Source organism: Cenococcum geophilum (assembly GCF_001692895.1).
Source record: "Cenococcum geophilum 1.58 unplaced genomic scaffold K441scaffold_7, whole genome shotgun sequence".
Lineage (NCBI taxonomy): Eukaryota > Fungi > Ascomycota > Dothideomycetes > Gloniales > Gloniaceae > Cenococcum > Cenococcum geophilum.
In genome coordinates, this window is record NW_027137565.1 from 2509872 (window position 1) to 2646972 (window position 137101).

The 137101-nt window shown below is 43.5% G+C and overlaps 25 protein-coding genes and 1 non-coding gene across 26 annotated transcripts; 12 read left to right on the plus strand and 14 right to left on the minus strand.

The window, feature by feature from the left end:
• Nucleotides 1-10974: 10974 nt before the first annotated feature.
• Nucleotides 10975-13933, minus strand: K441DRAFT_674458 (uncharacterized protein; the record flags this gene model as incomplete). The annotated part of the gene is made up of 3 exons (XM_067650758.1): nt 10975-13467; nt 13524-13619; nt 13694-13933. 3 exons carry the CDS (start codon nt 13931-13933, stop codon nt 10975-10977), a joined length of 2829 nt encoding a protein of 942 aa, XP_067507851.1.
• A 2646-nt stretch (nt 13934-16579) lies between these two features.
• K441DRAFT_654476 (uncharacterized protein) lies at nt 16580-22246 on the plus strand. Its single transcript, XM_067647685.1, has 3 exons — nt 16580-20152; nt 20200-20317; nt 20368-22246. The coding sequence occupies exons 1-3, from the start codon at nt 17017-17019 to the stop codon at nt 22052-22054; spliced, it is 4941 nt and encodes a 1646-aa protein (XP_067507852.1). The 5' UTR covers nt 16580-17016; the 3' UTR covers nt 22055-22246.
• Nucleotides 22247-26000: 3754 nt separating this feature from the next.
• Nucleotides 26001-28657, minus strand: K441DRAFT_544450 (uncharacterized protein; the record flags this gene model as incomplete). The annotated part of the gene is made up of 4 exons (XM_067642765.1): nt 26001-27873; nt 27920-28294; nt 28351-28463; nt 28538-28657. The coding sequence occupies 4 exons, from the start codon at nt 28655-28657 to the stop codon at nt 26001-26003; spliced, it is 2481 nt and encodes an 826-aa protein (XP_067507853.1).
• A 395-nt stretch (nt 28658-29052) lies between these two features.
• Nucleotides 29053-30096, plus strand: K441DRAFT_503463 (or F420H2 dehydrogenase; the record flags this gene model as incomplete). The annotated part of the gene is made up of 4 exons (XM_067642033.1): nt 29053-29202; nt 29258-29394; nt 29446-29977; nt 30049-30096. Coding segments are annotated over 4 exons (867 nt in total), but the record flags the coding sequence as incomplete, so codon positions are not given.
• Nucleotides 30097-30708: 612 nt separating this feature from the next.
• K441DRAFT_508878 (uncharacterized protein) lies at nt 30709-31278 on the plus strand (the record flags this gene model as incomplete). The annotated part of the gene is made up of 1 exon (XM_067642078.1): nt 30709-31278. A coding segment is annotated over one exon (570 nt), but the record flags the coding sequence as incomplete, so codon positions are not given.
• On the minus strand, nt 31167-32238 carry K441DRAFT_654479 (Clavaminate synthase-like protein; the record flags this gene model as incomplete). Its single annotated transcript, XM_067647686.1, has 1 exon — nt 31167-32238. A coding segment is annotated over one exon (572 nt), but the record flags the coding sequence as incomplete, so codon positions are not given.
• A 1252-nt stretch (nt 32239-33490) lies between these two features.
• Nucleotides 33491-35501, minus strand: K441DRAFT_654480 (nucleotide-diphospho-sugar transferase). Its single transcript, XM_067647687.1, has 4 exons — nt 35281-35501; nt 35173-35229; nt 33940-35112; nt 33491-33868 (listed from the first exon to the last, which is right to left on the minus strand). The coding sequence occupies exons 1-4, from the start codon at nt 35347-35349 to the stop codon at nt 33842-33844; spliced, it is 1326 nt and encodes a 441-aa protein (XP_067507857.1). The 5' UTR covers nt 35350-35501; the 3' UTR covers nt 33491-33841.
• Nucleotides 35502-36264: 763 nt separating this feature from the next.
• K441DRAFT_654481 (uncharacterized protein) lies at nt 36265-36781 on the minus strand. Its single transcript, XM_067647688.1, has one exon. It carries the CDS (start codon nt 36582-36584, stop codon nt 36345-36347), a length of 240 nt encoding a protein of 79 aa, XP_067507858.1. The 5' UTR covers nt 36585-36781; the 3' UTR covers nt 36265-36344.
• Nucleotides 36782-37295: 514 nt separating this feature from the next.
• Nucleotides 37296-37682, minus strand: K441DRAFT_654484 (uncharacterized protein). The gene is made up of 2 exons (XM_067647689.1): nt 37466-37682; nt 37296-37409 (listed from the first exon to the last, which is right to left on the minus strand). Exons 1-2 carry the CDS (start codon nt 37601-37603, stop codon nt 37359-37361), a joined length of 189 nt encoding a protein of 62 aa, XP_067507859.1. The 5' UTR covers nt 37604-37682; the 3' UTR covers nt 37296-37358.
• Nucleotides 37683-38422: 740 nt separating this feature from the next.
• K441DRAFT_703415 (uncharacterized protein) lies at nt 38423-39468 on the minus strand. Its single transcript, XM_067653473.1, has 3 exons — nt 39342-39468; nt 38899-39291; nt 38423-38835 (listed from the first exon to the last, which is right to left on the minus strand). The coding sequence occupies exons 1-3, from the start codon at nt 39355-39357 to the stop codon at nt 38651-38653; spliced, it is 594 nt and encodes a 197-aa protein (XP_067507860.1). The 5' UTR covers nt 39358-39468; the 3' UTR covers nt 38423-38650.
• Nucleotides 39469-40963: 1495 nt separating this feature from the next.
• K441DRAFT_703416 (NAD(P)-binding protein) lies at nt 40964-42739 on the plus strand. The gene is made up of 4 exons (XM_067653474.1): nt 40964-41385; nt 41540-42136; nt 42186-42348; nt 42407-42739. Exons 1-3 carry the CDS (start codon nt 41308-41310, stop codon nt 42345-42347), a joined length of 837 nt encoding a protein of 278 aa, XP_067507861.1. The 5' UTR covers nt 40964-41307; the 3' UTR covers nt 42348; nt 42407-42739.
• A 383-nt stretch (nt 42740-43122) lies between these two features.
• On the minus strand, nt 43123-43612 carry K441DRAFT_739112 (uncharacterized protein). The gene is made up of 2 exons (XM_067654348.1): nt 43354-43612; nt 43123-43285 (listed from the first exon to the last, which is right to left on the minus strand). Coding segments are annotated over exons 1-2 (219 nt in total). The 5' UTR covers nt 43572-43612; the 3' UTR covers nt 43123-43284.
• Nucleotides 43613-44270: 658 nt separating this feature from the next.
• On the minus strand, nt 44271-45926 carry K441DRAFT_629385 (palmitoyltransferase swf1). Its single transcript, XM_067646226.1, has 3 exons — nt 45685-45926; nt 45480-45633; nt 44271-45430 (listed from the first exon to the last, which is right to left on the minus strand). The coding sequence occupies exons 1-3, from the start codon at nt 45771-45773 to the stop codon at nt 44324-44326; spliced, it is 1350 nt and encodes a 449-aa protein (XP_067507863.1). The 5' UTR covers nt 45774-45926; the 3' UTR covers nt 44271-44323.
• Nucleotides 45927-45931: 5 nt separating this feature from the next.
• K441DRAFT_320144 (uncharacterized protein) lies at nt 45932-48840 on the plus strand. The gene is made up of 4 exons (XM_067641160.1): nt 45932-46506; nt 46558-47326; nt 47385-47509; nt 47559-48840. Exons 1-4 carry the CDS (start codon nt 46045-46047, stop codon nt 48651-48653), a joined length of 2451 nt encoding a protein of 816 aa, XP_067507864.1. The 5' UTR covers nt 45932-46044; the 3' UTR covers nt 48654-48840.
• Nucleotides 48841-57422: 8582 nt separating this feature from the next.
• On the minus strand, nt 57423-58806 carry K441DRAFT_693659 (uncharacterized protein). The gene is made up of 2 exons (XM_067652664.1): nt 58266-58806; nt 57423-58209 (listed from the first exon to the last, which is right to left on the minus strand). The coding sequence occupies exons 1-2, from the start codon at nt 58555-58557 to the stop codon at nt 57902-57904; spliced, it is 600 nt and encodes a 199-aa protein (XP_067507865.1). The 5' UTR covers nt 58558-58806; the 3' UTR covers nt 57423-57901.
• Nucleotides 58807-60077: 1271 nt separating this feature from the next.
• Nucleotides 60078-63404, plus strand: K441DRAFT_693660 (uncharacterized protein; the record flags this gene model as incomplete). The annotated part of the gene is made up of 6 exons (XM_067652665.1): nt 60078-60474; nt 60555-60747; nt 60853-62649; nt 62701-63178; nt 63231-63299; nt 63354-63404. Coding segments are annotated over 6 exons (2985 nt in total), but the record flags the coding sequence as incomplete, so codon positions are not given.
• A 1746-nt stretch (nt 63405-65150) lies between these two features.
• K441DRAFT_654491 (uncharacterized protein) lies at nt 65151-65861 on the plus strand. The gene is made up of 2 exons (XM_067647690.1): nt 65151-65645; nt 65697-65861. Exons 1-2 carry the CDS (start codon nt 65159-65161, stop codon nt 65741-65743), a joined length of 534 nt encoding a protein of 177 aa, XP_067507867.1. The 5' UTR covers nt 65151-65158; the 3' UTR covers nt 65744-65861.
• A 999-nt stretch (nt 65862-66860) lies between these two features.
• Nucleotides 66861-67232, plus strand: K441DRAFT_654492 (uncharacterized protein). Its single transcript, XM_067647691.1, has one exon. The coding sequence runs from the start codon at nt 66998-67000 to the stop codon at nt 67202-67204; it is 207 nt and encodes a 68-aa protein (XP_067507868.1). The 5' UTR covers nt 66861-66997; the 3' UTR covers nt 67205-67232.
• A 155-nt stretch (nt 67233-67387) lies between these two features.
• On the plus strand, nt 67388-67481 carry K441DRAFT_t7. The gene has a single exon. It is a non-coding gene; the product is annotated as a tRNA-Leu (tRNA).
• A 2002-nt stretch (nt 67482-69483) lies between these two features.
• Nucleotides 69484-71715, plus strand: K441DRAFT_654496 (HET-domain-containing protein). The gene is made up of 4 exons (XM_067647692.1): nt 69484-69984; nt 70036-70947; nt 71010-71222; nt 71279-71715. The coding sequence occupies exons 1-3, from the start codon at nt 69616-69618 to the stop codon at nt 71214-71216; spliced, it is 1488 nt and encodes a 495-aa protein (XP_067507869.1). The 5' UTR covers nt 69484-69615; the 3' UTR covers nt 71217-71222; nt 71279-71715.
• Nucleotides 71716-113662: 41947 nt separating this feature from the next.
• K441DRAFT_320336 (acyl-CoA oxidase) lies at nt 113663-116192 on the minus strand. The gene is made up of 3 exons (XM_067641161.1): nt 115958-116192; nt 113935-115893; nt 113663-113836 (listed from the first exon to the last, which is right to left on the minus strand). Exons 1-3 carry the CDS (start codon nt 116050-116052, stop codon nt 113830-113832), a joined length of 2061 nt encoding a protein of 686 aa, XP_067507870.1. The 5' UTR covers nt 116053-116192; the 3' UTR covers nt 113663-113829.
• Nucleotides 116193-121625: 5433 nt separating this feature from the next.
• K441DRAFT_629401 (uncharacterized protein) lies at nt 121626-123142 on the minus strand. Its single transcript, XM_067646227.1, has 2 exons — nt 122389-123142; nt 121626-122317 (listed from the first exon to the last, which is right to left on the minus strand). Exons 1-2 carry the CDS (start codon nt 122769-122771, stop codon nt 122056-122058), a joined length of 645 nt encoding a protein of 214 aa, XP_067507871.1. The 5' UTR covers nt 122772-123142; the 3' UTR covers nt 121626-122055.
• A 556-nt stretch (nt 123143-123698) lies between these two features.
• K441DRAFT_320456 (uncharacterized protein) lies at nt 123699-124336 on the plus strand. The gene has a single exon (XM_067641162.1). It carries the CDS (start codon nt 123866-123868, stop codon nt 124085-124087), a length of 222 nt encoding a protein of 73 aa, XP_067507872.1. The 5' UTR covers nt 123699-123865; the 3' UTR covers nt 124088-124336.
• Nucleotides 124337-125303: 967 nt separating this feature from the next.
• On the minus strand, nt 125304-125779 carry K441DRAFT_544203 (DUF636 domain protein; the record flags this gene model as incomplete). The annotated part of the gene is made up of 2 exons (XM_067642760.1): nt 125304-125657; nt 125714-125779. The coding sequence occupies 2 exons, from the start codon at nt 125777-125779 to the stop codon at nt 125304-125306; spliced, it is 420 nt and encodes a 139-aa protein (XP_067507873.1).
• A 3182-nt stretch (nt 125780-128961) lies between these two features.
• Nucleotides 128962-129675, minus strand: K441DRAFT_544569 (uncharacterized protein; the record flags this gene model as incomplete). Its single annotated transcript, XM_067642771.1, has 1 exon — nt 128962-129675. One exon carries the CDS (start codon nt 129673-129675, stop codon nt 128962-128964), a length of 714 nt encoding a protein of 237 aa, XP_067507874.1.
• Nucleotides 129676-134039: 4364 nt separating this feature from the next.
• Nucleotides 134040-134993, plus strand: K441DRAFT_654507 (mitochondrial 54S ribosomal protein bL33m). Its single transcript, XM_067647693.1, has 3 exons — nt 134040-134067; nt 134230-134346; nt 134601-134993. Exons 1-3 carry the CDS (start codon nt 134055-134057, stop codon nt 134648-134650), a joined length of 180 nt encoding a protein of 59 aa, XP_067507875.1. The 5' UTR covers nt 134040-134054; the 3' UTR covers nt 134651-134993.
• The last annotated feature ends 2108 nt before the right edge of the window (nt 134994-137101 follow it).

Sequence of the window (137101 nt, forward strand, 5' to 3'; positions counted from 1 at the left end):
AGCAGATAGGGGAGTCGTCCTTAAATTTAGCTTAAAGGTAATGTTAGGCATCTCCTATAGTTTAACTAAAGAGGTAAAGTATCTTAGCTTCTTTAGAGAGGAAATAGTTATAGTTAACGCGGAGTTTTCCTCGTACTTAGATCCTCTAATTTTTAAAGGTAGAATCTATCCTATTAGATAGAGGTTAGGGGTTAAAAAGCTTAACGGACTTTAATTACTTTATTACTATATCTATACTCCCTAGTATATTGTATTTAGTAGAGTAGATAGGGTAGCTAGGGCTTTAAAAAAGGGAAGCTAGACTATTTTATAGGGCTGTAAGGCTTTCTAGGATCTCTTATAGGGTCTCTTATATATTTCTTACTTTAAGATAATTGGCTTTTTAGCTAGCTATAAGGGCGCGAATCTACTTATATACGTCTATAATATTATTATTATCTTTAATTTCTAATCCTAATTGGATCTTAGGTTCCTCTTAGGTAGAAATAGCTCTCTTAAATAAGCGTATTTTAGGTGCTATTATTAACTTCCTAGGGTTTATTAGTATTATACGCTTTAGTTTTAATTCTAGGGATATAGGTCTAGTCCTGTCTAGCTTATAAAGTAGATATTATTAAGGCCTTCCTAGGTAGTATAGTGTTATTTAGTGTCTAAGTATAATATATTTATAAAAGGCCAGTTTAACCAGAACGTATAATTATCTAATTAATAGTGTAGAATAAGAGTTACGGGTAAGTAGAAGATAAGTTAAGGTAGAACGATCTTTACGTAATAAAGGATAAATGCTTTCTAACCTCTTCTATTTAGAGACTAATCGCTAGTTCTTCTTTAGAGGAGAACTAGCTCCCTATATAATCCTTTTAAAACGCTAGCAAAACCCTTTACCCCTTATCTGTCTAACTATATCTTTTAAGACGTAGATGGAATATAGATAAGACCTCCTTCTATCTTATCTAATATGTACCTTTTAGGGAATTCCGTTATAATTGCCTCCCCTTTAAGGGTTTTAGTCCTCTAAAACTTTGCCTCTACTAAACTTTTATAGAGTTCCGGCTAAAACTACTAGGGAAAATTCTTAGTGGAAAGGTACTCTATAATACGGCTTATAGCTAGTTCTTTACTAGTATAAAACCTTACTTTATCTTTAGTTCCTCTACTCTTCTTCTACTATAGCTCCTTATAATGCCTTTATAATAGAACTAAAATAATAATAATAATAATAATTGGATGGGATTCACCTTTCTTATTATAAGAGTTTGTTATAAGTTAATCCGGAGGTTATCCTATATAACGCGTCTATAAGCTATTATCCCCATTTACCTAAAATGGGTTCTAATAATAACATCTTTATTTTAATTTCCTTTTAGTTTATAAGCTGTCGCCTCTTACGCGTCTTTTTATTAATAACACTATTTATCTTATCTTTTAGTAGACTATTTTCTCTATATCTCCACTTTTAGCTTCCGTATCTTTAGCTATTCTTTTATAACTACTTTATTCTCTTTTTATAACATGTCTATAAGTAATAGGATCCCTATTTTATCTTCGTTAATAATACTAACTTCCCATAGTATTCTCTTATAATAGCTTAAGGTTATACTGCGCGTCCCTAGACCGGTAGCGGTGTTATTTTAGGGCTACCCTAGACTACCTCTGTTACTCCTATAGTAATCTCTCTGAAGTGCTGCCGTTATTGCGTTTACGCGCTTACGCTGGACCCGTCTTATACCTATAAGATACCTCGCTCTAATAAAAATAAATCTAAGTATTTCTATTACTATAGTAGGAGAAAAACCTACGTTCTAGTATCTTCTATTCTGTCCTATTCTAAATTTCACTAATTATATTAGATCCCTACTGTTTATACGCGTAAGACTTATAAGCTCTATTACGCTATTTAGGATTTCCACCTATATCTAAATAGCGATAAATAGGGATAGAAGGTATCTACCCTTACTTATAGGCTTTTTAATTTAATAAGGGTTTCCACTACTATAGAGACGTAATAATTTCGGATATATAGTATCTAAGAGCGTATATGCAAGCAGCTTACCCTTATAAATAATAAAATTTATACTCTTACGCGGGCCTTTTTAGCTAGGTAAGTTTCTCTAGTAATACGTTTAGGAACTATACTAATTCTCTTAGCTAACGGCTTTTGGATCCCTACTTAGATACTAATTTAAAGCCTAGGGATACTAAGGATAGCGATAAAAGTCTAGATAAACGTTCTCCTCGCTAGTCTTCTGCCTGTGCTAGTCCTTCTAGTTCTTATTATTTTAAGAAGAGTATTAGTAGAAGTGCTAATGCTTCTAGGGATAGAGGTGCTAATAATATCGTTAATAATAATGTTAAGATAGAAGAGGAGGCTCCTGTTACTGCTACTAGTATTTAAGTTATTATCTAGCTCTTTCCTTCTTCTTATAGAATAGCTTTATATAGTGCTTCTTAGGTGCCTTAAGGATGCCCTATTATTAGGAATTAACTTTATACTTTAGGGATGCCTTTACTCTAAGCTTTAGTAACAATTTATATAAAGGCAGTGCACTACTATAATCCCCGTATATAATAAACGAGTAATATTTCTATAGGTGCTTTATAATTTTAATTTTTTTTTAATTCTTTATAGGCTGTCCTTTTACTCCTCTTCGTACTATTAACTCTACTACGTATCTCTAGTGCTAGACCAAATACTCTCTTTTTATCCCTAGGGGGTCCTTCTAAATCCCTAAGGCCTTTTCTTATATTACTACTACTTATTCTTAAATAGCGTCTTCTTTAGACAGTATCCTTAGTAGTTCTCCTATAGATCCTATAGGCTTCCCCTTATAGGGTTTTAGGATCCCTATTATAATAGCGAAACGTTTCCGTTCTTAATGCCTATACTTAACCTTATAGTTTTAATTTACGGGGTCTTCCCTATTATTTTATCTGTAGCATATCTAGAACTATTGCCGAATCTTTACCTTTAGTCCTTAGGAAGGTTTTAATTACCGTATTATATTTTGGCTAAAGGTACTTCTTAGGTTCCTAACTATTATATACCTAAGAGTATTCTTCCTAATAAACTAAAAATTCGCGCTTTTTTGGCGCTATCTTTAGTCTAAAATATCTTCTATATTCTATTCTAGTTCCCTATTAATTTCGCTAAGTAGTAGTAGTTCCGCACCATCTCTTCTCTAATATAGCTTTAGTAAGGAAATATAAAATATGGAATATATTAGGTATAATTTTAGCAATTCTAATTTATAGGCTTAATTTCCTTTAGTTTTCCTAACTATTTTAAAGGGTCCGAGCTACTAGTAATCTAGCTTCTTCTTAATACGTTTTATTTAGATATTTTTTATAAATAGTAAGACTTCGTCTCCTATCTTAAATTCTTTTAGTATATATTTTTTATTATAGTACCTTTTTTATATGGCCTAGGCGTCTAGTAAGTGCTTTTTAAGTTCTTTTCTACGAATTCTTATTTGCTTAATTCTCTTAGACGCTACTAGTACCTCCCTTTTAGGAATAATGTCCTTAACGTTCTATAGGTTATTTACTTTTGCCCTAAATAATACTTTATAAGGGGTTATTTTTATACTACTATAGATGCTTATATTATATATATATTGCACTAAAGCCAACTATAATGTCTAATTATCATATTAATAATTAATATAGTAGCGGAGGTAGTGTTCTAAATATCGCATTTAGACGCTTTATTAGCCCATCTGTTTACGGATAAAAGGTAGTGCTTATCCTTTACTATATTTTTAATAAGAGATAAAATAAAGACTAGAATACGCTGTTAAATACAGTACCTTTATTAGACACGATTCCCCTTAATATACTAAATAAGAGCTACCGTTTTAAAAATAGGTCTACCAATTCTACTGCCGTGATTGTTATTATAACAGTAAAGTACCTTAAAAACTTTGTATATCTGTTAATAATTACTAGGATAGTGTTAGCAACCTCTCCCGTTCTTATTTTAGTAGGGGGTAAGCTTATTATAAAATCTATTATTAATTTTAATATAGGTCCCTATGGAATAAGAAGCACTAATAACTCGCTATAGGGGCAATATCTAGATATCTATACCCTTTAGTATATATTATATCTTAATATATAGTCCTTAACCTCTTTAAATATTTTATCCTAAAAGTATTTCCTTTAAACGGCCTTAAGGGTTCTATTAGCACTATAGTGACCCCTAAAAGGGTCGTCGTAGAAGACTTTTAGAATTTTATCTTAAACCGCTTAGTCCTTTAGAACATATATAGCACCCTTAAAGCATAATAGACCCTTTTAGTCTTGCTACTATAGCTTTTTAGTAACTCTGGCTAAGTTAGTCTCCACTATATCTTTTTACCTCTCTCTAGAAATAAAGGCGTCCCTCTATTATATTTAAAGGAGAAGATCTAAAAAGGTTTTGTGTAGATCGCTTGCTTCTATTTTACCTACTACTATTATAAATATAAGGCGTAGCATAAGACGTTTTAAACTATTAGTGCTAGTAGATTCTCTTACTATTATATAGTATGCTACGCTGCGGATAGGCATCTTACCTATTCCCCTTAGATCTGGATACTTGCAGCTAATACGCCGTTAAGTTAAAGGTGCCGCGATACCCCTAGCACATTCTATAGAATTCTCGCTAATTCTAGGGTATACTAACTTTATAACGTCTGCTTGGCCTATAACCTAATCTATAACTATATCCTACAGCTCTATAATTATAGCGTTTTATAGTTATATTATTAGGACCTCTGCCTTATTACAAAATTCTATAGTTCTAGAAAAAGAGTCTTCTTTCTTTCTAAGCAAATTTTGCAATATAGGGATTATTTCCCCTATACTGTCCTAGATCCTTCCTATTTTATAATCTAGATATCTTAATAACCTATTAGCGGGATTTGTTTTTTCTAAGCGGTATATAATTTTAAAGTCGTACTATAATAGTGCCTTTGCCTATCTAGCTTATTAACCGCTTAATACCTTTATAGTTATAAAGTATTTTAGGTTGTTATAGTCTGTAAGGACTTTAATAGGGTAATTGCTTTCTATATAATAATATTACTAGTACTTTATTACTATAACTATTACGAGTAGCTTCTAGTTATATATTATATAATACTGTTTTATAGGGGTTATTTTCCTTAACTAAAACGCTATAGGATATTATTCTCCGTCTTTTAATTAAGATATAATTGCCTCTAGGGCGAAGCTAGATATATCTATTTTAAGGTATATATATAGCTTCTAGCAGAAGTATATTAAAATAGGCGCCAATATAAATAAATCCTTTAACTAGTCTATAGCCTATTTAGCAGCTTCCCTAAATATAAAGGGTCCTAACTTCTTACTATTCTTAGATCCTTTTAGTAGATTGGTAATTAGGAGTATTACTTATAAATAATAAATAATAAACGTTTGGTAGAAGTTCGCCGTGCCTAAAAAAACCTATATTTCTCTAAATATTATAGGGTAGGGCTATTCCCTAATAGCGTCCACTTGACTTTTCTCTATTAATACTCCATTAACACTAACAATAAAGCCTAGAAAATTAATGCTAGTAGTATAAAATATGCACTTTTTTAGGTTTATATAGAGTTTGTATTTCCGTAGTCTTTCTAGTACTATTTATATATAATACGTATATACTTTGTAGTTATTAGAGTAGACTATATATATCGTGTTTAATAGGCCTAATAATACCTTATTAATATAGGCCTAAAATATTATTAGTATGTTAGTAAGCCTAAATAGCATTACTAGGTACTTAAAGTAGCCGTACTATATTTAGAACGCCGTTTTCTACTTATTACCGGCCTTAATCTAAATTTAATAGTATACATCTTTTAGATCTAATTTTGTAAATATTTTTACGCCTAATAGCCTATTAATAAGCTCCTCTATTAAGGGTAATGGGTAGCAATTTTTTATAGTAATCTTGTTTAGCGCCTAATAGTTAATATAAAGGTAAAGGGTTTTATCCTTCTTAGGTATAAATATAATTAGTACCCCTACTAGGCTTATAAAGGGCCAAATCTATTCTTTTTAAAGATTGTTTACTATATATTAACGTAATACCGCTAGCTTATTTTCTAATAGGTTATATAGTAGTTTAAAAGGAGGTTGTTTATCCCCTATATCTATTTTATGCTTAACTAATATGGGGTTAGGTAAGGTTTATGCAGCCTTTTTATTAGAAATATCCTCTAAGTCTATATATTCCCGTAAAATCTCTAGTTCCTTAACTATATATAGCTAGATATCTAAAAATAAATATCCTATATCCCCGTTTTTGGTGTTAAGAGTGGCATATATAGTATATACCCACCCTTCTTCTTATATATAGTTTAAGAAAGTCTTTTAATCTTTAACTCTAATGCGCGGTTAAGACTTCTGATATTAATATAAGGCTAAAGGCCAATTAATGTCTAGATTAACTTGGCGAAGCTATAGGTATCCTAAAATAAGGTTATACCCCTTAATTTCTATAGCATAGAAGTGTATCTCCTGCGTATTCTATAGATTATTGCGATCCTAGCTGGCTATAAAAAAAAGCCTATTCCCCGTAATATGGAATCCGGTGGCCTTTAATGCTTTAAATGGTGCGCACCTATAAGCCGCTAAGGTCCAAATCCAATTCTTTTACTAGTAATTAAGAAATAAACCCTATGGTCGCGCCGCTGTTTATAAGGCAGTTTTATATTACCTATTTATTATTAACTTAAATAGAGATATGAATAACTATACGGTAGCTTACTCCCTCTTTCTTTTACTAGCTTAGTATAAGGGAGTAAAGATCTACTAGGCTCTCTCTTTTCCTAATTAATTTAACTCTTATTTCTTTTACTGGTAAAAGCGCTTTATATAGCCCCTTTTGCCGTAGTTATAATAAACGCATAACTCTTAGTTCTACTTGTTTAGATTAGGTTTTTACCTATTATTATTCTAAGGCTAACTAGCGTTACTCTAGGGCTTTAAAGCCTGCTTGCGTTATTCTTCTATAGAGTAGTTAGGTTGGAATCTACCCCTATTATTAAAGCTAGGTTTAGTCCTATACTCTTTATTATTAGCGTCTTATTTCTTTTACTTACTTAAATAGTCTCTTTTAGTATTTTTAATCCAAGTAGCTTTAGAGATAAGCTTTTCTTAAAAGGTAGGAATTTCGCCCTTTTTCTATATAGCCTATTAAATCTTAGGTTGTAACTTAGTAAGCAGCTAGTAAAGTTATATAGTGTTATTCTATAGGTCTAAGTAGGGTATATTGTCTTCTAGTTCTTCTAAGTAGTTTATAAACTGGACTACACTCTAGCCTTCTCGCTATTTAGCGTTATGGTATCGCCGGTTATAATCTATCCCTTAACTAGTAGGGTCTTAGACCTAATTAACTAACTAGGACTTAAGTTCGCTAAATTTAAGGGGTATAGTAAGTTTCTTCTTATAGCGTATCTATAAACTCTTAATAGTGCTACGTAAGAAGGTAGAAGCAATTAGTGTCTAATTATACTTATTAGAGTAACGTTTTAGATCTAGCTGAAACTTAGTTTTATATTAACGGATAAAATAATTATAGTTTTGGAGACTATTACTATTATACTTATTAGGTTCTTTTATACGGAATCTAGGTTTTTCTAACGTTATAGCGTAGTATAGCGTTGCCCCTTTAAGCCTGCTTTGTGTCTAGGGTATCTATACTTCCCCTAATTGTCCTTATAGTTATTCTTAGTAGTCTTAATATACTTATCTTAATTATATCTCTAACTCCTTTATTTTTTATAGGGTCTTATATAGCGACCGCTCTAATAACTCCCTAGTGGTAATTGTTCCTAAGGGTCTCGCAAAGTTAGATAAACTAGCTATAGCTTCTTTATAGGAAGAGGGAATGCGCTCCTCTAGGGAGACTCTCTAAGCCTTTTACGGTAGGGGCGTCGTTTTAGGGGGTAAGAAGGTATAGCCCGTTATCGTTAATTAATAGCCGTACGTTCCTTCTGTAAAGGATTATAAGCAATTAGAATTATAAAAGGCCAGTTTAACTAAGACGTATAATTATCTAATTAATAGTATAGAATAAGAGTTATGGGTAAGTAGAAGATAAGTTAAGGTAGAACGATCTTCACGTAATAAAGGATAAATGCTTTCTAACCTCTTTTATTTAGAGACTAATCACTAGTTCTTCTCTAGAGGAGAACTAGCTCCCTATATAATCCTTCTAAGATGCTAGTAAAACCCTTTACCCCTTATCTGTCTAACTATGTCTTCTAGGACGTAAATAGAATATAGATAAGACCTTCTATCTTATCTAATATGTACCTTTTGGGGAATTCCGTTATAATATTAACGCGTTATTGTAGACGAAGTTTCTTTTTAGAGTGGGATATTAATTAAGGCCTTTCTAGGCAATGTAAGGAGAGCTTAGTATAATATAACGGCTTGCATATATGCCTTTAAACCAAAGCTTGTAGATTGCTATTTAATGAAGATACTAAGCTAAGGAGAAGGAAAGGGGGTCGCTAGGGCTGGTATAAATAAATAAGTAGCGCGAGCCGTTAAGGCGCTAGTAGTATGCGATAATATAACAGGTGGCAGAATATAGCAGAACTTAGTAGGTAACGCACTCTAGTACTGTTATAACTATAACTACGACCATTACTATATCCTTAATTAGACTATTAATTTAAATGTAAGTTACCTAGCGGCTTATTAACTAAGGTAAAGCTCTTAGGGAAGTCCTTCTACTAGGCCTTATTAGTAAGGTCAGCGATTAATTAAAGTAGTAAAATTATATAGCTATTACAAATCTTATTACGTTGAATTTAAGCCTATATAGGGAAGTGTTCGTTAACGGCGTTAATAAATTAATAGTTAATAATCTTATTATCTAGGGCATGCTTTACCTACTTAACTCCTTAAACCGCCTCTTAGTAACGGCTTAAAAAAGTAGTAATTACTTAGTCTAATTAAAAGGGGAGCTTAACGAAGTTCTCCTATATATTAGCCTTATGGATTAAACCATAGGCCTTAAACGTCTGCTTAAGGTAATTAATATAGTCCTTTATCGTCTGCTTATGCTCTAAGGCAGTAAGGATTTTATTATTAATTATACCAAGGATACTTAAACAGACTTTACCGTTGTCCTTATTATACTATTTAAACTCCTTATAGTACTTATTATAGAGTGTCTTATTTGCCGTATAAATTAAATTATTAGTATCTATAATAATCTATAACCGCTTAAGGATCTCGTCTTGCTCCTCCTTATTAACGTCCTCTAGTACTTAATTAATAGATATTATAGGCTCTTCTTTCTAGAGCTTTAAGTAGAGGGGTAAGCCTATATCTTCTTAAATAATATATAAAAGGCCCTTACTATATAGATACGCACAAAGCTACGTCTAATATTGGTGCTAATTTAAACCGTTATTTTTAAGGCGTTAAATACCTAGGTAGTCTTTACCTATAGCGACGTATAAATAAATAGATTTAACGCGTAAATTTAATAATAAGAAATAATATAGAATAGTAAGAAATAACCTAGTATGGGTATAGTAACCCTTAATACAACTTACGGTAAGGTGTTAATTTTCTAAACTATTAAGCAGCTAAACCGTCGCAGCTTAGTAGCAGCGAGTGCTTATAACTTAATAAACTAAATAATATTAGAATAAATAAGATCTAACTATAAAGAACATAGGCCCTATATAGGCCTATATAGTATTAATTAATAAGTAATTATTACTAAAAATACGAATAAAGAGAGTCTGCTTATATAAGTAGGAAACGCGTATAGACGTATATAGAGGACTCTTCTAGAACTATCGTCAAATAGAAAAGAGTTAGAAAATAGATTATTAAGGCAATAGCAAGGTTAAAGGCGCGCTAAGACCCTTTATACTAACCTAGTACTAACCTAGGCCTTAAAAACGCGTCTAAAAAGTAGGGGCCACTACCTAAGGGGGAGGTAATATGTGGACGATATGTCGCGGACCTTGGGGGGTCGTGCGTAACCCGAGGTTATGCCAAGCCTAACCCGGACCTGCGATACCTAGATTTGGAAGGCGGTGAGCTAAGGCGGTGAATTTCTTGGCGGCAAAGACTTTTGAAAGGCACCTTCGTGCAGTCGATTACGTTGATCTAATTGGCTAATTCTTATCGATAACGAATGGACGAATTTCAGCGGTTAAGGGATAGACCTCGTAAACACGGTCAATAAACTCGGTCAATAAGGAGCAGTATGCCCGTGCACAACGATCAATGGAGGGTCTGATTTATGAGATGAGATGTACGTCGGGATAACTAAACAATGCACGTGGCTATCGCAGCTACGCTATTCCCTTTTAGAGTACTTGAACGGCTATGGATCATATATACAACCAGGCTCAACTAAGTCGTATGATACCGATTCTTTCAACTTTGAAGTTCTAGTGCTAGTTCCGGTCTTAGAGGTGTAATGCTGTGACGGCCTGCACATAGAAGCATCAAGCATTTTGGTCATGTCTGGATAACGCTCGCGCGAGAACCGAATTGCGGACTATATTCAACCCTAAACCTATACTCCCATTCCAAATCTATCTACACGACCGATCCCAGTTTACTCCGGTCCAGCCTGGCGCACTCATCTCATCCTCATCCAATCCTAAGAATCCCAGATCCAAGTCCAAGCTAAACCATCCGAGGACGCACTAACTCGCTCGCTGCGGATAGAGAACAACAACAGGCGCACATGAGAATTAATAATACCAATAAAAAGAACCTCATTTATCTTTACGGTACCCAACCGACTTCTGAGGAAATATAAAAAGATAAATACCACCAGTCATGCCGACAATAAACCACCAATTGGAAAAGCGAATAAAATTTTAGAGAGACAAGAATATTTCGACAGATGAGCAGGGGAGGAACAAACGTATTTCCGGTTTGTAATACGTCATAATGAACTTATAGAGGTCATAGTTCTATTTTGTACTAGACCTGATTCGCCTAACGCCAGGGTGAGCTACTACCTCGCCTACGCTCCCCACTACCGGCGTTGGAACCGCCTCGACCCTCTTCTAAGCTGCGGCGGGAATTTGCGCCTAGCTCACTCATAGTGAACAGAAGAGGCTCGTCGTCATCGAGAGTAGCTGCACGAGAACTAAAGCTGTACCGGGAGGTACGCTCACCGGCTGCCACGGTAGCCGCGAGGCTAGAGGAAGAGCCATGAGCTGATGATAGACCTCGTCCTCTAGCGTTATCACGAGGGAAGCGGCTGCGGCTGGAACGAGGAACTTCTGAAGTAGAAGTAGGACGAGCGCCTTCCTCACCAGATTCTGGCCGGCTAGAGAGGGGATCGGCTATTACGTCAGCTCGCTCTGTCTCTATGACGCCTTCACTGAGCGGCGCAGCTGTTGTTCCACCAGCAAGGAGCACATGATGCTGAAGAAGTTCGCTGAGGCTCAAGTCCACACCGGCATCCCGTTCTCTCTGCCTCTCTCTCTCTTCCGCAGGCAAACTGGCGCTACGGAGGCCGAAGAGATCGGGCTCATCCTCGAGGTTGCGGTTCTGTTGAGCTACCGAATTGGATCTTCGGGTATAATTCCAGGGCCGGGGTGAAGTTGGGATGTCAATTGCGGTGGTGGCTTGTTCTCTATTCGTGCCCTGGGTTGAATCTCTTGTCTGGGCTGGTTCCTGCGCTTGACGGGGTGAATGACTCGGGCGACTGCGACTTCGGCGAGGTTCGTATTCGATAATACTGTTTGCACTTAAGCGCGATGGTATTGCGGGTGTGTGAGGCGTATGCGGTGAGATAGGCTTTCCTGGCGAGGATGATGTAGACACGGAAGTTCCTGCAATCATTTGAGGGACACTCGATAGCTGGCGGCTGGACGACGAAGAAGAGCGGTGGAGTAGAAGTGATGATGACAGAGAATCGGAAAGCTGAGCATTAGAATCCCGCATGCGTTGATATTTTGAGAGTTGCGCTGTGGTCCGTTTCATAGACGCGTCACGTGACGCATTGTCACTACGGTTAAAACTCTTAAGTTCTTTCTTTTGCTCGAGAAGCTTCAGGAAGTCCGAAATGTTTTCATCGTCAGTCTTGATAGAGCCTGAGCTAGCCCCTTCCCCTTCATTTAAAATATCCGAACCTGGTTGAGCTGAAGATGCCATGCTTCCTTTCCCACTGCTCAAGTTATCGTCTTCAGTTTTACTTCCACCACCGGAGGAGAACCTGCTTCGCCTATGCCCGAAACTGCTGCTGTATCGGTTGATGGGTGCTGGCTTGGGTGAGCTAGAGGCAGAAGAAGCAATAGCAGTTTCGTTAGGCAAAGAGGGAGCCCTTAGAGCAGCTTGAGGAAGGGCTGTCAAAGATGTACGATTTCGAGGCTGCAAGAGAGGATTCACGTTTGAAGTTCTTCCCAACGAACTTCCAGGTGATGGCGAAACCTGGGGGCCAGGTGCTGGAGACGAAGATAATGAGCCCGCTTTAAATGGTTGGAATGACACAGATGTCCGTCTTTGGTAGGCCGGTCCACCCTCAGCAGATCGTAGGGAAGATTTGGACCCTTGCGCAGTACGGTGATCTGGAGGAAGCTTCTGTAGAGGAGAATCTGTTGGTGACTGTAAGGGCATATCCCGAGCGGCTCGAAGGGCTGACATTGGACTTGTTCCGGTGGCTGGTCCAACCTGGTGAAATGTTGACAGGCTTCCGTACGCTTGACCTCGGTCTGGCGTGTTCTGAGAATGAAGTCTATTCACAGGTAGCGATCCAGGCACTTGGCCAATCTCTTGCGGACGACTGCCCAGCGACGGTTCGAAATAGTGATCGTCCATTCCCATAAAATGCGAGCTTAGGAGGGATTCGGCATCATCTACTCGGAAGTCGCAATTCGTACGGTACGTAACAGAGATGCAGAACGGCCCGATTGGGGAATTTGACGGCGCAAAAGTCTGGCTGTCAGTAACATTTTCTGAAGACAGGTAGAGCGGTACATCTAACGTATCTCGCCGTGGGCTTTTGAAATCGTCATTGGAAATGCGATAATTTAGCTTCAACGATGGGTGGTTTGCGGGTTGTTTTGCCATCCGACGATAATACTTCCATGCTGGAAGGAATCGGGTACAGGTGTAAAGCGATCGAAATAGGACAACGGCTTTTTTGTAGACATTGGGAAGCGGATCCTTCAAATCGGACGATGGTACGGAGTTTTTATCCCCTATTTGGATCCTCCATCGCTCCAGCATAACTTGTGTGGTTTTACCCATACGACTCGGTGGACGTGCAGTAGATTCAGCAGGGGGGTTAAGTGCTTCGGCAACGTCCCATCGCTTCCCGAATTCGTCAATAACAACCAATGTCTGACTATTAGTGAGGTCCTTCATGTCTAGATATACCTCTATGCAAAGAGAAGGCGGCCTTTTCTGCATTGCATCCATCGTTCTCCACTCTATCATATCTTCTATAAGAACATCTGTGTCATCGAGGACTACGTTGAACTGCAACACAAATTAGCCTTGTGCTTAAGCCAGATGAGTAATGTATGCCGACGTACCCATTTGTTCTGCCTAAGTTCCCCATTCCTGTTGAAGCTTTGAGGAAGCATCGCCCTCGAGGATATGATTGTGAGTGCGGACTTGATGAAGAATTGCTGAAGCGAAGCATAAGTATTTTCAGTGGGATTAGGAGGTATTAAATTTTTTTTTGGCAATAGTAGAAACGTACCTGAATTATTTGGTTTGTCCTTTGGTAATCCCTCTGGTCTACTTCTGACATTTGTTCGGTACGATCGATTATCTCGCCGTCGCCTTCCTCGGCGCCTCTGTCACCGTATGGGCTTGTATCCGGGTACGTTGAGGTACGTTCTGTGGTTGTATCCCGCTGATTGTTCGTTCGTGTGGGGTTGGTTTGTAGGGAGTTGGCTGCCGAGGCCGTCCTCGGCGACGGGCGTGGGTGTTGATGCATGGTGCAGCAGGGCGATCAGGGTAGTTATAATGTTTTTGGGTAGCAAGTTACTGTGGCTATCGTTGAGAAGACCACTAGTGGGTGCAAAAGGGAGCAATTATCGCAGTTGCGGATGAAAAGTGTGAGTACTGATGGAATCCATCACGAGAGCAGCAGGTCGCGGGTCGCTATCCAGGGTCCAATCGAGACAGCACAGCCGGGAAAAGTCAGATAGATGGCTTCAGCAGACAAGAACACGCGAGGTGAGTCTTATTGAGTGCGGAGCTCAGGCAACAGCCATGATCTGCTCTGTATAGGTCCTAGTTCGATGAGAAACTGCCTGCCTCAGGCGGGAGATAAGGTTGAGGACCCTGTTAGAGAAGGCCGTTGGGTTGCAGGATGTCGCTGGGAAAGGGCGCAGGAGTAGCTCGGGGTGGCGCTACGGTTGTTGGAGTGTCAAAGGGGTCAAGAAGGTGGTTAAGGCTCCATGTGACTCCTTCGAATGACGCCGAGAATGACGCCGATGACTGATAGCAGGATGACAGAGCTGGAACAGGCGCTGCGAAGTGTTTCGTAGCAATAAACACAGAGACAATTGATGGATAACGATGCAGGAGGAGTGGGTTTGACGGAGGGCTGGCAATTTAGCAGTGTGGGCAAGGCGAAGGAGATTTGGGTCTGGTTGCTGTGAACAGGGCTTGAGCTTTCCAAAGCTTCCAAAAGCTGGGGCGGCGACCGGCACTGAAGCCGCCGCAGGACGCTAAAGGGCGCGGCAAGGCTCCCAACGCCAGCGATGAAAACCACTGAGAATTGCTGAAAGGCTGCCAACCGCCGCCACGACAGAGAGAACCCAACCTGCCCATCCATAACTTGACGCTTCCCCGGTTCCACTAACTTAAGCACCAGTCAAAACGTCCGCCAGAGATGATATGCGTGCATCAAACGCCAGCGAAGCCATGGCCTAGCCATGACCGGTCCCGTGAAAACTTGCTGCACCGCATGAACACTGAGCAACCCTGCCCGCGTCCTATTGGCCTCTCACGTCGCTACTGGTGGGCCAATCGCAGCATCTTCACCCTCCTGCACCGCGGCTGCCTTGACCACGGCCCCTTCGTCGAGCAAAAGTAGCTGTCTGCATTCGGCAAAGATCGCATTGAATTGTCGTGGAGGCTTGAAAGTATCATCTAATATAAAGTGTGCGGGAAACCTCTGCAATTCCCATTGGTGAAGCCCTTGGTTGCCTTGAACGCAAAGCCCACCACACCCTCATTGGACGGGGAGAAAGAAACAGATGGGGATCTACAAATAAAATGCCCTAGCCACAGCTCTCAGACGATAATTGATGCCATGCAATGCTTTCTGCTGATTAATGCACTGCATATTGGCCTGTGGCTTTGATTTCGACTCTATACCCAAAAGGCAAGATGTCAATGGAACCAACTCAGAGACCACCGAGGGGAGGTTGACGTCCATGGAACTTGTTGCATTTGCGCAAGGCCTAGGGGCACTTCACTACCCCCAATCAGGACAATTGTAGTCGTGGAAGCTTGCCAAAGGCTTCCCAAGAATCGCTCAAGCATTGATAATCTGGGGTTTGGTGGGTTTTGTCTTAGAAGAGGTGTCTATTCCGATGGTGCTCTTTCCAGAGATCTGGTGGAGGTCTCAAGGTCCCGCTCAACGTTCTAGACCAATCGTGCCTGACTCGTGAAAACGAGGTGAAACCCTCCCGAATGCTATACACATTCTCCCGGGATATTCAGTGATTCGTGTACTAGCTACTTGTTCCTAAGGTGCGTGCTGACAACATGGAAGGCCCGGAATCCCTTCAATGCTGTAGAGGGATGGTCCTGTGCAGAGCGTTCCCTGTCGTTCATGTTGAGCGGTCCGTAGCCATAGCACGATACGTACACGTACGAAAAAGGGTCTCTATATGACGTAATCCGGGGAAGTAGCCCTTCCGATAGGTCGTGGAGCTCTTCACCGTATCATACTAGTACATGCGCTGTTGGTAAAGGCTTCACCGGAAGGGCCATTTTTCTCATCGTTGCCATGCGTCATGAGTTTTGGACGAGTATCCGGAGCACTCCAAGCCTACATATACAGAGGACCTCTGCCGTTCTCTTGAGTATCCGAAGGTATCCGTAAGCGCATATATTAGGTCATATCCCATTGAGTGGACGCTGTAGCAACGTGGAGGAAATATAGCTAATAGCTGCTTGAAAGTGTGAATTCGGCAACACTCTACCGAGGTCCTTTGGGTATATTGTAGTCCAGGGCATGCCGATCATATATTCGAAAGATATTCCGCGGGCTCCCCTCAATGAATCTGCGCGATGGGATCGACAGCTTTGAAGAATGATGCCAAGCATGATTCGCACCGCCAATCGCAGCGGAGAACGTGCGCATACAGGAGAAGCGTCAACAACATTGTTAGGAGAGATAGAATACTCCTTTACTCCCTTGCTATTGAAGTTTCCAAACTTTCTTCTTTGTGTTCATTTTGTGCTGTTCATGAGGGTCATGGAAGAACAAATCCTGCCAAAGTACAAGCCCACTGGGAGCTACTCGTTCCTTGATTGGCTGGAACCCCAACCTCCGGAATGATTACTCGCAAAGCTCCTTTCGCGCATCCAACCACTCTACCCCTCCAAGACACTCGAGCAATATCTGGCCACTCCCCAGTACTTCAGACTACATTCTGAATCTACTGAGTCACTGCGACCAAAAATCCCGTTGGAAATCTAGCGCACACGTTTCGTCGACACTGTCCTCAACAGCACTCGAAGTCAACAACCACAACTAATTCATCTGCGCAAAAGCCGAGGAATATCGCCTTTGAGTGCCAGGGCGATACCGACTCTGCGATCCTTTTTGAGCTCTCATCTCACGAATCCCGCGGTATACTTTCAACGTCTCAACCCCGCTAGCCTACGCACTTCGCCACTTGTTCTTGTCAGCAAGCACTTGCGGGTGGCAGGTGTTTTTTCCCTCGGAGTTTTCCTCAGCTTCGCACCTAGCACCTTTAAATAGGCTTTGGCTCATCGTGGTCATAGCGAGGTGCAATTTGCCGGAGCGACAGGATTACTCGAGCTCATTTCCAACACATGAGCGGATATCTTTGGAAATACTTCCTCGAAGATGACGTCGACAATTTCCGACAAGTTGTGGAAAATGCCGGTCATAATACGCGTCTGGGAACACAGAAAGGCTTTGTGGGCTGGCAGGGAGGAAGTTTTGGAGCCGGCCTAAACAGCCCTGGCAGTTTTGGGACCTCTCCAACGCTGACCAGCAAAGGGCGGAAGAGCATGGGTTTCTTTAATGTATCTTTAACCCGATCAGACGTCAACAGTAGGGATGCTACCGGTCTTACGATTTTACATCATGCCGCATCTTCTACATCTCACAACGCAATCGGCTTTGCGCAAGCTCTCTTGGAACATCCACTGACTGATCTGTATATTCCAGACTTAGAAAATGGATGGACTGCACTTCATAGGGCTTTCTATTTTGGCAACGTAGCAATCGCACGCCTAATTCTAAACCGAGACACTCAGGATATCCTTGGTCATGGGACAGGCGGAATAAATCATCACGCTAGAGGTCTCGTAAAGATCAAAGACAAGGAGGGATATGGCCCTCTAGATCTATTTTCCATGACAATTAAAGATCGGCCTCTCAGACCGGATGAAACTCAGACTCATGACTCGGATTCGGAGAACAATGACGACGGCGTCGCGCATGGTGACAGCGGGGATAGAGACGATGGGACAACCAAAAGGAGGTTGATACGACCCCTGGTTAATCTTGAAGGTGACGAGGTGTTCACTTTCGGGAGCAATAAGAATGTCACTCTTGGTTTCGGCGATGAGGATGACCGGCAGTTTCCCGAGCGCATTACGATTCGAAGACCTGACCATCTTGTGCAAAGATTTTACAGAGAACATCGGGAAAACCAAATTCGGATGTGGGCTTCTATGAATTTGCCTCTTACCGAATCAGCGTCGCTTCAGCCAAAGGCCATCACCTCACTCCCGACCATTATCCGAAACACACCATTGGCAATACAGGACATACAGATGTCGAAACTTCATACGGCAGTTCTGACAACTGATCCTGAGTCCAATCTGTACATGTGCGGACACGGGCCTGGAGGTCGACTTGGGATCGGCAACGAAACCACCCGATATCAGTTTGTGTGTATTGAAGGTGGTGCCCTAGCACAGAAGAAGGTAGTTGCAGTTGCGCTAGGTCAAAATCACTCTTTGGCTATATCAGATGAAGGAGATATTTTCTCATGGGGAAACAATGCATTCGGACAGCTTGGATATAGCCTGCCAAAATCGAACCTGAAGGACGAAGATCCTATCCAGACTCTGCCGCGTCAAATATTTGGGCCCCTAAAGAGGGAACTTGTGATCGGCATCGCGGCATCCCGCATCCATTCTGTTGCGTATACAACCAACTCACTCTACACTTTTGGCAAGAATGAAGGCCAGCTCGGTATTGTGGACTCGGACGCTCGTTCTCTTGAAGTTCAAGTTACACCGCGTAAAATCGCTGCATCGCTCTTTTCATCACCCATCACTTCCGCTTCAGCAATTGATGGAGCTACTATCTGTTTGCTTGAAAACTACGAAGTCTGGGTCTTTGCAAACTACGGTTATGCTAAGCTGGTCTTCCCATTGGATGGATTCACCAATTATTTCTTGAAGGCTAGCTTCCTCACAACTAAGTATGACACTACGCCGAACAGGATATGTAAAATCACGTCGGGAGGTGACACTATTTGTGCACTGTCCAGCTCTGGCGAAGTCTTTACCGTGGCTTTAAGCAAACGATCTGAACCTAGTCAGGATGCGAACATGTCCACAACTAACCCAAGCAAAATTCGTGGTGCGCTGTCTCAACCGCATCGAATATGGTCTGCTAAGAAATGCCATATGGCCGCCAGGGATGTGGATGTTGACCAGGACGGATCTATTGTTCTGACGACAGAAGCAGGAAGCGTCTGGAGGAGGACGAAGAGAGCAACCATCAAGGATGCAAGCGCTGCGGGAACCGGGGAGTACAAGCCAAAGGACTATAAATTCTCAAGAATACCAGGTCTCACTAGAGTGGTTGCTGTAAGAGCGTCCGCTTATGGAGCGTATGCCGCGGTCCGCAAAGATTGCGATGTGACAAGAACCCAGATCGCTGTGGATGAGCCAACTCTCTGGAAAGATTTAACACCACTTCTGCCATTCCGTGATCTCGCAAATTACGAAGAGGGCTCTGATGAAAACCCGAGTCCCCGTTTCTGGCTAAAACCTTCACAGGCCGAGTCGCTTAGAAAGCGAGTTTTTAAATCCAAACATCTTGAGACTGAAGTTGCAGACATTATTCGTCGAACTCTCAACAGCGACGACATTGCATACGACATAGATATAGGGACCAGCGTTTCAGATGTGCGCATGCCTGCTCATCAGTTCATCTTTTCCGGTCGTAGCCCCGTTCTAAGGCAAGGGTGGACTAAACTTCATGAAGGTGGTAATTTTAATATCCCGGATGTTCTTACTGTTAATCGTGATGGCGATGGACGAGCATCACTCATCTTCCAAGGTTTTGATTTCCTCACAATATTCAACCTGGTCTTGTATGTCTACACGGATTCTGTTATTGATTTCTGGCATGTCATTCGGCAATTCCCTAAGATGGCTTTCCGATACCGCCAAGTTCGGACTGAGCTCATGAGGTTGGCTTCCCGGCTTGAGCTACGACAACTGGAGTCTGCCGTACGACAGATGATCAGCCCAAGGCGATCTCTGAACCTGGATATGGGCCTTGCCATTAACGACCCTACTTTCTTCGATGATGGTGACGTCGTAGTAGAACTTGCAAATGGCGACGAGTTTCAAGTCCATTCTACTCTCATCTGCCAAAGATGCCCTTTCTTCCAAGGTCTTTTCAAAGGCCGAGCAGGAGGTCAGTGGCTTGCAGGCCGGCGCAATCTACTTGAAGAACCCTCCGATATCATCACCGTAGACCTCAAGCATATTGACCGAGATATTTTCCAACTGGTCGTACGACATATTTACGCGGATGCTGGGGAGGAGTTGTTTGACGACGTTGTTAGCGAGGACCTCAACGACTACCTTGCTTTGGATGAGCTGCTAGATCATATCATGGATGTCATGGGAGTAGCAAATGAGTTGATGTTAGGCCGGCTGTCTCGAATATGCCAGAAGATGATAGGGCGTTATGGTAGGAGTAAACTCTTGCTCTGCAGACTGTATATGCTGACCATTTAGTGAACGCTCGTAATGTTTGCCAACTTCTTAATGCCATCGCTCCTAGTTCCGTAGCTGAATTCAAAGATGCCGGCTTGGAGTACGTCTGTCTTAGCCTGGAGGCGGTCTTGCAGAATGGGTATGTGATGCCAACGCCCTCTGAAATTGTATCTAACACCAAATCTATAGATCGCTGGACGAACTTGATGAAGATCTTCTACTTGAGCTCAATCAAGTCGTACGAGATAATCAACTTGCGTTCTTACCATTTGCTAGGAGTGGGAGAGCGGAAACCCTTCTTTTGGAAAAGCACCCGGAGCTTGCAGAGAAAATAGACCGAGGGAGACGTGCCAAGATCGATTCGATTGTGCTTTCGAACAAGTTTTCTGAAGGAGATGGGGCTGCGTTAACCTCATTTAAAGCTCAAAGCCTGGAAGAAATGTCTGCCTCCCCTCTACGACAACGAGCTCGCAGGAAAGCCTCCAAGGAATCAAAGCCGGAACCCATCAGCCCTGGTCTTACCCCTGTTTTGAAGGGGAATTCTTTGGCAGATCTCATATTTGAGATGTCCGACGAAGAGGGTGATTCACCTGCAAAACGATCTGGAAGTCAAACGCCTGGCGAGAATGACACTCTGTTTGATGGACTTGATGGGCAGGTTTCGACTGTAGGTTCTCCGAATGAGTCCTGGTTAGAAATTAAAAGGAAAAGACGGTCCTCTTCTCAAGGTCTTGGTATCGACAATTTATCCCTACGCCACTCGATTACATCAGGTCGCTCAGGAACAGTCCAAGAAGCGAAGGCTCCAGGACGACCATGGGGTGCGACACTTTTGAATCCGACAAAACTGGATATGAGGGATATTATGGCTCAGACATCTTCAGACCGACCGTCTAATCTCAGCATCGGGTTCTCAACCGAAGCCAAAATAACAGAACGACCGGTAGGGTATTTCACAACGAAGATGTCACAGAAAGAACGGAAGCGCCTGCAGCAAACTCAGCAGCTCGGGCAGCCAGGTACACCAAGTAGCACTGAGAAACCACAGCCCACTCCACCTACAGTATCACCATGGCATGCAGTCTCTTCCGAACGCAGGGGAGGCCTAAGCAGCAGTCCCGCTTTGTCTTCAACACCACAAAGCTCCTGTCCGGCCAGCACGCCACAACTCACGATGCGCCAGACCGTCGCCAACAGCGGGCCGCCATCCAGACAGAAGACGCCACAGCCGCCTCAGCAAACCCGCAGCGTCTCGAACCCCAGCGGCAGCACTCCGCAACGGCCAGGCTCCTCTTCAGCCTCCGCCGTCTCAACAACCAAGCCCATCCCAACCCTCCACTCGATCCGTCACACTCCCCCGCCCGCCCACGCGCACTCCACAACCTCGCCGACACAGCACCTCTCCATCCCGGCTATCCTGTCGCAGCAGCAGGCCGAGAAGGACGTCATCCGCGACGCGGTCGCCAAGCGCAGCCTGCACGAGATTCAGCAGGAGCAGGAGTTCCAGGAATGGTGGGACCAGGAGAGCCGGCGCGTCATGCAAGAGGAAGAGGTGAGGAGGCGAGCCGAGGACCGCGAGAAGACTGGTCGCGGACACGGCAGGGGTGGCAGAGGAGGCCGCCGCGGTGGACGGGGCCGCGGGAAGAAGGGCGATGGCGAAAGCGGTAATGGCGCCGCTGCGGCTGTGTCAGCTGAGGGAGAGGCTGTGGCGAGCCTTGCGAGTGTGAGGCAGGATGGGGGGGAGAGGGGTGGGAAGGGCAAGAGTAAGGGGGCGCGGGGTGGTAGGGGTGGTGGTGGCAATAGAGGTGGTAGAGCGCCGGCGCATGCGAGGGAAGGGAATGCGGCTGCTGTGGCAGGACAGGGGCAAGCGTCTTGATGCGTTGCTTTGGATTGATTATCGAACGTTTCTTGTATATGTATTCCCTCCGTACATATTTGGCGGACACCTTAGAGCAGTAAGATGCGCGTTCGAGTCTCGCGACTTAATCACCTCAGCCTGAGCAATAATATAATTCTAAGACACTGGCAACTGAGGATTTGGTGACCTGTAATTCAAGATCCCATAGTTCATCCACAGGTCTTATATTCTTGAAAGATTTTTCTGTATGTACGTATATTTGTATGTACTTCGCCATATCTTGTTTGAGATATGCCCATTCTCCCAAGTGGCCCTGGTTTCGGACCTAAAAGTACATGCCGCAGGCGCTGTAGAGCAAGCGTTGGATAGTAATACAAACCACGGCACCAAAGCCATGATATTTCGATCCGTTCCCCTCCGTTTTTACGCCGGCCAGTCCAGCACCAGCAAAACGCATAGACGACCCCGAAACCCGCCACGTAGAGTCAAAAAAGTATATATACCATTTTAAAATCTTCTTAGCCTCTCATTCTCTCACCCTCCTCCAAATCCACCAAACGAACCCCCAACCCCAACCTACCCCCCCCTACCGCCCCGGACAAAACGCGCCGATTCCGCTTCACGAGCGCATTAACCTTCTTCTCCAACTGCTCCGCCTCGCGCCGACTCTGTAGCATCGCCTGCTCCGCCTCCTCAACCCCCAACACCCCGCCCGCGCCCCCTCCCCCCCTGCCTCCACCACCACCCTCCCCACCGGCCCCGGATCCCGTGCCCGTGCCCGTGGACGCAGGCCCGAACGTCGTCCCGCCCACCCCCGCCCCGACCCCCACCAGCGCCTCGAGCCCTTGCACGACATAACCCCCCAGCACCTCCGCCGCGAACACGCCCAGGTTTTCCAGGTCCGGGATCGGAAGCGCGGTTGCACCGCCGCTGCCGCTGCCGGCGGCGAGTTTGGCGGCGCTGAGGAGGGAGGCGGTGGAAGTGGGTGGCGGGGGGCCGACGCTGGGTTGCTGCGGCTGATGGTGATGGTGATGGTGGTGATGGTGGTGGGCGCTGGGCAGCCCGCCGCTGGAAGCCGGGTCAGTGGCCGGCAGGACCCATTGGTTCAGGTAGCCTAGGGCGTCGTCGAAGGACATGTGGTGTTTCTGGGCGGCGGCGGACTTGGCGGTGGCGGCGGCGGCGGCGGAGGCCGAGGAGCCAGCGCCAGCGCCAGAGCCGGAGCCAGAGGTGGGGGTGGCGGATGCTTGCTGCTGCTGCTGTTGTTGTTTGCCGAGCTTCGCGCCGGCCTCTTTCAGCGCCGTGGCGATAGCGGGGAGCACATCGGTGCGGAAGTCGCCTCCGTTGCTGCCGCCTCCTCCGCCCCTCTTGGCTTTGCGCCCGCCAAGCGTGCCTTGCGTGTCTGCTGCGGGCTTGCGGCCGCTCGCGTTGCGCGGCCGCCAGCGCCCGACGCCGCGGACTTCTTCGACGCGCTTCTCGAGCTCGAGGACCCGCTCTTCGAGCTCTTTGCTTAGGCCCCACAGGAACTTGCCTTGCGGCGTGATGAGCGTGCGCGAGGAGGTTTTGCCGTCGTCGCCGCCGAGGTGGACGGGGAGTTTCTTCGTGAGCGCGTCGAGGTCCGCTTCTGAGAAGTGGATCTTTAAGTCCGGTGGCGAGGGCATGCCGTTCGCGTCTGTGCAGGGAGAGACCGGGGAGGCAGTACGGTGGGAGAGGGACGAGGAGAGCGGTTTGAAGAACTCGAGGGTTGAGGCGAGGAGTTCGCCTGTGCGCTGGAGGTCTGCGAGGATAGACGCGGCGGTCGGTTGGGGTTGAGGTTGGGTTGGCTTGTTGGAGCTGGACGGGTCATCGGGCGCCGGCGAGGATTTGCGTGGTGATGAAGGTTTGACTGGCGACGACTTCTTCGCCGTAGGGGCGGACGACTTCACAGCAGGCGCTGGAGCGGAACTTGACGATTCAGCTGCCTCACGTTCCTCTTCTGCCTTCTCACGTTTGGTGGATTTGGATGAAGATGGACGGCTGAGGGTTGGTGTAGATGCAACAGTCGCACTGCCGCCGACTTGCTTCTTGGCTTTCTTCTTACGCCCAATAATAGGAGCTTGCACGGGCTCTGGGTCAGATGATTTCACAAAATCCTCCATTACCATTATTTTCTCTTCGGCGATTTGCTTCGCGCGCTCCTGGCGCTCCTTCTTTGCTTGTGTCTTTGTCTTCTTTCTGATAGGTGCTGAGCCAACTTTACCTCCAGCTGGCGGCGAGTTGGCTCGTGAGATAGAAGTCGAGGTTACAGATGCATTGTCTGATACGAATTCACTAGCCGGAGTGCCAGGTTGATTGATGGACGTGACACTCGCTTGTCTTGAGCGCAGCTTACCAACGGTAGGGAGCGGTGGTACGGATGCAGCAGATGAAGCGGACAGCGGAGGCGGATTCTCCGACTTAGGCATAGGTAAGACACGAATAGTCCTCGGCGCTGTTCGTTTCACGGGTGAACCTGTCGATGGAATAGCTGGACTCGGCGGATGTGAAGCTGTTGAAGCAAGCGAGACAGCGCGAGGGTTTTTGGCTTGCGTGTCCAACTTTATAGCCGTTGAGGTAGCTGGAGACTCATTCACATACTTGTCAGATAGTTTAGTAGCTGCGGAAATATCGAGTCTGCCAGGAGGCTGACGCTTCGTCGAGCCAGAGGCAGTCTTCGATGTTGATTTCGTCCCCTTCTGGGGACTCAACTCTGCACTCGGGGTAGAGCTTATCTTTGTAATTGGTGTAGAATCTGAAATCATCCTCTTCGATCTACTCTCAACCTTCGATGGTAACTTCAGATTCATAACTTCTGATGGAATCGAACTATCACCCGTGAGCTTAATATCTTTCTTCAGTTGGTTAGTCTTGTCTGGAGTGCCCATGGGTGTCTTAGCAGTAGGCTGATCTGATTTTGAGGCAGTGGATCTCTGTCCTGCTTTGTTCCTGTCAAGGCTTGCCGGACTGTCTGATACATAAGTCTTGCCACTAGCACCTATACCAGTATGATCTTCAGATATGTCTGCAGGTTTCTTGTCTTTCCTAGGCTTCACGGGTGTAGCTATTCTAAGTGGAGTAGCTGGGATTACAGGGACAGCGGGAGTAATAGTGGTCATTGCAGTTCGCGAAATTGGGCGAAGGGGTTGGTCAGCTGGAAGCCTCGGGGTAGCTGGGGCTGAAAACCCGGGCGGTATCGTGGGCGTCGAGCGGCGTGGTTGCTCGAGGATACGGCTTCCCGAGGTTGGCAGACCCATTAGGGAGTCAGTGTCTATATCGTTGACGAGGGCATCTACGCTGCGTGAGGCTTGCTCTGATAGTGCGAATTCTTGTTCATCTAAATAATCAAGAACGTCAGCGAATACTGCTATACTGAAGCGAATGGCTCGGAAGTTGAGCGAAGGTGCAGACGATGGCGATGGGCAACAGAAGAGAATCTCCTAGACTACAAAGGAGCAAGAATAACGGCATAGGTGCAACGGTGTCTATCGCTACAACCTCTCTCAGCCGTCTCGTCACGTGAATAAAGCAGAAAAACGAATGGGGCCATCTAATCTAATTAAATCGTGAGTAACTGCCGTCTCTACGAGATCGGCTGGAAGGGGATTTTACGTACATATGATGGCCATGACGAAGACGACGAGAGAGTGTGGCGTACGGACCTGGCGAAGGCAGCATCGCTTGCCCATAAGCTCAACAGAAAAAAACAGATCAAGGTATTGAAAAGCAGCAAGTACCATGCCGAGATGCCAAGGACCAGAAATCCCCCATGAAAGACAAAGAGCCATTAAAAACGCCTCAGGCAGTCCCAGTAGCCAATTTACTTTGGTATTTGCCGATGCTTCGCTTTGCCCAGTTCCGAGAAAACGCCATGCAACCATCGTGAAGTAGAATTTAAAAACACAGAAAACGACCAGTGGTCAAAGATAGAATGTGTGGAAAGGGAAGCCGGCTACCACCTCCCGACGTAATTATTGGCATACATGGAAGAAAACCCACCTTGACCTTGGCCAGCGTACAGTCCCTGCCCAACCATGGCTCCTCCCTGATGCAACCTCGCCTGTAAGATACTCGGGTCTGCAACATCAACTACACCACCTCCCCCGGAGGAGGAAGTGTTAGCATGCCTGTGCTTCTTTCCCTTTTTCTTTTGCTTTTGTGAACCAGATTCCTGGTATGCACCAGGCGAGGGTCCACCGTAAGGGAAGGTCAAAATGCCAGGGGTAGGGGCTGGCGTGGAGGTCGTGGGGTGTTGATGAAGAAAAGAAGGAAACATTGACTCACGCTTTCCAGCATCAGGCATCCGACCGGCATCACCGCCTCGGTTACGAAACAACTCTTGATACATCGCATCATTTGCGTTCCTGCCCGCCGCATTTGCACCATAGCCTAAGCCTCCAGTAGCAAATCCATGGCCTTGGCCGAACATGCCTCCTCCACTAACTGGAGGCGTTCCTGTTGCCTTCAAGCCTGGCGGCGGACCTTGGACACCACTCGTGTAGAATTGGTTCCCTAGCTGTTGATGCTGAGAAAGCTGGTTGAAATGGTTGGTATTCTTAGGCATCATGGAGGACTGTTGGTTCATAAGTTTTGCGTTCGCGACCGGCTGGATAGCTGCTGAAGCTGAAGCGTTGTCATTTGCGAAACTGAACCTAGAGGTGTGTCTTGCATGACCCGAGGCGCTAGTTTGCAGTATGTGACTTTGCTGTTGGCCTTGGTTGCCTTGGAATGCACTCAAGAGAGCAGAAGATTGAGGTGCTGCGCCTTTGAATAGGAGGAGCTGCTGCTGTTGTTGAGCAGTTAGGCCTCTGCTGCTGATACCAAGATTTGCAAAGTCATCTGCTAGCGAAGAATTCTGCCCAAATCCTAGACCAACTCCAAGATTATGTTGTGAAGGTGGTGCTATGGCAAGCTGCTGACCGTGACCACCACCTGTCTCTTGCGTTTCTTCAGGCTCCCCTCCAAGCTGCAAGCTACCGCCTTCAGGGTTTTCTTCTGGTTCAGTCGTAGAAGCGGCTTGTAATGCAGCTTGGGTTTCAGCCTCTTGTCTTTGATGTTCCAGATCTTTCTCTTTGTCCTTCATCGCACGTCGTTTTGCACCACCATTTGGATCAAGCATTTGAGGGAAATGGGTAACAACTTCGAAGTCACCAGGACTCATCGCAGTGGTAGAGAATACAAATTTGAAATCTGGGTTCGAAATCGCCTTCAGTAGTCCATCCAGGTGGGGTACGCGGGGCTTCTGAACACGCGAGATAGGCGAAGGGGATGATGATGGTGGTTGAGGGGTTGAAGATGTCGAAGGTTGTGATGACTTTTGAGAAACCTCCTTGTCTTTTTCCGTTTCCTTTTCCTTTTTGGACTCCGGCTCAGAGCTGATTACCTCGGGTGTCTGAGTCTCCGGGACGGCATGAGAACCCATTGGACTAGAACTAGAGACATTCGTTGATCGACTCGCTCGCCGATCTTGAGTCGTCTTGCTACCCCAGTTCGCTGTTGATGGCAGAGCGGACCCATCCCCATTGCTCTGTGTCGGACTAGCAGGACTATCATTACTTTCTTGCCTATTCATAGGCTGAGTAGCGGCAGCGATATTATGTGGCGCTCGTTGCGGCGGCGGTTGGGATTGAAGAGGATGAGATGTTGGGTGAGGAGCAAGGGATTGAGCCGGTTGTTGTGTCGATATGACGTTCATGGAAGAAAGATCTTGGCGTGTGAAGCTATCATTCTCTTCTCCGGGTTCGTGGAGGAACATGCAGTTGCGATTGTTACATGTTTCGTTCCGCAGATACGCCGAGCAGTATTTCGTTGTTCCGTATTGCGCCCTGCATGAATGTTAATTTGCGATGTGAGTTGAGCGGATGACCATACCTTAGTGTCCTGTCTCCATTTGGCGACCCGTCCACAGCTGCAATACAAGTGGCAGCGTCCTCCTTACGGGCAAACGTGACATATACCCCTACCGACTGTTGTGCATGAGAGGTGTCCTTTGCCTTGCTGACGACTATTTTAATGATTTTCCCATATTGGCCAAAGTAATCATTGCCGCGTAAAGTCTCAAGGAGGCGGTCTTCTCGTATTGTTGGAGTAAGTCCAGTGACATAAACGAGGTTTTTCTGAACAACTCGAAGCCCAGCGAGGTGTTTTCGACTTAGCGAATCTGCTTCGCGCTTCTGCGCCTCTTTCTGCCGTAGCGCAGCATTCTTTTTTGCCTTCTGAGCTATCTCGGCTCTGTGCATCGCCAGTCTGTACAGTGTTAAATCACATTAAGCAAGAATATAAGGCGAGAAGGCGGGGCTCACTCTTCGGCGGTAATTCCCTTAAACTCGATGCTCTTTTCGTCATAAGGTCTTCGGCAAGCGGGACATAGCCCATTCATCGTTGTCTTAATGTTGTTGTAGCAGAATTGACATATCTAAGTGATAAAAGCGTTAGTGGCGGAGGCCCGACTCGAAAAGAGGCCGTCGCAGCTTTTGGAAAAACTCGTACCTGGTAGCCGCAAGGACACGGACGGAAGTTCTTGTCCGATAGATCGAACTCTTCGACGCATAATGGGCAGACTTCTTCTTCGTCATCATCGACGAACTGGTCTTGTTGTGCGCGAGACATGGTGATGTGGTGAGCTGTTCAAAGTGGAGCGGTGGCGGTCAAAAGGAGATGATGCCCAAAGAAGGGATACGGGTATGAGACGGGCTGTCGCTACCAAAATAATACAAGGGGAGCGGCAAAGAAAGAGACAAACGCCGGCCGTGAGACGTGAAAGATCATAAAGAGATGGGGTTGGTGAGTTTGGATGACAGGGAGAGAAGAAAGTCGAGACAACAGCCGATGCGACGCCAAGTCCTCGACCCATCACGTGCCCAACGGAACAAGCCGCCATCCCAAACCCGACGCTTCTCGGTTGGTGAATATCATGGTGTTGAGCGAATCCATTGGCCTCTACCACACAGTCCATCCGGGCTGCCAAACCACTGCAGCACTCCCTTCTTCCCTCCACTCTACAAATGGCTCTCAGGCTGTCTGTGAGCAGGCCATTGGCCTCCGCCGTCCGCTGCGCCGCCAGCTCCAGCTCCCTCTGTATTCGAGCTTTCGCAACTACAACTCTTCGATCTAAGCAGGTGGCTTCAGATACGTCTGAGACACCGAATCTACGGGTAATCCTCAATTGATACTCATGCTTTCTCCTCACCATCCTAAGCTGGAATGCAGTTTGCACCGCGAGACCCGACGCCAAGCAAGCTCAAGGCTCCGATCGTCAATCCAGCCGACAGATACGAAGAGAAGGGACAAGCTCTCCATAAATATGGACAATATTTGATGTCCTGCTTGCCAAAATATATCCAGCAGTGCGTGTGCCAAAATGTCGTTAGAGAGCCTCTTTAACAAAAGCACTGCAGATTTACCGTCTGGAAGGACGAGCTGAGCATCTGCATCGCACCATCTGGTGTCATCCCCGTGTTCACCTTCCTCAAATATCACACCGCTGCAGAGTTCACTCAAGTTAGTGATATCACTGCCGTTGACTACCCGACGAAGGACCAACGCTTCGAAATTGTCTACAACATGCTCAGCATCCGGCACAATTCTCGCATAAGGGTCAAGACATATGCTGACGAAGCCACCCCGGTTCCCAGCATATGCGATCTATACGATGGAGCGAACTGGTATGAGCGGGAGGTGTATGACCTTTTCGGTGTATTCTTCGTTGGACATCCCGATCTGAGACGAATCATGACTGACTACGGATTTGACGGTCATCCATTGAGGAAAGATTTCCCGATGACTGGATACACTGAGATAAGATATGATGAGGAGAAGAAGCGAATTGTTGTGGAACCACTGGAGATGACCCAGGCTTTTAGGAATTTCCGGGGTGGTTCTACTGCCTGGGAACCAGTTGGACCAGGAGAGGACAGGCAACCAGACCAGGTATATTCAATCCTTTGCCATTTCCGATTCACAAGTGCTTATAAGCGAAACAAATTTCTGACTTTATTCAGTTCAAATTGCCTACACCTAAGCCGGAATCGCCTAAGGAGGAGGGAAAGAAATAGACACCCCACAGCATGTACAGTGTATATATATATCCGTAAAACAAGAGCTGTCTGTTTCTTTATTAAACCGCGGCTTCTAGATTTGCCTATGAAAATCTATGTGTCAAGGACCAAATACAGATTCTGAGATTTCATATGCACATTCTAAGCTTTTCGCTAATTAGTACCCTTACATTTTGCGTATTTCTGCAACCTCACGATCTCAACCTACCACATAAACAGTTGCATAATCTTCTAGAATGGTATTCTCGCAACTTTTGACAAATTAAACAGGTCATCTGCCGCCAAGAAACCCCCGCACCGTGTTGCAGTTACTGGATTACGGAAAAATATCCCGTCAGCCGAGTTTAGAGTCATAGTTACATTCACCCTTCAAACGCAGCCTTTGATATATAAGACCTCAATTTTCTCACCCCGCCGAAAAACATTACCATCACTCATTGTTACACGCTATTTATACACAAATCTACAAAGCCACGGCAATCTTGTCAAGTCACATTCTTTCGTTCAACTCCGCCTCACTCTACCACTTCAGTCCCAATTAATACCTTCTCATCCACTCCATCCCACCTCTCCAGAAAACCAAACATGTCCACCACCACTACTCTCACCGCACCCCCCGGCACCGACATTTGGCGCAAACCACCGAACACCAACATCCTCAACGCGCCCACGCACCCTTCCCCCCTCCTCTTCCAACCCCTCCGCTCCTTCCAGCGTGCCCGCCTCACCCTCACCCTCCCACCAACCTCATCCCTAACACAATACGACCAAGCCGGCCTGCTCCTCCACCTCCGCCGCACTCCCACTCCCACCACAGCCACTGAAGCCACCGACGCCGCGCCAGACAAGTGGCTGAAAACCGGCGTCGAGTTCGCCGACAGCGTCCCCTGGCTCAGCACCGTTGCGTGCGACAGCTGGGCCGACTGGAGCGTTACGCCTCTGCCCGCTGCCGCCGCCGCTGCTCCCGTCGCCGCGACTGTTGAGGCGCGCCGCGAGACGGATGCGCATGGGACGAGCCTGTGGGTGTATGCTCTCGAGCTGGACTCAGAAGGGGCGGTGGTGAAGCGTACGCCGTTGCGGGAGGTGGCGTGGTTTTTTGCGGTGGAGGAGGGGTGGGAGGTTGGGGTTGGAGCGTATGCGGCGAGGCCGGGTCAGGCGCGGGAGGAGGGGTTGAGGGCGGAGGTGAGGTTGTGGGAGCTGGGATCGGAAGAGGAAGGGCGTTAAGTGGTGGATCAAGCACGGTTAGTGGACTACAGGTAAATGCTCAAGGCTATTGGCTTTTATTATAAAAGTGCGGTATTTAGTAGACTGGAATTCTACCTTGAGGTTCCAGCCTTTTCCTAGCCTTTGAAAGAGGCATCAGTCACATCTCAGTACTGCCACCATGAGTCCCAAAACTATGAACCATCTCCACCCAAGGCCATGCCTGCCACAATGCCCATTCCGAATGCAAATTTACCACCGAAGAGTATTTTGAGTGCCATCAAACACCCCAGAGCTTTTTGTTTGAGCTGATATCCTTACGCCCATATCCCGACCCGAGAACCCGTCCAAACATCAATCATCCCCTTTCTCCTCCGCATAGAAGTTATTCAGCGCCTTCAGCGTCAAGTGATCCCCATACTTAACCGGAGGATACAGCTCCACCCCTCCAGTCCTCTCCACACACTTCCTCAACGGCCTAACCACCGCATCCCAATCCGGCTCATAGAAGAACGGCACGCTGACCCTAAACCCCTCACCGCGATGAATGACGCGATGCATCGTGCTCTTCCACAGCCCATTCGTCCACGTCTCCATCATATCGCCGATATTGACGACAAAGGCTCCAGGCACCGGGTCCGCATTGATCCACGCCCCGTCCTTGAGCTGGACCTGCAGCGCGCCGACCGTCGCATCCGCCAGCAGCAGCGTCACGCAGCCGTAATCCGTGTGCTCGCCGCACGACAACTGCTCGACGCCGTCGTCCCCCGCCGCAGCCTCACCACCGCCCACCCGGTCCGCGCCGCCCGGCCGAGAGGCAGGCTCCAGCGCCGGATACCCGATCATGCGCATGACCCAGAACGCCTCCCGCGTCCGCCGCACAAACACCTCCTCGTCCTCCCGCCCCCGCATCCCCGCCGCCCCCGCCGCAGCCCCAGCCCAACGCCACCCCCATCGCCCTCACCAGCACTTCCCCAACCCTCAGCACCTCCCCGACATACGCCTCATACACCCCCCTCAGCTCCGCCGGCCTCTCTGGCCATAGGTTCGGCCCCCGCAGCAACGGATACGGCGGTCCGGCGCTCGGCACCTCCCGATACCAATCCACCGCCTCCTGCCGGTCCCTGCGGCCCTTGGTGACGTTGTCGCCAAGCGGCTGGTAGCCGCGCGCGCCGTCGCCGTGCTCGGGGCCGCCGGCGTCGTGGCGGGCGATGCGCGTCTTTTCGGCGGTGGGGAGCTGGAAGAATTGGGTCGCGAGGGAGAGCACGCGCGACGTCGTGGAGGCGGGGATGCCGTGGTCGGTTAGGTAGAAGAAGCCGTAGTTGGTGCAGGCGGCGGCGAGGGCGGTGGCGGCGGCGAGGCGGGCGGAGGGGGGAGAAGAGGGGGTGAGGAAGGGGGCGAGGGAGATGAGGGGGAGAGACGGGAGGGGGGTTGGGGTGGAGTTGGTCATTGTGAGGGTGGCAGTGGTGGTAGTGGTGGGCTTGTGAGGTCCATGTGAGCAGAGAGAGGATGGTTGAGAGTGAGGATTGGTGTGTACCTGTTGCTGGGTTTTCGTGAGCGCGAGTTGGAGAAGTTAGAGTGTGGAGAAGCTGAGATAGCTGAGAGAAGTGAAGGGAGTAGAGGTTTTAGGTGACAGTGAAGGTGTGAGGAGAGTGAAACTGAGTGATTTTATAAGTGGAGGGTCTTGATGGACAAGCAAACAAACAAGCTTGGTGTTTAGTAACATTGGACAAATCAATCGAGCCGAGAGGAATTGGTACCTTGGAGTCCGGGTGAGCCAACTACACCAGCTGACTGGATTGAGCTGTTTTACAGAGAGAGGACGTGGGAGAAGTAGGAGACGCGGGAGGACAACGCCCAAGAGAAGACGGCTACTTTAGATAGAGGTTGTAGTATCGCCATGAGATTATTAGTCCTTGGTAGAATCCAGCCTCTGCTTTATACCTCTTTGGGCTCAAGACTTTAATCGCCAAACCGATCGCCCTCGTTTATATAGAGGATCACGGTGATGCAGTCAGCTTTTCTTTTATGAACATACAAACCATTAACGTTCGGGTAGATATGCCTGTTGAGGTAAGGCTGGAGGTGCCTATTAGGAAAAAAAAACTGAACCAATTTTGCCGAGGGTTGCGACAATCCTTGTTTGAGCTAGTATACCTCAAAACGATTCTAACGATGCAGCAAGCCAATCGACTGGCCAGTACGTATTGTAGGCTAAGACGGTATTCCAGCTGGGCAAGTTGTCTGACAAGTTTGAAGAAGAGAACCGCCTCAATCAAATTCGGTGATAGGCACTTTATTGTCCAGATCATGTCTTGAGTGAAGAAGAGTTATCGAGAGGTTGAACGCCAATTAATGCTTCTACCATTCCTGCCTTAATGAATTCTGACGTGCCGGGAACTTTTCAGGCCGATCCATCTTTGACCCACCATCTTCCAAACTACATAACCCACCCTGAATCATTGCTAACCATGTCGTCCCAAGCATACAATGCTATTCGTATGCCATGGTATCATTCCCAAAATAACATTACTCACATAATGACTTCGTTAGCGACATCCTGTATCTCAAGTAAGTAAATATTCCTCGCACCAGACGACAAAAGATCGAAAGGATTGCGAGAATACTAACCCTCTTCAACTCCTTGTATGGCAGACACACGCAATTCTGCACCCGCACTTCATCGCCCACACCACATTCTTTTCCAAGAATTGTAATGCTCTGGACCTTGACACCGTTCTTCACGATGGTGGTCGTGTAGCTATTGATTGGCGTTGGCGTTCCCTCAACACGAGCCCAGCATCCAATCTTGCTGTGCCAGCCAACGATGGTGTACAAAATGCACGCATCATGCTTGATTTCACAGTCTTCCAGGACAATTGACTCCTTGATACGCACACCCGCTCCAATAGTGCTTCGCGGGCCAATTGAGACGTTAGGACCAAGCTTCGCAGTAGGGTCAACAGTCGCAGTCGGATGAATGTAAACTGGAGGGATGATGTTGGCCGAGGGAGCTGCTAGCTCCTCCGAGCCGGACTGGTAAGCCTTCATGAGGTACAGAGCATTAGCTGGCACGGCGGAGCCAGCCGTCTTGATCTGACGCCAGAAGTCCTTTGTTTCCAGCACGAAAAACTGCTTGCTGTCCGCGATATCTGACAGCACGTCCTGCTCCAAGCGGATCACCTCCGTCTTCTCTGTCTCCTCTTCTTCGCCCTGGTAGAACGAGGACTCGAGATTCTCCGAGGAGGGATACGAGAGCAGCCTGGGACGCTCCGTGCGGCGTTTGATGGCGCTGCGGATGGCGGGGAATATGCATTCCGTGGAGAACAGGTAGACGCCGCAGTTGATGAGGTTGGAGATGTGTGACTCGGGCTTCTCGACGTAGTGGAGCACCCGCTTGGTATGCGCGTCCGACACGATGCAGCCGAAGTTTGTTGCCGACTCGTTGGGAACCCTCGTGCCAAGCATCACCGCTTCTGCGTCCTTGTCCTCGAACAGCTTGAGCATTTCGTTGAGGGGGAAAGAACAGCAGACGTCGGCATTCAGCACGAAGAATCGCTCCGGTCTGCCCTTCAGTATGACATCTCGGAAATGGTATAGACCGCCTGCCGTGCCCAGCGCTTGGTATTCTCGGAGGTATTTAACACTGATGTGGGGGAAATCTTTCGAGGCGTCCTTAATGAAGTCCCGGAAGACGGACTCGTCGTAGTAGCCAACGATGAAAACTTCCTTGATCTCGGGGACTTTGGAAATTGCTGCAAAGCAGTGCTCAATTATAGGGTGGCCCGCAACAGGGAATAGTGGCTAGGGTTTATTTAGCTGGCACTTAAAAGGCATATGCTTCCCAGCAAAAAAAAATTGTACCTTGGGCAATTCCATGGACAAAGGCCTAAACCTCGTGCCTCGAGAAGGTCCGCCCACCTGCTTGTGTTAGACATGGTAGAGTAGTGGGTTATCGAAGAGCTGCTATACCAAAATAACTGCTTTGGTGGAAGGGACATTACCTCCTTTGGGCCTGAGACTTGGAGGTTGGAGACTCATGGTTGAATTGGTGTCAATAGTAGTTCGAACGACAAAATGTTGGGTGTTCAGGCGGTTGGTCTCCTAAAGGTGTTCGGCTTGGAGAGGGAATTCGGTGACAGAGGGTTGGGACAAGAGCAGAGAGGCCAAGTTGTGGTGCCCCAGAAAAAACATGTGGTTCGTTTGGCGGTGAGGGCCCGCGACGCCTGGCTTCGCCGCCAACGACAATAGCTAAATCCGTCACGAGGTCTTCCACTCCGAAACACGAGTCAATCTCAAGCTGTAGCCAAGCCTATCATCAGCTCCAATGAAGCCGTATGGAATTTCGCTGAGGAGGTCTTACAGAAATGTCTATTGGGATTGTTAAGGCGGCAATGGTAGGTAAAGGCATTAAGCCGAGCCACACTGAAGTTCATGGTTCCAACCACAGGTTAGTTGAGAAAGCTTTGGGTTTATCAAGTCTGGCGCAGGGAACAGGATAGCCTTCAGCATATAAGGCGCTCGGCCTCTTTGTATTCATACATTTTTCTGTCTCCCCTTTTCAATCACCTGCAAAATTTCAGTCATGTAATTCTCCCAAACAAGTCCGGAGCCTTTGAATATTGGCAGACATCCCTACTCCCTTCGACTAGACGATGCGCTTCTCCTCTGCCTGCTCAAGAAGCTAGGTCTGATCGCTTCTCAAAAGATTATATCGTCATTTTTATTTCTCCACGTCTTAAGGTTTTCAAGCGATTCCATAAAACTAGGGAAACGATCAGAGAAAAGTCATAGAGCTGCGACCATATTTGCAATAATCCAGTAGAAATCTTTGCATTTCTTAATGCTGGTCTTCGTGATATCAACCCAATAGTGTTCGGTTCTATCGATGATATATCTCAAAGACAGCATACATGTTTAATATACAGCATGGTCTACGACATGCTGTCCAAAAGCTCCGCGTCCACAAAGGCTCATACTCCACCTTTCGCAGGTGAAACTAAATGTCTCCCCCCGCCCTCTCCCGAGGTCCAATCTTAGGCAATTGCATCATCTCCTGATACACGGATCTTCGTTCCAGAAGCACGGATATATTTGTCTTGAGGGCTAGCAAGCCGCATTTGGGTTACCAGTCTGTTGTTTATACTAGTTCTCGAAATTCCAAGGATACTCGTGACTCCGCACAAATCCATATCAAACACATTCACGCCTGCACACGTGAATGCGATAGCAACCACTGTGACGAACGGGACATCCATCAAGCAGGCATGAGACATCTCGATCCAATCAGCATTACGTCACTACAAGGTGTCTGGCTAAAATTCGCTCAAACTGTGCTACATGGCCTTGTCCCATGTCTGGGGTGGAGTCCCAGTCTTTCAAGCAACGAAAAGCAACGCGAAACGTTTCGAGTGTGATAACTCTCTGCGAAAGGAACAGGCGCCGCAGGTGATTGAAGATGCTATGGATTTTGTTGAGGCTTTTGGGGAGCAGTACCTGTGGGTTGATTGCCTCTTCTAGACATACACAATGGCAAAAGAATTGCTATTCTAACTCATTTATCAGCTCCTGAATCAGCGAGTACGTTTTACTCAGTCCAATAGCATACAATTCCCTGTATCCTAGTCTGGAGGCCCTCAAACTTCGACTAGGATTCCCTGCCCAACCGCTTATCTCCTGGTAAAGATTCGGCAATCGAACCTCCAGGACAACATCCAACGTGGCCCAACTCCTTTCTTCCAAGGCGACCAATCCGATCTGCGACAAATTCCGGTCCAACACGCGTAACTGCGAGGAACTTGCGGTAGAGATCGTGGATTTCGCAGTTGACAGATGGAATGATGATATAAAAGACAACTCCATGGATCGAAGCGCGGGGTGGGCCAAACGGTCAACCACCCCAATTGAGAATCTGATATTCTCAGTTTTCCATCACTTGGATCCATAGGCGCTCAACACGCCTCAGACCTACGAGCCGTCACTCATGCGGCTCTAGGTACAGGAGGAGTTAAGCTAAAGTAGCAACTCCTCGGAGCAAGCACATCATTCCATCACTGCTCCCAGGCCACAACTCTCGCGGCTGGCACGAAGGCTTCGAATTGCTTTTGGAACCGTTTAGCGCACGTGATTTAGCGAGGCGAAGAGTTGCTTTACTTACTGAAGTCGGTAGCAGCCAGCCTCTCGGGCCGAATTTGTAGAGAAGGACGATGCCGTTGAGGATTAATGCGACGATAAGGAAGAAGCGCTGAAAGCGAGAGAAGGAGATAGGTTTCGAAAAATGGGTTGTTGCAAACATGTTTAAGGAATGTGCTCTCGGTTGTTCTTGAAGTAATCCAGATATGGAAGTGCCGCTATAATTGAGCCGATAATCTGAAAGACCAAAAGCTGGGAAGTAGGAAACCGAGCAGATTCGTGAGTCTCATATGGGACAAGCCAACGACCCTCTCGCCAATTGCTGCAAGGGGGCGGCGTCGTCGCGTCGCAGCAGCCGCCTAACAAGGTAAGAGAGCGGCCATTTTAAGCGAGCATGGCTGCCGATGACTCGGATGCTGGGAGTCTCGGACGCCCGCCTGACGCCGCGTCTTCATTGGACATTTGGAGCACAAAATGTACGCAATGCGTTTGGCATTCATCCAAAGATAGGCAAGTTTCGGAGGCGAACCAAAGGTCGGTGTGACTGTTGGGCCTTCCAGTGGCAGCAGTATACTCAAATAAATCTATTAGTTGATTATGCTCGCCCGGGGGGAACTGTTTCACAATATCGCACAATGAAGGCACAGAAGGCCACTGCCTCCGCATCAAGAAAGTAGGTAAGATTCTCTGACAAGCGGGGTGTTGCTCCTGGGAGAAGCCGCGCTTCCAGCAGACATATTAATATTGAAATTGACGCCGGCAGCTTCTTAATTTAGTAAACCTCAAAACTTCCAACACTCAAATACTTACCCCCAGATAATGCCCAGAAGATATCAAAACATTTAAGTCTCTCCACAACAGTTAAACAGCCAGATATACCGTTTGCTCATACGAAAAGGGTATGAAACGAGAAAGGGCGAAAATTTAGTCATAGCAACATTAGCAAAAAAAGGCCAGGCTGATAGTATCAATAGTGAGAGTCAGGGAGCATACATCATTTGTGACAATGCGAATTTGCCATGTTGAAAAGTGTTCTCTCTGTAAAGGAGGAGTATTTTTTCTTGTTTTCAAAATACAAAACAACCCAACTCTCCATCGCAAGACCTCCAAAGATCTGTTCACGAGCCAAGATGGTGAGTATCATCATGCAGACCAAAATCAACCCCCAAACTCCAAAGCAATGCCAACTCGTAAATTCTATCACCTCAAATCAGGCATACATATCGTCCCACTCGCCATCATCATCATCCTTCTCCAGCACAGGTGGCTCCTTCTTGGTCAAAACCTTGCGATCGAGCGGGCAAGTAGAGTTAAGCTTCAGCCAAGGCCGTATGCAATCAAGATCGAAGCGGTGATCTTTGTGACAAGGTAACTGAACTACAAGTGGGTACTCATCTGCATGCGACACCATTAGCTTCTGTATTATCTTATATCCTTGTTCAAGTCTTAGAGTATTACCATCAAGGAATGGGTTGCAGCATATTGGACAGGTATCCGTCTTCTTCAACGCCTTCTTCGGCACCCTTTCTAGCTCATCGAGAAAGCTATTTGGCACGCCCTGCAGCTCGCGCGGCGGGTCATTGGCACTCTCCATTAAGCTTTGGACCATAGTCGCCAGTAGATCGTTTCCGCCATCCTGCTGTTCCTGCCCAGAATCTCCACCTCGCATCATCTCGAATGCGTTCGCAAGCAGCCGGTACGCTGCGGTCATATCGTCGGGCTGAGGTAGTGCGTGCACATTGTGATGACCTTGCTCGTCGGACGTATCGATAAGCTCGAGGGTGGAGAAGAAGGTGGATAGGTCGGGGCGACGGGCAGGCCTGGGTTCGTTCGCGGGGATGTTATGCTCGACTGTGGCGAGTTAGAATGTTCTTCTGGTTAGAATAGTAGTCGCTACATGCCTTCGTAGCCAGACATTGCTAGGATGGGCCAAAGTTAGAGAATATTGTGTATTGGTAGCTCTCTAATGTTGTGTATTTATTTCTCGTGGAGGAGTCGTCATTGGGTCGTGCCTGGCTAAACTCCGCGTCCGAGCGCCTTGATCCGACCTCCATCCGACACACCCTGTTATCTCATAAATCAGACCCCCGGGGAGAAATTGCGCTACGACGTGGAAAGACTAGCGCTACGCTTGTGGACCTTACCCTAGTCCTGTGGACTCCTGGACCAATCAGATCACACTAAGAGGAATTTCTCCCCGAGGGTCTGAGAGCTTATGGGCGCCCTTTGTATAAGAACTCAAAGTTTTTTATTAGGCGATAACTCTTCCACNANAACGCGTATCTTAACCCTTTTATAACGTCTAGTTATTATAAAAATACTATAAGATAGGAGCTCTTTAATTTCTCTATCTATTGCATTAAATAATAACGTTGTAGCTATATTATATAGTTAGTTANNTCAGTTGCAATTTTTTCTTATTNGTTGTGTTTTCTTNTCGGTCGCATTTTCTCGTCGCAATTTTGCCTTACTGCTATGCCTTATATACTTCTCTACGTCTAATTATCTCTAAAATAATACGAGCTAAAAGCTCTTTTTCTTCTCTATCGCCTCTATATTATAGCAATATCGTAGCTCTATTCTANGAGAAGTTAGATATAGGTAGTCGGTCGTTTTAGTCCATTTTATCGCAATCTTGCCTTACTGCTAAAACTTACATACTTCTCTATGTCTAATTACTTCTAAAATAGTACGAGCTAAAAGCCCTTTGTCTCCTCTATCGCCTCTATATTATAGTAATATTCTAGCTCTATTTTATGAGAAGTTAGATATAGGTAGTTNGTTGGTTTTAGTAAACATTTAAATCCAATATCTAACTTACGTTNTACNACGATGTATCTCGCCCCCTAGTGTTCTTAGTAGGGGGTTATAATTTATAAATATATANATATAATTATCTAAAGAATCTATTGCATCAATAAAATATATAATAAGTCTTGTGGTTAGGACGTCGCTCGTAAAAATATACAAAATTTGATTTTTAAAACATTCAATTCTCACCAAAGCGACGCCCATAAGCTCTCAGACGCTCCGCAGAAGATTTTGTCAGGTGACAGGGGTGCGCAGGGGGCTGAAATTAGTGCGCTGTTCTAATTGGTCCAGAAGAGGGTCTATGCGTTATCCCATGTCACGGAACAAATCTTCTGCGGAGCGTCTGATTCATGAGATAAACACCCTGTACAGCGTAGAAATAAGCGGCCGATATTGGCACGTGCGCAACCACCAAAAATCGACGATTGTTTGAGGAGGAGATGGACTAGAAGATGATTTAGAATATATACAAGTACTATATAAAGCGTCTACACGATTATAAAAGACGTAATGAGCAAATGACAAAGTATTAGAGTAGTAATATATCTTCGGGAATCGATTTTTAGTGGTTGCGCATGTGCCAATATCGGCCGCTTATTTCTACGCTGTACAGACACCCAGTCGCTGTCCTTCTACGCCTCACTAAATAGGTGCCCGCGATACACACTATTTCAAGAAATTCAGTAGAGGCTCGATGTATTCACCACTTCAATTATACAAGATTTTCTTAGGTCTACAACTAACAGTTAAGGTCTGTTGGATTCCAAGGACTGATTCCGATCCCGAACATAGCCAAAACGGCTGAAGTCTCAGCGGACAAGCCCCAGCGAACAATTCAATATCTGATAACAATGTCGACTAATATCGGTCTACCCATGCTGCGTACCAACGCGGTATGCATAGGTATCACGTCCATGTGCAGCCCCTTTTAACACAATCTCTCATCCGCCGAGCGTCGGAGAAACCAAAATATTTAACTTAAGAGTGCTCCTCGTAATTTGCTGTAACACACAATTACTCATACTTACCCCCTTGATCTTTTCTTTAACCGTCAATATGGGCAACACACTCAGTCAAATGTTTCCACCATCTCCGCAGTTTTCTGAGAATGATGTCACAGATCAAGCTGGCAAGGTAAGCTGCTAAGACTTCTTGTGCCCTAGACAGCATTCTAGTCGGAACATAAGTCTCGTTTATCTCCTCGAGATAACACCCATGCCTGCTTCCCATGGCTTGCCTTATTCTTCGTATGTCACTGTATCCTGGAAAGAGGGGCTAATATCTGTAGGTTTTCATCGTTACTGGTGCCACTTCCGGTGTAGGCAAAGAGATTGCGCAGATCCTCTACTCTCGCAATGCAAAGGTTTACGTAGCAGGTCGCTCAAAGGACAAAGGTTCGAAGGCCATTCAGCAGATTAAATCCAATCTCCCAAAGTCGAAAGGCGAGCTTATATTCTTACACCTCGACCTTAACGATCTTACCACTATCAAGAAATCCGCGGAAGAGTTCTTAAGTAAAGAAGACAAGCTCGACGTTCTCTGGAACAACGCTGGCGTAATGATGCCACCGCAAGGCTCGAAGACTAAGCAAGGCTACGAACTTCAGCTGGGGACGAACAACGTGGCGCCATTCTTATTCACCAAACTTCTAACGCCAATACTCACACATACTGCACAGACTGCTCCTCTCGGGTCTGTTAGGGTCATTTGGGTATCCTCCTTAGCGGCCGGACTTGCATCTCCTAAAGGTGGTCTGGATATGAATAATCTAGATTACAAGAAAGATCAATCACCATCGACAAAATATACTGTTAGCAAAGCAGGTAATGTGCTACATTCTCAGCAGTATTCCAGGTTACATAAGGAGGATAGGATCGTCAGTTTAGTGCGTTAACCTTCATCTCGCCGAAAAGCTATCCTAATTAGAATCTCAGAGCTTGAATCCCGGAAACTTGATAACAGAACTTCAGCGTCACCTATCCAGCCCGGCAAAATGGCTTGGGCACCGGATTTCATATACCCCGATTTATGGCGCATATACCGAGCTATATGCTGGACTTTCTCCGGAAATTTCAATGGGCCAGTCTGGCGGATGAGGTGTGTCGTATACAATTAATCCCGTTCTCCAAATAGTTGGTACTAATGGTATTCATAGTGATCCCTTGGGGTCGACTCGCAGACATTCGAAAGGATATTGCAGAAGCGGCGAAATCGAAGGAAGAAGGCGGAAGCGGGACTGCAGAGAAGTTCTGGGCTTGGAGCGAGGAGCAGGCGAAGCCACACCTGTAACCCCCTAGTTTTCCCTAGTTTTTCCTCTGTCGATGTTTAGGCTTCGTGAGATTAAATAATTAGGTGTTCTTCTAGTGGTGATTTGGCTAAAGAGTGAGGATATATGCGACGGCATGTATTAATCAATAATTTCGCAAAGTAGATAATGGACAAAAGGGCATTTTGGAGGGCCCAATCAGCCCTTATAAATAGCAAGCATACAGCTCTCTTTGATCCAAACACATACTCTCTTATGAATCACCCCTTCAACAATGCTCTGCCTCTTTCAAGCAGTTCAGGATTACTCTGTATTTTCGAGCCTGTCCCATTCAACACCGTATCTATCATGGCAATAGCCAACTCACCAACGCGGATAGATAAAGTCGTGCCTAGGACATACGTTAAGATAGCTCCCGTAGCACCGCTCTTTGGCTGAACAGACCCGGGTCTGGCAATAAAGGTCTCCAGAGACCCTCAGTATCATTTTGCTTTGAAAAGTCTACGAGGAGAGTCTGTGCCCTGCCCTGCATATACGAAACGTCATCAGCCATGAAAGGGTAATTCAGATCAATCCCTTATCCTGACCCTTCGTGCGTCTCAGAAAAACCATAACAGCTTCTCCTGGTCCGTCTCTACCACAGCACCGCTTACATGCAGATAGCGGAATTTCTTTTTATGTGCCGGGAGAGTCTTCGCAAAGGCTTTGGAAAAAGCGAGGGGGTAGTCGATCTCAAGCACTGGGTTGCCCACAGTCGAACCCATAGCCCTGTAAATAGGTTAATTTTCAAGAAGATACTAAAAAAACTAGCTGCTAAAAGGACGAGGTTGATGTACTATATACAAGCATCGGCTCCAGCCAGCTCTTCTAGCACCGAATCAGGATACTGGGTAAAGCTCTTCATAATTATCACTTTCAGTCTAGGATCACTGATCTCTTTTGATAGCTCTCGCCGCGATAGCACGACGGCAAATGTAATAGCTGGATTCTTAAGGCATTGTGCCAAAACTTCGCCGCCAGTGAAGCCGGCACTACCTGTGAGAATGATTTTCATTATAAAGAGGTGTTGCTAGTGTTGTCTAAGGATAAGTGTCTAGTAGGGGATGAAATGAGGGGGAGCATCGTTGTTTATTTTAGAGTTATCACTGAAGCAGCAGAAATTTTTCGTATAAGCATTATATCTGTATTCTATGTGGAGCTATGTCTTCTCAAGAGTATAATGATGAAGGATTGGGTCGCCTAAGTAGGTGGGGATTGTCCACAAGGCAGACTCTCTCCAATGACATCCATGCACATCTCAGCTTTGAATATTGCATACCCTGCGTTCCCTCATGTCTCTGTTTTCATTTTCTCCGACGATTTCGACGGACGCTCTTAATCGACACTGGAAATGTCTGCCACCACAACGCCACAAAAGCGTTTGAGGTGGCGGCCCCCCTCCGCAGGAGGGGGGTTGAAAGCGCCGGGTAGATCCCAAAAAAAATTGTATACGCGGACAAATGCTATCCTAACTCCGCGAATCTATTTGGCTTAGGCGCCTTTAGTTAACGATCCGTGCACTGGCAAAATAGCAATTGGGCATTCCAACTTAATCCGATTGGCTATTAGGTTGGGTCTTATCGATAACCATAGGACGGAATAAATATGAGCAAAACCCCCAAGATGAAGGTTAGGAATGGGAATTCATCTGAAAGTCCGCAATGGCACGAGATAGATTTTGTGGCGTTGTTTGAGAAACAGTGTATAGCACAATAAAATTCATCGAGCAGCGCGCCTCATTTGTAGGATAATTGCACTTTCCTATGTCTATTTCATGGCCTCTGCAAAGTTGTCCCAAAATCCTAAGTCATAAACGTTTTCTACTTGTCCCAATTTCCAGCATTTCTTCCAACTCTTCTCTTGTACCACGTCTTTCAAATGCTTTGGTAAGTTTTGCGGTGGTTGACCATCCATCGTTCTTACGAGAATATGGCGACTCTGCAAAGGCCAGGTGGTGGGTGGCTCTACAACTTCATCTTCCATTGGCGCAACAATGACTGGAGTAACATGATGATATGTTTCGTTTAAACTCATACTATTCCTGTACTCCAAATCATTTTCCTGTGCACTACCAAGCTGGGGGAGCCCTAAATCGGACTCCGGTTCCCGCAAGCCAAGGAATACCACACCATCATCCATATCATCTCTCCAATCGGCCCATTTGCTGCTCTCGTTTGTCGTCATGCCTGCCCATATTAGGTAGACATGATAGCCGAGGAGCCCGAGTGGCATAGGCCATGTCAGAAGAGCTAGAAGACCAACGCCAGAGACTTCGAGCGAGCCGAGATTAAGCGCGATACTAAGGTAAGTTGTAAGATAATGAAAGAATATTGTGAAGTGCGTTGTGAGTTTGCTAAAGCCGCTCGGCGGCGTAGATCTGGGGATCGGGTCGGGGAACTTGTAGTAGTATTCGTACTTTGTATAATGAGCTTGGACTTGCGGCGCGAGAACAAAGTAAGCCAGATAAGCGCCATATGCTAGAAGTATGCCGGTTGAAAGAAGTAAGGAGAGAAACCATCTGTAATTTCCTCGACCTACGCAATTATTTACCCATACGCAGTGGTGATCGGCCCGCGCGACGCACGTTTTGCAGATACTACAGTGTTTGCTCCTTGCAGGCTTCAAGAAGCGGCAGGTCCGGCAGTGGTGGCCTGGGTAGTATAATATGCGGTCGTATGTGTAGTATCGCATTTGTTCCGCATGGTTTGAATTTGTGATGTGGGTTTGGGTGTTGCGACGGGCGCAGAGATAAGTAAAAAGATAAGGTAGAGGTATCAGGAGCGGTATAGGTAGGCGTTGTTTTGTGGGGAGGCTTGACCATACAGCTGGTACAAAGAGAACAACGCTCCCTGTGATAAGGCCGAGAAAGAAGATCTGGAAGGTCAGTTGTTCGACAAGGCTTAAGGAGGCCTATAGAGCATACTATTACAGCTGGATGCTTTTCATACATAAGGTGGTTCCCAAGTCGAAAACCACCACTTGCGATACGACCATTCGTAAGGAGTAAATCGATTCTGAAGAGAAGCTTCGGCATGTGGATACATAATAGACGATGAAGGAAGCCAATGGGGGTATTTCTGGGGGGCATGTCAGTTTAGCGATCAATTTCAGAATCCTTGGAGAAGTACCTGAGGGTTGGCAATCTCCCAAAGAAGGCGACGAAGGTGACGAAGGAGATGGAGAGTGTAAATATGGTAATGTCTCGTATGAGAGCCATCTCCGGAGCTGTGACGGTTCTTTAGGCCGGCATAGCGGGGTAAGACTTCGTGTGTGGAGATATCCAGATTTTTGTTGCAAGCAAGCTTAGTTTCTGCTGGTTGATGGTATGATCCGTGTGCCCTTTGGTGTTCTTCCTCCTCTACCGTCTGACTTGAGGCCACTGTAGTGAAGCACAACCCAGTCCGACCCATCTTCGCCAAGACCGTTGATGTCGCGTGAAAACGCGTCAACCGAAAGTCGGCCTCCGCATCGGTACCGTACGTAACACGATGACAGAACACGCGCGAATAGTCTACAACAATGTTGCTAAGGACTCCGATATACAAGGCCAACTGTTTGATGGTTTGAAATTCTGGATCTCCCAGCGGTGTCCCATGCGCTCCAGCTTTATCGACAAGGTTAAGAGTAACGGCGGCCAAATTGTGCCTCTCGAGAAGCAGGCAGACTATCTAATTGTTGATCACGTACGTAAGAATGTTCCTCCTGGTGGCATATCATACGAGTTCATAGAGCAATCAATTCGTAGGGGAGAACGAGAAAATCCCGAAAATTACCGTGCTGGACCCCCAGAAGGCACTGTTCGAGACATTGGTTCATCCATATCTGCGAAGAGCAGCCGGGTGCCGTATACAGCCGAGGATGACAGGCAGTTGTACAATTGGGTTAAAGATCATGAACGGAAGAGTGGCGCTATATCTGGTAATGAGATCTATAAGCAGTTGGAGACAGAGGTATGGGCTCATCACCTTAGCTATCTCTTATATTATAATTGACGACTGCAGAATCCACGGCACCCGTGGCAGTCATGGCGCGACCGCTATATCAAGCAACTCATGAATAAGCCATCTTCTGCATTTGTGTCCACGAATCCTCCTTCACCCCCCTCCGATCAACCCGTTGAACGAGTAACCGCGAACCTACCCAAAGCCAAAAAGAAATTTGGGTCTATACGTGCGGGAGAGAATGTTAGGATGGGAGAAGCGACGAACCCAGTTGAGTCGCCCAAATTCACGAAGCAGGACTGGGACGACCTCTATGAAAACGTTCCCTCAATCCTGGATTGCAGAGTTGCAACATATCTCCAGGCTTGGGACCTGTGGGCGAAAGAAACCTCCCACAGCGCGGAACAGTGGCGGACATATTATGAGAAGAAAGTCTTGCCCCAGTGGGGAAAGGATCGTAAGGCGAAGGAAGATAAGCGGGATGGGAATCATGAGCAAACGGCTACTACTTCCACTGGGGAACCATCTACAAGGCCAGAAGCTCAAAAATCCACACGATCAGAGGTGCCACAAGTCGAAAATGCAACACCGCTAAAGAAAAGTGGATTCAGAACGCCTCCCTCTCCGAACTTCCTACGCGCAGTGGACGCTATAGAAGATGGCAAGGCTGTTTCTTCTGAGAATGTAGAAACTGAAAGTTCCAAATCTCACGCTTTTCTCGTTGAAAAATTAGCAAAGGAGCGCCAAGGGAAACCACCGATGAAGGCATATAAGTTTTTTGTCGAGAACAACATGGATATAGTGATGGGTGTAGACTCAAGTGATTTTAGTGAGTTATTTGTCACAGCAGGCCATGTGAACCTTCTAACTGACTTTTATACTTACAGCTGCTCGCCATAAGGTGCTTCTTCCTAAGTGGAATGCTATGTCTGAAGAAGACCAAGCATCTTATAATGCTATGGAACAAGCTGATAGAGAACGATATGAATTAGAGAAGGACCTAGAAAACGCAGTATGTGTAAATACAGAACGTGCTTTCCTCCCGAAACTGACCAATTTAGTCCAAGAAACGATATCGGGATGACGAAATCTCAGATGCCCAACAACAAGTCGACGTATTACACAGAAAGAAGAAGCAACGGCATGAAAGTCCATTATTTGTTCAAGACAATGACACAGAAGAAGATGAAATTGCGTCTGTGACAAAGCCTAGTCCTGGATATATTGAGGTGTCGGATGACAAGGAATGTGACGAGGAGGAGGGGGAGGAGCAGGAGAAGCAGGATGATGACTATCTCCCTGAAAAACTTCAAACGCAGTACACCGCCTACGAAGATGTCATCAATGATGGAGGTGGGGAAGAAGAGTACCTTGCTCAGTCTCTTCCCCAGCCACAGCAACCCCAAATTCCTCAAAACGAATTGGAGCATGAAAATCCACAACTCTCAGCATCTCTAGACGCCATACTGAATATGGACTTCGATCTCGCACCTCCGGAAGGTGGTTGGGACAACACTATGTCACCTACTCCGACTCCACGCGCCCGCCGTCACCAGGCACCTACCTCTCTAGATACACAAGCGATCCTCTCGGTGGAAACTCAGCCTCTTGACCTGTCCCTCCCTGAGCCTGAAGGCGGATTTACCCAAAGCCGTAGCCTTTCCGCCGCACCGCCTTCCTCGCCACCGCTCCCGGCAGAATCAAACTCTACATCATACTCAATACGGGAAATCCGCTCTCTAGAACGAGAACGTCAACAGCGTTCAGCTGCACCCCTGCCCCCGGCAACATATAGCCTAGAAGAAACGGAGGAAGATGAAGAAGAAGCAGACCCTGATCCCCCGCTCGACGGGCCGTCTATCTCCGCCTTTCTCACTCGCATGGTCTCCAAGGGCTACATTGAGGATAATGTCATTAGTGCTTTACGCATGACGTCCACGCGCGGGCATCTCGCTAGTCTTATTATCCCTACGCTTAGTTCCGGCGCACGGTTGAAGGACCAGAGAGGCGTTTGGACAAAGCAAGACGACCACGATTTAGAGGGTGGTGACGGAAGAGGGATTAAGCGGGTTGAAGAAAAGCATGGCTGGGGTGGCTGGGGTGGTTGCGAAGAACGGCTTGAATTCCTTAGGATGGTAAGGGAGCTTGAAGGTTAGGTGGCGAGTGAAAGAGCGACATGGGGGGCGAAATGGGTAGGAAATAATTCTGGTTGGACAAAAATCAAGGTTCTAGGTCCGTTAGCTCGTCCTTTTTGAGCTGGATATGGGTATGCTGTGGAAAGAGATTTGCAAGTCACGACGCAGTCAATTCTTTGGAAGGCAGAGCTGGAGTTGAGTTTATTCCTCAGTCTGGAGGATATTGCTCAGGTTTCATGCCCAGGTTTCTAGCTACGTCACCTCAACCCAGCTTATGATCATTAATGGTTATGGAGCTAATACATAGCCCTAGAAAGCATCAATACGCAACCCCAGCCATGGAATAGTGTGCGACCTTTATATTGTAAGGTCGCTAGTGAATCTTGTCTAATCTCTACTCCTGTTCGCTGTTTTCCTTTCGGTTTCTGACTTTGTCAAGATAAAAATCACGCGGTAGCTCGGCCTCCTTTGGTCCTTCCCAGTCCTTGTCAAAAAGACAAAAGACTCGCGGCAACTCCGCCTCTTCTTGTCCTTCCCAATCCAGATTCCCTACCCCAACGTCCTGTTTCTCCTGTTCCTTACCGAGCTGATCGAGTAGTGGGTTGATAATATGCTCCATACCCATCGCCTCAGCCCCGTTTCGGTACATTCTCTTGACCACCTCCTTTCCGACCCTTGCAAATGCGTCATATATCATCTATCCGCGTATAACGTTAGATGCTGATTGCTCGAAGTTGACAACTAGCGGGTTTCCCTGTTGGTCTTCCAATTGTAAGTGGCTGGGCTCGCCGATGTTACATATATCGACTTGCGGCCTAATGGATGGATCTCGCGTATAGCGCCCCGGCAATATCGGCGACAACCCGCCACCCCCGGTCACCCCCCGTTCTAGCTCACGAATGAAGTCGTCCATCTGTTTGGTGTCAGAGAATTGATATTGTATCGACCGCGGTCCATGCGGCAGGCCTTGAACAAGGCGCGCTGGCTTCAAGGGTGGAGATTGCCCCACAGGCACTACCGCTGTTGACTGGAGCACCCACGTCTTGTTCGCACTCCCTTTCGACGCCTCCGCGGCCGGTGGTTGTTCAGCCCATTCTTCCTCCTGCAAGCGTCTCGCCAATGCTCCATCCTCACGCTCTCCATCTTCGTCGGTATGCTTCCTAGAATTCACATCCGTCCACCGTGCAGGAGTTGCTCCCTCGTACACGTTGCTGGTATCCTGAAAATCAACATTAGGCCTCGCAAACTCTGGCACTTTAACTCCTTCAATGGACTTATAAATGTCTCAACTCTTGCATTCGCTTCCGTAATGGCTCGCAAAAATATATATATTAATCCTAGATATACTTATATATTATAATAATATAAAAATAAAGGGTTATATAGCTATCTATAATCTATATAAATGGCTAGTAGTTTAGTTATATTATAGTAGAGTAGTAGAAGGGTATTTAGGGTTTAAGATTTAAGGGAAATCTTTATAGGTTTTATTATAGAGCCTTATCTACTACCTAGAGCTAAGGTATAACTTACTCTATAATAATAAGTAATTAAGACTTCTTAAGTTAAGAATATCCTATTTATAGTAACTACTACCTCTCTAAGAAATATCTAGTTAAAATATAAGTAGTAATACTTATTAATTTTAATAAGGGCGTGTACTAAGATATTTCCTAGTATATAAATAAAAGATTTCCCTTAATATCTCTATTACGCGCTATAAACCAAATCTTTTATATAAAATTTTACTATTTTATTACCTATATAAAATATATTAGCTAAGTAGTAGAGTTTCTTCCTCTACTTCTTATTAAATTTATAATCTATATATTACTTAACTCCTTTAGTACCGTATAGGGTTTATAAATTAACTACTTCCTCCCCTCTTCTAATTAATAATAATACTAGATTAGACGATGAAGATAATTCTATATTATAAGAGCCTCTAGCTAATTAGAACTATAGCTATATATTTCCTATTAATTAGGATAATCTAGTAGTTTAATTAACTATATTAACTCTAGTAGAGCTTAAACTATACCCTAGTTAATAAGCTTAAATATTAATCTTACTAGCTATAAGCTAACTATAGAGGCAGAAAAGCCAGTTTAGTAAGATATATTAAAAAGAACTTTATATTTAATTAAATCTAATATAGAAATAGAGCCTCCGGAGCCTTTACTACTAATTATTCTACTTACCTTTTAAGCCTCTATAGGTATATAAGTGTCAGGCCGTATAGACGCACCTGCCATAACCAGCTTAGCGCAGGCGAGGTTATTAGACCTTGCGCTAGAGAGCTTATAAGGCATTCTAACCGGCGGTCCGTCTAGTCGCGGGACACTGCTGCTACCTTTTTGGTGGTTTGTGTGGTTAAGTGGGTTGGGCTTAGGCATAATAATAGGACGAGTTTAGCTATATTTAAATACTATATTAGGTAGATTAGAGCTAAATTTTAATTTGGTAATATTTATATTTATATAATAATAATTCATTGCTTAACGTCCGATTTGGATCCCTATTAGGCCCACGCGAACTACTCCTTATTTACATATAGGGAGAAAACTCTATTTAAGAAAAATAAGAAAACCCCGTGATCTATCTCCCCGCCTTTTGGGACTCGCCTGCTTAACGCCTGCGAGTTGCCTATAGTGCTCTACTACCTTACTATTTAACCTCCTTAGGAACCACTGCTGCCGTAACAAGCCTACGGACGCGCTAGTATTATAAACTATTACTCTACTACTATAGAGTTACTAGGGGGCACCTGCTGCTCGCCCCCTTGCCTTCTATTACTATTTCCCTTACAACCCAAAACTAATTTAGTATATTTTAATTAATAAGCCACTAGGTAACCGCCTTAAGGCCTTTTTATATTAAGAGCAGTGTATTATAGTTCTCTATGCTAGCTACTAAGAGCATTATTTCTTAATTGGTGTATAAGGGGCATAGTAGTATTACGTGTTTTGGTGTCTGTCTTAGCTAGCCATATTTGTATCTTGGGCTACCTACTAGAATACCCACCTAGTAAAGCCAATCTTTTAGTCCTATTATTCCTATTCTTAAAAGTGTTACTATTATATTTTCTACCTTTATTAGGCCTTCTTAGAGCCCTTAGGTATTTACCCCCTATAGCGTTAACTATACTATAGCTTAGGTTTGTCTTACCTAAGTTAGCCTTTATACCTTTAACTCCTATTTACCTCTCTAGCGTTAGTCTAACTAGTATTATATTACGGTAGATAGTTTCCCAGCATTCTTATATATTCTACTTTAGCTCCTTTCTCTATCTTGCTATTATTTTTACTAACCTCTTACGCGTCTCCTTTCCTCCTCTATATAGGCCTGGGCCCTAAAGCAGCACTATTTTTCTTCTACTTTCTTTACCTATTTCTCTAATATCTCTTCCCTACTTTAGGGTTGTTGGTTTATTCTCCTATAGGGCACCCTAGGGTCCCTCTATAGTTTACTTAGGCGTATCTTAATATACTTTATAATATTAGAGTTACGTTTATTTTACGTCCTTTATATTATAGCGGCTTTAATATATAACTATAGGGGGGGAATATTGGATTTCTTCTTAAGCAGTGCTGTGGCCGTTCGCTTATACCCACCTATAATACTCTAAAGGCAGGCTGTCTAGACCTTTTAAAGTGGTTTAAGGAGTAATTTAGGGGGGCCCTTCTTAGTTTCTTTAATGGCCCAAATACTAGATCTATATGTTATAGTTAGCTAGACGACTGCTATATATAGTAGGCGTGACCTCTAGAAGTATGGACCCTATATAGAATTAATAATCCTAGATAAAGCAATAAACTATGCTTAGCCTTTATAGGCCGCTTACGCTGTATATATGCTCTACCGGAGCTTGCTGTCTATCTATACTCCTAATACCCTTAGGCCCTAAACTAGTTAACCTTTAAAGCCTTAAATGCGAATTATATACTGGAGATCTGTAGATTAGTTACGTTTTCTTATAAAATAGATTAGCTGGTATTTCTCTAGTAAGAATTAAACTCTATAACGTTTTGCCTATTCTATATAAGTGTTATAGGCTTTCTCTAGTGTTCTGTAATTCTTTACGGCTATTAGCCCATATATAATTAGGTTTGTATTATTAACAAAGCCTATCCCCTAGGTCGCCCCTTCCTTAAAGGAGTTAAGTAGGTTGCTTATAAAGAAAAGGAAGAGTATAGGCGAGAGGGGTAATCCTTATGGTATTCCTATTATAACTGCGATAGGGGGGCTCTAGTATCCGCTAAAGACTAGTAATATTTCTTTCTAGCCTATAAACCCTTAGATAAATTATATAATCTATTTTAGGAAGCCCTTTACCCTAAGGATATATAGGAGACGCTTATGGGGTATATTATTATAGGCACCACTAATGTCTAGGCTAAGTATTAATACTATAAAGTCCTTTCGCATCGCTTATATAGATTTAATGGTGGTAGCGAGTAGCGTAAGTGCTAATAGTGTTAAGCAGTTCTTTCTTACCCCTATTTAGCTTTATAGTAGTAGGGCGTGTTTCTCTACTATGTCTACTATATATTCCGCTATTACCCTTTTTAAGATCTTGCTAAGGGTGTTTTTTAAGGCAATAGGGCGGTAGCTTCCTAGGATTAAGTAATCTGCTTTACCTTCTTTTTATAGGATAACCGTCGTTATAGATCTTCCGAGTTACGGGTAGTAGCCTATAGCAAAGTATGCTTTAGCTATATCTATAAGCTAAGGTGCTATAAGTAGCCTATAGGTTTTTAGGGCCTTATTTAGAATCCTATCTAGTCCTAGTGCTATATTGTTTAAAAGGCGGCTAATAGTCCTAGCCATTTCCTCTGTTGTTATATCGCTATTAACCCGCAGGCGAGTCACCGGTATTTCGCCCGTAATATTACTAAGGTCTACTAGAGCTAGTTAGGGGAAGAACCTTTCTATAAGGATCTTTACCTTCTTATTATTGTCGTTTATAGCCTATAATTCTCCTACTCTTTGTAGAGGTAGTAGGTATAGGTCTTCTGCTAAACACCCTACCTTTTTTTTTATTTATTTCGCTATAGCCTAAAGGCCCTTATTATAGGGAAGGCTTAGGTTAGAAGTATACTCGTTTATAAACCGTCTCTAGTTATTCCTTACTTCTTTTTTTAGGGTATTCTTTAGCTGGTTTCTTATATCTTTGTATTATCTCTTATTTTTAGGGTTATAGCTACTTATATATTTCCTTCTTACTTATTATTAGCTAGTAACTAGAACTATGTATTATATAGACCATATATATTACGCATAGGGGCCCGGTTTTAAGATTAGGTAGTACTCTTCCAGCCTATTTTTAATTGCTGCCTAGATCCTTTCTAGTCTTTAGTTAATTTTCTTAGGGGTGGCCAATAAGCCTCGCTTATTTAGTATTAGGTAGATTTCTTCTAGGTCTTAAAGTTATTATTTAACTATATTAAGGAAACTGTCTATTTTAAGCTTCCTTATTACGTATCTTTTTCTATTTAGTTACGCTTTAGTATTTAAGTCTAGCTATATCTAGATAGGGATATAGTCTAGGGTAAGTGCCTATTCTTCTTTAGGGTTGCACCTTTTAAGTCTCTGGTATAGGCCTTCGTCTATAAATATAAAGTTAATTATACTTTTAGCGGTGCCTTATTACCATATAATTGCTCCTAGGGGGGTAGCTAGCTTAAGGCCCCAGATATCTATAGCTCTTAGTAGGCACTCTAACTATTAATCTACAGTAATATAGATACCCCTTTACCGCGGGTGGTAGAGGTTTATATCTCCTAGTAGGATAAACTCTATACCTTTAGTTTCTAGTAAGCTTATTACTAATATAATATTTTCTATTTATGGGACCCCTTTAACCCTAGGGTTATATACATTAATAATTTATACCGGTCCCCTATATATTTGGATTGTTATAACTATAGTATCTAGGTTAACTGCCTGCTATAACTATAAGGATAGGCTAATAGCCTTACTAATTATAAAGTACACGCGTATAGCTGCTTTTAGTTTATATAGGAGCTNGAATCCTTAGGGNNAGTATNTTAATTATATAAAGGTATTATAATACGGTTCTTATATAGCAAGGATATAATATTTCTCTAGGTCTAGACTATTTAGTAGGGGCCTTATAAGGCGGTGGTTTGTGTTGCTATAGTTATACTATATAATGGATAGGTGGCGGACCCCCAGTAAGGGTCTTTTAACTCTCCTTTATTTCTCGCTTCTTCTATTTCCACTTTCTTTAGAATATTTAGAGCTTCTATCTCTTATATCTACACCCTAGTTACTACTTATTTTATATAGAGCTTTCTATTCCTATATTTTATGTTTCTATTAGCGCTTTTATATCTAAATCTATTATTATTACTAGTTCTTCCCCTATTCTTACTAGTTGGCTATATACCCTTTATAGGTCGGCTATAAATATTATATTTGCCGTATTAAGTCTAATTCTTAATTATCCTAGTCTTAAGCCTGCTATTACTGTTTATAGGGGTCTTTCTACAGGGCGTCCTTTCCCTTATATCCCCTATAACCCTTATGTCCCTAATTAGTCTAGTAATATCGCATGGCGTCGCTTTTAGCCCATTAAGGCTTAGGATGGCTAGCCTAGCCCTCTAGTATTAAAGGTAGGAAACGCTAGGAAGGCGCTTATATCCCCCTAGCTTATCGCTTATTGTTTCTATTTATATAACCTAGCGTGTAGTTATTCCCGTAGCTATTAAGCCCTTACCTTCCATCTCCTATATTTAATGCAGTCTTCTCTCTCCTACGCCTTATATATACTTTAGTGGCAGTTCACGCATTTTATTTAGTCTTAATTTAAGTAATGTCTTATATTATAGGGGCCTATATAGTGGCCGCAGCACACCTATACTACGTATATAGATTAGGTGTGTCTCTATTATATATAGCAATAGCATTATTCTAGGCGTAGTCTGTAGTTATAAAGCCTTATGTTATATATAAGGCCATTTATAATTATTCCTTTTTAAATAAGGAGTTTTTATATTCCTAATATATATATGCTAACAATAAGGGAGCTATACGTTCGTCTAGTATCTCTTTAGTAAGTCTCTAGCGACCCTTATATCCTCTTATTATTTTTATTATATACTTAGTTTATATTTTCCTATTAAAGCTATTAGATTTAGGTGATTTTAAGTCCTAATATAAGGCGTTCTATTTATCTTACTATCTCCTATATAATTACTATATTGTCTACCTAGCGTCCCTTTTCTACCTTAAGGCTTATAGGAACCGCTAGGACTTTAACTAGGTAATCCTTATAGAATACTTTTATACTAATACGTTCTCCTAGCCTATTCCCTACCCTTACGGCTCATTCCTTTACCTATTAGTCCTTTAGGGTAACTCTAATATCTCCACTCTTAAGGTATTAGACTATAACAGCGTTATAAACCTCTTTATATATCTTTATAAGGACTTCTATTTCTAATTATCCCTTAAGCCCCTTTGCTTATTCTATATTTAGTTATATTATAATTATATACCCAGTTATTAACTTAAGGGGAGTAGGTTCCCTATGCTATAAAAGTATAGCTATAGTGGCCTAGGTACGGTTCGCTGGTAAAGGGGGATTATACTTATTTTTAATTTTACTTAGCTATTAGAGGATTTAATTAAGGGTTTACTAGAGGGGCGCCTAAGGTTCGCTAGACTAGCGGAGCCATTCTACTAGCTACATTAGTTTGTTATAGCTAACGGTTACTCCCCTATAATTTTAGATACTAGACGTATCTAATAGGCTTTATATTTTATTAGATGCCTTCTTAATAGAGGTATTTCCGCTTTATAGTGTGGTATTCACCCGTCTTTGTTATGGAGGGCCATTGCTGGGCGTAGTTCTAGCGGTCGCGCGCGAGTGCGAGCCACCGTCGTTCAACGTGTGCCTCCCCTGCGATGCATGCATCTCAGGGGGATTCTCTGGGTGTTTTTCAGGGTTCTTTTGGTTGGTTTTGGTCTTTTTGGGCCGGGTGCAGCAAGAGCTCCTTTTTCCCTCTTTATATTTATATATAGAGGGGTGCTACTAAAAATCCGCAATAAAATACTATAAAGTTTATACTAATTTCCTAATTAGGACAGCTAGCTGACAGCGTGACAGTCAGCGTACGTTATCCAACAGTCAGCGACAGCGAGCGATCCAATTGACGCAGTCAGTCAGCTATTTTTCTCGAGCTCGCAGCTAAGCTGACTGTTGGACACACTGGCCATAAGGGTTCATTGTTGCTCGTGCGAGACTTTCGCACTGATTTAAGTGTGCTACAGCATCGTCGAGGCTGATGCCTTGGTGGAGGCAGAGTTTCTCTCTAATCCTGGCCGTCCCATTTCGCTTGATAGTTAGCTGACGTTGTCAGCATTGGTAGTGACGAGTTCTTGTCTGGAGAAATAGGCCATTGAAGCTCAGGCTGTTGGATAATCAGATTTTCTCTAGCAAATACAGCTGTTCCCACATGTCGTGGAAAAAACCCGCACGGCCCCTTGTGCTTTAGTCTGTAGTCTTGCGGAGTAGGTCGCTTACAGTGCTATTAAAGCCAAAGAAGAGAGGACCTGGGCACGCTTTGCACGGCACGTGAGAAGATATTATAGGAAAGATAAGGTCGGCAAAAAATCAGATAAAAAGCGCTTAGGGGAGTTGGAACAGCTTCTGATTGGCGGAGTAGATTCGATGCTTTGGCGCTGTGGCGTGCAGATGAGGTTTCGGCTCGGAGATATAGATATATATATAGAATTGATAAAGTAATTAGTTGAAGAATGAGTGCTGAATCATTGGTTTTTGGAATCCCGGGGGGAGGAGAAATGGCTAGATACCTGATTGAAAACTGATGTTTCAAGTGCGCAAGGAAAACATGTGTATAGGTCCCCATCTAGCACTTCTCGCAGAAGATGGTGTTGACCCTGCACGAAACAAGATCAACGAGCTCCCAACAGAAGTTAAAAATAATAGTTATCGTCCTGTTTTACATGCATAGGAAACGAAAGATCACATATGAACGCCAAGGACCTCCTGAATATCTTCAAGAACCACCGGTCCATGCAGTAAGTGGAATCATAGCCCATCGCCTGACCTCTGGTAATGCGCCTAACAGGGAAGAAATGGTGTAAAGAAGTAATGACAAAGAAATCCGAAAGTGCATTCCATCGTGACGAGTCCCGCTCTACCCTTCCCTTTCCCTAAGCCCACCTTTCCTCCGGACTATGCCTCGTTGCAGTGCCGCTTGCCTGCCAGTAGTTGCTCTTTACTTCTTGCTACCGAAAAATTTCGAAGTCCAAGATTTCGCCACAGGCGTTTCCACCTCAAATGTACTTGTAATCGTAGTCGTTGTCCTGCCTTTCTCGCCGCCAGCTGGCGTGCCCTTCTCTAAATCTCGAAGCATATTCTTAGCTGATGGTGGAGGCGATGCCATGCGGACGCCAGTGCGACGTGTTTGGCGGTTGACTTTAGATACGTCGGGGCGACCTGTAAGACGGCGGGAAGCGCGGCGGAGGGATTGACGGACGTCCCATTGACGCTTTTTGGCAAGGTAGAAGAGAGTAACGGAGGCAACTGCGATAAATTCAGTCTCTGCGCTTCGGAACTTGACCAAATATGTTCAAACTTACTGCCTCCAACTGCAACGATGACTACAACAGTAATGATGGCAGCTAGAGCGCCCTTAGAAAGCGAAAAAGCACCCGATGAGCTTCCTGATGCTCCTGCTGTGCTGGGATCCACGGGATTGTCCGACCCTCCATTGTAGCCCTGGTCTGCAGGTTGAGTTGCGGCCGCAGCAGATGAAGTAGCCGTCAACGTAGCTTTGTGGGTGACTTGAGCTGTCTCCGTTGAGGTTTCCTGGGCGAGGACGAAGAGGGGTAGCAATGCGCACATGGCGAGAAGTACAAAGCTTCGCTTCATGATGTCGTGAAGGAAAATTCGCTCGGGTCGTACAGTGAGTTAACTCTGGGGTAGTGAGGCACAGTCGCGGAAGGGTATGAACCTGGATGAGATCAACTCGCTCAGAAGAATGCTCGCCTCCATCGCGGCGGATGCCCTCTATATTTGAATGTCCATTCTCGTCGCCAGAGAGCCCCGGGCAACGAAACCCGGCGGCTACCAAATCATGGGGCTTATCGTTGTGACGGGCATGGATTGTGCGGGACGAAGGTCTTAGGCTTGCTATTTTGAACCAGTCAGCGTCGAAAACACTCGGTGCTTGAACGTCTTGGGCAATTCGGTATTCCTGATTGGCAATGTTGTCTGAGCTTGGCGGGCGGTTAAAGAGAAATGGATGTGTGTGGGTAGATGCAAGCTGATCACAATCAGGGCGTTCTTGGCGGCAATTGGCTGGACTGATGCCAGCGCCAGCAATGCTTATTTTTGGCTCCAGGGGTATGTAAAACGCAGTTTCTCCAGACTTCATGCGATGGCGCTGGGCACGAACAACATCGAGGCACAAGCGAATCCCGCCAAAGACGATGGCGGCTTGAACCTGATAGGTGCCTTCTAGATCCTCCTGCCACAATCGCGTTGTTTTGTCGACCTCCAGGTATAAAAAGCCGTCTTGCCGCTCGAAACTGCCCAGTCAAACAACATGTCCGCTTGGAGCCGTACGCCGACGGAGAGGGATGTTTAAATTGGTAGAAAATGACGACTGCTAGATAGACGAAGACGATGGAGCAACAACGATGGGTTGGAGGCGAGGCCGAAGTGCATGAAGCATGCGCAGATATTAGCCTGCGGATGTAGGGCAACGATGCAGTGGCACCGCGATGTTGGAGTCATCTCAAGGCTGTCGTTAAGTTTCATGCTTAGCTGATACTCTGGAAATGCTCGTGGTGGTCTTCTCCCGGTTTAGAGAGTCCATTTTCGAGCTGCTGAGATGTGGCCATGCCTGCTGACTGAGGGACACTAGAAGATCACGCCTACCGTAAGCATGAAGCTATGCTATATTTGGGCTGGTATCTTTGACAAGCAACCGCTCCACAATCCATATCCTATCGCCATTTCAACTTTTCATCCTCTCAGAAAATATGTCACGTGATTTCATGATATCTCCTTGGCCTGTCAATATGGGAGGACAAGGGTTCAATAAGCCTTTTCGTTGTATTTCCCGCTTTCGTAGTCATAACTTATTAGATATGCGATATTCTTGGAGGTCTTATGAGGTCGGAAATGACGTTGTCGAGATCCCTTCGAGAACCCGCACCGCTGGAATTTTGCCCTTCATCTGAAGCAAACAAACCTTTCTCCTTACCACTCCTCAACCTCCACATTTCTCCGCTCCTCTGTTCTGCATAGTCTGATGTTTAACCAACTTTGCACTCACGTTCCGTGCTGGATGTATTGACGCCGTGGCATCATTCAACGTCTGTCTCACGGCCTTCACTCCCGCTCGTTGCCTGTTGACAAAGCTGCTTTCAATACCGTTGGCCATAATGCCGTTACCTCACCTGGAACATGAAGCCCTTTCTGAGGGTGCAGACGATGAGGCATTACAAGACCATGTCATTCTTTTAGACAGCGATGCAGTGATCCCGGAGACACAGTTTGATGATCCTTTCATTCACCATTTCAATCACAATGGGCGAGGCGAGACACCGCTCAGCCCTACTTCGGTAGCAACCATTCGGGATTTGAGCATTAACTCGTCTCAGGCAACTTCTTTGACTAGCGCCTCATTTTCGAAATCGCTAAGCTTGCTGAAGAGACCTGCTTCGGCAGAAGACGACCCTGTCATAACGTTCAAGTTTACAATACCCAAAAGGCCTGGAACAAATATCAGCGGGGGTCCCAGTGATCCACATTCAGCTTCCCAAGGGGACCGTAGGCCAAGTGAGTCCCACCAGTCACTGGTATCTGTGACTAAGCCTCGCGTAGTATCCTAGTCTTACTGACAAAGATGATTGATATAGGTGGAAAAGACCAGCGTATCGATGCTGCTTCCTTCCAAGCATGTACTACCACGCTTGTTCCTCTTCCTGCTGGTCAGCGGTCTGACTCGAGCGGGTCGGACAAGCCGAGAGGACAAAAGGAAGGCCGGCCGGCCCCCTCGCTTGAACACGCTAGATCAAAAGTTGACGCTATTATTGATCATAGAAATGAGGAGTAAGTTATTTTTTGTATCGCACACATAATAGTCCTACCTTCTTTCTCGCCCTCAATACCCCCCCTCTCAAACCCATCCATACATTTGTTAATCATATCTACCAGATCCCTCCAGGGTGACAACGCCCCTTCTCGGACAGCCGATCAATCGATCGTACTTGAGGGTTACGACAATGCATCATCAAATAATACTCTCTCTCACAAGCCATCACAGAAACTCCCGGTGGATAATGAAGTGGCCACGAATGAGTATTGGACTGGTGGAGAAAGTCCGACAGTTACTACGGGACTCTCGCAGAGGGAGGCAAGCGTGCAATCATATGCCACTATCCCAAGAACGGATACCTCCAGGCGCAAACCGAGGAAGCCGATTAATAAAACGAAGCGTACACTGACACAGGCAACGCAAGATACGCCATCTGGACTGCCTCTTCCTCTTGAGGGACCGCGGGATCCTGTCCAGAGTCGAAAATCTCCTGCTGGAACTAGCGAGGATATCATAGATGTCTTTCAAACTTCGAAATCCAACGTGCTCATCCCTCAGATGGCCCAGATAACCCAGCATAACATGCATTTGAAATCCACTCCATATCCGTTAGATCCCGAAAAGTCTCTTATGCCTGTCAAGGGGTACAGTATTCCGACATTTTCTCAGCCATCGAAAGGCGAAATCCACTCTGAAAAATTAGTGTACTGCGAAAATAAAAAGACCCGAACAGGTTCCATGCTGGATGATGACTTAACTATTGTTGAAATAGATCAGCCTGTTAACGATGGCCAAGATGTACTAGACTCCGAGATCCCATTCGGTGTGCATATCCAAAACCAACACTCTCCTAGACATGCCGCAGCGTTTATTCTAGAACAGTCCTCTCAAAATGCTCATTCACGAGCTCACCCTCAGCATGAAATTCAGCAAGTCAAGAGCAAGGTATCCGGTGGTCTTCAGCATCGAGCAGGTAGCCCAACAAATACCCTGGATGATAGTGTGCTACATGTAGCTTCTTCTCATACCATTGCGGGGAAAGTTGTGAAACCAAAGAAGAAGGAAAAGACACTGAAGCCCAAGTTAATGCCACCAAACCATCTAACCGCTACTACTCAAGGTGGTCTGGCCTCTCTTCCTTCCGTTCCGGACGTGCTACAGGTTCTTGGCTGGACTCTACAGCATGAACAAGGCCGCGCCGTTCGAGCAGAAGTAGAAAAGAGTAAATTAAAAGATAACGAAATCAACGAGTTAATTTTATCGGAACGACTTATGCAAGGCAAACTGCAGTCAGTTAAAAAGGAAAATGAGGAGCTTTCCAAGAAGCTGATATACCAGAAAGAAAAGTTGACAGGTCTTCAGAAGTATGTTAACGGACTTGGTAACGATTTGCAAAAGGTCCGAGCGGAGAGTAAAGCTTTCTATAACGAATGCTGCAATACGCTCTCTGAACAGCGGGACGAATATGAACAAGACCGTGCGACTATGAGAACTGAGTTCAGTGCCGCCATTCTTCAGTCCAGACGTGTTCAGGATCATGCCAAAGAGGCTTTTTCTGAGACATACGCTCAGACTAAAGAGCTGCACCGAAGCAAGGATTACCTTGAGCAGCAGCTGAGCGAGAAAGTCGGCCTCCTTGTTGAGGAACGTAGTCTGCGTTCAAACCTTGAAAAGCATCTCCAAGCATCTTCAGCTGACCAAGGAGCCATTAAGAAACGACTTGATGAAAACAACCAGATTCTAATTGAGAAGTTATCAGAGCTCCAATCGATCATGAAGCGATCGCAAGATAACAGTAAATCGCAGACAGCGGTGGATGAGTGCATCGAGGTTGTTCGGTCTCTCCAATCTAGAGAAAGTGTTACACCGAAGGATATCGAGAAAGCGGAAGCCATGCTTCAGTATCTGCTCCAGACGTGAGTTCTATGAATGCATTTTCAGATTAGAGAAGCTAACTATGTGTACAGCATGAATTCGCATTTTAGGAAACTCACCGACCAAGTTACGTCATGCCAATTTCCCAAGGAATCTTTTGAGAGAGAGCTGGGTGACAAGCTCAAGGCTCTGAAGGACGAAGTTTTGCAGAATGAGACGTTGCAAACGTCGTTAGCCTCTATCCGCGAGTCTAATGCCACTCTCAGCGAGCACTCTTTGGCCCAGGAGCAGAAGGTTTCTGAACTCCAAGAAAACCTTGAAACCGCGAAAGAAAACGAATTGTGCTTGAAAAGCCAGATTGCTCTCTTAGAAGGGGAACTCATTAATCTTAAGAGCATGCCAGCCCCGAGTGAGCGGGAACAGTATCACCTCAACGACCTCCAAGCGGAGAACTCCAGCCTTAGAGGGGAGCTAGATAATGCGAAAGGTGAACTCATTAGTTCTATGAATAAGCTGAGCAGCGCCAGCGTCTCCGAGCAGGCCCTTCGTGATGAGATTTCAGAGCTAAGGGTAAGTTGGCATAGCCTCCTTAATGGACAATTCAGTTCTAACCGCTAAATAGGAGCATGTTGAAGGGAGTGCGACCCACCTTAAGAAAGCAATCTTTGAGAAGGAGGAGACCGAAAAAAATGTGAAGGAATTAACTGCTATGCCTAGCTCCATGTTTACTGACCTAGAGTTCCAGGCTTCTAATCGCATTAACGAGGTTCGGAACAAGTTGAACAAAGACGCCAACAGACTTCGACATGAGCAACAGGCTGAATTTGAGAACGCCCTACACCAAGCAAATCAGGCAAAAATGGAGAAGGAGAAGTCGTTAGAGGTGACATTTGGAGAGCTTGTAAGGCTGAAACAGAGTTTGCAGGCCGTTGAAGAACAACTCCGCACCAAGGACTCGACAATCAATCGGCTTGAGCAAGAGAGGGGCGAAAATGAAATAATGCTTAAAAAGGTACAACAGTCCTTGCGAGAAACCGAGAATGTCTCCAAGGAAATTGAGACCATTAAGGATCGGCTCGTTGCAGAAATAAAGGCATCGCAGATAAAGAGTGACGAGATCAACAAACTCAACACTGGGCAAGCGACTAGTACAAGCAAAATTGAAACCCTTGAACAGTCCTTAGTTCAAGCGAAAGCCAATGCAATAGAGTACCAGGAGAAGATGAGACAACTGCGCGAGTATTTTAACTCCGAGTTGCTAGGAAAGCAGAGCAGTAGCAAAGAAGAACTTCGCCAGGCTCAGGACCAAATCATAGCAACCGAGAATGCGAAACGAGAACTAGAATCAGCTTTGGACCATTCACGAAAGAGAGCGGAGGCTCAAATCCGAGAGATCCAAGATAAGTCGAATCGTGAGAAAGAGGATCTACAGCGACAGTTTGCTAAGGCTGAGGCAGCAGAGAAACGCTTAGAATCGGAGATAGAAAAGATTCGCACGGATGCGGAAAACGCGATCAAACACCAGCAAGATAGGAACAGAAGTGATCTTGGGGAGATTCAGCGCCGCCTGAACGAGTCCCAAGCATTGAGTGACGAAGCTGAGGCAACGATCCAGCGTATTAATTCTGATAACGAGGTCATGCTCCAGAAACAGATCGCAAGAGAGAAAAAATGCACCGACCTAGAGAAACGAGCTTTGCAGGCTGAGTCTAGGCTTCAGTCACTCAAGAATGATCTTCGGATTCATCTCAATCAGGAATCAATGCAACACTTTGAACAACAAGAAGCATCTAGCCAAATGGGTTCAGAGAGTAGCCAAAACGTTCAGAGTCCTCGAGCGATAGCCACACTCAGACTCCAGAAGCCAAGGAGTTTAATGAAACTAGTGATGACAATCCAGGCCTAAGAGAGAATGATCTTGGCGTATATGAGTGGCTCGATGAATACGGTGTATCGGCTATTCAGCCTTTGGCGTCCTTGAACGAGGCTATTCGAGAACCCTTGTTGAAGTCTCGACCGATGATGAGCTTTTCCCAGTTCAACCAAAGTCTAGGTCGTGCATCGACTCCTCAACACAAGCGGTCATCATCCATTCTATCTAATCTTGAGACCGTCAGTATTCTAGAAGAGTACGGGATTGGGAGTACGCCTACGCATGTCCCTGATCTGGCCTCTACCTGTGGAGTCCAGAAACCATCTGTTGGCTCCAGGACGCCCAGCAAGGTGCCTCTTAAACCTGCCTATGAGCCGAGAGAGGATCAGAACACGTTCGGTTCTTTGCCTTCCGTAGATAACCCATTCTTTGCCAATATCGATCGTCCGAAGTCCCAGGCCAATACTGCTTCCCGTATGGCACCCAGTATGCATCACTCTGGCTCGACTTTTAGGGCTTCAGGCTTTGGCTCGAGCCAGCCTTTAGCCTATCATAGTCAGCGGCCACCTTCAGTACCAAACGGCGCTGAGCCTCAAAAGTTTGAGACTAGTGACCGTAATCCGGTGAGTCGGTTGCATTTATCTTTACAGAAAGAGACAACGGTGCCATTGAACAACATGAGCTCTCCAGATCATATCTACGGAGGTCTCTCTGGGTTTCATAGAGTCACAACGTATCGGCATTCATCTAGTCGACCACCCTCTGGCACCAGCCAACATGCGGAACCTAGTATTGCTAAATCAACTCCGGGCTCCAGCAGTATTAAAAGGCGTAGTTCGACAAATCAGGACGAAGGTGCGCTAGAATATAAGAAGGCCAGAGAAAAATATTCCCAGGCTGTGGAAGGATCAAGGAGCCGCATCACCAAGTCAACCATCCCCGAGACCCAATCACAGGAATTTCGTCTCAAACCTGACGAATCTCAATCGGTGTCTATCAAGGCATCTCAATCGCAACCTCGGGAACTTCCGATCGAGGCGTCCCGGCCGCAAACTCAATCTTTGTCGAACATTCCTTCCAGTTCGCAGAGTCGTATTCGTTCTTCAACCCAGGTATCAAGGGTGAGTTCCGGTGGAGGGGGTAAGCCGAAGAAACCTACAAAGAGTAAACATCAACCTTGTCGTAATCCAATATGTTACTGACGATTTCCTTTAGATGAACGTTACAACCTTCGCTTCTCTCAGGAGCTTAAACTTCAGTAGTTATTACGCACAGAGCGAAATTGCTGGCGCCTACGCCCCCTTTATCTTGCTGCCCAATACGCATAGACATCCGACAGGGACGCCGCTCTTTACGATCGCGAGAGACACGTTATATCTTTTTATGTGGTGTATTATTTGCAGGATTAGATGCGCCCGTACATCTGAGGATGGAAATACGGTGCTGTGATATGTAGTGAGGTATGGCCCTAAAACTCGAGATTGTTTTCGGCGGAATCTGACCTTTCTTAGAGACTACCACCTCGATGGGTCTATTCGCTTGACTCGCCGTTATGATAAGCTGCCTGCATAATTACTTTTGTTAACGATAGCCTGTGGTATATTAGCATGCATCTTACATAGCCAGAAAAGCTTCAATATCAAAGATTTTGCTGGATCAAATAATTGAATTCCTAGTGCGGCCTCTACACCTGCTCCCTTGCTTATGTTTGTTTGTTTGCAACCGACTTTCTCGCTTCACCACCGCCTCCTTATATATTGTTACTCTCTCTCCTCCCCAGACTTGCTGATAAGCAAGCAAGCAAGCAAAACACCCCTCTGCTTGCTTGATTGCCCGATTTGGAGGCCCTCCGCTTGCTTGCTTGCTTGTTAATTGCTTGCCAAGACAGTATAGAATCTGAAGTTGTATAGAAAATCCGCTATGGCTTCGCCCAGCAGCAGTATATTGCCCACTAAACTCCTCCACCACCAATCAATAAGCTCGTTCGCGCGACTCGGAGGCAGTTTATGAGGCAGACGCGGTAAAGGCAGCGCGTATATCGCGATCTTGGCGTGGTGTAGAGGATCGAAGAAGTAAGTTGCCCGAGACTTTAGGTCGGCGCGGAAAACCGTTTTTAAATAGGCTTAGCGGTTGCCTAAAAGGACTTGTTTACACTATTTGCATTGCCTTGGCCATTAGAAATTAACTCTAAAAACGCTGAAAGGTCTATCAACCACCGCTACTACTAAATTAACTATATACAAGCAATAAACAAGCAAGCAAGCGCTTCCTTTGCTTGCTTGATTGCCCAAAATGAGGCCTCTTGCTTGATTGCTTGCTTACTGCCAAGACAAGCAAGCAAGCAAGCAAGCAGGGTTTTGCTTATCAGCAAGTCTGCTCCTCCCCAAACTCTCCGCCCCCATCCACCCAACGACCACAGCCACAACCTCTCAAAACCCATCAAATCATTCCATGTTATCGTTTATGTAAGCTCTTCTCATCTTTACCATACAGCTCTTGAAGTTATTCGACGATAGATGCCGATCAAGGTCGACTACCCCGTTCCTGTTCCAGATGCCTACTACCCTATGACTCACTACCTTGTTCTTGTTGCCTGTACCCCCCTTGTACCCCCCTTTGTCATTACACTTCCTTATGTATATATAGTTTCTTTTCTTTATAGTTTGGATAGACAGAGTCTTACTCAACTTCTTCTGATATGCATTGGATTGACAATAGAGTAAATCGTAGAAACCAGGTCAGGAAAGAAGGGCTATATATACGTTAGGTAGGTAAGTCATAGGAAAGGGGGGGGGGGTTTTCTCGCACGACTGGGATCTCTTTCTGGTAAGGAGGGTTAGTATTGACAAACGCACTATTAAGAATTATTATATATATCATATGAAGTTTCAAATTTTGTTAATCCGGCATTGGTGGCCGAGTGGTCCAAGGCGGCAGATTTAAGTTTATGCACAATCTCTGTTGGGGAGACCCGCGCAAGTTCGAACCTTGTCCAATGCAACATTCTTTTTTTGGCTTCTGATTCCTTTTCTGCCTATTCTGCTAGGTAATCTATTTACTGTGAGATGAGAAACCGAGATTACCATAACGTAGGTGATAGGGTTATGACGGTCGGTATGGTAGACGGTTTGGAACATTAAAAAACTGCGCACAGACGAAATTTGTTAGTATGCCGACCGTCATAATTCTATTACCTACGTTATTATAAAAATCGATCTATAGAATTGTAGATGCGATATATCTATTGCGTCTGCAAGCCGTTGTGGAGGCTAATAGACAAGTCATCTGCCTGGAGCTGCGGAACGAAGCTCAGGGGGAGACGTGCACGGAGCGCCGAACGAAGCTTAGGGGCGGAGCTGCGCAGGTAAGCCCAACCAAGAAGACGGTAGTAGCCGACTGTCATAACCATGCCGACCGTCATAACCCTATCACCTACGTTAGAGAATGTTAAACAAAAATATATTTGTTAGCCACATTTTTATTGAAATTCACCAGTTGAGGCTGCGCATTACGTTACCTAGTTGAGGGTTTAAGAGTGTTTGGCGGACCCATAAGGCAGAGGATGATTTCAACTCCTTCTGCAGTGCACTCAGAAGAGTCTCACTGATTGCTGCTTTATGCGCGAGTTCGTCGTACGATACACGTATTCCGGCTGTCCGCTCACTAGGCACCTATCTCGAGTTTCCTTGTCTACCATAACAGGTTAAATGCTTTTACAGATCCTGTCCATGGGCCAATAGAGGTGGCCTTCCACGACCGATAAATTGAATTCAACTTGAACCGCCATTTTTACGGAGTCCTGGATCTTATAACTTTTATGAGAGGGTATAAAGGGGGGCTAATATACGGGTAGAAACACCTAGAATATAGATAAATCTAGAGTCGCGTTGGGTGTATATATGAACTTAATCGCTGTAGGAGACGCCTCTAAGAAGAAGACTCTTGTGTAGTCGTTTACGTAACGCCTTGACTAGAACGCATACAGACTTTCAAGAGTGTTTTATATGCGAAAAGTCCAAAAAGAACTCTCTTTCGATGTTTTATTTAACCGTTGAGACAAGACCGCCAATAGCGAATGTTTTCAAGCCCTGAACTGGTAGTAGTCTTATTAAATCAAGCAGTGGTGAGAAAATCAAAGACCGTACTCCTTGTTCACCATTGTCACGGAAATCTACTTGCATATGACGTGAAAGCATACTGAAAGTAGCGTTTCGTGGGGCACTCTTCATTGCTGCAGGAAGAAGAAATGCGGTCAGAGCTCAAATAGGTTAGGCAATAGTAGTGCATACGCATCAGAGTGTTGGAAAGATTAGTATAGATTATCAAATACTCGGGGGATGGGGGCCATTCATTTCTCAACCCACGCTTACTTGGAACTCGCTTCGGCTCGCGCGAGCGTGAAAGGGATTCTTACAAGCAGTTACGGAAAACCCGTGGATACCTAAGTGAGCCCCAAAATATCCCTTCCCCTGGTAGCGTCCTACCACCTGGTGATCCGTGCACCTTCAACTGGACGTGCAATGCGCACCTACATAGGAGAGAAATAATAAATTATGCGGGAGGGTTTGGCAACCTCTATTGAGGTGTGCCCCGACCGCTTTTTTTGGTGGGCCACTCTGTCTGGACCGCTGATATCGAATCACCCTGGTTGGTCAGCCGATCCGTCGCTCATTACCTAGAAGAAAATTGCTTAGTCTTTGGGAAGCACACCAATATTTGGCAGAACAGGCAAAGAGAATTAAACCACATTTCCCATCTGTCTCTGCGTATTTATATGCATGGCACTAACTACACTGCGCGCTCTCTATCATACGCAACTTATAGTAGATAAACTTCTAAAAGGAATTTATCGTTTAAAAGCTGGATAGATTTTATCGCATTGACCCGATATGCTGCTATCTAGACGCTTCATGGTGTGGCACGAAGAAGGGTGCTTCATGTCTCATTTTCCATGTCTATCAGCAGTCTCGTGCTAGCCCCTTAGGTTCACCTGACGTTAGTGGTCACATTCGGGTCTAGAACCCCTTGTCCGATTGCTTTTGCTTCACATTTCCAGTTTTTTTATTTCCGGCTATGTATTTTAGATATGTTTATCCGTTCGCACCTCTAGGGGTATCCGTTGAGAGGCGCCAAAATGTCCTTGTCTTCGGTTTACGAAACCACAGCTCTCGACTTAGCCTATCAAAATATCAGACTCGTTGAGCTTCAGCCGGCCTCCGAGTCCGACTCATCCACGATCAAATGTAACTTTCAATGCTTTCCTCTCTCAAAATGTCCGCCTTACGTTGCACTGTCATACACATGNGGTCCAGCCAATCACCTCAAAGAGATCCAAATTAATAATTGCCGGTTCATGACTCGAGAGAACCTATGGTGGTTTCTCCACCATATGCGTCTCCGCAACCGGCGGAAGCTGTTTTGGATTGATGCTCTTTGCATTGATCAGTCCAACATATTGGAAAGGAATCATCAAGTTAATTTGATGAGGCAAATATACAGCAATGTATAAGAGCACCCGTACAATGGCGCTTACTTTTAGCTGACATTTCAAAAGGCAGCGTTAGTAGCAGTTTGGCTTGGCCAAGCGGCTGACAATAGCGATATTGCTATGGACTACATCCGCGAAAAGGGGCCTAGACCCATAAAACGGAAGGGAAGTGGCTTGCGAAATATCTGGAAGTCCAATGAAGGCAAAGCTGTTTTAGCACTCTGCGAAAGACGGTACTGGAGACGTATCTGGGTCGTCCAGGAGATCATGGCTGCCGAGAGGATTGAGGTTATGTGCGGCCAGAAGAGTGTCGAGTGGCGATGCATGGATCAAGTGATTAAAAAGCTCCAACGTGTTGCGGCCAATGGCCGTATCGAACACCACCCGTATGCTGCAGCGGTTCTCGAAAGCTATGCTGGTCAGATGTTCGAACACAAGACTATATGGGAGAATCTACCAGCTGCATTCAGAGTGGTTCCCCTTGAAAAACTTTTGGAGATGTTTCAGAACCTAGAATGCTCTGACATTAGAGACAAGGTATATGCGTTATTAGGCCTGACAAGAAGGGGCGACTTAAGCGATCAACAGCATGTAATTGCCGATTACTCAAAAAAGTCAGAGGAGGTTTATGTGGATGTCCTACGAGCCGTGATTCGATTAGGAGATCTTGAAACTACCCAAGACAAGAAGAAATTCAGCAAGCTACTTCAGCAGGGCTTAAAGTTATGCTCCTCTAACAGCTTCATCGAATCAGAGACAAGACTGGCTATTGAAATGGACGGACGGACGGACGTCCTGCGGCTCAATGAGAACGTATACAACACTCACTCGATGAGCCTCTTGTTGAATCAGAGCTTGTACAACTTGCCACAGAACATGGATACTTACGGCCAAATTCATTTGGATCCTGCAGGACTTCAAGAACTGAAGTCACGATTTAACTGCTTGCTAAATAGTATCCAAGCACGATGGCAAGTGGTGAGCCATATTTTCCTAGAAAGCATAAAAACTGAAAGCTAATAATTATTGCGAATGGGCAGTTGTCAGAAGAAGCTCGACTTGCAGTGGTTGTTCGCTATGATACCGGCGACACCCCAGCTCAAACAGCAGACGAACAGATTCGGAGGTTCAAAATGATTCTAAGCGAGATGGATGAGCTCCAGGCTGAGCTCAACAAGGTGCGCCGTATTGGAGAAATAGTTAAGAATTGGAAAGCTAGGATTGATGCTTTGGACAGTTGTGTCTGAGTAGGGGTAAGCTGAAAGTCTAAAAACATTTCCGTGGGCATCAATATTTACCCTAATGACAGCCTATCTTTGCTGCAAGAAGTAATCGCAACCATTTGGAGAGACGTATACAAGCTAGTCACGGCTCGGTGCGTGGACTATCGGCCATGTATCAGCACAGTGAACGGTTCTTTTTTAAGTGGGCATGATTTCCGCAATTTCCGAGTTCAGCGATCCAGTATGGAGTCAAAAGAAACACTAGTAATGGAGCACAACTTGGAATCTGGAAGTATGGACACTTTCCTTCACAGCGCCGCAACAAGTCGTCGGGTCAGGCGAGAGACGTGCGTTTAATATGAAGATGAAGGCTGGAAAGTTGAGATCGCTCAGGTAAAACACCACCCCATGAGGCTAGCATGGGCCAAACACGATATTTCAGACAGTACCTTAAATGTACATAATTAGATCCAGGAAGCTTGAGCGCTACACTTGGGAGCTAATATATTTCTTATATCTGCAAAGTAATATTTATCAACGTCTCAGAAGCTCAAGAGATCAGTTCTAATACTGGCCAGATTAATTTATTTCTTCTGACTCGCAATATAGAGTCTTAAGATGGACTGAGCTCGAAATGAAGTCGTTAAAGTGTCGGAGGGTGGTGGAAGGGCCGCAGGTGCCGATCCCGTAAATTTTCTAAGACATTAGGGCCTTCTATATAAGAGATATAGCAATATTAGCCAGTGATATAATCTTGTATGCAACTGGGAAGAGGAGGTATAGCCAAATCTTAGGATTAAGCAGAAGTAAATATTTAAACCTTAAAAGTAACAGTCTTGATATAAGAGTCGTAAACACTACTGTCTTTTTGGCCTTATAGTGTGCTAAGACTTTTACGCTATACGTGCTTAGGCTAATGTAACAGGACTGTCTCGTTACAGTAAGGACGTCTCGGTGAAACACTCGACGACAGTGGAATTCTGTCGAAGCCTCTCGAAGCACGCGCACGTACCACAGCTACCCCTATATCTTGACCACGTCGACCCGAATCTATTCTGTTCCTTGTCCGAACGTCTTATCACTTGCAAGGTCTATATAGTTTAGCTTTCAATAAAATCTTATTTCCTTAAAGCTGCCTCAAAACACCTTACCCCCTTATAGCTAAATATTATTATAATTTTTAAACTTTAATTTTTAAACTTTAATTTTTATTATTAAAGTATATATATTAATCTTAGCTCCGAATATCCTAGAGAAAGTGGAAACAGAAGAAGCGAGGAATGAAGGAGAGTCGAAGGACCCTCGCCGGGGGTCCGCCACCTATCCATTATACAGTATAACTGCGGCAACACAAACCACCGCCTTGCAAGGCCCCTACTAGACAGTCTAGACCCAGAGAAACACCATATCCTTGCTATACAAGAACCGTATTATAATACCTTCACATAATCGACATACTGCCCCCAAGGATTCTAGCTCCTATATGAACCAAAAGCAGCTATACGCGTGTGCTTTATAATCAGCAAGGCTATCAGCCTATTCTTATAGTTATAGCAGGCAGTTAACCTAGATATTGTAGTTATAATAATCTAAACATATAGGGGACCGGTATAAATTATTAATGTATATAACCCTAGGGTTAAAGGGGTCCCATAAATAGAGAATATTATATCAGTAATAAGCTTACTAGAAACCGAAGGTATAGAGTTTATCCTACTAGGAGACATAAACCTCTACTACCCGCGGTAGGGGGGTATCCATATTGCTGTAGATTAACAGTTAGAGTGCTTACTAAGAGCTATAGATATCTAGGGCCTTAAGCTAGCCACCCCCCTAGAAGCAATTATATGGTAATAAGGCACCGCCAGAAGCATAATTAACCTCATATTTATGGATAAAGGCCTATACTAGAGACTTAAAAGGTACAACCTTAAAGAAAAATGGGCACTTACCCTAAACTATATCCCTATTTAGATATAGCTAGACCTAGATATTAAAGCGCAATTAAATAGAAAAAGATATGTAATAAGGAAGCTTAAGATAAATAGTTTCCTTAATGTAGTTAAATAATAACTCTAAAACCTAGAAGAAATCCACCTAATACTAAATAAGCGAGGCTTATTAGCCACCCCTAAGGAAATTAACTAAAGACTAGAAAGGATCTAGGCAGTAATTAAAAATAGGCTAAAAGAGTACTGCCTAATCTTAAAACCGGGCCCCTATACGCGATATATATAGTCTATATAATACGTAGTTCTAGTTACCAGCTAATAATAAGCAAGAAGGAAATATATAAGTAGCTATAACCCTAAAGACAAGAGATAATATAAAGACACAAGAAACCAGCTAAAGAATACCCTAAAAAAAAAGTAAGAAATAACTAGAGATGGTTTATAAATGAGTATACTTCTAACCTAAGCCTCCCCCATAATAAGGGCCTTTAGGCTATAGCAAAATAGGTAAAAAAAAAAGGCAGGGCGCCTAGCAAAAGACCTATACCTACTACCCTTACGAAGAGTAGGAGAATTATAGGCTATAAATAACAATAATAAAAAGGCAAAGATCCTTATAGAAAGGTTCTTCCCCTAACCAGCTTTAGCAGACCTTAGTAATATTATAAGCGAAACACCAGTAACTTACCTACGGGTTAACAGCAATATAATAATAGAGGAAATAGCTAGAACTATTAGCCGCCTTTTAAATAATATAGTACTAGGACTAGATAAGATTCTAAATAAGGCCCTAAAAACCTATAGGCCACTTATAGCACCTTAGCTTACAGATATAGCTAAAGCATGCTTTACTATAGGCTACTACCTATAACTTAGAAGATCTATAACGACGGTTATCCTATAAAAAGAAGGTAAAGTAGATTACTTAATCCCAGGAAGCTACCGCCCTATTGCCTTAGAAAACACCCTTAGTAAGATCTTAGAAAGGGTAATAGCGGAANNNATAGNAGATANGGTANANNAATACGCCCTACTACTATAAAGCTAAATAGGGGCAAGAAAGAACCGCTTAACACTATTAGCACTTACGCTACTTNCTACNACTATTAAATCTNNATAGGCGATGCGAAAGNACTTTATAGTATTAATNCTTAGCCTAGATATTAGTAGTGCCTANAANAATATACCCTATAAGNNTCTCCTATATATCCTTAGGGTAAAGGGCTTTTTAGAATAAATTATATAATTTATCTAAGGGTTTATAGGCTAGAAAGAAATATTACTAGTCTTTAATAAATACTAGAGCCCCCCTATTATAGTTATAACAGGAATACTATAAGGATTACCCCTCTTACCTATACTCTTCCTTTTCTTTATAAGCAACCTACTTAACTCCTTTAAGAAAGGTGTTATGGCTTAAATAAATGCCTCTAAACCGAAGCTTGAATAAATACTATATTACGAAGATACTAAGCTAAAGAGAAGGAAAAGGGGTCGCTAGGACCGATGTAAATAAATATATAGGGTGAGCCGCCAAGGCGCTAGCTTTGGGCGGGCTAATTACAGGTCGGCAGAATATAGCAGAATTTGGCAGGTAATGTGCGATAGCGCCGTTATATTACCCCCCTCTTTAAAGAAAGCCTGCCTTTAGGCTTAGTTAGAAATAGGGTAGTACTACATCGGGAAAATATTCGCAGGATGAGATTTAAGTTGACTTTGGTGTTCGCGTTTCGCGTAATTAACATATAATTTAACTAACTTAACACGCAATTAACTAACTTAACACGTAATTAACTAACTTAACACGCAATTTAACTAACTTAATACGCAGTTAACCTACTTAACATGCAATTTAACTAACTTAACACGCAGTTAACCTACTTAATATACAATTTAACTAACTTAACACGCAGTTAACCTACTTAACATATAATTTAACTAACTTAACACGCAGTTAACCTACTTAATATGCAATTTAACTAACTTAACACGTAGTTAACCTACTTAATATATAATTTAATTAACTTAATACGCAGTTAACCTACTTAATATATAATTTAACTAACTTAACATGCAGTTAACCTACTTAATATATAATTTAACTAACTTAATACGCAGTTAACCTACTTAACATATAATTTAACTAACTTAATACGCAGTTAACCTACTTAATATATAATTTAATTAACTTAATATGCAGTTAACCTACTTAATATGCAATTTAACTAACTTAATACGCAGTTAACCTACTTAATATATGTAATTTAACTAACTTAACACGTAGTTAACCTACTTAATATATAATTTAACTAACTTAATACGTAGGTTAACCTCTTAATATATTTAAAGTTAAATAACACGCAGTTAACCTACTTAACAACTTTAAAAGCTAACTGTATATTCCTTAACATGCAATTAAGGTAAAGTTATATGCTAATTACGCAAATAAATTTTTACACAGTTTTATTTACTTAGAGGCTCTGCACAAGGCTCTACACGAAGCTCTACACGAAGCTCTGCGTACAGAGGCTCTGCACGAAGCTCTGCACGAAGCTCTGCACGAAGCTCTGCACGAAGCTCTGCACGAAGCTCTGCCCGAGCTCTGCACGAAGTTCTGCACGAAGCTCTACACGAAGCTTTGCATAAGGCTCTACACGAGGCTCTACACGAGCTCTGCGTACAGAGGCTCTGCACGAAGCCTGCACGAAGCTCTGCACGAAGCTCTGCACGAAGCTTCTGCACGAAGCTCTGCACGAAGGCTCTGCACGAAGCTCTGCACGAGCTCTGCACGAAGTTTCTGCACGAAGCTCTACACGAAGCTTTGCATAAGGCTCTTACACGAGGCTCTACACCGAAGCTCTGCGTACAGAGCTCTGCCACGAGCTCTGCGTACAGAGGCTCTGCCCGAAGCTCTACGTACAGAGGCTCTGCGCGAAGCTCTGCGTACGGAGGCCTGCACGAGGCTCTGCACGAAGCTCTGCACGAGGCTCTGCGCGAAGCTCTGCGTACAGAGGCTCTACACGAAGCTCTGCATCGGGTCCCCGCTATATTTCCGATAGCCTCTCCTATGTAGCCACCTTATTTTTTTTATCCATCCATCCTTCCTTACATCCTCCCTACCCTAGGGAGGCACCAGAACGGCAGCTAGCAGAGGACCGTCGCCAGAAACTAGACGACCGTTACCAGAACAGACGACCGTCGCCGTCGCCAGAACTAGAACACCGTTACTAGAACCAGACGACCGTCGCCAGAATGAGACGACCGTCGCCAGAACCAGACGACCATCGCTAGAACTAGACGGACCGTTTACCAGAACCAGACGACCGTCGCCGTCGCCAGACGACCGTTACCAGAACCACACGACCGTCGCCAGACGACGACCGTCGCCAGGCTAGACGACCGTCGCCAGAACCAGACGACCGTTACCAGAACTAGACGACCGTCGCCAGAACCAGACGACCGTTACCAGAACTAGACGACCGTCGCCAGAACCAGACGACCGTCGCCAGAGCCAGACGACAACGACTAGCCAGCGAACACTATAAAACGATTCAATCGATCGATCGAATCAAGAGCAGCACAGACAGGTAGGCACAAATAGGAGATGCTGACGGGTAGGCAGATGCTAAACAGGTAGGCAGATGCAGACTGGTAATCAGATGCAGACAGGCAAGCAGATGCAGACAGGTAAGTAAATGCTGATGGGTAGGCAGATATAGATAGGTAGGCAGAGCAAATAGGTAGGCGATGCAGATAGGTAGGCGATGCAGGACAGGTAGGCAATGCAGATAGGTAGGCGATATAGATAGGTAGGCAATGTAAAACAGGTAGGCGATGCAGATAGGTAGGCGATGTAGACAGGTAGGCAATGCAGATAGGTAGGCGATGCAGATAGGTAGGTAATGTAGACAGGTAGGCGATATAGGTAGGTAGGTAGATAGGTAGGTAGGTAAGTTAATAGGTAGATAGGTAGAAGAGAACCATTGCTATATTATATTAAATTATCTAAAATAATATTTATTTTGCTAGCCTTATAAATAGCCTTAAAGTAGCTTTTATTTATTTAAAATATGCTATTAGTATAAAAGAGGTAAATATAATTGTGGTTGCCAAATGCGTAGATTGCTAGCAGGTTTCGCGTAGGTTACGCGCAGGTTGCGCGTAGACTGCGCGCAGGCTGCGTGTTAAAAAAATATAATATAGGCTAGTCGGTCGAGTTGCTAAATGCCCTTAACTGCGCGCCAATTGCGTTAACTACTAACTATTAAGGCCATTGATAGGGTACTATATTTTGCCGATATAGGCTTATAAATATAGGATTATAAAATATAAGATAAGGAGATAAAGGGGATAAGAGTACGTCCAGACTAAGTATAAAGGGCGATTGTAGGCTAAGTGGAAGCACTAGGCTAGAAAGAGTAGCCGTTAAAAGTCTTGGCACGGATCTAACTAATTAGACAACTTTAACTGGCGGTTAAAGTTCCTGGATATCTAATATTTTATAGTACTGGTAGAAAACGGCAGAATATGGCAGAATTTGGCAGATAGCTATATTAGGGCTTTAGGGCGTTTTTATCCTTATATTCTTCTAGTAACTTATTATCTTTATTATACTAGCATTTTATCTATTTATCTAGGTACTTTGGGGGCCTAGGCATATTAGGGTATTAGTTATAAAATTCTTTAAGCTTTTAAGGGCAGCCTATAAAGTTCCACGTAGGATACTAGGTTAGGTTAGGATTGTAGCCCTTCTATTAGATATAGTATTTTAGCGTTCCCTATACTATCTTATAGGCCAATATTTTGTTAACCTCCCATTTACTATTACCGTTTACTTAAACTAGTAGGAGAGGCTTATTCTTTTATCTAGGCAATAGGTTATTTATAGCTTTCCGTAACTTATCTAGTAAAAAGATAGGGTAAACCCTAATTAAATCTAGAAGCTTTATCTTATACGAGTTGCCTATTTTCTTAAAAACCTTATATAGTCCTACTATTTAGTAGTCTAGCTTATAGCTAGGTTGTTTAGTTTTCTAATTCCTTATTATAACCTAGACTATATCGCTAAGGGTAAAATCGGGCTCTTAACGGTGTTTATTTGCCTACTGTTCTATTAACCTTTAAGCTTTTTTTAGGTTCTTACGGGCTACCATCTAGGCCTCCTCTAATCGTTTAGCGTACTATTAGGCCTTAGCATAGGATAGCTTCTCTTATACAGTCTAGGGTTCTTTTAGCCTTTTTTAGTTAAAGCTTATATAGGGTAAGTATCCCATTTCTAGCTAAATTGGGGTAAACCCTATAGAGTTATAGGGTAAGGTTGCTTACGCGTAGTCTATTAAGGGTAGTAGTTTAGACCAGTTGTCCTAAAAATAGTTAATAAAGGGCCTAAGCCTCTAGTCTAGGTACTAATTTACAATCTCTATCTAACCGTCTATTTAGGGGTAATAAGCCGTAAAAAGCTTTAGCTTAATGCCTAAGATTTGGATAAACTTATTCTAGAAGGCCGATATAAACTATAGCCTATAATTAGATATAATAGTATCTAGTAGTCTATAGATTTAGTAGACGTAATAGATATATAGCCAGGCTGCCTCTTTAGCATTAATATTCTTATAATAGGGAATTAAAAACGGGCGTTTATTAAAGCGGTTATATAACGGAATTCCCCAGAAGGTACATATTAGATGAGATAGAAGGAGGTCTTATCTATGTTCCAGAAGGAGGTCTCATCTATATTCTAGAAGGAGGTCTTACCTATATTCTATCTACGTCCTAGAAGACACGGTTAGATAGATAAGGGGTAAAGGGTTTTACTGGCGTCTTAGAAAGATTATATAGGGAGCTAGTTCTCCTCTAGAGAAAAACTAGCAATTAGTCTCTAAATANAAGTGGTTAGAAGCATTTGTCCTTTAATATATAAAACTTATTCTACCTTTAACTTACCTTCTATTTACCTTTAACTTACCTTCTACTTACCGGTAACACTGTTAATTAGATAATTATACATTCCGGTTAAGCTAGCCTCTTATAATTCTAATTACTTACAATCCGTTAGGAACGTACGGCTATTAATTAACGATAACGAATTATACTCCTATACCCTATAAAGCAACGCCCTTACCGCAAGAGGCTTAAAGAGTCTCCCTAGAGGAGCGCATTCCCTCTTTCTATGAAGAAGCTACGGCTAGTCTGTCTAACCTTATAAGACCTTTAAAAACGATTACCGCTAGGGAGTTATTGGAGCGGTTGCTATATAAGACCCTATAAAAAACAAAGGAGTTAGAGATACGATTAAGATAAGTATATTAAGACTACTAAAAATAATTGTAAGGATAATTAGGGGAAGTATAGATACCCTAGACACAAAGCGGACTTAAAGGGGTAACGCCACACTATACTGTAACGTTAGAAAAACCTAAATTCCGCATAAAGGAACCTAATAAGTACTATAGTAATAGTCTTTAGAACTACAATTATTTTATCCAATAATACGAAACTAAGTTTTAGCTAGATTTGAAATATTACTCTAACGAGTATAATTAGACACTAATTACTTCTACCTTCCTACGTGGCACCGTTAAGAGTTCATAGACACGCTATGAGAAGAAACTTACTATACCCCTTAAATTTAGCGAACTTAGGACCTAGTTAGTTAATTAGGTTTAAGACCCTACTAATTAAAGGATAGACTATAACTAGTAATACCATAACGCCAAATAGCGGGATAGTTAGACTGTGGTCTAGTTTATAAACTACTTAAAAAAACTAGAAGACAATATACCCTACTTAGATCTATAGGATAACGCTATATAACTTCACCAGCTACTTGCTAAGCTATAACCTAAGATTTAACAGGCTATATAAGAAAAGGGCGAAATTCCTACCTTTTGAGAAAAGCTTATCTCTAAAGCTACTCGGATTAAAAGTGCTAAAAGAGATTATCTAGGTAAGTGAAAGGAACGAGACGCCAATAATAAAGAGCGTAAGACTAGACCTAGCTTTAATAATAGGGGTAGATTCTGACCTAACCGCTCTATAAAAGGACAACGTAAGCAGGCCTTATAGCCCTAAAGTAACGCTAGTTAACCTTAAAATAACAATGGGTAGAGACCTAATCCGTAGGAGGGGAACTAAAAGACACGCACCTGTTATAACTGCGGTAAGAAGGGCCATATAAGCCGCTTCTGCCGGTAAAAGAAGCAAGAGTTAGCCTAATTAGAAAAAGAGATAGCCTAGTAGATCTTTACTCCCTTATACTAGGCCAGTAAGAGAAGGAGGGAGTAAACTGCCGTATAGTTATTCCTGTCTCTATTTAAGTTAATAATAAATAGGTAACGCGAGACTGCCTTATAGACAGCGGCGTGAGTATAGGGTTTATTTCTTAATTACTAGTAAAAGAATTAGATTTAGACCTTAGCGGCTTGTAGGTGCGCACTGTTTAAAGCATTAGAGGCTACTAGATTCTATACTATAGGGAATAAGCTTTTTCTGTGGCCAGCTAGGACTGTAATAGTCTATGGGACACGCAGGAGATATGCTTCTATGCTGTAGAAATTAAGGGGTATAACCTTATTTTAGGATACCTATAGCTTTACCAAGTTAATCCGGATATTGATTGGCCTTTAGCCTTATATTAACATCGGAAGTCTTAACCGCGCATTATAGTTGAAGATTAAGAGACTTTCTTAAACTATGTGTAAGAAGAAGGGTGGGTATATACTATATATGCTACTTTTGACACCAAGAACGGGGACACAGGATATTTATTTTTGGATGTCCGGCTATGCGCAGTTAAGGAACTAGAGATTCTATAGGAATATATAGACTTAGAGGATATTTCTAGTAAAGAGGCTGCACAAACCTTACTTAACCCCATATTGGTTAAGTATAAGATAGATATAGGGAATAAATAACCTCTTTTTAGACCGCTGTATAACCTGTTAGAAAATGAGCTAGCGGTACTATGTTAATATATAGTGGACAATCTTTAAAGAGAATGGATTTGGCCCTTTATAAGCCTGGTAGGGGCACCGATTATATTTATACCTAAGAAGAACGGGACCCTTTGCCTCTATATTAACTATCGGGCGCTAAATAAGATTACTATAAAGAATTGCTACCCGTTACCCTTAATAGGGGAGCTTATTAACAGGCTGTTGGGCATAAAGATATTTATAAAATTGGATCTAAAAGATGTATACCATTAAATCCGGATTAAAGCTGGCGATAAATAGAAAACGGCGTTCTAAATATAGTACGCCACTTTAAGTACCTAGTAATGCCATTTAGGCTTACTAACGTACCAGTAATATTTCAGGCCTATATTAATAAGGCATTGTTGGGCCTATTAGACATAATATATATAGTCTACCTTAATGATATTATAGTCTACTCTAATAACTACGAAGTATATATACACCACGTGTAAATAGTACTAGAAAGACTATGGGAATATAAGCTCTATATAAACCTAAAAAAGTGCACGTTCTATACTACTAGCATTAATTTTTTAGGCTTTATTGTTAGCGTTAACGGAGTGTCAATAGAGAAAAGTCGGGTGGACGCCATTAGGGAATAGCCCTACCCTATGACATTTAGAGAAGTATAGGTTTTCTTAGGTACGGCGAACTTCTACTAAACGTTTATTGTTTACTACTTATAAGTAATACTCCTAATTACTGATCTACTAAAAGGATTTAAGAATAGCAGGAAGTTAGGACCCTTTATATTTAGGGAAGCTGCTAAGTAGGCTATAGACCAGTTAAAGGATTTGTTTATATCGGCGCCTATCCTAATATACTTCTGCTAGGAGCTATATATATACCTTAAAACGGATATATCTGGCTTTACCCTAGGGGCAATTATATCTCAATTAAAAGACGGAAAATAGCATTTTATGGCGTTTTAGTTAAGGAAAATGACCCTTATAGAGTAGCGTTACATAACGTATAACTAGGAGCTGCTCGCGATAATTATAGTAATAAAGTACTGGCGACATTATTGTATAGGAAGCAATTATCCCATTAAAGTCCTTATAGACTATAACAACCTAGAATACTTTATGACTATAAAGGTGTTAAGCGGTCGACAAGCTAGGTAGGCAAAGGCACTATCGCAGTATGATTTTAAGATTACGTACCGCCTAGGAAAGATAAATCCTGCTAATGGGTTATTAAGACGTCCGGATTATAAGATAGGGAGGATCTAAGACAGCACAGGGGAAATAATCCCCACATTATAAAATTTGCTTAGGAAGAAAGAAGACTCTTTCCTTAGAACTATAGAATTTCGCGGTAGGGTAGAGGTCCTAGCGATGCAGCTGTAAAGCGATATAATTATAGAGCCGTAGGATATAGTTATAGACTAGGTTATAGACTAAGCAGATGTTATAAAGTTGGCGTACCCTAGAATTAGCGAGAATTCTATAGGATGTGCTAGAGGTATCGCGGCACCTTTAACTTGACGGCGCATTAGCTGCGAGTTCTCGGATCTAAAGGGGATAGGCGAGATACCTATCTGTAGTATAGTATACTATATAACGGTAGGAGAATCTGCTAGCACTAATAGTTTAAAACGTCTCGTACTACACCTTAAGTTTATAATAGCGGCAGGCGAAATGGAAGTAAGTAATCTGCACGAAACCTTTCCGGATCTTCTTCTTTAAGCTTAATAAAGGGACGCCTTCGCCTCTAGGGAGAGGTGGAAAGATATAGTGGAGACCAACTTAGCTAGAGTCACTAAAAAGCTATAGTAGCAAGACTAAAAGGGTCTATTACGCTTTAAGGGTGCTGTATATATCTTGAAGGACCAAGCAATTTAAGATAAAATTCTAAAGGTCTTCTATAATGACCCTCTTAGGGGTCACTACGGTGCCAATAGAACCCTTAAGGCCGTTTAAAGGAAATACTTTTAGGATGGAATGTCTGAAGAGGTTAAGGACTATATATTGAGGTATAATACGTGCCAAAGGATATAGATATCCAGGCATTGCCTATACGGCGAGTTATTAGTGCTTCCTATTCCGCAGGGACCCATATTAGAATTAATAATGGATTTTATTACAGGCTTACCCCCTACCAAGATAAGAACTAAAGAGGTTGCTGACGCTATTCTAGTAATCGTCAACAGGTATACAAAGTTTTTAGGATACTTTGCTGTTATAACAACGATTATAGTAGCAGAACTGGCAGACCTATTTTTGGAACGGTGGCTCTCGTTTAGTACGCTAAGGGGAATTGTGTCTAATAGAGGCACCGTATTTAATAGTGCATTTTGGTCTTTATTCTATCTCTTATTGAAAATACGGCAAAGGATAAGCACTACCTTTTACCTGTAAATAGACGGGCAAATAGAGCATCTAAATGCGTTATTGGAACACTACCTCCGCTACTATATTAATTATTAACAGGATAATTAGACATTATAGTTAGCTTTAGCGCAGCACGTGTATAACATAAGCATCTATAGTAGTATAAAAATGACCCCTTATAAAGCATTATTTGGGGTAAAAGTAAATAACCCCTAGAACGTTAAGGACATCGTTCCTAAAAGAGAGGCATTAGCGGCGTTCAAAAGAATTAAGCAAATAAGAATTCGCAGAGAGGAACTTAAAAAGCACTTGCTAGACGCCTAGGCTGTGCAAAAAAGGTACTATAACAAAAAATATATGCCGAAAGAATTTAAGATAGGAGACGAAGTCTTATTATTTATAAAAAATATCTGAATAAAACGCATTAAGAAGAAGCTAGATCACCGGTAACTCAGACCCTTTAAGATAGTTAAAAAAACTAAAGGAAACCAAGCCTATGAATTAGAATTACTGAAATCTTATCTAATATATCCTATATTTTATGTTTCTTTACTAAAGCTATACTAAAAAAGAGATGGTGCGGAACCGCCCCTACCTAGCGAAATTAATAGGGAACTAGAATAGAATATAGAAGACATTTTAGACTAAAGATGGCGCCAGAAGAAGCGCGAATTTTTAGTTTATTAAGAAGGATACTTCTAGGCACATAATAGTTAGGAACCTAAGAAGTACCTTTAGCCGGGATATAACACCGTAATTAAAACCTTCCTAAGAACTAAAGGTAAAGACTTAAAAATGGTTCTGGATATGCTACAGGTAAAGTAATAGGGAAAACCCCGTAAATTAAAACCATAGGATTAAGTATAGGCATTAAGAACGGAAACGTTTCGCTATTATAATAGGGATCCTAGAATCTTATAAGAGGAAGCCTATAGAAATTTATAGGAGAACCACTAGGGATACTATTTAAAGAAGACGCTATATAAGAAGGAGTAATAGCACTATAAGAAGTGGCCTTAGGGATTTAGTAAGATCCCCTAGGGATAAAAGAAGAGTATTTGGCCTGGCACCGGAGATATATAGTAGAGTTAATAGTACGAAGAGGAGCAAAAGGACAGCCTATAAAGAATTAGAAATTTTAAAGAATTATAAGGCACCTATAGGAACACTACCCGTTTATTATATATGGGGATTATAGTAGTATACTNCNTTTATATAAATTATNACNAAAGCTTANAATAAAGGCATCCCTAAAGTATAAAGTTAATTCCCAATAATAGGGCATCCTAAAGGCACCCGAGAGGCACTATATAAAGCTATTCTATAAGAAGAAAAGAGCTAGGTAATAACTTAAATACCAGCAGCAGCAATAGGAGCCTCCTCTTCTATCTTAACGTCATTATTAACGGTATTATTAGCTCCTCCATCCCCAAAAGCATTAGCACTTTCACTAATATTCTTCTTAGAACAATAGGTACTGGAAGGACCAGCATAGGCGGGAGACTGGCGAGGAGAACGTTTATCTTAACCTTTATCGCTATCCTTAGTATCCCTAGGTTCTAAATTGGCGTCTAAGTAGGGATTAAAGAGATATTAGCTAAAGGAGTTAGCACAGTTCCTAAGTAAGTCACTAGAGAAACTCACCTAGCTAAAGTAGTCTGCGTAAGAGTATAAATGTTATTATTAATAAGGACGAGCTGTTTGCATATGTGCTCCTAGATACTATATATCCGAAAACGTTGCGTCTCTATAGTAGTGGAAACCCTTATAAAATTAAAGAGTCTGCGAGCGAGGGAAGACACCTTCTGTCTCCGCCTATTACTATTAGGATATTAGCGGAAATCTTAGATAGCGTGTTAGAGCCTATAAGTTTTATGCGCATAGATAGCGGAAATCTAGTATAATTAGCGAAATTTAGAATAGGACGGAATAGGAAATACTAGGACGTAGGTCTTTCTCCTACTACAATAATAAGAGCACTTGGATTTGTTTTCGCCGGAGCGAGGTATTTTATAAACGTAGGAAGGATCTTACGTAAGAGCATAAATGTAGCGATGACAGCATTTTAGGGAAACTGCCGCAGGAGCAACAGACGCTGTCTAAGGCGTTACCGGAAGATTAATAACACTACCGCTGGTCTGGGGACCACGAGCCATTATAAGAGAATACTCTAAGAAGTTAGCATTATTATAAAAAGATAAGGTAGGGATCCTATTACTTATAGATATGTTATAAGAAGAGAATAAAGCAGCTATAAAAGAATAGCTAAAGATATAAAAGCTAAAAGCGGAGATATAGAGGAAATAGTTTGCTGAAAGACGAGACGAATGGTGTTATTGATGAAAAGACGTGTAAGAGGCAATAGCTTATAAACTGGAAGAAAATTAAAATAAAGATATTATTATTAGAATCCATTTTAGGTAAATAGGGATAGTGGCTTATAGACGCGTTATATAGGATAACCTCCAAATCAACTTATAACAAACTCTTATAATAAGAAAGGTGAATCCCATCTAATTTTTATTATTATTATTTTAGTTCTATTATAAAGGCATTATAGGGAACTATAGTAGGAAAAAAGCAGAGGAACTAAGAATAAAGTAAGGTTCTACGCTAGTAAAGAACTAGCTATAAGCCGTATTATAGAGTACCTTTCCACTAAGAATTTCCTTAGTGGTTTTAGCCGGAACTTTATAAAAGCTTAGTAGAGGCGAAGTCTTAGAGGACTAAGACCCTTAAAGGGGAGGTAATTATAATGGAATTCCCTAGAAGGTATATATTAGATAAGACAAAAGAAGGTCTTATCTATATTCTAGAAGGAGGTCTCATCTATATTCTAAAAGGAGGTCTTACCTATATTCTATCTACGTCCCAAAAGACATAGTTAGACAGATAAGGGGTAAAGGGTTTTGCTAGCGTCTTAGAAAGATTATATAGGGAGCTAGTTCTCCTCTAGAGAAGAACTAGCGATTAGTCTCTAAATAGAAGTAGTTAGAAGCATTTGTCCTTTAATATGTAAAACTCATTCTACCTTTAACTTACCTTCTATTTACCTTTAACTTACCTTCTACTTACTGGTGACACTGTTAATTAGATAATTATATGTTCTAGTTAGGCTGGCCTCTTACAGGTTAACTATAACTATAACCATATCGTATCCATTACAGTCCCTAGGTAGTTTGTGGAAGTTTATAAAGATATACTGCTAAGGGCGCTCTAGTATTAGGAGTGGCTTAAGTAGTCTTAGGGTCTTATCCCGTGGGATTATAGCTCTCTAATAGTCTTCACAGTTCCGTATATATCGATTAATATTCGCAACTATTTTCGGCCAGTAGTAGCGGCAGTTAATGATTTTATAGGTTTTATTCTTGCTAGGGTGTGCTGTAGAGACTTAGTAATAAGCTTCGCGGATTAGTTTAGTTTATAAATTGTTAACGTTAGGGACTATAAGCCGCTCCTAGTATAGGAGCAATCCTTCCTCCGTCTTAAAATTAGGGTCTTCTTTTACAGCTTATTTACGGAGGGCCCTTAAGGCGTCAGCCGTGTAGTTTATAGTTAGGAGGCGGTTAATTAGCCCTATTAGCTTATCTAAGGACTCCTTTATTAGTGCTAGCTCGTTTTACTAAGAGTCTAGCTCCTTAATGATCTGTGGGTCAAGCTGTTCTAGATAAAGAAGGGCATGCGTCTAATATTAGGTCTTTAGCTTATCCTAGGGGCCTACATCTTATTCTCTTTAGGTTAGGGCATTAGCCTTAAAGTTTTACTTACTAGAACAATATATAATTGTAAAGAAGAATTAGGAGAGTATTTCGGCCCATTAGGCCTATTATTTAGTAAGCTGCTTTGTAGTTATAAAGTACTTTAGGGCTTTATAATCTATATATATCTTAATTTAGGAATATATACCTTCGAGCTCTACGCGCTATTAGAAAAGTAATTAAATAATAGCTAGCATTTCTTTATTATATACTTTATAGTTACACTTAGCCGGGTCTATTATCTTTAAGAAGAAAGCTATAGGGTACCATTCGCCGTCTAGATATAACTATAATAGGATTCCCGCTACGACCCTATTAGAGGCGTCCATTTCTAGCATTAATTTAAGGTCCGGGTTATAGTGATAAAGGATTAGGGAAAAGATAAGCTAATCCTTTATCTCTTTAAAGGCTTCTATATAGCTATTATTAAAGATAAAAGGCGTATCCTTCCTAGTTAGTTATATAAGAGGTTTTACCGCAATTCCGTAGTTATAGATAAACCAGTAGTAGAAGTTATAAAAGCTAAAGAAGGACTAGATTCCTTTTACTATATAAGGGGGCTTCTAGTTATAGATTACCTCTACCTTCTTAGGGTTGACCTTAATTCCTTCTATAGTTACGATAAACCTAAGGTATTTTATACGTTTTACCCCAAACTTGTATTTCTTAATATCAACTTATAAGCCCGTGTTCCGTAGTTTTTCCAGGACCTTCTTAATATGAACTTAATGCTTAAGTTTATTATCCGAGTATATAAGAATGTCGTTTAGGTATACCGTGCAGAATTCGTTAAGGTAATTAAAAAGAATATTATTTATATACCTTTAGTACGTAGCTAGTCCGTTTATTAGTCTAAAAGGAAGAACTTTATATTTATAGGAACTATAACGGGTACGGAATGTTATTAAATCTTTAAATATAGGGTTTATCCTAATTTAGTAAAAAGCTTAACGGATATTAAGTTTAGTAAAGATCTTTACCTAGCTTAGACGTATAAGGGTCTTATTAATTAAAGGAATAGGATACTGGTCCTTTTAAGTAATAGCGTTTAGCTTCTAATAGTCAATATAAAAATGAAGGCCTCTATTAGGCTTTTTTACGAACAGGATAGGGGAAGTAAAAGGGGCTTAACTTGGCTTAATAAACCCCTTATCCAGGTTATCAATTAAGTACTACTTTATTACTTTTAGCTTATCCGTTAATTAATAGTAGAGGGGGCTATAGCCTAGCGAGTTATTGGCTTCTAATTGAATCTTATAATCGTATGTTTGGTAGGGGGGTAACTTATCTAAGGCCGCCTTTAAGAATGCATCCTTGTAGTTTGTATAAATAGTAAAAAGAAGGCATTTAACTAGTTCCTTGTTAGTTTCCTTAGCTAGCCTTTCCTCTCTATTATTAATAATTTGGTTAATCTTATATAGGCTCGTTGTAAAGACCTTATTGTTCTTCCGGTATATATTAAAGTGGAATGCTATAGCGCTAATTGCGGCGATATCTACGGTAGGGGGGTTGCCTAACAATAGGGGTGTATATGACTTTAGGGACTTCCGGGGTACTGGCGTTATTATTACCCCTTTTAGCTCCTATTATATCTTTTAGAGGTTATCCCTTATATCCTATTAATATGTTCTTTTCCATACCAGTTAAATCCGTGCAATTTAGACGTCGTCTATGTTACTATTTGTCCCGCTTCCGTACGTAAAGTCCTCTTTAAACGTAGCGCTTTAGGAGAGTATCTTTATCAGTATAGAGTTCTTTCTAGCTTCGTGGCGGGCGTCTTCTTAGGTAAAGGCTAGGTCACGGGCCCAGATATCCTACTAGTAAATAGGGTTAGCCCTTACGGCTAGTGTCTTACGGTTAGTTCGGATCTCCCTAATAAAGGAGGGCAACTTTAGTCTATCCTCCGGCTAGATAAACCGTCTTTATTGTATATTTAACTAGATATTAAAATAGGATATCTATTTTTGTCTAAGGATTATATCGTAAGACCCTAGGTCTAGGATGTAAAAGGGGATACTGTATTGGCGTCGTCCGTTAAGAGCAATATGTAACTTTAAGACGTAGGTAATAGGCCAACCAGCTTAGCCGTTATAGCCTTTTACCTAAATAGGCTTCTCTAGTTAGATGGNTTCTNNATTTANAAACTTNGNAANATTATTTATATANGNANTATTTATAAAGGCNAAGCTATTTNCTCTAGTNTTAATAAGGGNNGTTATATTAACTCTATATCTATTTTAAGATACTATATATAGAAATATAAAATGCTTTCCATCTATTAACTAACTAAGATTAATCTCTTTAAGATCGATAGGGTACCCTAAAGGGGAGTCTTTCCCTAGGGTTTCTCTTTTCCTAACTTATCTAACATTTCTCCTTCCTCTATCTCCTTAATATCGCCTATATCTTTTAGCTCTGGGCAGGACGAGGCAAAGTAACCCTATATCGGCAAAATATGGTACCCTTTCAATAGCCTCAATGGTTGGTGGTTAACGCAATTGGCGCGCAGTTGAGGGCATTTGGCAACTTGACCGACTAGCCTATGTCGTGTTTTTTTAACACGCAGCCTACGCGCAGCCTGCGCGCAACCTACGCGTAACCTACGCGCAACCTACCAGCAATCTGCGCATTTGGCAACTATAATTATATTTACCTCTTTTATACTAATAATATATTTTAAATAAATAAAAGCTATTTTAAAGCTATTTATAAGGCTAGCAAAATAAATATTATTATTTTAGATAATTTAATATAATATAGCAATGGTTCTCTTTTACCTATCTACCTATTGACTTACCTACCTACCTGCATCGCCTACCTATTTGCATCGCCTACCTATCTATATTTACCTGTCTATATTTGCCTACCTATCTATATCTACTTACCCGTTAGCATCTACCTACCTATCTATATTTGCTTGCCTATCTGCATTTACTTACCTATCTGCATCTACCTACCTATCTATATCTGCTTACCTGTCTGTATCTACCTACCTGTCTACATTTACCTACCCGTCAGCATCTACCTGTTTGTGCCTACCTGTCTGTGCTACCTTAATTTGATCGATTGATCGAATCGTTTATAGTGTTGGCTGGCTAGTCGTTGTCGTCTGGCTCTGGCGACGGTTGTCTGGTTCTGGCGACGGTCGTCTGGCTCTGGCAACGGTCGTCTAGTTCTGGTAACGGTCGTCTGGTTCTGGCGACGGTTGTCTGGTTCTGGTAACGGTCGTCTGGCTGGCGACGGTCGTCTGGTTCTGGCGACGATCGTCTGGCTCTGGCAATGGTCGTCTGGTTCTGGTAACGGTCGTCTGGCTGGCGACGGTCGTCTGGTTCTGGCGACGATCGTCTGGCTCTGGCAACGGTCGTCTGGTTCTGGCGACGGTCGTCTGGCTGGCGATGGTCGTCTGGTTCTGGNNACGGTCATCTGGTTCTGGCGACGGTCGTCTAGTTCTAGCAACGGTCCTCTGCTGGCTGCCGTTCTGGTGCCTCCCTAGGTAGGGAGGATATAAAGAAGGAAGGAAGGGTAAAAAATAAGGTGGCTACATACGGTAGAGGCACGTGTAGAGGCTATCGGGAATATAGCGGGGACCCGATGCAGAGCTTCGTGTAGAGCCTCTGTACGCAGAGCTTCGCGCAGACCCTCGCGCAGACCCTCGCGCAGACCCTCGTGCAGAGCTTCGTGCAGAGCTTCGTGCAGAGCCTCTGTACGCAGAGCTTCGTGCAGACCCTCGCGCAGACCCTCGCGCAGACCCTCGTGCAGAGCTTCGTGCAGAGCTTCGTGCAGAGCCTCTGTACGCAGAGCTTCGTGTAGAGCCTCGTGNAGAGCCTCCAAGTAATAAGACTATAAGATTGTATGAGATTGTATAAGATTGTATAAGATTATATATAATAGTTAAATATATAATATATAACTTTACCTTAATCGCACGTCAAGAAATATATAGTTAGCTTTTAAAGTTGTTAAGTAGGTTAACTGCATATTGAGTTAGTTAAATTATATGTTAAGTAAGTTAACTGCGTGTTAAGTTAGTTAAATTGCATATTAAGTAGGTTAACTGCGTGTTAAGTTAGTTAAATTATATATTAAGTAGGTCAACTACATATTAAGTTAGTTAAATTATATATTAAGTAGGTTAACTGCGTGTTAAGTTAGTTAAATTATATGTTAAGTAGGTTAACTATGTGTTAAGTTAGTTAAATTGTATGTTAAGTAGGTTAACTACGTGTTAAGTTAGTTAAATTGCATGTTAAGTAGGTTAACTGCGTATCGAGTTAGTTAAATTATATATTAAGTAGGTCAACTGCGTATTAAGTTAGTTAATTACGTGTTAAGTTGGTTAAATTGTATGTTAATTACGCGAAACGCGAAAACCAAAGTCTACTTAAATCTTATCCTGCGAATATTTTCCTAATGTACTTATTATAGTTAAAGTACGTAGCCGAGGTAGGGTTAATTAGAGTATTGCAGCGAATACTAGTTAATAGTATAGTATATAACTAGTTAGGCGAGGCTCGCCGGTGCGTAGTTATAACCGCCTTTAGTAAAAGAGTAGTTATAACTTATTTTTCTACTCTAGCTTCTATAGGTATAGCTAGCGAGTTCTAATTATTATAGAGTTGCTTCTACCAATTAGGGCGGGCGTTAATCTACTTTAGTTCTAAGTCTAATAATAGGCAATAAGCTGCGAGTCTTTTATAGGTTAGTAGGTTATCTAAGGTTACAGCAATCTTTTCTTATAGCCGGATTATTAGCTTATTATATAGGTCTAATCGGTAGTTCTTAAGGGGGACCTAGCCTTCTCCTGCAAGGTATAGGAATTAAGTCTAGAATTTAGTAAAGGGTTAGTTCGGTTTTATTATTAGGCGATTATAGTTATAACGGGCATCCTGTACTTTATTCGGGTTAATATAGATAGCCGCTAGGTGCTATATTATCTTATTAACGGATATAAATTAGACAGGGAAGTCATCCTTAAACTTGGCTTAAAGGTGCCGTTAGGTATCCCCAGTAGTTTAACCAAAGAGGTAAAGTATTTTAGCTTCTTTAGAAAGGAAATAGTTATAGTTAACGCGGAGCTTTCCTTATACTTAAATCCTCTAATTCTTAAAGGTAGGGTCTATCCCGTTAGATAGTGGTGGGGGGTTAAAGAGCTTAATGGACTTTAATTACTTTGTTATTATATCCGTACTCCCTGGTATATTACATTTAGTAAAGTAAACAGGTCGGCTAGGGCTTTAAAAAGGGAAAGCTAGGCTATTTTATAGGGCTGTAAGGCTTTCTAGGATCTCTTGTAGGGTCTCTTATATATTTCTCGCTTTAAGACGATTGGCTTCCTGGCTAGCTGCAAGGGCACGAATCTGCTCGCGTACGTCTATAACGTCATCATTATCTTCAATTTCTAATCCTAATTGGATCTTAGGTTCCTCTTGGGTAGAGGCAGCTCTCTTAAATAAGCTTGCTTTAGGTGCTATTATTAGCTTCCTAAGGTTCGTCGGTATTATACGCTTTAGTTTTAATTCTGGGGGTATAGGTCCAGTCCTGTCTAGCTTATAAGGTGGGATATTATCTAGGCCTTCCCAGGCAATATAAAGTTGTTTTGGTGTCTAAGTATAGCGCGTTAATACGTCGTTGCAGATGAAGTTTCTTTGGGGTAGGATATTATTAAGGCCTTTCCAGGCAAGGTAGGGAGAGCTTAGTATAATGTCACGGCTTAAATAAATGCCTCTAAACCGAAGCTTGAATGAATGCTGTATTATAAAGATACTAAGCTAAAGAGAAGGAAAAGGGGTCTCTAGGACCGATGTAAACAAATATATAGGGTAAGCCGCCAAGGCGCTAGCTTTGGGCGGGCTAATCGCAGGTCGGTAGAATATGGCAGAATTTGGCAGGTAACGTGCGATAGCGCCGTTATAAAAGGGGCGACCTAGGGGATAGGCTTTATTAATAATATAAACCTAATTATATATAGGCTAATAGCCGTAGAGAATTATAGAACACTAGAAAAAGCCTATAATACTTATATAGAATAGGCAAAATGTTATAAAGTCCAATTCTTACTAAAGAAATACTAGCTAATCTATTTTATAAGAAAATGCAACCAATCTATAGATCTCTAGCATATAATTTATATTTAAGGCTTTAGGGGTTAACCAGTTTAGGGCCTAAGGGTATTAAGAGTATAGGTAGATAGTAAGCTTTAGTAGAGCGCATATACGGCGTAAATGGCCCGTAAAGGCCAAGCACAGTTTATCGCTTTATCTAGGATTATTAATTCTATATAGGGTCTATGCTTTTAAAGGTCACGCCTACTATATATAGCAGTTATCCGGCTAACTATAACATATAGATCTAATATTTGGGCCATTAGAGAAACTAAAAAGGGCCCCCCTAAATTACTCCTTAAACCACTTTAAAAGGTCTAAATAGCCTACCTTTAAAGTATTATAGGCGGGTATAAGTAAACGGCCACAGCACTGCTTAAGAAGGAATCTAATATTCCCCCCCTATAGTTATATATTAAAGCCGCTATAATATAAAGGATATAAAATAAACGCAACTCTAATATTATAAAGTACATTAAGACACGCCTAAGTAAACTATAGAGGGACCCTAGGGTGCCCTATAGAAGAACAAACTAACAACCCTAAAGTAGGGAAGAGATATTAGAGAAATAGGTAAAGAAAGCAGAAGAAAAATAGTGCCGCTTTAGGGCCCAGGCCTATATAGAGGAGAAAGGGAGACGTATAAGAGGTTAGTAAAGACAGTAAGATAGAGAAAGGAGCTAAAGTAGAATATATAAGAACGCCGGGAAACTATCTACCGCAATATAATACTAGTTAGACCAACGCTAAAGAGGTAAATAGGAGTTAAAGGTATAGAGGCTAACTTAGGCAAGACAAACCTAAGCTATAGTATGGTTAACGCTATAGGGGGTAAATACCTAAGGGCTCTAAGAAGGCCTAATAAAGGTAGAAAATATAATAGTAACACTCTTAAGAACAGGAATAATAGGACTAAAAGATTGGCTTTACTAGGTGGGTATTCTAGTAGGTAGCCTAAGATATAAATATAGCTAGCCAAAACAGACACTAAAACACGTAATACTACTATGCCCCCTACGCACTAATTAAAAAATAATACTCTTAGCAGCTAGCACAGAGAACTATAATACACTACTCTTAATATAAAAAGGCCTTAAGGCGGTTACCTAGTGGCTTATTAGTCAAAATATGCTAAATTAGTTCTGGGTTATAAGGGAAATAGTAATAGAAGGTAAGGGGGCGAGCAGTAGGTACCCCCTAGTAACTCTATAGTAGTAGAGTAATAGTTTATAATACTAGCGCGTCCGTAGGCTTATTACGGCAGTAGTAGTTCCTAAGGAGGTTAAATAGTAAGGTAGTAGAGCACTATAGGCGACTTATAGGCGCTAAGTAGGCGAGTCCCAAAAGGCAGGGAGATAGATCACAGGGTTTTCTCATTTTTCTTAAATAGAGTTTTCTCCCTATATATAAATAAGGAGTAGTCCGCGTAGGCCCAATAGGGATCTAAATCGGACGTTAAGCAATGAATTATTATTATATATTAATCTTTAATTAACGTCTAAGACGAATCCTATTTAGGTCTATATAGACTACTTTATACCTAAAGGAAAATTATATATTATATAGGGAAAAACCCTATAAGCTATCTTCGCGCGCAGCTAGTGGCTATTTAGAGCTTCTTAATAGCTACGTATAAGGCGATAGGCTTTACGCTACCGGAGCCAAACATACTAAAAAGATAAGCGAGTATTTAGTACACTAGCTGGTTAAGCTACGTATAACAATATAAATAAGCGAGGTAATACATTACCTAATACTACGTATAAGGAATAAAATCTCTACTACTCGAGGCCTTGCTTAAGGGCTATTTAGGGGTAACTAAGGCCTAGCTAAAGGCTAGGCTTAATACCTCCTTATAAGTACCTTAAACTTATATCTTCTTAGTATATACGTAGTCTTTTAGTACTTCTATTATTTTATATTTAAATCCTTAAGCTACGCCTCCTAAATCCTCTATATTTAATTACTCTTTAGTACCTTATAGATCTATACCTCTTAAGTTATTACGATTTTTAGATAATTATACCTAATTTTTCTATCTTTATCTTTTTATAATATTACTCCTAATAGTTTTATTATTATTTTTATAGTTCTGTCTTTCTACTAAGTATATCCGCTTGTATATTCTTAGTGCCTTTAGTATACTTAATTTTAAAATAGTATTCTATAAGTATTTCTACCTATCTAACTTATTTTCTATTAAGTTCTTTTATTATTAGGAATTCTATAAGGTTCTTATAGTCCGTTTTAACTATAAATAGTTTATCTATACCTTATAAAAATACTCTTTATTCCTTAAGTACTATTACTATTCCTAATAGCTCTAGTGGCGTTATTTTCTAACTATAGTATACTATTAAGTACTATATATCCTTATATTTCTATAGTAAGTGTTAGGAATAGGGCAAATTGCCGCTATATGTGGCAAATTGCCGTTATATAAGGCAAGTTGCCGTCACGTGTTGCCGCGGCACTAGCGTAGTAAGGAACCTTAGGTTTCTTACCCTTCCCCTTTCTTGGAATAAAAATAATAATAATTATTATACTATCTACGAACCATAGCTACGTGATATCCCCCTTATATAACCAATACTAATTAGTAGTTAACTTTATAGTTATACTATAGAACAGCTAGGTATTTACTAAGAAGAGATAAGCTACTATACTAGTGCTACTCGTATTAAGGGAAGCTGTTTTTTAAGGTTAGAACTGGTTTTAAACCTTAAATAGAACTCTTCTACAAATCTAAGGATTTAAAGGCTAGAACTAGTCCTAAGCCTTCCCTAGATTATAGATTCTTATATCTATTACGCAGAATAACACACTTTATAAGTCTTTATAATTTAAGGCTAGAACTAGTCTTAAGCCCTATAATTATAAATATATGTTACAAACGCGTACTAAACAACAATCCCTATACCACCAATATTCCCTTTCTCTAAAGATATAACTATAGCTACTCTAAACAACTAGAGAGACTCCTTACTACTAGGGGTAGCTATATACGCGAAACTTATCGATAAAGATTGGGACGTATTTACCTTTAATATAATAACTTATACCGCAAAATAAGTTAACGGCTTTCTCCTATACTATATTCTATTCTACTAAGATAGCTACTACGCCGATTTATAGTTATAGGAATACTTTAGGGAGGATTTTATAGGATAGACCGCCAACACCTAGGCACTTAGTAATGTTAATATTATTTAGGATTTTTAAGATTCCCTCTAAAGGAATAGGGTGTACGTTACTAAGGACGGTAACCTAATTACTAGTAATATTTACGCCGTTTTTACTAGTATAGAAGAACTAGTATAGACGGAAGCTAAGATTATACGTTAACTATAGAAACCTAAAACTAACCTATATTCTTTGGAAGGTAACTATTAGTGTTATAGGGTAACTCACTAATGCTACTTAAGTAGACATAGTGAATGTTAGTTAATAAAGCTTATTGTTTAGAATTAGGGGGTAGGTAAGGAACCTAAGGTTCCTTACTACGCTAGTGCCGTGGTAATATATAATAATACGTGATAACCGCTTGCCTTATTCCCAACACTAGCAACTCTTCTTTTATAGTTGCTATCTATATATACTTATAGATTGCTACTATATAAAGATATAAAGCTAAGGAGAAGAAGAAGAAGAAATAAAGGGGAAGAGGTAGCGTAGGTAGATGTATGGGTTCGTGTAAAGATATTAGTTCCACTTACCGCTCTTAGCCAAGCCAATAGCGATTTTCTATCCTAGGGATAGAAAATCCTAATTAGCTAGCTTAATAAATAGCGTTAGTAGAACTCCACACCGCCACCCAAATTAATTAGGCGTAGCGCTCTTAGTAAGAATCTAACCAATTAGATAACTTTAACTGGCGGTCGAAGTTCCATAAGATCTTAACTTTTTTAAATTTCCCTCTTAACCTAACCTTTAACTCGCATATATAGAGTATTTATATTAACGAACGTCTCTAGTGCCTTATTTAGGTTTGCCTTTATTATCGTATCTACCGGGTTATCTTAGCTATTAATCTATTAGATTTTAAAGAGTTTTTAACGCTTATAGGACTACTAAAGTGCTATAATATTAATTATAAGGCGCTTCTCCTTTATAGTACTAAGCTTAACTAAACACTTGTAAAGGGAATATAAGTTAGTGTATACGATTATAGGGATAATAGAAAGTTTAAGTTAATCTATAATTATCTTAAGGGTAGTTTTAATTATAATTACTATATTAACTCTATTAACTATTCTATATATCTCTAACACTAGAACGCTTCGAGTAACATATTTACTTTTAGTTAAGCTCTAATAGATAAGATTACCGTAGATTATAAAGTCATTCTCTCCGGTAGATTTATTCGCTATAATAATCTTATATCCTAGCTAGGAGCTAAAATCTTTATTATTTATAAACAATCCATTAATAAACACAAATAGCTTAGCGGTAGGAAGATTAATAGGCACGTAAAGTAGTCCCTAATTAAGATAGTTCATTTACCAGAAAAGACACTTATTTAGGTTAAAAATATTATCCTTAGTTAGTTTCTGGTGTTGGGCGGCAACAGAAAGATTAAAGGAAGCTTCGGGTTAATAGATAAAAGCTATATAAGTTCCGCAAGCGCGTTGCTCTATATATTCTTACTTTAAAGAATTAACGTTAATAATATTAATCTTCTTACCTTAACCTTTCTGGCGTAGGGTAATGGAATCCTTATTTAGGGAAATAATGCATCTATTAAAGAGTAATAGTGTTATTAAATTAAGTCTTTCCTTTAGCTTTGCTATAAGGTTTACCTTTACTAGCTTATCTTCTTTAAGAGCTAAGAATTAGTCGTCTCCTAAGATAATTATATTATCCGTTTATATGCCAACAATTCTAAATAGAGTTTCTATAGCTGTAATAAGGAAGCAGGGATTAAATATAGAAGTAGTTATTAAAAGCTTCTCTTTATAGTGCTTGCTATAAGTAGCCTACTAATAAGTTCCTACCTCTATAATTCTATATAGTGGCTTAAGCATAACCATAATTATATCTTTAGGATATTAGTGGCGAATTTGCTCTAGAAGGTATGCCAATATTAAGCGCTAAAGGCGTATCTCTAATTAGGTATAGGCTTAGGTAATATCTTATAAATAAACCGCCATTTTATTCTTTATTAAGGAGGGAGCTAGCGTAATAATAACTTACTAACTAGCTCATTAAATTATAGGGGATTACGTAAGAATCACTTCCTTACCGTTATCGTTATAACCTTAAATAACTAGCCTTAACTTCTTAAATAGGGTATCGGTAGCTTTACCTTTAATCTTATTAACTATTCTTAACCTAAATATATAAACCCCATTAAACTTAGTAGGGTTATACTTCTTAAACTTAAAGACTCCTTTTGCAATAAGACCGTTAATCTCCTGCTTATTAGATGCTTGGAAAGGAGCTCCTAAAGTTATAATACGGCCTTCCTTTTAAAGCTGTTTTGCGAGCTTAAAGTTAGCCTTCTCTTTAGCTGTTATAAAGGCCATTAATAGCTTAACTCTATTCTTAATGGCGGTAATAAGTTGCTCTTTAAAATTAATAAGGTATTAGCGGTTTCGTAATCCCTTTAGGCAACCTCTACCGCGTCATAGTTGCGGCGTATCTACTACAGTTATATTGGGGTTATAGTTGCCTTCTAGGGCACGTTAATTATAGTTCTCCTCTAGGGTATCTCCTAGGGTATCTTCTAGGGTATCCTATAAAGGCTCGGAACTGTTATCTTTATAGTAAGGCTTAATAATAGTTAAACGGAATTAAGTAGGTCTATAGGGCATCTAAAGAGTATAAGTCTAACTATTAATTGCAATAAGTTTATATGGGCTTAACTATCCTCCCTTTTTACGCTATACGCGTACCTTAGATTGGAGTGGCAGATCGAGCATAGTTAAGGTATTTAGGCCATTTCTTATTCCTAGTGCGTCGTTAACCTAGCACGTAGCGTAGAGACGTTACACCTCCTTTATTGCCTTATAAATCGCCTTAGCTTATTATATAATAGAGGGAGATAGTAAAGAATTATTAGTTATTTAAGGGTAGGCGCCAAAAACTAGTAATATAGGTACGAGCCCATCTAGGCTAGCGGTATTATTAATAGCCTTAACAGCCATCTATAGGATAAGCTCTTCGCTAGCACCCTCTAGTTCTAAAGAAATAATCTTATATACGCGGCGTAATAGCGTATAGTATCGTTCTACCTTTCTAATACTATTATATACCTTAACGGGGACTTCCTTAACCTTAATTATTATTGCCTTTACCTATTATTAAAACTCTATAGATAAGAAGTTCTTTTCTATATTATAAATAATTTAATTAGGGGGTCCTAGGTAGATATTAATCTAGTATAATTAAAGAGTATCCTATACGTTCCTAGCTAATATATCTTTTAAAAAGCGTGCGGCTTAGAAGGAGGTTAAGAAGTTAACAACTTAGAGTACTAGCTTGCCGCTAAGATATATAATATCTATAATAATATAGAAGTTAAAGTTATAGTTATCTTTAAGGGTAAACTTAAATTGGCTAGGGGACTTCTAGTTCATTTGGCAGTAATAGCAGTACTTTATAAGATATTTAATTGCTTTAACCTTAACTTTATAACCTACTTGTTAAAGAACCCTAAGCAGTTGGTAAACGGATAGGTAGCTAAAACGATAATGTAGTTAACGTAGCTCTAACTTAGTTAAGTAACTCTAAGTAACGCTTCTTTCTGGCTATTAAAGGAGCAACCAAGGGTAACCCCACTTGCGTATAATGGGCACCCAATTATCTCCTTAAATAAGTATATTTTTAAGGTTGTTAAGCTTAACGCCTAATTTATCTATATCTTAGATGCAGAATAGGAATAGGGTATTTATAGGAATAATATAGAAAGTAATATATCCTAACGGGGTTTAGACCTTAATTATACTAAAAGAAATTACAGTACCCTTACCAAAGCGAATTATATATTAGCCTACCATTAATTAGTTAATCTAGATAGAACTATTAAGCTACTAAAGAGCTTAGACTTAAGGTTTTCCTACTATAGATACTCCTGCGGCTCTAGTATCTGGCATAATACTATAAAAGACGTTTACTAAGTATTTATTGTTAAAGAAGAACGCGGAACTTTCCTTTAGCTTATTAAAGATATCTAACCTTATAACAGAATAGAGCATAGATTAGTTATTAAGGACAGCAACGGTTTATGCGCTATTTACCTTACTATACTCGGTAAAGTATTAGTTGGGAAAGTAGTCCTCAATTTCTATATCTATAAGGAGCTATTTAGCCTTATTAATCTCACCCTTAAGATCTTCTTCGCCTTTATATTAAACTAGGAAGCTTTAAAAGTAGGCTATAATAACTTCTTAATTTCTAATGTTTTATGCGCTCTGGCGAAACTTATTATATACCTCCTTTTGTCTATTAAGGGGGTGTCTAGTTAACTAGTAATTTGGCTTCTTACAAACATAGCATTTTTTTTGCTAATTATTGCGAAATAAACCTTCACAAGGACCTCCACGATTGCTTTATAGTTAACGTTAATTATACCCTCTACTATATCCCCTACTACGACCACCATATATTTAATTAGTCCAGTTATAATCGTATTAGTTAGCTAGGTTAATTAAAGTAGGTTAGAGTTAGGTATTAAATTGCTATACTTTTTAAGAGTATAGGGCGGTGCTAATAGAGGATCTTAATTAAGTATATACTCCTTCGTAAGTACTTATAGGGTTAAAGAAAGTAAGGTTATATTCTTTAACACCTTAGTATACGCTAATAACTTAATTATATAGGCTAAAGTCCTCTTAATATAATTTGGATAAACCACGCTAAATTATCTAGAGTTAATTAAAGAGCTTTTAAAGATAATTAAGTTAAGAGGCACCTAGGTTTATAGTAATAATTCTTAGAAAGGTAGTCTCTCTCTACTCCAATATATACTACTGCTTATTCTCCTCTATTTTAAAGTGGCATCTTATTTCATATATTATTTAATTAAAATTATATCCTTTTCCTACTAAATAATTATAATAGAAGGTACTAGCTCGGCCCTTAAGCATAACTAAATAAGTAATATGGTATTAATTGGGTTCTAGTCCAACCTTTTGGCAACAGTCGTAGAAAATACGTAACTTTGAATTAAGGATATTATACAGTTCTTCGCCAAACTTCTTCTCCTATTCTAAATAGAGCTTTATAAGCTCTATAAGCATTTTTAAGGTGCCTCCAATTAGTATTTAGCTGCATTATATTATAGGCTATAATAGTAATATAGATCTAGTTGGCGGAGTTTAAAGGTTATTAAACCGCAAAGTAAGGGGATCTTGCGCTTATTAGGGGTTATTAATTAAGACTATAGGTTAAGCTAGTTGATACAGGGGAGTTAAAAATAGAGGTAGAGGCGATGGATATAGAATGTTAGAACTCGTGCCTAGAGCAATAGAGTTAGAACGTGTCTCTAGTGGTGTATTACTTGGGTTTTATTATGATTTAAGCTTCTTTATAGTGCGTAGTTAGTGCTTAATCTCTTATAGAGTTTATTTATGCTCTTCCTTTACATTAATAACGTATTCCTAAATGTTGTCCCTAATACTACCCCTATCTATAGGGACAAATACTTTATACTTCTAAAGGAAGTTACGGAAGTCCTATATAATATCTTTATTTATAGGAACCTATATTTCCTTTATCTATCTAATAAAATCCTCCTTCATATAATACTATAGCGCGGTATTATCGTATTCGCTGTCTTTATAGTATTCCATACGGTATACTAAGAATCTATTTAGGTCCTGTTACTTAGCGGTTATAAAGTTAGTTACGGCTCTGTCCTATATCTCTAGGTTAATATCTTTCTCGTACTTCTTTAGATAGGTTAACGCTATAGTAGGTAGAATTAACGAGGTGTTATACGTCAAAGGTAGGTAGGATTTTCGGTTTTATAGGATCTCGTAGGTTTACTGTCCAAAGGTAGGTAATTTAAGATGTTGTTTGACGCGTTTTAGACGTCAACTTAAGACCTTAGGTTTAGTAACACTTTTAACCTAAAGTACTTAACCAAATCTTTATAAACGTAATTGTTCTGTGTAATAGACACAACTTAGTATCTCCTAGTACTTAGTAACACTTCTATTACTAGTTTTCCGCAAGTTTAAGGTAGCATAGTATTGCTGGGATCCATTCCATATAAGCGTATATGGCACCCCTGTATAAGACTATCTCTTCTATTGATAACCTAGCTGCTCTATAGTTGACTGTGTATTTAACCACTAATTAGTGTTGGTGTTATAAGGTAACTCACCAATGCTACTCAAGTAGACACAGTAAATGTTAGTTGATAAAGCTTATTGTTTAGAATTAGGGGGTAGGTAAGGAACCTAAGGTTCCTCACCACGCTAGTGCCGCGGCGACACGTGACGACACGTAACGACCGCTTGCCTTATTCCCAACAGTAACTTTAATTCGGAACGAAACCCCTAGAACGCTACTCTCCTACCTAAAGATGCTCTCCTACCTAGAGGTGCTTTTTCTCTACCTTTACTACCTCTAACTCCTTTATCCTAGCTAACCGATAAGCCTCTATTTTAAGAAGTTACGAATTTAATAAAGGTATATTTAGATAAAGAGAAGAAGTTTGGAGGAGAATTATATAATATACTTAGAGTAAAACTATAGGTCTTTTATAACTGCTGTAATAAGGTTAAAATTTAACGCTACTAGTTCTATTATGCTTTCTCTGTTATATTAAAGGGACGGGCGGTGACGTTCTATTACGACTATATTATAGGTAAAAACTATAGCTTTAATATAATGCTTTAGCTTACTAGAGCCCACTTTAAAACTAATAAAAACTGCTAACTCTATATGTCTAAATAGCGGGAGACTATATTCTAAAGAGTTATCGCTTTTAACCTAATAACGACTTGCCTAGAGTGCCTTTAACTATTTTTTAATAAACTTTAGAAAATCTAACGCGGACTTATTAAAACCTATTAAAATAAGAACAGTCTAAGGGACTAGGTTATTTTAGTATACTATGGCGTTTCTAAGTGTAACTTGGCGCTATATAAACCTATAGATATATTTAAAGGAGTATATGCCGAACTACGCTCTACTATAGGCACTGTAATATAAATATAAGAACCCTAATAATTCTATACCAAAAACCCTATTTAAACTGGGATTCTAGACTAATATAATTATAACTAGACTAATTAAATATATAGTGGCCAGAGTAGGGGATACGGCAGAGGGTATAATTAACGTTAACTATAAAGTAATCGTGGAGGTCCTTATAGAGGTTTATTTTGGAACAATTGTTAGAAGAAGTGCTATATTTATAAGAAGTTAAATTACTAGTTAAATAGACACTCTCTTAATAAGTAAAAGGAGGTATATAATAAGTTCCGATAAAGTATAAGAAATGTTAGAAATTATAAGATTACTACGGCCTACTTCTAAAGCTTTTTAGTCCAATATAAAGGTATAAAAGACCTTAAGGATAAGGTTAATAAGGCTAAATAGCTCCTTATGGATATAGACATTAAGGACTACTCTCCTAACTAATACTTTACTAAATATAGTAAGGTAAATGGTATATAAACTATTGCTATTCTTAATAACCAATCTATGTTCTATTTTATTATAAAGTTAGATATCTTTAATAAGCTAAAGGAAAGTTCCGCGTTCTCCTTTAATAATAGATACTTAGCGAACGTCTTCTATAGTATTATGCTAGATACTAGAGCCGTAGGAGTATCTATAGTAGGAGAACCTTAAGTTTAAGCTCTTTAGTAGCTTAATAGCTCTATTTAAATTAACTAATTAATAGTAGGCTAATATATAATTTGCTTTAGTAAGGGTACTATAATTTCTCTTAGCATAATTAAGGTCTAAACCCTATTAGGATATATTACCTTCTATATTATTCCCGCAAACACCCCGTTCCTATTCTATATCTAAGATATAAATAAATTAGGTATTAAGCTTAATAACCTTAAGAATATGCTTATTTAGGGAGATAATTAGGTGCCTATTATACGTAAGTAGGGTTACCCTTAGTTGCTCCTCTAATAACTAGAAAGGAGTGTTACTTAAAATTACTTAACTAAGTTAGAGCTACGTTAACTACACCATCGTTTTAGCCACCTATCCGTTTACTAATTACTTAGGGTTTTTTAATAAGTAGGTTATAAAGTTAAGGTTAAGGCAATTAAGCATCTTATAAAGTATTGCTATTACTATTAAATAAACTAGAAGTCCCCTAGCCGATTTAAGTTTACCCTTAAAGATAACTATAACTTTAACTTCTATATTATTATTAATGTTATATATCTTAACGGTAAGCTAGTTCTCTAAGCTATTAACTTATTAACCTTCTTCTAAGCCGCACGTTTCTTAAGGGATATATTAGCTAGAAACGTATAGGATACCCTTTAATTATACTAGATTAATGTCTACCTAGGACCCCCTAATTAAATTATTTATAATATAGGAAAGAACTTCTTATTTATAGAGTTCCGATAATAAATAAAGGCAATAGTAATTAAGGTTAAGGAAGTCCCTATTAAGGCATATAATAGTATTAAAAAAGTAGAGTAATATTATACACCATTACGCTACGTATATAAGATTATCTCTTTAAAACTAAAGGACGTTAGCGAAGAACTTACCTTATAAATAGCTGTTAAAGCTATTAATAATTCCGCTGGCCTAAATAAACTCATACCTATATTACTAGTCTTTAACGCCTACCCTTAAATAACTAATAATTCTCTACTATCTCCCTCTATTGTATAATAAGCTAAGGCTATTTATAAAGTAATAAAGGAGGTATAATATCTATACGCTACGCACTAGGTTAATAACGCACTAGGAATAAGAAATGGCCTAAATACCTTAACTATGCTTAATTTACCACTCTAATCTAAAGTACGGGTATAGCGTAAAAAGGGAGGATGGTTAGGCCTATATAAACTTATTATAATTAATAGTTAAACTTATACTCTTTAGATGCCCTATAGACCTACTTAATTCCGTTTAACCGTTATTAGGCCCTACTATAAAGATAATAGTTCCAAGCCTTTGCAGGATGCCCTAAAAGATGCTTTAGAAGATGCCCTAGAGGAGAACCACGATTAATATGCCCTAGAAGGCGACTATAATTCTAATATAATTGTAGTAGACGTGCCGCAATTATGACGCGGTAGAGGTCGCCTAAAGGGATTATAAAATCGCTAATATCTTATTAATTTTAAAGAGTAATTTGTTGCTGCTATAGAGAGTAGAGTTAAGTTATTAATGGCCTTTATAATAGCTAAAGAGAAGGCTAACTTTAAGCTTGTAAAATAGCTTTAAAAGGAAGGTTGTATTATAACCCTAGGAGCTCCTTTCTAAGTATTTGATAAGTAGGAGATTGACGGTCTTATTATAAGAGGAGTCTTTAAATTTAAGAAATATAACCCTACTAAGTTTAATAGAGTTTATATCTTTAAGTTAAGAATAGTTAACGAGATTAAGGGCAAAGCTACTAACGCCCTATTTAAGAAATTAAGGCTTATTATCTAAGGTTATAATAATAATAGTAAAGAGATAATTCTTATATAATCTCCTATAATTTAACGAGCTAGTTAGTGAGTTATTATTATATTAGCTCCCTCCTTAATAAAGAATAGAATGGCAGTTTATTTATAAAATATTACTTAAGCCTACACCTAATTAGAGATGCACCTTTAGCGCTTAATATTGGCATACCTTTTAGAGTAAATTCGCCACTAGTATCCTAAAGACACGATTATAGTTATACTTAAGCTATTATACGGAATTGTAGAGGCAGGAACTTATTAATAGGCTACTTATAGCAAGCACTATAAAGAAAAGCTTTTAATAACTACTTCTATATTTAATCCCTACTTCCTTATTATAACTACAGGAACTCTATTTAGAATTATTAGTATATAAACTGATAATATAATTATCTTAGGAGACGACTAATTCTTAGCTCTTAAAGAAGATAAGCTAGTAAAGGTAAATCTTATAGTAAAGCTAAAGGAAAGACTTAATTTAATAATACTATTACTCTTTAATAGATGTATCCTTTTTATAAATAAGGATTCTATTACTTTACGCTAGAAGGGTTAAGGTAAGAAGATTAACGTTATTAATGTTAATTTTCTAAAATAAGGATATGTGGAATAACGCGCTTGCGGGGCTTATATTACTTTTATCTATTAACCTAAGGCTTCCTTTAATCTCTCTATTGCCGCCTAATACTAGGAACTAACTAAGGATGACGTTTTTGCTTTAAATAAGCGCTTTTCCTAGTAGATAAATTATCTTAACTAAGGGCTACTCTATATGCCTATTAATCTCCCCACCGCTAAGATCTTTGTGTTTATTAATAGATCGTTTACTAATAATAAAGATTTTAGCTCTTAGTTAGGATATAAGATTATTATTATAAATAAATCTACTAGAGAGAATAACTTTATAATCTATGGCAACCTTATCTATTAGAGCTTAACTAAGAGTAAACGCGTTACTTAAAGCGTTCTAGCGTTAGAGATATATGGAATAGTTAGCGGAGTTAATATAGCAATTATAATTAGAACTACCCTTAAGATAATTATGGATTAACTTAAAATTCCTACTATTTCTATAATTGTGTGCACCGACTTATACTCCCTTTATAAGTGTTTAGTTAAGCTTAGCACTATAAAGGAGAAGCGTCTTATAATCGATATTATGGCACTTTAGTAATCCTATAAGTGTTAAGAACTCTTTAAGATTTAATAGATTAATAGCTAAGATAACCTAGTAGATGTAATAACGAAGGTAAACCTAAATAAGGCACTAAAGACATTTATTAATATAAATACTCTACGTATATAAGTTAAAGGTTAGGTTAAAAGGGAAATTTAAAGAAGTTAAAATTTTATAGAACTTTAATAGCTAGTTAAAGTTGTCTAATTAGTTAAATTCTTATTAAGAGCGCCGTGCCTAATTAATTCGGGTGGCGGTATAGAGTTTTGCTGACGCCATTTGTTAATCTAGCTAATTAGGATTTTCTATACCCGGTATAAAAAATCGCCATTAGCTTGCTTACTACTAGCGCCTTAGTAGCCCATTTGTCTTTGCGTTAACCCCCTAATACCCTTCCTCTTTTCCTTCTTCCCCTTAGCTTTATACTTTTGTATAGTAGCAATCTATAGGTGTTTATAGATGGCAACTATAAAAAGAAGAGTTGCTAGTGTTGGGAATAGGGTAAATTGCCGCCATATGCGGTAAATTGCCGTCATGTGAGGTAAGTTGCCGTTACGTGTTGCTGCGGCACTAGTGTGGTAAGGAACCTTAGGTTCCTTACCCTTCCCCTTTCTTGGAATAAAAACAATAATAATTATTATACTATCTACGAACCGTAGCTACGTGATATCCCCCTTGTGTAACTAATAGTAAGTATACTCCTAATATAAAGTTTAATATATCTATCTTAACCACTATCTCTAGCGTTAGTTAGTGGATTTTAAGGATTAGATCTTAGGTAAGTAACTCTTTAAATTCTTAGAATAGCTTCTTCTACTTACCTATCACGGGAGTCACCCACGCACGTTCGTCTCGTAACACCTACGCCCCACGACTACCCCTATTTCTTTGACCACGTTGACCTGACCTATTCTGTTTCTGCATCCAAATGTCTTTGTATCAACCACGCATAGTTACGCGTACGTAGCCTTCTCAATTACTACCCCGTTTAGTACATTGTATTCTAGTTCGTGCCTACTTCCATGACATTACCATTCTATACCTATAGCTTAAATTTTTTTAATAAGCCTTATAAATAGCTTAATATTCTTTAACCATTATATAATAAACCTTCTATAGTAGTTATAAAATCCTAGAAACGATCTTAATTATATAACGTTCTCTAGTTCCTACTAACTAACTATAAGTTTAACTTTCTTTAGGTCTATACTAATTCGTCCTAGTTTAATAATAAATTCTATAAATTCTATCTTTTTTATAACCTTTAGTATACTATAACTAATTAAGGATATAGCCCTTATTAGCTAGTGCCTAAATTTTAAAGCCTTTAGGTATTAGTTTTAATAGAATATTAATAGTTTTAGAAATGCATTCTATAAAGTATTATATTATCTTATTAACTATAAGATAAAAATTAAAGGTATAGAGCTTATAGCGGCTTAATTAAGGATATTTAAAAAAGGTATTAACTTTATTAAAAAAGTTTATGGGGTGGAGTTTTTCTTTAGCTACTAAAATCTTGACTGTATGGAGGCAATGGCATGGTCATACTCCTACAAAACCCCTCATAATCTACCTTTGCGGGGTCATGCCTCCTGCCTTTTGCCTCCGCTTTACGGTCGAAGCCAGATTTGACTGTTTGGGGTGCCTTTCTCACTCCACAGCACCATGAATCAATATCGCGACCTTCCCCCGCATTATCCGGGGAGCGAATATGACATCACACTATCTAAGCCAGGTACTCTATCAGCACCATTTACCCCTACAGCTACACAAGGCAATGCACTTAGATCAGTAGCTACAACTCCCTCATCATTAGGGCCATCCTTCGTATTATCGGACGAGCCTCCAGACTACGCGCCACTCGACGCGCTTGCGAATAGCTTCACGCTCCACGCGCCTCTTATATATGCAAACAAGACCTCTAATAGTCCCCGATACCAACTATATCAAGAGTATACCAAGTCTGGACGGCCTGCTAAATTACATATCCGCCGCTTACTCCCTAGCGAGTCCCGCGCGCACTCCCTTCCTTCAGCGAACATACAGGTACTGCCGCGAATAAGCTATGATGAGGATGGGACCATGTATACTATATCTAGCTATGACATGCGTGGTCTCCGGGACTCTACCCTTCGTGGCATTATAAAGATTGAGCAAGGCTCGGGGCTTCGAGGCAGATTTTGCAGATTTTGGCATATGACGAAGAACGCTGCCAATGATATGCTAAGGGCAGAAAATGAGGCTAAAATGCATAAGTATGGGTATCATGCCAAGGATGAGTGGAATAAAAACCTGCTGTTTTGTGTCAAGAAAGGGAAATGGAAGGATAATTGGGGCGACGTCGTAGCCATAGAGGAGGGGAAGGACTTTAAGATTCAAACAGTTGTCGATGGGCCACGGAGAGATTTATTGGTTGCCTGCTGGGTGGCGAGGATATGGTCGGTCCAAGGCCTGAGATGGGACGAGCAGTAAGGTGTAAAGAATGATTATTGACGAAGCCAGCGATACATTTGCACGGTATAGTAAATCCAGGATGCGCTAGTGCTCTCATTCAAACACCTGTCTGTGTAGCTCAGGAGTCCGAATGGATCGGTCAAATGGAGCACAGCCAATATTGATACTGATATTGTACAGGCATTTAAGTTTTGTTTTCTGACGCTTCGAATCTGTTCTGGCTTAAGCCTCGAGACATGGATGTATACTCAGGGGGTTATGTGATCAAATGTCTGCTATAGCTAGTTTGGGTGTATTGTATAACTAATCACCGCCTGCCTTTTTCTGGTGTGGTGGACTGAGAGGAGCTCCTTGGAGGAACCTCCGGTACTGCGCCCGAAAGTACATTTTCAGCGCTATGTAGACGAATTGCTGGATAAAGTGCATTTACTCTCATATACTGTGAGTCCAGTGGTTATGCACTTAATCAATTGAGTTTCATACTGCAGAGATTAATCAAGCCTAAAAAGGGTAACCACTTGCGCGAGTGACATCCCTTCTGGCAAGTGTGACTTTTCGTATTGGGCTCCTGCCTGGGTTAGCATGCTGCAGGCACCCTAGTTAGCGTGATTTTATTAGCAAGCCTCACCAAAACGCGATGCCGATGAAATGCTACAGAAGGCCACCACTAAAAACACCTATATATATATATATATATATATATTTGAGGAAGTTGGGTAAAAAGTCGTAATATATAACGTTATGAATAGGTTTCTACCCTTCCTCCATTAACTAGCTGCTGATTATATAGGAAAATCTTCTATTAGAGTCGCTTTATACGCGTTCTTAACGTCAATAAGGATAAACCGGTAAAGGACCAGCTTAAGGTTATAGGGAGGACGTGCTATATACTTTAAATAAGGTGTATTAAGTGCTGCAAGTGGTTGAACAGTTTAACCAGCGGTTATTCGATATCCAAGCGTCAATGAGGCGCCAGCACCCTTGCTGCCGAGAATCGCACTGACCAGAGGCTTCAACACCAAGCTCTATACAGTATAGAGCCTCTAGATTGGCTTATGAGGCGTGCATATACGAAAAGTCCTTGAATTCTTGCCACACGAAGGGATATCGGCGTTAACTCGGTGTTACTGTCAAACCACCGGGCATCAGATCTGTGCCTCGTCGTCATGCATGCCAAAAGCTTCACTACGTCTCAATACTCTTGTATCGCATTTTCAATTGCTTGTCCCGCTTCCATAATTTCAGCAGTTGACATCGTAACTCTCCGAACCATGTGGATCTCCTCCGCGCGCCCCGGGGTTACCCTATCGCGTCTATCCTTCGTTGTCGCGTCGTTGTCATTCGGGTTGCTTTTCTGGAATTATGGCCTACCACAGTACTCTCCAACCTCGAGAATATCTGGGCAGGGAGAGGAGACAGCAACTCCAACACCTGCACCCTTCTTTATCCCCGCGACATTCAGCAACAGCTACGTGGCAGCCACAACATACCCCGAAAGTGCTACAGAGACATCTGCGTCGGAAGAAATCAATGTCCCAGAAAGTTCTCCTTCCCCAATTTCAGTCGCTCCCTTTGAGCCTTCTGCGATATCTTGCTTCGACGCGAAAGGTGCCGAGGATGTTATGGTGGTGTTAAAAACGAGCGCCGTAGAGATATACGAAAAGCTCCCTGAGCATCTCCTTACCCTGTTTCGCTGCACGCCTCATTATGCCATCTTCTCCGACTTACAAGGCGTTGTCGCCGGGCAAAATATATACGATGCGCTCGAGAACGTTACCGCAGAAACCAGAGAAAAGCAGAAAGAGTTTGAACACTATAAGAAAATTCAACAATATGGAGCAGAATGGCAACAGTTTGCAGATCTAAAAGGTGAAGGTACAAAGGCTCTAGACAAATGGAAGTTCTTGCCAATGGTATACAAATCATATAAGATGCGACCTCAGGCGAAATTCTTCGTTTTTATCGAAGCGGATACATCCCTAAGCTGGACAAACCTCTTGCAGTGGGTCAACCGTCTGGATTCTAGGATCCCATATTACGTCGGTGCACCCAGCAACGTTGGCGATATCAGGTTTGCTCAACGAGGAGGTGGGTTTCTCTTGTCAAAAGCTGCTGCAGAGTTGTACGCAACTGCATATGAACGGAAGTACGTGTCAAAGTGGGAGAAGATGACTGCTGGGGAGTGTTGTGGTGATGTTGCGCTGGCTCTAGGGCTCAAAAATGCTCATGTAGAGTTCTACTCTGCATTCCCGCTTCTGCAAGGAGAGACACCGGCATCACTTGACTGGACGAAGAGGCATTGGTGTGTGCCGGTCGTTAGCTGGCACCATATGAGCCCAAACGAGATTGACATTCTGTGGAACTTTCAACAAGCATGGGTCAAGCGGAATGTGAGTACAGTCCAGTCAACTGCGATTGTTTCTTAGCTATACGAAATTATGAGAGGAATAACCATTCACTTTTACATTAGGGTTGGGACACTCCTTATCTGATTAAGAACGCTTTTGAGGAATTTGTAGTTCCACGACTCTCTCCTGACCGTGAAAACTGGGACAACCTCTCCCAGGATCAAATAATGACCAAACCCGCTAATGACGATTCCCTTACTGAAGGCGCGGACTGGTACAAGCTCTCGGATCTTGATAAGGATTCAACGGCATCTTTTGAGAGCTGCAAATATACTTGCGAGCAATACAGTGATTGCGTGCAGTACAGATACAAACCCTCCGAGTGTTCCTTGGGGAAAGTCATTCGGCTAGGACGACGCGCACATGGCGACACCTTAGGGTATAGGTCTGGATGGATTATGGATAGGATAAAGAATCTCACGGACAGCTGGGAGCCATGTTCGGAACCAAACTGGAATTTCAACCAGTGAATAAAAACAGCTCTCCATCACCCACCCGCATGCGAGAAGAACGATCGGACCAACATCTACTCAAGAAAATTTGATACTAGTTCGACCCTTTCAAAGCAATTCCTCCAAACGAAGAAGTAGCGTTATCGACAAATGTCTATACGCCAAACGCACAAAACGAGGGGTGGCTACTTATTTACCTCACTGCGGATCGATATTCGCTTGTGCACATCACGCCTCCTTCCCGCGGAGCTTCCGGCACGAAAATGAATGCAGTCTTTCAAGCCCACTAGCGTTCTTCTGCCATCCCAATGTGTCTACTCTCCTACGGAGCTTTGGAGAATATTCGGAGGAATCGATTCTGGTTATCCTAATCCTGAGGATCAACCTTAGATTGGAGAGGTCGGATTCATCCCATTACTCAACAATGGGATTTCCTAGAATCCTGTTACAATGATATTGCGGCTCCAAGCTTTCAGTCTACATTATACATACTTTCTCCTACACAATTCTCCTCTTGTTCGATACTATATTTAGATACCCACTCAAAAAATCGGTGGAGCCAATGAACAATCGGGAAATATTTGAACCGATGGGGCTTTTCGGATTTTGTACTTTTATGAAAACGCTCGAAGAAAATATATTGAGACCTGGGTTTGAAACATCGCTGAGGACCCCGAAGTGGTTATTCATCTAGTCTTCAAAGCAGAATTGCTGGGGTATTATCTTAAATTAACAATCTCAGGTCACATTCTGTCCGTCTACTTAGCACTTCATATCACAAGGTAATCGCCTAAACGCCCAAATCAATGCCAAGACTCAATTCTCAATGGAGCAACTTTTGGGCAAGTTTACGAAGAGAACATATCCCATCTTAGCGCGTCTTATTACAAATGTACGTCGTCCTTACAGATATGAAAAACCACGTCCGGGGTAACGGTACATTGAAGCGGCCGCGCGTGATCAACGCTGCTTGAATGGGATATGCCGAGGTGGTGTTGAGGGAGGTGCAAAGAGGAAGGTGTCTTTCATCGACATCTGACCCAGACCGAAGCAGAACCGGTGCGTTCAGACGGGGCATATGTAAGCAGTTGCTGCGAGTCGCTCGAAAAAGTTACGCTAATTGGTTTTCGCCATTCTGATAGCAAGGACGGTTCCTGCGCCAAATTCGGTGACGGATGTCGTGTCCGTGCCAATCGCTAAAACAACTGCAGCCGACCTGCCTTATGCATTGCCATTGGGCTAGCCGCTTACAACAACGTGCGCAAGTGCGGAGACGGAAAGTTTTCTCGGATGGGTTGCAGCTGAATGACTCGAGAGTGCAGGAAAATAAGCACAGGCTTTGATCATGATGTGTCTCGTCACATCATTACTTTCATCGCTTCTGCACAACAATGTTCATTGTCGTATCCAAACTATGCTCTTGACATGTGGTCAACACTAATCTTCCACACTATCTCCTAGCGTCCTCTTCTCGCAGATCGTAGCTGAAATCCCCTCATCTCTACCCCTCTACTTACAGTTTCGCCCTCAGCACCGGCTCGACCCACTCCTTCCAACCCTTCTCGTAAACACCCCTCTTCTGATTCGCGTGCACATTGATCGGAATCTGCCTCGTCCAGCTCATTAGCGTCTCATACACATTCCCGTCCCGCATGCCGAGCGCGCTGCACAGGCTCGCATCGGTAAAATCCCACGCATCGGTCAACGCGACGGCATCGGGGACAAGCTCGGCAAGTAGGTCATTGACACAATCCTTGATATCGCGGAGCTGTATCAGAGAGAGGTGGCCATCTTCGACAAAGGAGATTGCATTGATGGATGCAGGGTTCGTGATGGTTGTCAGGGCAAATAACGAGCAGAGTCTCGTGAGCACGCGTTGGTGCGGTGTATAAGGGAGTGTATGAGTATGTGAGATGAAGAATGAGAGAACAAGGTATTCAATATGTGCACGAGCTGCGGAGATAATGCTCATCATGTGCTGGTTCCAGGCATCAGCGGGAGGAAGGGTTGAAGAGCGGAGGTCATTGTAGCTGGTGAAGATGAGGCGGAGAGCTCTGTGCCGGAATATGGACAGCTGGACAGCTGGATCGAGGAATCGGGTACGCCTAGCATCGCAGGGGCCAGCTGTGATTCTAACAGCTTTGTCAACGCAAAAGAAATGGTCATAGCCATCCGACAGGTAGGACATTTGCGGATCGATCCGTTTGCCAGTCTTAAGAGTGTCAATACACTTGAAGAGATAGCGCCCGACTTGTTGCCAGAGGACATAGTTTTCACCCTCGAAGGTTGCTGTTGCTGTCACTGAAGCTACTATCTCCGGCAACCCGGATGTCATGAGATAGCCCTGTCCACCACAACACTTTCGAGAATCTTCTGCGCCATCAGCAGCAGTTTGTGTCGACCACGCCTTGAGTCCAGCAGCGAGATTATGGTTGAATGGCAGGATGCTATGGTTGCCATTGGTCTGCTGCCGTCTGAGTTCCTGATATTCAGCGTCGCATGTCCACGAAGCAAAAAGGATGGCATATGCCTTGGAGATATTAGTTAAGATCCGATAATGCTGAGACTTATAAGCCATGAGGGCGGTCTCAGCTGAGGCCATCCCGTTCGGGCCCAGTCCTTGTTCCCGTACTGTGGAGTATCTTGTGGCGATTGTTACTGCCTGAGCCAGTTGGAAAGCTACAGCATGAATGATAACGGTTCGTACGTATACCAAGGTGGCGTATGAGAGCTTTGCGTGCGCGGATTTTGTGTAAGTGCCCTCCTGAGACACAGTAGCATTGCCCATCAGCATATCGGTGCGCGGTATGCGGACTTGATTAAACGTTGCAAAGCCGTTGCAGGTGCCATTGTAAGACATTTTCAGACCCAAGTCGCCTAGCTCAATACCTGGCATTGGAGTACCATCTTCAAGGGATCGAAACTGTACCATGAATAGATGTGGTCCATAGTCCTTATCGCCAATAATAAGTCGAGCTAGAACTATGGAATGAGTGCAGGAGAACCCGATTGCCCCTGGCCAGAACTTCGTGGATGATAGTGTTGGGGAGTGTATGATAAACTCGTCCGTCTTAAAGTCTAAGGTGGCAGTAGTTTCGATACCACGAACGAACGTGCCATGGCCTAATTCCGTTTGACAATAAGCTCCATTGACCTTCCCTGCTCTTGCAAGAGGCAACCAATACGCTTTCTGTTCGGCAGTTGCCTGAAGCTCTATTGTGGGTATAAACATGACGGTAGTGAGGCCAAACGGGCTAGCGTTACTCAAAACGTATCGCGGCGTGATGTTATCGAAGAAGTCATGGTTGTAGCTGATTCCATCCTCAAAAGCAGCCTTGCCCCATTCTAATCCTTCGTCATAAGCTTCTTCACGGTCCATATTCGCATACGAACGGGGGAGTTGTGATTGGTGTAAGGTGTTGGCAACTGTTTCAACTCGGTGAAATGCAGCTCTACGCCTCTCGACGGTGTCTGCCCTGCTTCATGGTAAACCACGGTCCCGGGTATTGGTTATGCAGTCCAAGGAGCTGGTGCCCTTACCCTCCATGTATCAAACATGTAAGCTGATAAGTGTCAAAGGTAGCACCACGCCTTGCTTTATCCATCAACTCGGTCTGTCTGTTGAACGGAGCCATTTGTTTCGAGTCGAATTGATCAAAGAACGCTCAATATCTGTGCCAGAGCTGCGAATGCTCAGATAATAGTGGGGACTATATACCTGGGCCACTAATCCCCGTTGCGGGGGAGGCGCAAGGCTCTCATCACTCAGGATTCGTATACCCCCTTTCCCGAGAGTCTATTTCGCACCATGGGCGCCTGGAAGCTGACTTCAAGGGCCACACTTTATCAGATCGTCCCGTTCCTATACCGTGCCGCTCTCATTCAGCTTTAGAAGGCCAATAGCGGCATCCGGCTTTCATGCCGCGCAGATATCTGGTGATAGAGAACGTGGCCGGTGAACGCACACCGGCATCAGATTCGTTTTAAGTAGGCTCGCTGACTGCGGTGGAGTTCCCGACTCGACAGTTGCATGCCGCTTGGCCATTTGGTTGCGTATTGGAGGACAGGCCATGCGTGCATATGTGGATGCAGAACGTTAGCACTGCGGGAGGATCCATCAAGTTCTGAATGGATCGCTTTCTGTCATTCCTCCGAAGTCATGGAGACAACCTAGTTAATGCTGCAGGCCCAAGGCTAGTTTCCGGGTACATGGCCACGTTTACAGTGCTGTGCCACTCATGCATGCATCGGCTAATCTGCGGAGCACCAAAGAGGAAGGCAACCCGGGGACGAGAGATTCGAGCCTAGGAAACAGTTCGGAGCTGGGGAACTTTACCTCGCCGGCCAGATCTGGATGTGGGTCTTCCGAGACGAAGGATTAATGCAAGAAAGACTCCGGCAGCACGTAAAAACTTGGCGTACGGATGAGCAATTGCCTGTTGGTCATAGGTATGCTCTCACGCCGAGCTTTGCTGCAAGTTCAATAAGAGTAACAGATGAAAAGCGCTTGACAGGAAATAGACTGTTTGTGGGGAGCTTGAGCATCAAGGTATGCCAAGCGGTGATGAAATAGCCCTGCGACTTCTAAATCAAAAGTAGGGGACGATCGACCATATCCACAGTTTAAGGAGATTTTCCAACTTATGCCTCAGACTTATACTCAAACTACTAAAGATCTAAGGCGATATATAGGACGCCAGGAGCGTGTCAAGATGGTGGCTCAGATTCGTTATCCGGGCCGTCGGGGAGTGTCAAGCCCATATCTGCAAGTACTTATCCTGGCTGCAGCTAAGGAGATGGAGGTTGATAAGCTTGTGGGAGTGGAGAGAATGAATGGTGGTGGTCAGCGCATGAAGCGGAGGGGCGGGAACCCCGAGAAGTTTCCAAGGTATCCAATGACAGTCACGTGCTGTTAATTACTAAAATTCGTGTCAGGAATGCATACAGCTAGCCTCTTCGGAAGCGCGGAAGCTCCAGTCCCCACTGTTTTATTTCGTCTCGCACATGTCAGGAAAGGGCTACAAATCCGCAGATGAACTAGTTGCGCACACACACACACACACATTTTCTCTCCCTTTGCGGATCAGCATGCGGCTTGCTTCGAGTTGATGCCTGAGCCACCTCACGCACTCCCAATCTCGCGTGATAAACCTGCCAAAATGTTGCTGTACCTTGAGGTTGGTTTAGAGAAAAAACCCATTCGGCAGCAGTTCTCTCCTTCGCATAATCCCTCAGTCCGCCACCATTTGTCAATTTCATCATCCCTTATCCTGGTGATGTCCTACGAAAGTTAGACCGTGCGCAGAACACCAAAACACCATGTACGCGTATTACCTTCATAAATTCAATTAATATACATCAATCAGCCATGCCTTCCAATTGTACTTTTAATGATATAGACTTTATTCTACCGATTTAATATTCATATTAAGCGACTTAACTCTAAAGATTGAATGTATATAGCAATTGTATATTAAATCGACAGCTTCTACAACCACATAGATTCGATCACGGAGCCTTGATCCTATTGATTCTATTGGCTGGATCTTATCGATAATCGTAGGACGAATTTCACCAGGACAAGGGATACCTTTGTCATGACAATCTCATTAAATCGCGCTTTGTCTGAATTCTGTTCTCTTTGCGATGTCCTGCCTAATTCGTCATTTGCAAACACTAACGCTAGCAAATGCTAGCAACGACCTTGCAGCTATTCCGTATGGAGCTATCCATTCTCACCAGTAGGGTTTTGCAGGCCTCGGCAGGCCATGCAATCCCAGCGGCCGTTACCGAGCCTCAGCAAGCAACCAACAGATGCTAACGACGACGTATTGAGCATGGATCCGGATGTGTTGCCCTTCCCTCCAGCTTTCCGGTTGTGCAACTGCGACTATACCCTGTGGACTCGAGGGCATTGACTATCGCAGTCAAGGTTTATCATCACCTCCCGTCCACGGGGTTTTAGCATTAAATTTCCAGCGGTGAACATAGCATGTCTCCAGCAGAATCTCATGCGTTGCCATTCAAGCAATAAGGTGAAATACCTTGTTTTGAGAAGAGAGGCCAGGCTGGGGTGGTTATATTGAATGGGAGAAGTATCCAGAGAAGAAGAAAGCTGCCAATATCTTAGCAAAACACGATTTCCCACACGTAAGCTACACCCTCAGTCCGACCGAACTTTCGCAAAAGTTCAGGGCTATGGCAGCACATCACCTAAAGGAACAAAAAACCTGAAGACTTCAACGAAGAGCTCGGAAGTGTTATTACGTGTTCCCGACAGTTTTCCCTCATGCTGAACGGCCAACTTTTCGGGATTTCGCGAGTACCCACACGGAATTCTCATTATCCAATTTTTATCATCCGCTTATACACATCAACCCTGCCCCATAATTTTACAAATGAACAAGTGTCTGTTGATGAAACAAACTGACAGCAATTTCAGCTGCTACTCAATACCAACCCAATCCTAGAAGGGGTGAGATGGAAATAGTATCATTACGCCATGGGACCCACGCTGCAGGATATACCCGATATCAGTTGGAAATATGTGCAACAAGAGAAATCTCCGGATATGATTCACGTGCTTCAATTTCCCTATCCCTTAACCCGCTGGCGTCCATGGAGTAAGTGGTCCGTGCAGAACACCAGAATCCAAACAACGCGTTACCTGAGAGGCCTTTGTTGTGGCAATACAACGCCTGTGAGCTAGCATGACGTCCGCTTGCGTGGCTGTGTTCACAGCCGTTAAAGCGCTCCAAGTCCGGGCTCTTTTGTAGCATAGAGCTCCTCGGTGAGAAGATTGGAGGGAGTCGGTCATGGCGAGAATATGATTAGCCTTTGTCTGGCATTCCCAAAAGAGCCCAGGTCGGCCCGAAAATTGGAGAGTGAGTCTGTCTTGCTCAATCCATCGCCAAGTTTTGCGCCGGACAGGACCTGCAGGGCAGCAGATTGGTGGACGGCTATCTCGCTCGCCTAAACGATCGTGGATGCTCCCCGCATTCGGATTCTTAGCCGAATGCGGAGATTGCAATAAAACCTGCGACATTCCATGCATAGAACGAATCATCCATCAGCCAAAACTACTCAGACTTTCGTAAACGGATATATTTGACGAAGCCTCTTGAGACGCTAGATCAACCCATCGTCGATACTTCAATCACGATTCATGATGCACCTCGCAATGTCGCGCTGCTCTTGTGCGCCTTCTTCTAACTTCCCTCCATCTTCCAAATTCTTGCAACATTCTTTTTCTCTTCTCTACGACGCGAAGCGGCTTTGTAATCCTGCATATCTTCTCTACTGTTATTCCCTCGTTGTGTTTAGCATTTGAAGCCATTCACAACCATCGTGCGATACTTTTGTTTGCAAATCCCGTGTTTGCGCTCACCGTTGGTGCTTTGTTCTCCTCCGCTCTAAATGTTCCAGCCATCTACGCCATCAACTATGATATCTCCACTGTAAGCGATATCCAATATTATACGAACGAGCATTCCCTCATAGCATACTAACCCTTTCCGGTGTTTACCGCCAAACTTCGTCACCACGCATGCACATCTAACCAAATAAATCACGACGACATCTCCAACTCTTCAACATACGCAACCCCAGCAATCTTTCTCTTAACAGCAATTCTCATCCTCCTTGCCCGCACCTCAATCTGGATTTCAACATGCAACTCACCTTTTCCCCTTACCCAATTATTCCTCATCCACGCGCTCCAATGCACCACCGCAAATGCGGTCATCCCCCAATCCGGATGTGACTTCGCCGGCGTCCCTCCCCTCTAACCCCCTCCCACACCCTCCGCTTCCCCCAGCCGCGCATCAGACGTAATCGACAGCACGCTGCGGGCGGGCCTGCCGCCGGCCGAGATCGCCGAGATCGCAGTGGGTGCCGTCAGCATCATCTGCTTGATAGCGCTTGGCGTGTTCATGCTATAGCAGCGGACGCACATCCGCGGTGCGCGAGATCGTGCAGCCGGGCTAGGCCTGGTATCGGACGTACGACGGCGATATCGGGAAGACGATCGAGAAGACGCTGGAGAGTCTGCTGATGCAGCCTCCGAGGCCGCCTAGGCCGGATATTCTGCAGACTGGCGATAGGCCGGTGACTAGAGAGCGGCCGGTAACTGGGGAAATAACGGTGACTAGGGAGAGACCACCAACGAGGGAGAGGCCCCCAACCAGGGAGAGACCGCCGACCAGAGAGCGACCACCAACAAGAGAGAGGCCATTCCGGTCAGGAAGGCTAGAAAGGCTTGACAGGCCTATGAGGCCGGAGAGGTCTAGGAAGAGACTGTATTATCCCGGCGAGATGAGCATGATAGTGGGTATGGGAGGTAGTGTGGGAGAGGTGAGAGGAATGCTGTAAGATGAATATGTCGATCGGACAATAAAGGATGAGGACTCTGTCTATTAAATGTGGCTCTATGGCCTCTATATATACATGAGGAAGGTATAGGAAATAGGGGGAAGGGGGGGTATGTAATTGAAACAGGGCGTTACACAACCAGAACGGGGGGTGGTAGGTAGCAGGGTGGTGAGTCATAGGGCGGTAGGCATCAGGGACAAAGTACGCGGGTCTGATCCTGGTCGACAGAATAAAAGAGACTGATGGCTGAGCCCACAGAAAAGTGATCGCGCTCTTAGAAGCGCTTGCATATTCCAACGGTAGCGGGCGACGGGCGACTTTTCAGAAGCAAAGTTCATGTTCCACAATTTGTCGACTGAGGTGGCAATGTGGTCCCAGTAGCAATTACGAATCATCGTCGTCAGCGTTTCTGTCGAACGGACAGGTCAAGAAGGAGAACTCTGTCGAATTAATGTAGGTTGTTGAGGCTTAATATATACAGTCAAGTGAAATAGCCAAGACACCCCTAATCTGTACCCACATAGGAAACAGGACGACGATCGCAATTAGCACGCCGTTCGACAGTTTCGCCACCCATCTCATGTATATACATAGTCTCTTTTCTTCATAGATCAGTCTACACATGAGTCCTCCTGTCCTGATCTAATTTTTACGGTCAACACAATGCGAATGTATTGGTGACGAGAGACATGACGTATGAGTAGCAAACGCGGTCAAACTTGCTTTCTCTTGTACTTTAGGAAGATACCACCGAACCTCAGAGTCAACAAGTCCATGAGATGGGTCAACCTTTGGTTCGGAAAATCTCCTGTCTAAAGCAGGAGGTTTTTATAGGGCTGCGGCTTGAATTCTTGGTACTTAAAGCTGCTGAGCGGTTCCTGCGTTCGAGATCACGATGCTGCAGGACCTATCCTTTTGGTAATTACAAGGAGTGACCATGTCTAAAACAGATTCTCTTGTAAAATAGAGTCGACCTTGAGCCTAAGAATGGCCGTCGCCCTGAACGCGAAAACTACTATCTCCCTATCCAGCATGCTTTCATTGATTATCTCCCTGACCAATTGCCATTCTATTGGTCTCCGCGCAAATAATATCAAATACTGACCGTCTACAGTGGATTGTACACTAAGATAATTCTGGGTCTTTGCAACGCTGATAAATGAGAGTAACCCATACCTTCAGTATCTTAAAAGAGCCCCCGAACGCAATGCCTTTCACCACTCCGATGCAGGCTCTGGACAACCATAACTCCTGCCCCTTATGACTTTCTACACCAAATCTAGCGCATCGCCGGCCTTGGACGCATCCCTAGGCCCTTCAGGTTGCTCAGCAACTTCACCCACAGTTTTGCAGTCACGGCAGCCTTCTTGCTCTTCGTTGTTTACCAGGGGAGCATAACCCTTCGCATGCCTGCGTCCAGCATTGGGTGTAAGTGGAGAATAGTTACACTGTGGACATGGGGTGGTGCGATTGGCGATGTTAGGCAGTAACTCGTAAAGCTGCTGGATAACAAAATATGCATGGACGAGACTAGATGATAAATCTTGTCAGCAAGAGCGTATTGCACTCGAGTCACATTAGACCACAAAATCAAGACTTACAAATTAATAAGGAGAAAGTTCGTTCCGTACGTCCCAAGCATGACCGAACTCCCGTTCCAATGGTACGGAAGAGTGACCCACGTTGCGATCAGAGCCACTAAAAGTCCAACTCCCAGAATTAGGTCCATAATGCAGAGGATTGGGGAACGTATAAGACTGAATGGTTCGCAGTCGCACTCTTTTTCATTGCAGAGAATGGCAGCCCCGAACGCTGATGACGCGGAGAGTGGGAGTAGTCCCATAGCCGGATTGAAGCGGGAAGAGGTGATGCCATGGATTAGGAGCATAATGAACGCGGGAGGAAATGTAAAGATGGTAAGAGCCCTAAGGATATGTGCAGGGCTTTTGCTAATGATTTTAAAGTTGAAGATTGGCGAAGTCATCTTGGATGAAGATTGAGCGTACTTCCGATGTCGGAAATTTGGAAAGAAATTGAGTGCAAGAACGGGGCAAACGGACTCGAGGGAATTTTATCTTATAATTAAGATTCAGATTTTTAAGAGAATGTATGAGTTCATGTAGGATCTAATATTTAAAGGTTTCCACTGGTACCTCGAAGGAATTAGAGGCGGTGCCACGCGAAAAGCCTTACAAGGCTGTGTTGCTGACCCGCTGTTAATACTACATAACAGCGCCTCCAATATCCTGGAAAAGAACATGGGTATCATCCTACGTAAAAGAGCTGAAAGAGCTGGAGTACCAGTTAGAGAGTAGCAAATGTGGGCTCATGTAAGATAGTAAACGATAAGTTCTTGGCTTTGATCCTGCGAGGCATAATTCTCAACAGTACCAAGAGATGGGGGCTAAAGGATAAACTATCCGTAAAGGGAGGCCTCCACGTGACCAATTCTCAACGACTTCTTTCCAGCCTTCCATTGGAGCCTAACAAATATGGTAACAAATATATCTACCCTCCGATATAAGGCACTGCTATTTACTGCTTGTTGTCATTTACCTAGTTGAAAGCGACAATCTTGCGCGAAAACATGTATCGTTATTCAGCAACGAGATCCGCTTGTTGGTCCTTCAGCCTGGAAACCATACCGATGAACTACAAGGGGCTCTCATTCACACCGAATTAGCTCTTTGCCCATGGGGTCATATAACAGGATTCGCACCGGATTGTCCCGGTTGCGACATGACCAAAGCACGGCTAAACGAAACGCTCTCTTAAACGTGGGGCACTGAGCGAAGCCAGGAGATCGCACTGCATGACCAAAGCACGGCTAAACGAAACGCTCTCTTAAACGTGGGGCACTGAGCGAAGCCAGGAGATCGCACTGCATGACCAAAGCACGGCTAAACGAAACGCTCTCTTAAACGTGGGGCACTGAGCGAAGCCAGGAGATCGCACTGCTTCCCACAGGAGAAAGGGTATCTATTACTGCGAACTGTGCAGCTGCTTTAAGGGCACTACGTTACAAATTAGGACCAAGAATTTCCTGGGTAGATGTGATTTGCATCGATCAAGGCGGTTATGGAGCGCAGCGCTCAAATTAGTCTGATGTCACGCATTCATAAATTAGCTACACAGGTTATCATATATGTAGGTGAAGAGGATAGGAACAGCAGGATGGCGATGGATTACATCAAGAATAGAGCGAAAATGGATGAAGTTTGCAATAACCGATTTAGCAAACTCAATACCTCTTTTATTCCTCCTACCTTACTTGAAGTTAAGGCTTACACAGTTTTCTGAAGCGGCCGTGGTTCGGTAGACTATGGGTTCCGCAAGAGGCCGCCTCATCTTCATCTGCTATCGTGTTCCATGGCCCACAAGCCATAAGTTGGAGGACATTTTCCAAGGCCATTCGTTCCGAATTCGTTTAAGAACCGGTTGAAAAATACCATCCGTTCTTCACATGAGCAGCTTTTATGCTGGCTGACACATCCCTCAGGAACTAATTGGAACTGATGCTGGGCATCTATTTCACACCCTTTGCTCTGCTCGACATTATGATTCTTCAGATCCCAAAGACAAAGTTTTTGCTCTCCTACCTCTGATCTCTCTGTCAACTTCCATTTCGGTACCTCAGTATGATCTTCCTAAACTCGTGGATTACAGCAAGTCGACAGTTGAGGTATTTGCTAATGTTGCTGCGTTTTTAATCCTGGGAGTTGGCTTGAACGTTCTTAAAGCCGTTCAAGGGCGTTCTGGGTTGATTGGGTTGCCCACTTGGGCCCCTGGCTGGCCTATATGCGAAACAAGAGAACTCGATATAGTCTTTCCGGATGCAAATATATGGAACCTCACGGAAGCCGAACTTCACTTTCCAGAGCCAAGGAACTCACAAAAAGCGGGGCTATGGTTGTGTGCGGGTTCAGAATTGGTACTATTGCTGACATGGAACATCTGTGTAACGTCGGCCCCCGGCATTGGGACTCTAAGGTCTTCGTAGAGTGGCGTAGCATTGCACGCGAATGGTGGAGCTTTGGGTTAGGGACGGAAGGCTTAGTAGAATATGTTTTCAATTGCGTCCTACTAGGTGGGGAACCTCTTAGGGCAATCAAGCCACCCACCCGACTCGCCCCGGCCCAAACGCCCTTAAGATGGAATGCTACCACGCGGTCTGCAAAGCATGCTATCAGCGGAGGTTTCTTGTGACGTTAGAAGGCCACATGGGGCTAGCTCTCCCCGAAGCTAGAACTGACGACATTCTCCGCGCCTTCATCGGAGCTGTTGCTCCATATATATTAAGGCAACGAGATGGCCATTTCATCCTGGTCGGATATTGTTATATTCGGGGAATGAAGTGGGATGGGTCAGTTGAACAGCTAAACAGTGTACGAAGAAGTGGTGTGCTGGACGAGAAACCATACGAATATTTCCGAACCAGATGAAGGCTCAAGAAAGAGGGCGTATATTGTCTTTTAGTATATCCTGTCTACCGAAGCACTCGTCATTCTTCTTCACCCTAGGCCTTCTCCTTACCCACTAGATCTCCAACCCAGGCTAGTCCATCCTCTTTAAACAGCTCCACCTTTAGCGCCTGCTTCTCCAGCCACGCTCTATCAGCCACAGTGCCAGCTTTAATAATTTCCATGCCAGCATATTCCGGGTTCTGTGGCTCTGCCCACAGCGTGGTCCCGCAAGAAGAACAGAAGCACATTACGGAGGGAAAGCCGGACCCAGTGCGTGTGCCATCAATTTCGAAACGAGACACCGTCTCCGGAGCCGAGAGAAGGTGGAAAGATGAGACCGGCACAAAAAGATTGGTGCTGAAGGCGGAGCCGGTGTTGATGCGGCATATGCTGCAGTGGCAGAGCCCCTGGTTGCAATGTCAGATCACGGACACTGCAGCTCTGAATGGCGAGGTGGACATACGGCTGTGTAATCCCCGTCATTAAGCTCGTACTTTATTTTGCCACAGAGACAACCTCCAGGAACCATTGCTGCTTGGGTTCTTACTTAATGGGGAATGTGCGAGAGAATTGGGGCGAGCCTTGAACGCGAGGAGCTCGGTGAGTACTTGAGGTTGAGGAGGAAATACATCGGTTATGAGACCTAAATTACCGCACATCCTTGCCAGTAAAATGCCGAAGATTACAAATCAATTCGGACAAGAGCTAGTCTGTTAAGACGGAAAAAAATGCTCAACTGGTGCAATATCGCCAGTGTGAAAGAGAAAGAACACCTTAGCTGGTGCAGCACCAACAAAGGATGCACTCGCATCGACCCCATCTAACCCTACCAGACACGGGATGTTGAAAAAGAGGCTTCTGATACTCGGAAATTATAAGAGAGGCCGTGTAAGCTAGTAGAAATTCCGTTCAGGGTCGGCGCTCGGAACTCAAACCTCGGCATCTTAACAGAGCACATCAGAGCTCCGATGGGGATAAAAAAGCAAGGGCAGCTGAAACGAAGAGACCCCTGAGCTCTTCGGTTGGGGATTCCAACCTCGCACCTCCGAACCTCTGGTCTATTCGAAAGCTCGTTCACGATGGGGATCCGTACCTCTCAGCAGACCACTACGATGCGGCCGACCTGCCTAGATCCGTAAAGCCTTCGGCATGCACGATGGGAAAGCCGCGATGACAGAAACGCGCATCTAGAAACCTCAAAACAAGAGAGTTATATTTGGAACCCCAGACGCCGAATTGGTCGCGACGAGGAGATTTGTCGCGATTTGCTTGGCGGCAGAAAACTCAAAGGTCGTTCGTCGTTTGGTCGATCGTAGGAGTGAAGTTGAAACTGGCTCCGAGCTTCCCCTTTTCCCTAAGCCACGATCGCATAGGGCAACTTCTATATTTACACAGGGCTGGGTGGGCTTCGCCATCACGTGATTGAAGCTCGGCCCCCCTCAGCCCAATTGCCAACACCAGGACCCCAATCTTGGACCTCTCATTTGGGCTGGCCAGTTAGGAGTGGTTTTTCTGCCCGTATAAGGGGGTTCTTCTGAAACGAAGCGCTGCACGTATGCAAGAAAACTGGAATTAAAATTTGGTTGCTAGGGTAGGGAATATTGACAATGGAATTGTATCACGTGATTGGCATCCCCTCACTGGCCCAAAAGGGCCAAACACCAAAACCTTATCTCGAAGCGTGCGGAGCCCGCCAACCACTCAGCGTCCGTTTTTCTGCCAGAATCCTCAAACGCGCATCTTCTCTCCCAGCCTCAATCTATCTCCAAAACCGGAATCCGCTGCTCCGCACTGCCGCGCTCACGTCGCCCGGGCAATGCTCAACTCTCCCCCGCAACTCTGGTCAGCACCCTAGTGATTTCTCTGGGTGCCCGACCAGCCGAGGGGCCTCTTCGCCCCGTTAACCAGGTGACACTGGCCGTCCGCCAGGGTGATGCCGTGCAGGATCGGCGGGAAAGTCGATCGTCGCTTCGCGCGTCGCTACCGACACTGCTCTTGCCCCGTTGGACCCCGCGCGTGTCGGCCGTCGACTAGGCCCGGCCTGTCTGCGCCCTGGAAATTAGGAGGAAGGCCTGAAACCAGAAAAAAAAAAAAGGAAAAAAGCGGGATGTCCAAGGTCGCCGCTGAGATAAACGATAGACGGTGAAGCCCTTTCATCCGACCCATCCGGGGCGCACGCTTTTGCACATCGTATAGGTGGGCTATCCTTGTGGGCGCGCGGCGCATCGTGAATTGAACTGCGTGCTGCGACTGATGCGGGACTGGGAAGGGCCTGGAAGGGTGGCCTTATTGTGTAGACTTATCACTTTTTGGAGGCCGCGTCTGGATTGGCGAGCCGCAGCGACTGTGGCTGTCTGACCGGCCGGCAGGTGCTTTGGTGTGCTTTTTGATAATGAATGACAAAAGTTTGGACTTGGGCAATTCCATGGTCGTTCTGAGACTGCCAAGGTTGAACAGGCACCCTTTGTAGTGATGTAGCATAGAAGAGGAGGAGAGATATATGGAGGGAGACCTTAGCCAGCGCATCGCTGTGGCAAATGGCCGGTCTGGAAATTAGGAAGTGATGGACAACCAGCTGTCCAACTGGTCCAGGTAGTGGTGCCTGGGTGAGGCTGCAGCGAGGAGGAACCTGCTAAACACAGAAGTATATGATGGCGATTTTCGTGGGATTGTCGCGCGAAGGTCCCCGTGGAAGTAAAAGGGCGATAGCTCCAGCCCTTTCCCCTCCCCCGTGAGATAGCGGCACGGCGACGGCGACAGCGCCCTTCGACCACGACGATGCCAGATCATCGCAAGAGTCAGTCATATGGCCCTTGTCACAGAAAGACACTAAGACATGGTGCTGCGACAATTGGTGCCGTGCATAGGCGCTGATTACGGGATATTGCAATCAGTGACTCTTTTGTCTCTATATGTTTATTGACTTTGAGGCAGCGGAGGGGCAGTGGCTTGCAAAACTTTTCTCGGCAGATTGTTCGCGCTGCCGAACTCAAGTTTACGTACGGCTCAAAGCAAAAACCAGTCACACCTGCATTCCGCTGCATTCCTCTGCATTCCTCTGCATTCTTGGTGCCGCGCCCGCCTGCAGGCTCAACCTTTCCAATGCAGGTCAGGCCACCCGCCGCTATAGTTCTTCGACTATTACTCGCTGCGCGCAAATGACCTTTGGATAAGGACGCTTCTCGGACTCCGTCGCTGCGCTGCGCACGGGGCCATGGTTTGCACTTCACGCCGTCCCCGCTATTGGCACAATTTGACTGATATTTGGACTTTGAATGTATTTGCATTTGTAAATGTAGCTGCTAATTTAGCCAAAGCCTCTTCCCAAATAATCCTGCCAGTTTCACTCTCCCCAAAATTCCCAAAGACAGCCTTCGAATATCCTTTTCAATGCGCAAGTAACTGTTCTTGCGGACAATGGAATTGATTCAATGATTGCCATGCCGAGACATGAGTCCAACTTCGCTCCCAAAATTTGCACTTGCTTTCGTGAAGCAGAGCCTCGCTGCTAATCCTTTATAAAGCGAGACATATTTGGAGCGTTGAATGCGACCTGGTGAGGTGGCCTATTTCAGGTCCACCCCCAGGTTGCGCACTGCTGCGCGCAAGTGCCGGACTTGTCGCGGTAGCAGGCGGAGGTAGACGGAGGTCTAAGAGTAGTCGCTCCATGTGTTACCAGATTTTGTGAAGAATGTCCGTAAGTGCTGTGTTTCAGCGGTAGTAGCCTGACAGGCGGTGCTCGCGGATGTCCCGCCGAGATGGCTCGCGGACTTCCACCCTGTAGCGTACGGAATCGCGGCGCTGCTGCGCAAGATCCATCTCGTATAGGGAGCCACGCTTCGAGGCAGAGCTGGAGACTTCAGCGGTGACCTTGGTTTTCTGCGGCCAGTCGACAATCTCGCCAGAGCGCGGTCGAGGAGGCTTGGATGGCTGCTCGACCTTGACCGAGCGACTGCGTTCTGGGTGAGTACGGGGAGGGACGTAGTAGGTGCGGTCCATGCTGAGGAATGATTTGCGGCTGCGGTGCCTCAAGCTTCGCTCAACTGCTTTCAAGAGACCGCGAACTTCGTTGTAATCGGCTGGAATCTCCACGCGCACGAGCTTGTGGCCCTCCTCGTTGAAGCTGTAGGTCTCGCCGTCGCGGTTGTAGATGTAGCGGGCTACATCTTGGGCAAGCCTGTGGCCGGCTTCGCAGAGCTGGTCGTGGTTCCGGTGGACTTCGTATGGGTTGTGGCAGTAAGCACACTTGCGCGCGTGTGATTCGAAGTTGTACGCAGCCCAGCTCTCGCTGGCATTCACCGGACGAGACACACCGGTCACGGGTTCGGGCAGGAATTCCACCGCGCGCTCCTTGCGAGGCGCGGCAGTCTTGGTGTGGATGATAGCAGGAGTAGGCATGGTGTCGCGACGAGAGACGGAAGGCATGGTGGTGGTCGGGGATTTCTTGAGAATGGGTTTGAGGCGGCGCGCCGTGGTGAAAGGCGTCGAGGCTAGTGGTGCTGGAATGGTTGCGGCCACTTTGCCTACGGCAAAGTAATATGTCGTGATTGATTTGAAAGGCGCGGGAGCTGGTTGAACAGTAGTCTTCCTGGTGTGGTGGAGTATCGCAGAATTTATGGAGCGTGGGTGTGGGAAAGAAAGGTGGCAGCATAGAGGAAGATATATGCTGTTGACCAGGAAGGGTTTATGGAGTGGATGCCTAGGGCTTGGACTGGGCATGCATGCAAAGGGCCCCCACAATGCCTGCGTGCAGGGGTCGCGCGCAGCGAGCCGTCAGGCGCAGACGCGGAGGGCGGTCAACCGGGGTCCACTGCCTGCTCATGACGACAGGAGCTGGCACGGATGGGCAGCGAAACGCGCTAGAAACATGTTTGGCATGCCCCCGTCCAGTGAGTCTGACCATTCGGGCTGCTGCTAGCCTATGACTGTTGCGCAACCTCGTCCAGCCCAGGCGTGCTCAGGAGCCGCGGGGTGACTCCCCCCGGAAGAGTCGGAGTATGCGTGAGCATGAACGTACTCGGACTGTAGAGTTTCATTCCATTGTCGCTTTTGTCGCAGTGTCGCAGTGTCGCAGTGTCGCAGTGTCGGAGTATCGCGTCCCACCGTCCCAGCCCCCACTTCGATTGGTGGACTCCGCCTCAGGATGGCGTTGCTGGCGCTGGAGCTGGAGGAACGAGATGGTGGAGAATGGTCTCGCTTCAATGCAAAGCCCCGCTCCATCAGGCAAGGTGCAGCCGTGACCCTTCCCTGCCGTTTTCACTGGAAACCCCAGGCTTCACCTTGGCCAAGCTGCGCAATCGAAAACACCCTTCGAATCACCCTTGCGCTTGATTGAACCGCCCCTCACCGCAACACAAGAAAATCTCCACGTTGCACAGCCTCAGCGCGCGGGTGTGGCCGCGACGGGGATGCGCGACATCCCGTCGCTTCAACCATGAACTCGAGAACGACTCGTCCGTGTTGAAGGTTTGTATAGAGGCCAGCGTCAACCACCTTGCCCCCTATCTCGCCTGCTGACGATTTGTTTCCCTCGAGGCTATGCAGCCGTGAAACCACCTGTCGCCTTCTGATGGCGGCGAAGCTATTAGCTGTCACGCCTGTTTGCGATGAGAACATCACACGCTTTCCACCGGACCGCAACAAGTCCTGCCTGCTCAAACTGACTGCCGTGTATTCCGTTGTTGCGTGAGATGCTGTAGTGTGTGTGTGCTCGAGCGCAACTTTTCGCCAGTCCGGGACACTTTCAGATTAGCATCCGTTTCTGGTTGACCGGAAACTTTCTGACAGGGTGGAAGGCGGGCTTGGCAAGCCTCCAGCCACTGATGAATAAGGCCCGCTGCACGGCTGTTCCTTATAGGGCGAGCTCTATGGCAGTGCTGGACTCTCAAGGGTTGTGTGGTCCCTGTCGAGCTGATCGGAGCAATTGGGGCGGTGTCGCTTCCTTGTGCTGTGCGTCTGCCACACCTGCCAGGGCTGCCACACAGCATTACAATAGTCGACGTACACCCTCCCCGAGTGCCACGAGGCTTCTGGATTCTTTGGATACACGTTTGCTCTCTTGTTTGACCACATTGCTTGAGTATCTCGACCTTCGTGGCACATGAGTGAATGTCCGGTGAGTCACTGCAACGACAAGTTGCTCTTCGAAAGAAGTAACCCGACGCCTTTCCGGTCTTCTGGAGTCGACTTCGGCCCGCACCGCACCATACCTCCATTAACCGTCCAGTCATGTTTGCCTGCCGGTCGGCCTGCTCACCTGACCATGTTATAAAGTACATTGCACTTTGTTCACCTCCCGCAACCTCGGGATGATTAATGCATGAGTGCAAGTCAAGCCTCAGACAAGACTCAGTCGCATCAACCCGCCGGTCATGACAGAACACGGCACATGGCACACAGCAGACGCAACGTTTATGTCGACCGGTCGTCAGTTTAGTTGTTTCAGAGCGTCATTTAGTTTTGTGCAGGCGTCTAGTTGTCGAGTATACCTGGTAGCCTGGGTATGAGAGCTTTTCTCAATACCCCTCTTGGAAGCTGAGCCACCTAGGTAGCAGTGAAGCATTCATAATGGCTAGGCAACTCATCACACCCTTCCTTTCTGTCACTGTTTTGCAAAATCGGTCATTTTCCCCGCAATTACCTTTTCTGGGGATGAAGTTCTGCCGAGCCCGCCCTTCCTGTCAACCTGAGGTGTCGATGCATACGTAAATCTCACCTCTCTCGCCCATTTCAAATACGCCTAACGCCACGAGGTCTCAGCTGCCTGGAAAATAATCCCGGCTCTAGGGTAGGTTATCGGCTCTGGGCGCCGACCGAGCGAACGTACCGTCTCTCTGGTCCCATTCACGTCGTAGGACCCGCTCGTAGAGTGGCTGAGTCACTGCATCAACGAATCTCTCGCTGTTCTTCGGAAATTTTATTTGTGCACTTGACTGCGCCTAGAAGAGCCGCAATCATCCGTTAGTCATTAGCGGCCGTCATCGAAGTGAGCGAACATGTCGCCATCACTCTCGGTGTGTTCGAGACATTTGACGTTTCCCAAGACTGTGGAGCGGATGACGAACAGTAGCTACCTTGCTTGCCTGGAACACTACTTTCCATATTTGTCTTAACTGAGGTTATCAGCCTAGACACTTAAATTGTTCCCTTCCTAATTGGCAATAAATTGGCAACAGGCTCCTAAGGTTTCTCCCAGACATGCACGCTGACCAAATCCTTCAAAGGGGTCTGGAGCCTAGCCATGGTGCCACCATGCTAGAAGGCCGGACTCTTAATGCTGATCAATCTAAACTAGGTCTTCTCCGTCGCTCAATGCTGGAGATTTTTGGTTTGCAAACTCATCTCTTCGCAGGTATAGTCATACTTCATGGCCATGATGCTCACCCCAGCGCCTTGCTTCTCGAGATGGCCCACGGCAACCTAGTCTCCTAACTCTCATCGCATTGCAGAAGTCATACATTTTAATCACCCTAGTGCTTTCCCAGTGGCCCACGATCTTGACCGTATCAAATGCCTCAACCACTTTGTCAGTTTATCATCAGTAGGAGAATACTACTCAGAAGGTGTCAAAATCCTGAGGCCCTAACGCTGGCCTTCTACCTCTGTGCTCACCGCTTCCCAGCTACGTCACATCAATCTATAACCCCTTCGACCTGCAGGTATCCGCTGTCTCCATACTTTATATGATCAAGATGGACGATCTGGCACAATCTACGGAATCGAGCAACCGTTCTACCCTGAGACCCTGCATGTCCACCCGCCACATGGTGAACAGCCGGCGTGATGATGACAGAATAATGACGAAAGTAGAATGCAGATAAGGTCTATACTGTGTATATGTACCCCAGAGATCAAAGAGATCGGGCCATCGGCATCGAAGCATCGAAGCACAGCTACGTAAACCGCCTAGAGCTAGCATGGATGCAGAGCTAAACTCCGAGTGGAGCTTGAGGGAGTCTGCATTCATATAGTAGGGATGCGGCGCATCAGCCATGCATGTTACTAATTCAATTTTAAATACTGCATTCCATATTATTGCTGTAATGTAGAAGTTAGCCATGAAACCCCTTCTGTCATCAAAATACAGTCTCGCAACCTCATGAGCTTCTTTCTCATAACAAGGCGTCATTATTGCTTCTATTTTATGAGCGGGCACGTCCATCTCTGAACCTGCGGTTACGGCGGCCTTTCGGTGAGCGCCTTTCTCTTACTGGCCTAAATGTCGGAGACACTACCACCTTAACTCTGCAGGCCATATTTGTGGTATGCAATCCTAAACGTTTCGCAGAAGTGAGGATGTTACGAAGATAGGGGGAAGTACTCGAAAGATCGTCAATAATGGCCCTTTGGCCTTAGACTCAAAATGTTAGTGAGCTAATTTAGCATTATGGTAAGACGGATTCCATTCAGGAGAAACACTTTTAGATAAGGTTGATAAAGGGTTTGTCTCACTTCTTCGGTTAGGGACTTAAAATATAATTATTGAAATCAGCTTAGAAGTGAGTCGGATAAAGGAGCCATCTGAAAGTTTTATACAAGAATGGCATGACCTTCATGAATGAATGGAACCCATTCGACAAACCGTAAAAGCTTTAATCAGCTATGAATGGACAAACTCTATGCGAAGCAGTATCTCTATCTGAAATTTAGTACACTTCAATTGGCAACGGTAATATTTGCGGTGGCGTTTCACTAGTGCTGATATATGCGCCGATGGGTTGCCACTATCACGCCGAGCCGATCCCTCACGTCCCAACTCAAATTCCTCATTTTGTTTCCATCAACGACCTACCTCCTCTGCTGCAATGGCTAAAAAAGGTACCAATCCTCGCCTACCAAGCTGCCTCTCCCGGCAGGTGCTCCTGGCCTTGTTCCCTAGCCCGCCCACGGAGCGTCATCACTCCTCAAATCCTCAATTACTCTCTCAACGCAACAACAATCGCTTGACATGTCTGGTATACTAACACTTACTGTGCGCAGCCAAGTCCCGCACCATCATGGTGCGCCTCATTTCAATGGCCATGACTGGCTATTACAGAACGCTTATGCGACCGCGCGCACACAGACCGCTTAGCATGCTTAAGTATGATCCGATCGGTACGTTTTCTCTCGCTACGCTCGAAGGCCCTAGAACACGACGGTCTGGATGCGACCAGCAACCAATGGATGCCGTTTGAGGGGGGGGGCCGCAGTTTCGTGGTGCCGAAACAGACTGTTTGGTTATGGATGGGAGGTCATGTTGCATGCTCAAGTTTGCGATGAGTAATGGCTGGGATAGGCAGCACACTCGTGTCTGACTGTTTTAATACTGTTTAGGACTTTGTCGCTAATATTTTCTTTTCTTTTTGCAGTACGGAAGCAAGTCCTATTCCTCGAGCAGAAACGCGGCGGGAATAAGTAACTGTCCCTACATCAAATGATTGCTGGATTTTAGCTGGAAATGTCTGCGGCGGACTGTATGGGTTATATTATTGGATGAAGAACGGTCCTCCAGGCCAGATATTTCCCACACGTTATGTTACTCAATGGTGGGAATGGTGTGGGAATGGATTGCAATCCGAGTTTACCGGAGGCTGGGTAACTCTGTACAACATTCAGCGTGCCTAAAGTCGGAATACGCGGGTGTGTTTGTAATATAATGCATTAGGGGCGTTCTGAAATTTCAGTAGAGATAGCATACGAGATATTTAATCTCTTCTTACGTAACTGGGGCGTGGCTCTTAATGTCAACGTCTCAAAGGCATGAATTGAAACACGTTCATGTTCCTGGTTTGAAATTAGTGGTGTATATCCTTGTCAGTATTTTGCCTTTGTAACCACAACTACTAAATTATTCAATGCCCTAGCGAAGCTATTTAGGACGTTGAACTCACTGTTGCACTCTTCCTCACTCTTAGCTTGGTATTCACGCCATTGCTCAGGCGTGCAATGGATACCATTAATAGTGAATTCGGATCAAAGCAGGAGGAACAGCGTAGGTTTGTTAAGACTGATGATTAAAAAGGTCGTCAACACAATCTGAAATGTTAACTTCTATTCGTTTCTACCTTCCAGTAACATCGTTCATATGCAAAACTGATAAACCTACGCGTGGTGTATCCAAACCGTTCCTGCGTAGAGTAGCTAAACTTCCGAACTTGGCTTCAGCCGTCAAGGTGGTAATAGCCCAAAGTGATCATAATGTCGGGATTACCTGGCCAATATGATCAAACTACTCCTAGGGCTTTTGCGGAGAACATACCAGGGCCAAACAAATATGAAGGATAGACTGTAGAAACTGGTAACTTCAAGATATTTGGGCTGCCTGGATCAACAACAACAATAAAAGGGTACCACTAGCTCTTCTTCTTCCCTAACTCTGAGCGTTCGCGAAGTGAAGGTCAACAACAACGTATCCTTAAATCCAATGGGGGTACTGTTGAATTGAGGTTATGGAGCTAAAACTCTGTGTATTGCTTATTTTCTATATAGGTGGTTGAAGAGATTTCAAGGAACTTCGACCGCCGGTCGAAGTTGTCTGATTGGTCAGATTCCTGCCAAGAGGTTCGCCCCAACACCCTCCCTCAAGTTATCGGAGGTCCACGCTAAATATACGGTATAGAACCACTAGATTTAAAAGTATATATACTAAATCTTAAGAGATAAGTCTCTTTAAATAACTAATTAATACCTTAACCGCATTTAATAGCCTAAAGGGTAAATGCGGGAGTAATATATTAGTAATATAGGGGATTATAAGAAAAGGATTATGAACTATATCTTAGCAGTTAAAGATAATAGTAAGCTAAGGCTCTATATATTAAATCCTATACTAAAAGGTTTTACGGAACTATACTAAAATACTAAATTACCTATAATACTTATAATTAATTATAGACTAGTATAAAGGCTTAGAAGTAGAGTTATATAAAAGTCCTTATATTAGCCTAGGTAGTTACTAATATACTTCTAGTAGGCTTCTAATAGGTCTCCTAGTAATTCTTACATCTTTTCTCTAGTTATATTTTTTCCTTATTAAGGTTTTTTAGAAGTTTAAAGTAGGGGTTAGATAGATAGATAATATATAGTAGTATACTAATACCTCTCTAATATCTCTCTAAACCCCTTTTAGGATAAGTCCTTATAATCTCCCTACTATAAGGTAATAGTAATTAGGGGCTAACTATAAGAAGGGGGAGTAATATAAGGGATATTATTGCGGACACCTTAGATTGCCCTTAGGATAACCTCTAAACGCCCTTTAAATAGTTACCGGTTATATATTAGAGGTACGTGCCTATAGTATATAGTCTTTATAATTTTAAAGGCCTTACCTTCTTAAAGATTTGTCTCTCTTACTAATCTATCCTATTGTTAACGACTTAGTCAATCGAGATATAAACATGGCAAAAGGGTCGCGTAAGCCTGTACGATTGGATTGTCTACAAACGAGAATCTAAAGCTAAGGAAAAGGAAAGGAAAGGATAAGTAGCAACGCGAGGAGTTATATACGATCCCTAGTCACGTGAGAGTCACGTAAGCCCTACGTCTACTATAACGTCTACTATAGCTGCCGCTTTCTGCCAGTGCTGTAACATTACCCTCCCCTCCGCAAAAGCCTGCCCTTAGGCTTTATATGTCCGTATTATACCTATAGGGCGTTCTTATCTTTATACTCTTTTGGTAGCTTATCATCTTTATTATACTAGTATTTTATCCATTTGTCTAGGTACTTTAGCGGTCCCGGTTTATTAGGGTAACGGCTATAGAATTCTTAAAGCTTATGGGGACTGCCGATAAAGTTCCATATAGGGTACTAGGTAAGATCTAGGTTATAGCCTTTCCAACTAACACGATACTTTAGCGTTTTCCT

What these genes read in the sequence shown, in the direction of transcription:
- K441DRAFT_654476 (XM_067647685.1), top strand. Translation starts at nt 17,017, where the DNA reads ATGAGCGGATATCTTTGGAAATACTTCCTCGAAGATGACGTCGACAAT. An exon ending in GAAGATGATAGGGCGTTATG is followed by an intron (nt 20,153 to 20,199) that starts GTAGGAGTAAAC and finishes CTGACCATTTAG; the next exon opens with TGAACGCTCGTAATGTTTGC. An exon ending in GAGGCGGTCTTGCAGAATGG is followed by an intron (nt 20,318 to 20,367) that starts GTATGTGATGCC and finishes CCAAATCTATAG; the next exon opens with ATCGCTGGACGAACTTGATG.
- K441DRAFT_654480 (XM_067647687.1), bottom strand. Translation starts at nt 35,349, where the DNA reads ATGAGTCTCCAACCTCCAAGTCTCAGGCCCAAAGGAGGTAATGTCCCT. An exon ending in CCACCAAAGCAGTTATTTTG is followed by an intron (nt 35,230 to 35,280) that starts GTATAGCAGCTC and finishes TAACACAAGCAG; the next exon opens with GTGGGCGGACCTTCTCGAGG. An exon ending in CATACAAGGAGTTGAAGAGG is followed by an intron (nt 33,869 to 33,939) that starts GTTAGTATTCTC and finishes CTTGAGATACAG; the next exon opens with GATGTCGCTAACGAAGTCAT.
- K441DRAFT_654481 (XM_067647688.1), bottom strand. Translation starts at nt 36,584, where the DNA reads ATGTCTCATGCCTGCTTGATGGATGTCCCGTTCGTCACAGTGGTTGCT.
- K441DRAFT_654484 (XM_067647689.1), bottom strand. Translation starts at nt 37,603, where the DNA reads ATGTTTGCAACAACCCATTTTTCGAAACCTATCTCCTTCTCTCGCTTT. An exon ending in GCTGGCTGCTACCGACTTCA is followed by an intron (nt 37,410 to 37,465) that starts GTAAGTAAAGCA and finishes CGGTTCCAAAAG; the next exon opens with CAATTCGAAGCCTTCGTGCC.
- K441DRAFT_703415 (XM_067653473.1), bottom strand. An exon ending in CTGCAACCCATTCCTTGATG is followed by an intron (nt 38,836 to 38,898) that starts GTAATACTCTAA and finishes TGTCGCATGCAG; the next exon opens with ATGAGTACCCACTTGTAGTT.
- K441DRAFT_703416 (XM_067653474.1), top strand. Translation starts at nt 41,308, where the DNA reads ATGGGCAACACACTCAGTCAAATGTTTCCACCATCTCCGCAGTTTTCT. An exon ending in TCACAGATCAAGCTGGCAAG is followed by an intron (nt 41,386 to 41,539) that starts GTAAGCTGCTAA and finishes TAATATCTGTAG; the next exon opens with GTTTTCATCGTTACTGGTGC. An exon ending in AGGATAGGATCGTCAGTTTA is followed by an intron (nt 42,137 to 42,185) that starts GTGCGTTAACCT and finishes TTAGAATCTCAG; the next exon opens with AGCTTGAATCCCGGAAACTT.
- K441DRAFT_739112 (XM_067654348.1), bottom strand. Translation starts at nt 43,571, where the DNA reads ATGAAAATCATTCTCACAGGTAGTGCCGGCTTCACTGGCGGCGAAGTT.
- K441DRAFT_629385 (XM_067646226.1), bottom strand. Translation starts at nt 45,773, where the DNA reads ATGGCTCTCATACGAGACATTACCATATTTACACTCTCCATCTCCTTC. An exon ending in GGGAGATTGCCAACCCTCAG is followed by an intron (nt 45,634 to 45,684) that starts GTACTTCTCCAA and finishes CATGCCCCCCAG; the next exon opens with AAATACCCCCATTGGCTTCC. An exon ending in AAAAGCATCCAGCTGTAATA is followed by an intron (nt 45,431 to 45,479) that starts GTATGCTCTATA and finishes CTGACCTTCCAG; the next exon opens with ATCTTCTTTCTCGGCCTTAT.
- K441DRAFT_320144 (XM_067641160.1), top strand. Translation starts at nt 46,045, where the DNA reads ATGACAGAACACGCGCGAATAGTCTACAACAATGTTGCTAAGGACTCC. An exon ending in TGTAGACTCAAGTGATTTTA is followed by an intron (nt 47,327 to 47,384) that starts GTGAGTTATTTG and finishes TTATACTTACAG; the next exon opens with CTGCTCGCCATAAGGTGCTT. An exon ending in AGAAGGACCTAGAAAACGCA is followed by an intron (nt 47,510 to 47,558) that starts GTATGTGTAAAT and finishes TGACCAATTTAG; the next exon opens with TCCAAGAAACGATATCGGGA.
- K441DRAFT_693659 (XM_067652664.1), bottom strand. Translation starts at nt 58,557, where the DNA reads ATGAAGCGAAGCTTTGTACTTCTCGCCATGTGCGCATTGCTACCCCTC. An exon ending in CATCGTTGCAGTTGGAGGCA is followed by an intron (nt 58,210 to 58,265) that starts GTAAGTTTGAAC and finishes AATTTATCGCAG; the next exon opens with TTGCCTCCGTTACTCTCTTC.
- K441DRAFT_654491 (XM_067647690.1), top strand. Translation starts at nt 65,159, where the DNA reads ATGAGCTCTCCAGATCATATCTACGGAGGTCTCTCTGGGTTTCATAGA. An exon ending in GCCGAAGAAACCTACAAAGA is followed by an intron (nt 65,646 to 65,696) that starts GTAAACATCAAC and finishes GATTTCCTTTAG; the next exon opens with ATGAACGTTACAACCTTCGC.
- K441DRAFT_654492 (XM_067647691.1), top strand. Translation starts at nt 66,998, where the DNA reads ATGCCGATCAAGGTCGACTACCCCGTTCCTGTTCCAGATGCCTACTAC.
- K441DRAFT_320336 (XM_067641161.1), bottom strand. Translation starts at nt 116,052, where the DNA reads ATGGCTCCGTTCAACAGACAGACCGAGTTGATGGATAAAGCAAGGCGT. An exon ending in ACATGTTTGATACATGGAGG is followed by an intron (nt 115,894 to 115,957) that starts GTAAGGGCACCA and finishes ACCATGAAGCAG; the next exon opens with GGCAGACACCGTCGAGAGGC.
- K441DRAFT_629401 (XM_067646227.1), bottom strand. Translation starts at nt 122,771, where the DNA reads ATGACTTCGCCAATCTTCAACTTTAAAATCATTAGCAAAAGCCCTGCA. An exon ending in AACTTTCTCCTTATTAATTT is followed by an intron (nt 122,318 to 122,388) that starts GTAAGTCTTGAT and finishes TTTATCATCTAG; the next exon opens with TCTCGTCCATGCATATTTTG.
- K441DRAFT_320456 (XM_067641162.1), top strand. Translation starts at nt 123,866, where the DNA reads ATGGAGCGCAGCGCTCAAATTAGTCTGATGTCACGCATTCATAAATTA.
- K441DRAFT_654507 (XM_067647693.1), top strand. An exon ending in GCTTAAGTATGATCCGATCG is followed by an intron (nt 134,347 to 134,600) that starts GTACGTTTTCTC and finishes TTCTTTTTGCAG; the next exon opens with TACGGAAGCAAGTCCTATTC.